General features: G+C 43.7%; 2 protein-coding genes across 2 annotated transcripts; both read left to right on the top strand.

The window, feature by feature from the left end:
• Nucleotides 1-13,712: 13,712 nt before the first annotated feature.
• LOC135561336 (potassium voltage-gated channel subfamily KQT member 1-like) lies at nucleotides 13,713-33,370 on the top strand. The gene is made up of 3 exons (XM_065002783.1): nucleotides 13,713-14,436; nucleotides 32,926-33,016; nucleotides 33,356-33,370. The coding sequence occupies exons 1-3, from the start codon at nucleotides 13,928-13,930 to the stop codon at nucleotides 33,368-33,370; spliced, it is 615 nt and encodes a 204-aa protein (XP_064858855.1). The 5' UTR covers nucleotides 13,713-13,927.
• Nucleotides 33,371-42,388: 9,018 nt separating this feature from the next.
• Nucleotides 42,389-97,700, top strand: LOC115144870 (potassium voltage-gated channel subfamily KQT member 1-like). The gene is made up of 15 exons (XM_029685968.2): nucleotides 42,389-42,532; nucleotides 44,547-44,673; nucleotides 45,798-45,876; nucleotides 46,223-46,319; nucleotides 47,444-47,584; nucleotides 58,127-58,237; nucleotides 58,466-58,561; nucleotides 60,630-60,758; nucleotides 65,292-65,442; nucleotides 75,114-75,140; nucleotides 76,752-76,802; nucleotides 77,195-77,309; nucleotides 79,457-79,530; nucleotides 95,536-95,755; nucleotides 97,460-97,700. The coding sequence occupies exons 1-15, from the start codon at nucleotides 42,389-42,391 to the stop codon at nucleotides 97,698-97,700; spliced, it is 1,803 nt and encodes a 600-aa protein (XP_029541828.2).
• Nucleotides 97,701-144,179: the final 46,479 nt, after the last annotated feature.

The following is a 144,179-nucleotide window of genomic DNA, read 5'->3' as shown; positions in this document are numbered from 1 at the left end:
TTTTGTTACATTACAGCCTTATTCTAAAATGTATTAAAATTGTCCCCCCAATCTATACACAATAACACAGAATGACAAAGCAAAAACTGTTTAGAAAATTTGGCAAACTGAAATATCACATTTATATACACTACCGTTCAAAAGTTTGGGGTCACTTAGAAATGTCCTCGTTTGAAAGAAATGCACATTTTTTGTCAATTAAAATAACATCAAATTGATCAGAAATAGTGTAGACATTGTTAATGTTAGAAATTACTATTGTAGCTGGAAACGGCAGATTTAATTAATGGAATATCTACATAGGCGTGCAGAGGCCCATTATCAGCAACCATCACTCCGGTGTCCCAATGGCACGTTGTGTTAGCTAATCCAAGTTTATAATTTTATAAGGCTAATTGATCATTAGAAAACCCTTTTGAAATTATGTTAGCACAGCTGAAAACTGTTGTCCTGATTAAAGCAATACAACTTTTTTAGACTAGTTGAGTATCTGGAGCATCAGCCTTTGTGGGTTCGATTACAGGCTCAAAATTGCCAGAAACAAATAACTTTCTTCTTGTTCTGAGAAATTAAGGCTATTCCATGGGAGACCTTGCCAAGAAACTGAAGACCTCATACAATGCTGTGTACCACTCCCTTCACAGAACAGCACAAACAGTCTCTAACCAGAATAAAAAGAGTGGGAGGCCCCAGGCAACACCTGAGCAAGAGGACAAGTACATCAGAGTGTTTAGTTTGAGAATCAGACGCCTCACAAGTCCTCAACTGGCAGCTACATTAAATAGTACCTGCATAACACCAGTCTCAACGTCAACAGTGAAGAGACGACTCCGGGATGCTGTCCTTCTAGGCAGAGTTCCACTGTCCAGTGTCTGTTCTTTTGCCCATCTTAATCTTTTCTTTTTATTGGCCAGTCTGAGATTTTGCTTTTTCCTTGCAACTCTACCTACCTCACAGATATGAAAACTTAGGACACTGAACAGGCCTTTCTACTGACTCTGAAAAACACCAAAAGAAAGATGCCCAGGGTCCCTACTCATCTGCGTGAACATGCCTTAGGCATGCTGCAAGGAGGCATGAGGACTGCAGATGTGGCCAGGGCAATAAATTGCAATGTCCATACTGTGAGACGCCTAAGACAGAGCTACAGGGAGACAGGCCGGACAGCTGATCGTCCTCACAGTGGCAGACCACGTGTAATAACACCTGCACAGGATCGGTACATCCAAACATCACACCTGCGGAACATGTACAGGATGGCAACACCAACTGCCGAGTTACATCAGGAACCCACAATCCCTCCATCAGTGCTCAGACTGTCCGCAATAGGCTGAGAGGCTGGACTGAGGGCTTGTAGGCCTGTTGTAAGGCAGGATCTCACCAGACATCACCCGCAACAATGTCGCCTATGGGCACAAACCCACCGTCGCTGGACCAGACAAGACTGGCAAAAAGTGCTCTTCACTGACGAGTCGCGGTTTTGTCTCACCAGGGGTGATGGTCGGATTCGCATTTATCGTCGAAGGAATGAGCGTTACACCGAGGCCTGTACTCTGGGGCAGGATCGATTTGGAGGTGGAGAGTCTGTCATGGTCTGGGGCAGTGTGTCACAGCATAATTGTACTGAGCTTGTTGTCATTGCAGGCAATCTCAACGCTGTGCGTTACAGGGAAGGCATCCTCCTCCCTCATCTGGTACCCTTCTTGCAGGCTCATCCTGACATGACCCTCCAGCATGACAATGCCACCAGCCATACTGCTTATTCTGTGCGTGATTTCCTGCAAGACAGGAATGTCAGTGTTCTGCCATGGCTAGCGAAGAGCCCGGATCTCAATCCCATTGAGCACGTCTGGGACCTGTTAGATCGGAGGGTGAGAGCTAGGGCCATTCCCCCCAGAAATGTCTGGGAACTTGCAGGTCCCTTGGTGCAAGAACTGGCAAATCTGGTGCAGTCCATGAGGAGGAGATGCACTGGAGAACTTAATGCAGCTGGTGGCCACACCAGATACTGACTGTTACTTTTGACCCCCCTTTGTTCAGGGACACATTATTCCATTTCTGTTAGTCACATGTTAGTGGAACTTGTTCAGTTTATGTCTCAGTTGTTGAATCTTGTTATGTTCATACAAATATTTACACGTTAAGTTTGCTGAAAATAAACAGTCTTTTTTGCTGAGTTTATGTAGCTATGTTTGCTAGCTAGCTAGCCAGCCAGCCAGCCCAAAGAGCATTGCATATATGGATTTCCACAACGATTTTCATATTTCTACCAACCTTAATATAAACGGCAAAATGAAACATTTGTTCACAGTGTTATTTAACACTGTAAATGATAGGAATGAGTGGTTTTGGATGGATTTTTCGTTTAGGAGCACAGATCCGGACAGTGGAGTAATTTCCTGAAAGGTCAACCAGACATGAGATGAGAGCTGTTTAGAGAACCTCTAGATCCCTTCAACACAAGAGGATAACCCTGCACTTTATATGGATTTGGTTGAGAAGGGTCAAATACAGGTCAGAGTCAAATTGAACTCTTAGCTAACATTTTAATCTACCTCAAACCCCCAAACCCCAGACCATGTATGCCTACAACACAGGAAGACAGACTCTCACTCTGAGGTGGACTATGTGGGTAGATGGGTTTCTGTGGGTGGTGCCGGCAGACACGTAGTCCTTGCTCTTTACTTTGACAGGGAAGTGCTCATCATATTTAGCATCTGTGTCCAGGGCAGAGGGTCACTCTGTGCAGAATGCTGCAGGGAAAGGAGAAACACAGAAAGACAATTAAGTGATAATGCCAGAGAAACCGGTGTTTGGAGGATATATTGGCACGTGTTGTTAGGCAAACTGTGCCAATATATCCTCCAAACACCAGCTTAGAGGGCATTATCACTTTTATACAATGTGTTACCAATATATTCAAATAATGATTGATTAATTTATTCATACCATCTCATCCTTCCACGAGATATAGTCCGACACAAATGTAGGGTTGCTATCCAAGCCGGCTGGTCCTTCGTTCTATCGGCTCGGTTGCCAGTCTTTTTGTTCTAAATCTATGGAAGTGAACAAGCCAATCATTCTCGATGTTCTGTTGCCATGATGGCTGGCAACGTTTTGCTTGCTAGCTAGCCAACTTTGGCTAACACAGTCACATCAAACAGCGCAGCCAGAATAACAAAGCAAAGTAGCTGCATTTGCGTGTGTTTAAGCTGTTTTCTAGTTCACTGAACAGGACACTGTTCAGAGGAGCTAGCCAACCACACAGCTAACACAATCACTTCAAACTGAAGCTGGGATGATAGCAAACTAGCTGCATTTCGTGTTTTTCTATTGACATTTCTTTGTGTGTGCATACACACTACTATTCAAAAGTTTGGGGTCACTTAGAAATGTCCTGGATTTTTAAAGAAAAGCTCATTGTTCTGTCCATTAAAATAACATAAAATTGATCAGAAATACAGTGTAGACATTGTTAATGTTGTAAATGACTATTGTAGCTAGAAACGGCTGATGTTTAATGGAATATCTACAAAGTACCCCGCAAAACACCGGTCTCAACGTCAACAGTGAAGAGGCGACTCCGGGATGCTGGCCTTCTAGGCAGAGTTGCAAAGAAAAAGCCATATCTCAGACTGGCCAATAAAAATAAAAGATTAAGATGGACAAAAGAACACAGACTGGACAGAGGAACTCTGCCTAGAAGGCCAGCATCCTGGAGTCGCCTCTTCACTGTTGACGTTGAGACTGGTGTTTGCGGGTACTATTTAATGATGCTGCCAGTTGAGGACTTGTGAAGCGTCTGTTTCTCAAACTAAACATTCTAATGTACTTGTCCTCTTGCTCAGTTGTGCACCAGGACTTCACACTTTTTTTAAAGAGCCAATTTGTGCTGTTCTCTGAACAGAGTAGTACACAGTGTTGTACAAGATCTTCAGTTTCTTGGCAATTTCTCACATGGAATGGCCTTCATTTCTCAGAACAAGAAGAAAGTTCTTTGTTTCTGGCCATTTTGAGCCTGTAATTGAACCCACAAATGCTGATGCTCCAGATACTCAACTAGTTTAAAGAAGAACAGTTTTTTGCTTCTTTAATAAGGACAACAGTTTTCAGCTGTGCTAACATAATTGCAAAAGGGGTTTCTAATGATCAATTAGCCTTTTAAAATGATAAACTTGGATTAGCTAACACAGCGTGCTATTGGAACACAGGAGTGATGGTTGCTGATAATGGGCCTCTGTACACTTATGTAGATATTCCATTAAAGATTACATGTATTTATAAAGCCCTTTTTACATCAGCTGATGTCACAAAGTGCTGTACAGAAACCCAGCCTAAAACCACAACAGCAAGCAATGCAGAAGTTGCACGGTTGCTAGGAAAAAAATGAATCTACAGTTTCCAGCTACAATAGTAATTTACAACATTAACAATGTCTACACTGTATTTCTGATCAATTTGATGTTGTTTTAATGGATGCATTTTTTTTTAACTTTGAGAACAAGGACATTTCTAAGTGACACCAACCTTTTGAATTGTAGTGTATAAAAATGATGCCAATTCATGAGGCAGCAGGTAGCCTAGTGGTTAGAGTGTTGGACTTGTAACCGAAAGGTTGCAAGATCAAATCTCCAAGCTGACAAGGTAAAGAAAATCTGTTGTTCTGTCCCTGAGTTAACCCACTGTTCCTAGGCCATCATTGAAAATAAGAATTTGTTCTTAACTGACTTGCCTAGTTAAATAAAAGGTCAAATTAAAAATGATTTTGACTGGCTGAGATAATCTGACAGGCTGTCTGTCTCATCCTGACAAAATCAGAACTATGGGACAGCTGGAGGTCAAATTTCAATATTGAAACAATGTTGCAAATGTCGAAGACAGCAAGCTTAATACGCTGTTGAAAACCAAACGCTAGTCTAAAAAAAAAAGTGAGATAATATCTAGATGCTTTTTTACAGTGGAGATCTAGTATATAACATGCCTGGCTGGGCTGATGAGACAGTGGATTGCGCAGTCAGATTTCAACTTCATACCCTTAGCCGGTGGTATCTTGTGTAATAGACACCGGCTGGAACACGGTTTTAACCAAATCAACATCCAGGATTAGACCCACCCGTTGTATAATTGTTAATTAAATACTACCACTCAATAAGCACTTTGACTTACGCTTCAGAGCTTCACAGAGTTTCTTTATGGCTGCTGGAGTTAAATGCAAAAAGTTTGGAATCTGAAACAGACAAGAGTTTTCATAAATGCCTGTATGATCTGACAGCACAATACATAGCCTTAAATGGTACAAATGATTTCCATCCCAATGCATAATCAAAAGCTCTGACATGTCAGGTTGGAGGTGAGGAACTGACCTTGATGAGCTCTAGGTTGCCCTTCTTCTCCGGAGGCACCCCTCTCTTCACTGGGAAGCCCATGCGGACAGGCAGGGGCACAGAGCCCTGTCTGAAGGGGGCAGCGGTCGGGTACACTGCTGTCCAGTCCTGGTCTACAGGCATCCTATCTGTCCTGGGGTCACCCGCCTGACACACCATGGAGACAGGAAACAGAGAAAAAGACAACTAATTAGAGATGTCACAACAACTTCAAAATATAGCTTTATTTTTGTCAATATACAGCTTTGTCTAAACTTGATAATACATTCCTCACAATTTGTTTTATTGGTAAATTATCTGGGCTGATTTCATGACGTGAACCTCTACCCAGGGACCATAATATCCTGTAGCCAGAAAGAGTCATGTTGGCATGCTTGTTGGGTTGTGTAGTCTATATTTTTTCTGTCTTTGTATATTTCCACTTCATTTGTACACTAGAGGGCACTATGTTGGGTCATGGGTCACTGTTTACTTCAGCACACAAATAGCAATGATGGCTTGTGATACTGGCACACAAGTGACCAGAAAGTTTATTTATTTAGATGACAAGAAAAGTGTGGATGCCGCCCAGGTATGGAGCGGCATCTGTATTATACCATTTGTATTTCATTAACCTTCTGACTATTGGATGTTCTTATAGGCACTTTAGTATTGCAAGTGTAACAGTATAGCTTCCGTCCCCCTCCTCGCCCCTACCTGGGCTCGAACCAGCAACACAACGACAACAGCCACCATCGAAGCAGCGTTACCCATGCAGAGCAAGGGGAACAACTACTAGAAGGCTCAGAGCGAGTGACGTTTGAAACGCTATTAGCACACGCTAACTAGCTAGCCATTTCACTTTGGTTACACCAGCCTCATCTCGGAGTTGATAGGCTTGGGTTGGGGACTTAGTATATGAGCGGATAAAAAAAAGTGGGTGGGTCACCAGGTGCACAGAGCCTGTTACGGGTTACCAGGTGCAAGTGGTTCCTGACAGCAGGACTATAGATATCTTAGTAATTCCAGGGAGTAAGCTATACTCTAAGGCCAGGGGAGAGGGGTGATGACCAGGTAGGGAGAGTAGGTGTGGAGGTCTGTAGTTTCAGGGAGTAAGCTACACACTCTCAGGCCCAGGGCGAGGGCAGGCAGGGAGTGTAGGCCTAGAGGCCAGGAGTCAGGGTCACCAGGTCAATGTGGGCCTGCCTGGAGGTCAGGAAGGCCCCAGGGAGAAGGCCCAAGTGAACAAGTGTGTGAGTGACACTGTCCTTCAGGGGGGCAGAGTAGGCAACTTCATGTAAAATTGTGTGATATGAAAATGGACACACTAAAGGATGTGCAATGTGTAGGCCCACTGAGTGGACATTCTGAACCTTGTTTGAAGTCAGTATGTCACATGACCAAGGAGCTATTGAAATTTAACATTTTGAATAATTCATGTCAAATCGTGTGAGATGAAAATGGACAAACTAAAGGGTTTGCAATGTAGAAGGGTAGTCAGTGGACATTCTGAACCTTGTTTGTGGTCAGTAGGTCACATGACCAAGAAGCTGTACATATTAGAAACATTGCAAAACATGGAAAATGTATGTAAAATTTCGTGAGATGAAAATTGACAAACTAAAGGGTGTGCAACATGTAGCGCCACTGAGTGTACATTCTGACCCTTGTTTGAAGTCAGTAGGTCACATGACCAAAGAGCTATTACAATTTTTAAAAATGTAAATACATTTTAAATAATGTGAGATGTAAATCGACACAAAAAAAGTGTGCACAATGTGTGTCCATGTCACCGGGTTAGCTAGAACTAGTTTTGAAAGTTTTAAAGAGCTATTGAAATTTCAAAAATTAGATTTGTCACTATGTTGACGGTCTCTAACTGTTGTTGGTGGCCGTAAGAAAAACTACAGGTGAATATCCGTTGAATATCCAACCTGAAACGGTTTTACCTCTGTACATATCCTGTAACGGCTAATGGAACATCCCATCACATTAGCCCGTTACAACCCGCTAGCTACGCTTGGATTGGAAAGGATTTGTTTTGCACACGTTTATGAACATTTGCAATCCCACCTGTGTTCGAGTGAGTATCATGAACTTTGTTTGACTCGTTACATGACTTGTTCCTCACCTCTCTCCGTGGTCTTCTGTTGAAAGGTCCTCTATTAGGAAAGCCTAAAATTGATATTGATTGTGTCAGAAAGACCGATGCGCTACTCGGGAGTTTAAGGCACTGCATCTCAGTGCTAGAGGCATCACTACAGACACACTGGTTCGCTTCCTGGCTGTATCACAACCGGCCGTGATTGTAAATAAGAATTTGTTCTTAATGGACTTGCCTAGTAAAAAAAAGGTTATATTAAAAAACCTGTTTTTAAATTAAGCTAACCATGTCTCTAATTTTCTTAGGAAACAGTTAGACATAATCGGGACCATGTTAGCAGGTTCCTCGTCGTGACAGCATATTGCATGTAAACTCACCTTTATTCTGACTAGAATTATTAGTAGACAAGGCCGTCGCGTATGTAGCCCTATTTAACGGGTTAAGCGCATGAATTACATAAATGCGACCATTTATTTGTCCTAATGACAAAATGGATTTGTTCATTGTGTGTGTAGCCATGTTTGATCATGTAATGTCAACCTATGGCAAATCGAGAGGGACAGTTTTTTTTAGCGAAACAGAACGCGCAGACAAGATTGGTATCAGTGCCCCCCTTTGATATAGATAATGAACTGCAATTTGCGAACAGGTGAAAGCATTTAGCCAACAAAGGTTTATTATGTATTTCGAAAAATGTAGGCCTTTAGAATTTCCTAATTTCTTTATCTGTTAGACTATATTTTAAGAGCTCAAATAACATTTAATTGTGTTTATGTAGTTTGAGGGCCAGTCTCCTTAGCTAACAGTCCACTCACGTTCATGCCACTCCTTACCAAAGATACTGGCCTTTCAGCAATCTCAATGTTCAATATGTGCTGGATTTACAACGGAGTTGCTCACTGGTTGTTGGATATAACATGACTATTTTCAATGGCAACATGTCAAGCCTAGAAAATATAATTAGAATGTATAACAACGTCAAAAACAAACATTTACCTTTTAGCTAGGCAAGTTGTTGTATTTCAAGGCTTAAAATTAAACCTAAGACGTTTTGTGGTTGGAATTGCAGTATGTATTTAGTTTGAGAATTTAGACATGAGTTAGCAACTTTTGACAGCCCAGTTTAATCTCTGGACAAACAGAAAAATGTTGTTTAGCAATCGGATACCAACGTGTTCTGTGGAGAAAAAAAAGGTGTTCCAATATTTGCATAATCGTTGTGATTGGAGGATAGGTGTGAGGTTTATCGAATAAATGTCATATTTAATCAGAATATTCATATTTGAAGATGGCAGACTAAATTCAGTTTATTTGGCACATGACATGGAGTACAGGGAGTGTATTAGCTAAAGAGACTGGTACCCAGGCTAGTGTTTATGGACTATTTAGGCCATTCAACGGTTAAACTTGGGATATCCTAGCTCTCATGATCATTATCTAAAGAAAGTACGCTAGTGTTTCTGATTGTATTCATAATCTTACTTGGTTCATCCTTGGTAGACAATACAATTTATTTGCGCCGCTGAGGTCACGTGCGTCAGGTGGATCATGTTGAGCATAAGATGAAAGGTTCCAGTGTATTTCAGCAGCATCCCTGCCGCCGTGCGCGTACTGCCACCAGCTGTTGCTTTTAGCAAGCACAACACTATCCAGTTCGTGACAGACGCACTTCAGAGACAAGCTGCGAAAGGATAGAAACAATGACCTGAGTTGTTTTTTTCTTCTAATTTCTGCATTCTAATGTTCCATTTTTTCAATGGTGTCCACTGTAATTTACGCACAAACACGTCTTACATCTGGGTACCACTTTGAAGGGAAGATAGGCTAACTGAATGTCCTCAGCTGAAAGGTAAGTTCACTTTTCTTTTTCTTCTTCTTTTCTTTTTAACATTAAATGAATTTGGGCTATCTGAAATCATTACTTTATTACAATAAAATATGTGAAGAGTTATATCCCTATAGGACATTTGAAATAACTAATAGCTGAAACATCCTAATATTCCATGTTTGGTCTTAAGTATTTGAATATTCAAAGTAATAAGATGCTACTGTAAGGTTAAGAAGATGATATTCCTATATGGAATGATTGATGATGGATTAACTGAAGGTAACTCCTGTGTCAAAGGACTTCAAAGCCTGACAGAGTTTTTGTGTGTTTGATGGTTGTCCAGCATAGCAGAGAAACTCAATCTATGGCCTGGTGACAGCAGCAGTGTTCGTGAGAACAGACTGTCATCGCATTATCTGCTGTGGAGGACAGACACGGTGGAGGGTTGCTAACCTGTTACGTTCCAGCCTCACACCACAAAGACTTGTTTCCGACAGATTTAGTGACCGTTCACTTGTCATACCCAGGTCAATTTCCTTAAGGAAAAGGTTTTGACGCCTACTGAATAGTGGCCATGACTTTTATGGTGGTTGATGCTGGTCTATAGAGAATAAGAAGGAACATGATGGACTATGGCCTAAATTCAGTCAATGATATCAGGGTAGTATTTCACCTGAGGTAAAGTTCTTGTGTGATCCTCTATAAATGTGTTGTAGACCTTGTGTGTGGTGACCTCTGGTCTCTACCATTGGCTAAGGAATCAATCATGCAGGGTGACACACACACACACACACACACACACACACACACACACACGTTATCTGTTACCAAGATGGTCCAATGCCTCTCAACTTTGGACCGCTTGACATCCATCATCATTACCAGTTTGAGTAAAGTTACCAGTATTGTGTCTGTTGGTTGTGTTGATGTAAACAGATCACATGTGAAAGGAGATAGCTATAATGATGACGCATAGAGATGACACACTTCTCCAAATCCATAGTCACAATGGTAATCCCCTGTCCGCCCTCATCCCCTTGCAACATTAATGGACCAGAATCCTCTGTGTGAGCTCTCAGGGCTCAGGCCTGGGATGTGACTTCTACTTATGTACAGGCACAAGTCGTCAGATTCATATTTGAACTTTGGACAAGAACAGAACATTCTGAGATTCTGAGACCTGGAAGTGTTAATGTCTGATTTCCTATTGTAAACAAGTGAGTTATAGCAACGGCACATATGAAGGATGAATATAAGGTAAGATATGCCATCTCATGCATAGTCTATCATATGCAAGCTCCTTTACCCTCTGTCTCTCCATCTCCTTCTCTAGCGTCATCCACCTGAAAAGGAAAATGCACTAATTACACTGAACAAAAATGAATGCAACATGCAACAATTTCAAAGATTTTACTGAATTACAGTTCATATAAGAAAATCTGTCAATTGAAATAAATTCATTCGGCCCTAATCTATGGATTTCACATCACTGGGAATACAGATACAGTGGGGCAAAAAAGTATTTAGTCAGCCACCAATTGTGCAAGTTCTCCCACTTAAGACGATGAGACAGGCCTGTAATTTTCATCATAGGTACACTTCACCTATGACAGACAAAATTAGAAGAAAATAATCCAGAAAATCACATTGTAGGATTTTTAATGAATTTATTTGCAAATTATGGTGGAAAATAAGTATTTGGTCAATAACAAAAGTTTATCTCAATACTTTGTTATATACCCTTTGTTGGCAATGACAGAGGTCAAACATTTTCTGTACGTCTTCACAAGGTTTTCACACACTGTTGCTGGTATTTTGGCCCATTCCATGCAGATCTCCTCTAGATGTTTTGGGGCTGTTGTGATGTTTTGGGGCTGTTGCTGGGCTACACAGACTTTCAACTCCCTCCAAAGATTTTCTGTGGGGTTGAGATCTGGAGACTGGCTAGGCCACTCCAGGACCTTGAAATGCTTCTTACGAAGCCACTCCTTCGTTGCCCGGGCGGTGTGTTTGGGATCATTGTCATGCTGAAAGACCCAGCCACGTTTCATCTTCAATGCCCTTGCTGATGGAAGGAGGTTTTCACTCAAAATCTCACGATACATGGCCCCATTCATTCTTTCCTTTACACGGATCAGTCGTCCTGGTCCCTTTGCAGAAAAACAGCCCCAAAGCATGATGTTTCCACCCCCATGCTTCACAGTAGGTATGGTGTTCTTTGGATGCAACTCAGCATTCTTTGTCCTCCAAACACGACGAGTTGAGTTTTTACCAAAAAGTTCTATTTTGGTGTCATCTGACCATATGACATTCTCCCAATCTTCTTCTGGATCATCCAAATGCTCTCTAGCAAACTTCAGACGGGCCTGGACATGTACTGGCTTAAGCAGGGGGACACGTCTGGCACTACAGGATTTGAGTCCCTGGTGGCGTAGTGTGTTACTGATGGTAGGCTTTGTTACTTTGGTCCCAGCTCTCTGTAGGTCATTCACTAGGTCCCCCCGTGTGGTTCTGCGATTTTTGCCCACCGTTCTTGTGAACATTTTGACCCCACGAGGTGAGATGTTGCGTGGAGCCCCAGATCGAGGGAGATTATCAGTGGTCTTGTATGTCTTCCATTTCCTAATAATTGCTCCCACAGTTGATTTCTTCAAACCGATCTGCTTACCTATTGCAGATTCAGTCTTCGCAGCCTGGTGCAGGTCTACAATTTTGTTTCTGGTGTCCTTTGACAGCTCTTTGGTCTTGGCCATAGTGGAGTTTGGAGTGTGACAGTTTGAGGTTGTGGACAGGTGTCTTTTATACTGATAACAAGTTCAAAAAGGTGCCAGTAATACAGGTAACGAGTGGAGGACAGAGGAGCCTCTTAAATAAGTTGTTACAGGTCTGTGAGAGCCAGAAATCTTGCTTGTTTGTAGGTGACCAAATACTTATTTTCCACCATAATTTGCAAATAAATTCATTAAAGATCCTACAATGTGATTTTCTGGATTTTATTTTCTAATTTTGTCTGTCATAGTTGAAGTGTACCTATGATGAAAATTACAGGCCTCTCTCATCTTTTTAAGTGGGAGAACTTGCACAATTGGTGGCTGACTAAATACCTTTTTGCCCCACTGTATGCATATGTTGTAGGGGCGTGGATCAGAAAACCAGTCAGTATCTGGTGTGACCACCATTTACCTCAAGCAACATGACACATCACCTTCGCATTGAGTTGACCAGGCTGTTGATTGTGTCCTGTGGAATGTTGTCCCACTCCTCTTCAATGGCTGTGCGAAGTTGCTGGATATTGTCGGGAACTGGAACATACTGTCATACACATCGATCAAGAGCATCCCAAACTTATGTACAGATCCTTGTGACATGGGGCTGTGCATTATCAAGCTCAAACATGAAGTCAATAAAATGCAATTGTGTTCGTTGTCCGTAGCTTATGCCTGCACATACCATAACCCCACCACCACCATGGGGCACACTGTTCACAACGTTGACATCAGCAAACCGCTCGCCCACACAACGCCATACACGCTGTCTGCCATCTTCCCGGTACAGTTGAAATTGGGATTCATCCGTGAAGAGCACACTTCTCGGTTACGACGCCAAACTGCATTTAGGTTAAGACCTTGGTGAGGACAACGAGCATGCAAATGAGCTTCCCTGAGACTGTTTCTGACAGTTTGTGCAGAAATTCCTGGTTGTACAAACCCACAGTTTCATCAGCTGTCCGGGTGGCTGGTCTCAGATGATTCCACAGGTGAAGAAGCCAGATGTGGAGGTCCTGGGCTGGCGTGGTTACACGTGGTCTGTGTTTTGAGGCCGGTTGAACGTGCTGACAAATTCTCTAAAATGACGTTGGAGGCGGATTACGGTAGAGAAATTAACATTCAATTCTCTAGCAACAAGGTGCACCTGTGTAATGATCATGCTGTTTAATCAGCTTCTTGATATGCCACACCTGTCAGGTGGCTAGATTATCTTGGCAAAGGAGAAATGCTCACTAACAGGGATGTAAACAAATTTGTGCACAAGATTTGAGAGAAATAACCTTTTTGTCCATTATTCACCGCATTATTATTTCTATTTCTGGGATCTTTTATTTCAGCTCAAGACTTTACATGTTGCGGTTATATTTTTGTTCAGTATTTCCTTAAGGAGACTGACCTGGGTCTTAAAAGTGGTGAACAGATTATGGAAACAAGTCCTTGTGGTCGGAGGCTGAAAGGCTGTTCCTGGAGAGCTACATGTTGTGGCTGTCAACTTTTGCTTCAGTGCAGCACTAATACCCTATTTCATCCAATCAAGGTCTTAATTATTATTTCATTAGTTGCTGTTTAGGGTTTAAGTGTCGGGCTTGGTCAGAACCAAAGCCTGCAAAGTGCCAACCATCTCAGCGGGTTGGTGACTGGTACTGTGTTACAAGGTTCAACTGTCACTGTGATCACCCTGCCCATTAGATCTAACCTATCTGATCTCCTCTTCTCCTCTGCAATTCTGTCGCCTAACAAAGAGTTCTTTAGTCTCTGGGGTGGACGTGCCTTGTCATTAGCTGTTTATCTCCTCCCACCTGGACCTGTTTGACCTTTAACCCAGCCTCCTGCTCCTTTGAACCGGACTGTTCTCTTTGGCAGTATGAGCGAGAAGCGAGGATGTCCCTTTCAGCTGCTGAACCGTGCGCACAGAGACTACGGTGGTAGTGGTGGTGGAGGATCCAAGACCTTCGGGCCAAAGGGTCATGGCACCACCAGCCTTACCAACCCGGGACCGAGCCCCATGGGTAGGAGGAGCCAAGGCTTGGGCACCATGGACAGTGACAGGTCCCTGGCCCTGGATGAGGCTGCCGCTGCTACTGCTGACAGTACACGCTACTCTCCTGTTTCACTGAAACTGGAGCCCACAGCAGTGAATAATGGGTCAGACACTCCCTGCAGCCCGCAGACGGACACAAAGGACCCACCGCTGCAGATCGACGGCCGGCCCCCTGCCTACTGCCCTAACCCTCCTCTCCCTCCAGCCAGCCGGCTGCGCTCCACCATACACTCCCAGAGCCCCTACGTCACCAAGACTAGCATGCAGGGGGATGTCTACAACTTCCTAGAGAGACCCGCTGGATTGAGATGCTTCCTCTACCACTTCTTGGTGTGAGTATCTACAGTACATTTTCATCCTTTGCTGGTCACTTTAACATACATGTAGGCAGCTAAAGGGCTACTCACTTGGCACACACTGGTTGAATCAACATTGTTTCCACGTCATTTCAATGAAATTACATTGAACCAACGTGGAATATATGTTGAATTGACGTCTGTGCCCAGTGGGTAGACAGCTTCTCTAGATCAGTGGTTTTCAACCGGTGTGCCTTGAGGAACTCTCAGGTGTGCCATACATTTTTTGCTACTCTTGATTTAAAAAAATGTATCTCACAAATGTGACCTGTGGAATGTACATGTTATTTTGACTTGGGAGCACCACTGCCGCTCAGATAATACATTTTACTGCACATGATTACATCTGTATTATTGTTTCAAGTCTGTTGTGCTCAGGATGTTACATTTGAATCATCTGAGGGGGGCGTATCAAGAGCAAAGTCAGTTGTATAATTTTACTTCACCTGTGAGAATCTGACTAAGTTTAGCTATATACAGTCTCTGCCATAGATAGAAAACAGAGCATGGCCTTGTGTCCGTGGTTGCACCTTTTACAATGCAGAAATCCTCTCGTCTCCAGCTCAAACTGTTCAACACTGAAGACATATTTTACCAGAGCAACATTTTTTTCTTTCTGGTGTGGATTGTGTGATGCTCTTAAAGGGGTACACACAAATTAATCACCATGAGTAAGGAACTATGCAAACTATTAAAATAGTTCAAATAAACACTATTTGATCTATTAGTTTGTCACAGAAAATAGATAATTTGCAGTATGGTTCAGATGAGATGGAGGTCATTACCACTAAATAAATTAATAAGGACATTTTAGGTGTGCCGCAGAATTTTCTATATCAAGGTGTGTCATGGTTCAAAAAAGTTTAGGAACCACTGCCCTAAAAAACACTAATTCCTAAATATATCTTTATGAATAATATTATCATTTACATTTTCTGCAACGTTTGAAAGCCACACATTTTCTATTTGAACCCCCCTCCACATTTGCATAGGGAGTGACGTGTCACATTTTCTGGCCTATCCAGACAAAGGAACCATTTCCTGTGCCTGTGACACTCACAGCTGCGCTTGCAATAGCGCATATGAAACAGTCTTGACATGAAAAAATACTAAATAATTTAATAGAATTGAAACAAGATCCATTTCTCTTGGTCACAGATGGACTAAATCACTTTGTGCTTAAAGCTGAAGTTGTAACGAGTCTGCACACATTTGAATGGGGTCTCTGAGTTTCTCAGTGGATGTTGTCGTCAGTTATATGAAATAGTGCCAATATTGTACTGTCCCTAAGTATGATCATATTTGTTTTACATTTATGACAAAGGTGAAATCTTATTGTAAGTATTTTATCATTTGATTGTTAATATATTTAGAGAGCGTTTCAGTCATTTAAATTCCTATTTCCTCACATTTGTTGAATAGTAAAAAATAATGTATGATTTTTCATATTTTGTTAATATTTGTACTATGTACTTGAGCTTGTGTCCTCAAAAGTGTGTACACCTTAGCAATTTAGAACTATTTTTCTCAGAAAGTTGAGTTCCAGACCTTTTCTAAAACTAGGCAACTTTACCAATTATTGTTGATGGCCATCTCATGAAAAATAATTACGTTTGGGTATGTCTATTTAGGCGGGATCCTAATTGTTGCCCTATCATTCAAGAGGTTGGACAATACCGCTTCTACTGTTTATTGACTTAAACAGGGGGTGTTGAACTTGAGGTTAAAACCTCTACAGGATCGGTGTGTCGCGAGTGGCACAGCAGTCTAAGGCACTGCGTCTCAGTGCAAGAGGCGTCACTACAGTCCCTGGTCTGAATCCAGGCTGAATCACATCCGACCGTGATTGGGTGTTCCATAGAGTGGAGCACAATTGTCCCAGAGTCGTTCGGGTTTGGCCGGGGTAGGCCGTCATTGTAAATAAGAATTTGCTCTTAACTGACTTGCCTAGTTAAATAAAGAGTCTTATGCAGTGCTGTCAGCAGGTGCTGCAGGCTCACCAGAGAACAGACACCCTGGATCTCTGACGAACATGTCTTGTGCAGTACCCAGTAGATTTGAGTCTTTTATATAACATTATCTAACACAGGGGATAAGACATGTGTTACCTCAGCCTCCCTCAGCCCCTCAGAAAACAGGCTCCTTTGATCCGTGGCTTGCCAAGCCTCTCACTTTCCTCAATGGCAGTGGACTGACGTAGCCCCCAATGGGGAAATGCAATCAGTGGTAAAAAAATTCCCAATTGTCATACTTGAGTAAAAGTAAAGACACCTTAATAGAAAATGACTCATGTAAAAGTAAATATACTTAGGCATCAAATGTAATTGCAAAAATATACTTAAGAATCAGAAGTCAAAGTATAAATAATTTCAAATTGCTTATATTAAGCAAACCTGACAGCACAATTTTCTATTTTATTTTTAATTTACAGATAGCCAGGGGCACACTACAACACGCAAACATCCTTTACAAATGAAACATTTGTGTTTAATGAGTCTGCCAGATCAGAGGCAGGGGATGCCCAGGGATGTTCTCTTGATAAGTGTGTGAATTGGGCCATTTTCCTGTCCTGCTAAGCATTCAAAATGTAACGAGTACTTTTGGGTGTCAGGGAAAATGAATGGAGTAAAAAGTACATTATTTTCATTAGGAATGTAGTGAAGTAAAAGTGAAGTAGTCAAAAATATAAATAGTAAAGTACAGATACTGCAACAAACGACTTAAGTAGTATTTTAAAAATATTTTTACTTAAGTACTTTACACCACTGAATGCAGTTTACTGACTAAAGTCAGACAGCTTTACTGATTTTATATTCTGTTAATATTCCACCATACACAGCAGATACAACCACAAACAGCTGATACAACCACACACAGCTGATTATTGTTTTTTACCTATGAGGTTGGCTGGAAGGAATACAAAATAGTGATTTTGTCAGACAGCATAGGCAGCAGCCCTATAGAGATGACGACTTGGAATGAAATAATAAACTAATCAAATAAAACAAATGTGATATAGGCTGCACAACAACTGCAATATTTTATTAAAGTAAAGTAATGTGAATAAATTATGGTTAATAAGTGATAAGCAGTAATGGGCAGCCACTACCATCACGGGACCTTTATCAATTGTTTTATTCTGTGTTGCATAGTGCATTTAATGTTTTTTTTAAATAATTGAAATTGAAAACCGTTATTTTTTTTAAACGAACCGACCTCAAAAATAAATAATCGTCTAGCACTACTTTTTCTACATATGGTTGTGTTACAGCCTGCATTTAAAATGGATTCCATTTAGATGTTTCTATACCTGGCCTACACACAATACCCCATAATGTCGAAGTGGAATTATCTTTTTTGAAATGTTTACAAATGAATACAAAATGAAAAGCTGAAACGTCTTGAGTCAATAAGTATTGAACCTCTTTGTTATGGCAAGCCCAGTAGTAAAAATGAACTTAACAAGTCACATAATAAGTTGCATGGACTCACTCTGTGTGCAATAATAGTTTAACATGTTTTTTATGACTACCTCATGTCTGTAACCCAGACATACAATTATCTGTAAGGTCCCTTAGTCAAGCAGTGAATTTCAAACAGAGATTTCCAAAGCCTTGCAAAGAAAGGCACCTATTGGTACAGTAGATGGATAAAAGAAAATAAGCAGATATTGAATATCCCTTTGAGCATGGTGAAGTTATTCATTCAAGTTTGGATGGTTTTCCAATACACCCAGTCACTCCAAAAATACAGGTGTCCTTCTTAACGTAGTTGCCAGAGAGGAAGGAAACCGCTTAGAGGGCAATGGTGATTTTAAAAAAGAAAACTGAGGATGGATCAACAACATTGTAGTTACTCCACAATACTAACCTAATTGACAGAGTGAAAAGAAGCCTGTACAGAATAAAAACATTACAAAACAGGCATCCTGTTTGCAACAAGGCAGTAAAGGAATATTGCAAAAAAAGTGGCAAAGCAATTAACATTTTGTCCTGAATACAAAATGTTATGTTTGGGGCAAATCCAATAGAACACATTACTGAGTACAACTCTCCGTATTTTCAAGCATAGTGGTGGCTGCATCATGTTATGGGTATTCTTGTAATCGCTAAGGGCTGGAGAGTTTTTCAGGATATAAAATAAACGGAATGGAGTTAAGCACAGGCAAAATCCTAGAGGAAAACCTGGTTCAGTCTGCTTTCCACCAGACACTGGGAGATTAATTCACCTTTCAGCAGGACAATAACCTAAAACACAAGGCCAAATCTACACTGGAGTTACTTACCAAGAAGACAGTGAATGTTCATGAGTGGCCAAGTTACAGATTTGAAAATGTATGGCAAGACCTGAAAATGGTTGTCTAAGCAATGATCAACAACTATTTGACAGAGCTCGAAGAATTTTGAAAAGATTACTGGGAAAATGTTGCACAATCCAGCTGTGGAAAGCTCTTTAAAGACTTACCCAGAAAGAATCACAGTTGTAATCGCTGCCAAAAGTGCTTCTACAAAGTATTTACTTCGTTTTGAGAATACTTACGCAAATGAGATATTTCTGTATTTAATTTTAAATAAATGTGCAAAAATGTCTTAAAACATGTTTTCACTTTGTCATTATCCAGTATAATGTGTAGATGGGTGAGACAATTTAAAATTAAATCAGTTTTTAATTGAGGCTGTAACACAGCAAAATGTGGAATAAGTCAAGTGGACACACGCACACTCCTATAAAAGCACCTGTCAATCAAAGCCATCAGTGTATGTCAGACACAAGCAATATTTATCCTTTCCATAAAACACATTAAAAAACTTTCGGATTTTTGGAAGTATTCTATAAGATAATGAATTGACAAGGAAAGTATGAAGGGAACAGCTATTCTTTTGTATGAAGATAGCCTAGGCTACTATTGTACTGTGTGGGGATAGGAGCGTGGCAATTTTTTTTGCCGCACCTAGGGGGGCATATCAGCCAGAATCGGGCCTGATCAGCAAAAGAAAGGTTGATTAGTCTATAAATTAAAAAAATATTCTGTATCAAATTATACCATGCCAGTTTGGAGAAGACTAACGCATTGTCTATTGGACACAACATTATCGCATTATAGGCCTCAGAGCCAGAACAACCTTGTCGACTGCTGTTGAATAATTCATATATAATCAGACACATTCAACCTTTTTTAAAAGAAAACCAATTTATTTATTTACTCGCAAGCAATGAAAACATGCATTGTAAAAATAATGTCCACGCATCAAACTATTTTTAGTTTGAGCCTATAGCACTTTACATCCCTGTGCAACTAGCAGATCAGCTGGTCCAACATCAAAGGACAGTTGGAAAGATGAGATGTTTTAAGGGAAACGTCACCCCTCTATTTAACTATGTACGTCCATATATGTCCATGTCATAAAAATGTTGAATTCCCTCACTTCACGCAAATACCCACCGAGTGTTCAACCTTCCCAAGTTCTCCCATGTCACCGAGCACCTCCGCACACTCCACTGGCTTCCAGTCAAATCTCGCATTCACTACAAGACCATGGTACTTGCCTACGGAGCAGCAAGAGGAACTGCCCCTCCAACCAAGCTATGCTCAAACCCTACACCCGAACACGAGCACTCCGTTCTGCCACCTCTGGTCCCTTGGTCCTCCTGCTCAGCCCAGTCCAAGCTCTTCTCTGTCCTGGCACCCGATTGGTGGAACCAGCTTCACTCAGAAGCTAGGACAGCAGAGTCCCTTGCCCGTCATCCGAAAACATCTGAAACCCTGAAACATCTTCAAAGAGTATCTTAAATAATCCCACAGCTTTTGTGAACTAACACCCCCTTACTAGTTCTGACTTTTCTGATAGCTACTTTTTTGAGGTAAAATGTACTTTATATTTTTGTAACCTTTATTTAACTAGGCAAGTCAGTTAAGAACAAATTCTTATTTTCAATAACAGCCTAGGAACAGTGGGTTAACTGCCTGTTCAGGGGCAGAACGACAGATTTGTACCTTGTCATCTCGGGGATTTGAACTTGCAACCTTCCGGTTACTAGTCCAACACTCTAACCACTAGGCTACCCTGCCGCCCGTATATGTGCTTTCTTGAGCAGGGGGACCTTGCGGGCGCTGCAGGATTTCAGTCCTTCACGGCGCAGTGTGTCACCAATTGTTTTCTTGGTGACTATGGTCCCAGCTGCCTTAAGATCATTGACAAGATCCCCCCGTGTAGTTCTGGGCTGATTCCTCACCGTTCTCATGATCATTGCAACTCCACGAGGTGAGATCTTGCATGGAGCCCCAAGCCAAGGGAGATTGACAGTTCTTTTGTGTTTCTTCCATTTGCGAATAATCACACCAACTGTTGTCACCTTCTCACCAAGCTGCTTGGCGAATGTCTTGTAGCCCATTCCAGCCTTGTGTAGATCTACACTCTTGTCCCTGACATCCTTGGGGAGCTCTTTGGTCTTGGCCATGGTGGAGAGTTTGGAAACTAACCTGTGGACAGGTGTCTTTTATACAGGTAACAAACTGAGATTAGGAGCACTCCCTTTAAGAGTGTGCTCCTAATCTCAGCTCGTTACCTGTATGAAAGACACCTGGGGGCCAGAAATCTTTCTGATTGAGAGGGGGTCAAATACTTAGTTCCCTCATTAAAATGTAAATCAATTTATAACATTATTGACATGCGTTTTTCTCGATTTTTGTTGTTGCTATTCTGTCTCTCACTGTTCAAATAAACCTACCATTAAAATTATAGACGGATCATTTCTTTGTCAGTGGGCAAACGTACAAAATCAGCAGGGGATCAAATACTTTCCCCCTCACTGTATGAACAAATTCTTATTTTACAATAACGGCCTACTCTGGCCCAACCCTAACCCGGACGACGCTAGGCCAATTGTGCGTCGCCCTATGGGAATCCCAATCACAGCCGGTTGTCAAACCAGGGTCTGTAGTGACGCCTCTAGCACTAAGATGCAATGCCTTAGACCGCTGCGCCACTTGGGAGCCCACTATGACTGTGAGATGTGGTTGGCCCACCTAGTTTCTTAAGATAAATGCACTAACTGTATGTCATTCTGGATAAGAGCTTCTGCTAAATTTAAATACGAGCGTTTCTGCATCTCACTAGTAGAAACGGGCCAGATACATTTCCTGGTTGTAAGCAAACCACAATATCCAGAATTCAATGTGTATTTCAAGACGTTGAGCACTGCCCCGTGGGTGTGTATACAATTGATGTGAGAAATATCAAAATGTCTGTGTTTCTAACTGCCATTACCCAACACAAGAAGAGGTTCACCAGCTGAAGAACATTCTGGAACATTCAACCAACACAACATCCATATTCAGTTAGACTGATGTTGTAGTATAATTTAGAATGACTTGTATGCTCACAATTGCATTGTAGTATAGAAATTGCGTTCAAAAGTTTGGGGTCACTTAGAAATGTATTTGTTTTTTAAAAGAAAACTCATTTTTCGTCCATAAAAATAACATCAAATTTATCATAAATACAGTGTAGACATTGTTAATGTTGTAAATGACTATTGTAGCTGGAAACGGCAGATTTTTTATGGAATATCTACATAGGCTTACAGAGGCCCATTGTCAGCAACCATCAATCCCGTGTTCCAATGGCACGTTGTGTTAGCTAATCCAGGTTTATAACTTTAAAAGGCTAATTGATCATTAGACAACCCTTTTGAAATTATGTTAGCATAGCTGAAAACAGTTAATAAAACTGTTCTTCTTTAGACTAGTTGAGTATCTGGAGCATCAGCATTTGTGGGTTCGATTACAGGCTCAAAATTGCCAGAAACAAATAACTTTGTTCTGAAACTCGTCAGTCTATTCTTGTTCTCAGAAATGAAGGCTATTCCATGTGAGAAATTGGCAAGAAAATGAAGATCTCTTACAACGCTGTGTACTACTCCCTTCACAGAACAGCGCAAACTGGCCCTAACCAGAATAGAAAGAGGAGTGGTAGGCCCCGGTGCACAACTGAGCAAGAGGACAAGTACATTAGAGTATCTAGTTTGAGAATCAGACGCCTCACAAGTCCTCAACTGGCAGCTTCATTAAATAGTACCCGCAAAACACCAGTCTCAACGTCAACAATGAAGAGGCGACTCCGGGATGCTGGCCTTCTAGTCAGAGTTCCTCTGTCCAGTGCCTGTGTTCTTTTGCCCATCTTAATCTTTTCTTTTTATTGGCCAGTCTGAGATATGGCTTTTTCTTTGCAACTCTGCCTAGAAGGCCAGCATCACGGAGTCACCTCTTCACTGTTGACGTTGAGACTGGTGTTTTACGGGTACTATTTAATCTGGAACATGCAAACATCTCTGTTGACGAGTCTACAATATGTACAACACTAAACAAAAATGGTGTTCATGGGAGGACACCACAGAAGAAACTACTGCTGTCCAAAAACAACATTGCTGCACATCTGAAGTTCGCTAAAGAGCACCTTTATGTTCCAAATATTCTGTGGACAGATTAAACTTAAATTGAGTCGTTTGGAAGGCCCACTCAACACTATGTGTGGAGGAAAAAAAGGCACAGCACACCAACATCAAAACATCATCCCAACTGTAAAGTATGGTGGAGGGAGCATCATGGTTTGGGGCTGTCTTAGGGACTGGACAGCTTGCTGTCATCGGAAAAATGAATTCCCAAGGTAATTTTGCACTGTGGATGTTTACACATGTGTTCAGTAAAGACATGAAAACGTGTAATTGTTTGTGTGTTATTAGTTTAAGACGACTGTCTTTGTCTATTGTTTTTTCTTAGATGAAGATAAAATCACATTTTATGACCAGTTTATGCAGAAATCCAGGTAATTCCAAAGGGTTCACATACTTTTTCTTGCCACTGTAATCATTAGTAAACACGCTACTAGGTGAAGTTTATCTACAGGAAAATAAAGTTAATAAAACAAAAATGTAATCCTAAAATTTATGTTTATTTTATTTTCATGATGATCTTCATCCATAACCATCACTAACATGGTTTTTCCAATTACGTCACAGCCCTATTTATTCGGTATACCACCATACACACAGCACAGGCATCGCTACTCCACAGGAATTACTCCTCTTCTGTGAAACACATACAGTGGGGCAAAAAAGTATTTAGTCAGCCACCAATTGTGCATGTTCTCCCACTTAAAAAGATGAGAAAGGCCTGTAATTTTCATCATAGGTACACTTCAACTATGACAGACAAAATGAGAAGAAAAAAATCCAGAAAACCACATTGTAGGATTTTTAATGAATTTATTTGCAAATTATGGTGGAAAATCAGTATTTGGTCAATAACAAAAGTTTATCTCAATACTTTGTTATATACCCTTTGTTGGCAATGACAGAGGTCAAACGTTTTCTGTAAGTCTTCACAAGGTTTTCACACACTGTTGTTGGTATTTTGGCCCATTCCTCCATGCAGATCTCCTCTAGAGCAGTGATATTTTGGGGCTGTTGCTGGGCAACACGGACTTTCAACTCCCTCCAAAGATTTTCTATGGTGTTGAGATCTAGAGACTGGCTAGGCCACTCCAGGACCTTGAAATGCTTCTTACGAAGCCACTCCTTCATTGCCCGGGCAGTGTGTTTGGGAGCATTGTCATGCTGAAAGACCCAGCCACATTTCATCTTCAATGCCCTTGCTGATGGAAGGAGGTTTTCACTCAAAATCTCACGATACATGGCCCCATTCATTCTTTCCTTTACACGGATCAGTCGTCCTGGTCCATTTGCAGAAAAACAGCCCCAAAGCATGATGTTTCCACCCCCATGCTTCACAGTAGGTATGGTGTTCTTTGGATGCAACTCAGCATTCTTTGTCCTCCAAACACGACCAGTTGAGTTTTTACCAAAAAGTTATATTTTGGTTTCATCTGACCATATGACATTCTCCCAATCTTCTTCTGGATCATCCAAATGCTCTCTAGCAAACTTCAGACGGGCCTGGACATGTACTGGCTTAAGCAGGGGGACACGTCTGGCACTGCAGGATTTGAGTCCCTGGCGGCGTAGTGTGTTACTGATGGTAGGCTTTGTTACTTTGGTCCCAGCTCTCTGCAGGTCATTCACTAGGTCCCCCCGTGTGGTTCTGGGATTTTTGCTCACCGTTCTTGTGATCATTTTGACCCCACGAGGTGAGATCTTGCATGGAGCCCCAGATCGAGGGAGATTATCAGTGGTCTTGTATGTCTTCCATTTCCTAATAATTGCTCCCACAGTTGATTTCTTCAAACCAAGCTGCTTACCTATTGCAGATTCAGTCTTCCCAGCCTGGTGCAGGTCTACAATTTTGTTTCTGGTGTCCTTTGACAGCTCTTTGGTCTTGGCCATAGTGGAGTTTGGAGTATGACTGTTTGAGGTTGTGGACAGGTGTCTTTTATACTGATAACAAGTTCAAACAGGTGCCATTAATACAGGTAACGAGTGGAGGACAGAGGAGCCTCTTAAATAAGAAGTTACAGGTCTGTGAGAGCCAGAAATCTTGCTTGTTTGTAGGTGACCAAATACTTATTTTCCACCATAATTTGCAAATAAATTCATTAAAAATCCTACAATGTGATTTTCTGGATTTCCTTTTTCATTTTGTCTGTCATAGTTGAAGTGTACCTATGATGAAAATTACAGGCCTCTCTCATCTTTTTAAGTGGGAGAACTTGCACAATTGGTGGCTGAATAAATACTTTTTTGCCCCACTGTACACGCACACAGAAATTACTGTTTTTGTCATGGTTCATATTGTAGGGGGGGATGGGACTCCACTGCACGCTCTCTGTAGTGGGTCTGAGGGATATGAAGTTATTGTAATAACGCTGGATCAACCACCAGCTGTTTTGTTTTAATCAGATCCCAGGGGTTTTGTCCTGGTTGTGACCTGGTTTGTCCCCACGCTAAAACCTCCTGGGGCGTCAGGATACACACAGAGAGGCTTTAGGTCCTTTAGGATATTACTGTCGGAGGAATACACAGTTCCTCGGTCTAGCTGCTATTGATTTCATTTATTAGATCATTAAAAGTAGTAGGCTGCTCCAGCCGGAGACAACATTTACATTTAAGTCATTTAGCAGACGCTCTTATCCAGAGCGACTTACAAATTGGACAACATTACATACATAAAACTATTATTGAAGATAAAAACACAATACAGTCCGGAAGCTTCTTTCCATTGTGGTCCCCATTTTTGGCAGTGAGATGGCAGATGGGCAAGACTGACACTTCACATGCATTCAATGCAAGACAATTAAACAGTCAAATCCCATTGTATAACAATCACAAAGTGCTGTATGTAGAATCCTCAGTAGGGGAAACAGCGCCACTGTCTGCCCCACGGTCATTGGCATTGTTTTGTTGACAACGCAGAGGTGAGGAGCATCGCGCCACCCAGTAAAAAAAGAAACAAAGTACATATTCTGCTGTTCTATGACTCCCGAATGGAAAAAAAACACTGGTTTTGTTGTTTGCTGTAGCTTCTTTGTTGTTGTAATGTGTCAGTTTTAACATCACGGATTCCAGCTTTAAAATGATATAAATGATAAACAAATAATAATACATAGTGTTTTTACGGTGCTTTTCTGGAACCCAAATATGCTTTATTCAGAGTTTGAGAATTAAAATAGGACAGTTTGTCTTATGTAATTGTGATTGTTTTGGCATGGGACCTTTGGTCAGGAGGATTTGTTTTCTGTTTTTGCTTTTTTAAGTCTTATGGTCTTCTGTTTTTGTAGGCATGAGTGATTTTAGAGAGTATGAACTTTGGATACATGTCGGGCTTGAAGTTTGGTTTTACTCTGTGTAGTACTTCAATATCGTACTCTGCATTTATGCTGTTACCAGACGTCACTCAGAGGTTTGGAAGTAGCTACATATTTGGCTCCAGTGGGTAAGTGTTATTGATATTGCTGAGGTCAGGAGTCGGGCGTTTTCTCTTCCATGTACTTCAGTCCCATCAATTTATCACTTTACTACAGTAGCTAGTAGCTCCCTTCATTTTGTTCTTCCAAGAGCTTTGACTGGCCTATCAGACACATTTCTTTATTAATTTGTGTTGTTTTTGTATTGATACTCTTGCAGGTATTGCTACACAACCGGAAATGTCAGCAGTCTACAGTACAAATCATTTTGGGGGAATTAGAGTTAGAAACAACATCGAAAGGATACGCCATGTTTCATACTGCTGCATAATGTCATTTTCTCAGGGGAATTGTGTTTTTGCAGAAAATGTACACTTGTGTATAACCTGACTAACAATGACATATGACATCATATTTGTATTTTTATAAATCCAGTTAAGATGATCCTGTGTTATGACAAGAGAAAGGGATCCTATTTCATTTCAGTTTTTCACTTCCTCCCCAGATGTTAGGAAATACAAAAATGACACCAAGAGATGAAACCACAACAATGACTTTGTTCACAATATTACTGAACTAGGGCAAGGGTATTGAAAGACAGGTATTTTCAGATTACAGAAATGCTTTATTCTCTTTTCATGATTCCTCCATAAGTGTGTTTATTAATCCCAACATCAGTAAATGTATAAAACCATACATGTTTGATGAAAATCCATCATAGCCTAAATACTGCAATGCTACTTCCATGTTCTGTTCAGTTCATAGGATTTACAATGGCTAGCTACAACTCAGCACTTGGAGAATTTAGCATTGCCTTTAGCAGTATTCTAGTCCCCCCACTTCTCTCTGATCGAGAACTTGAAAATATAAGGTTCTATCTGCATTTTTGTCAAAAGATAATTTATCGACATAGCCTTGATCTACCTACAGTGCAATCGGAAAGTATTCAGACCCCTTGACTTCCATATTTTGTTACATTTCAGCTTTATTCTAATATTGATTACACCCCCCCCCCCCCCCTCGCCCCCATCAATCTACACACAATACCCCATAATGACTTAGCAAAAACAGGTTTTTATACAGTTTTGCAAATGTATTAAAAATAAAAAACTGAAATATTACATTTAAATAAGCAGTCAGACCCTTTACTCAGTAATAGTTGAAGTATCTTTGGCGGCGATTACAGCCTTGAGTCTTTTTGGGTAAGCATGGCACACCTGTATTTGTGGATTTTCTCCCATTCTTCTCTGCAGATCCTCTCAAGCTCTGTCAGGTTGAATGGGGAGCGTCGCTGCACCTATTTTTTTCAGGTCTCTACAGAGATGTTAGATCGAGTTCAAGTCCAGGTTCTGGCTGGGCCACTCAAGGACATTCAGAGACTTGTCCCAAAGCCACTCCTGCATTGCCTTGGCTGTGTGCTTAGGGTCATTGTCCTGTTAGAAGGTGAACCTTCTCCCCAGTCTGAGGCCCTGAGCACTCTGGAATAGGTTTTCATCTCTGTACTTTGCTCCATTCTTCTTTCTCACAATCCTGACTAGTCTCCCAGTGCATGCCGCTGAAAAACTTCCCCACAGCATGATGCTGCCACCACCATGCGCCACCATTGGAATGGTGCCAGGTTTCCTCCAGACGTGATGCTTGGGATTCAGGCCAAAGAGTTTAATCTTGGTATGATCAGACCAGAGAATCTTGTTTCTCATGGTCTGAGAGTCGTTTAGGTGCCTTTTGGCAAACTCCAAGCGAGCTGTCATGTGGCTTCCCTCTGGCCACTCTACCATTTTTTGGTAACCTTCTCCAGATCTGTGCCTTGACACAATCCTGTCTCGTAGCTCTACGGACAATTCCTTTGACCTCATGGCTTTGTTTTTGCTCTGACATGCACTGTCAACTGTGGGACAGGTGTGGTCATTTCCAAATCATGTCCAATCAATTGAATTCACCACAGGTGGACTCCAATCAAGTTGTAGAAACATCTCAAGGATTATCAACGGAAACAGGATGCACCTGAGCTAAATTTTGAGTCTCATAGCAAAGGGTCTGAATACTGATGTAAATAAGGTATTTCTGTATTTTCCAAAACCTGTTTTCGCTTTGTCGTTATGTAGTATTGTGTGTAGATTGATGAGGAAAAAAACATTTACATTACATTTACATTTAAGTCATTTAGCAGACGCTCTTATCCAGAGCGACTTACAAATTGGTGCATTCACCTTATGACCTCCAGTGGAACAGTAGTGCATCTAAATCTTTTCAGGGGGAGGGGGGGTGAGAGGGATTACTTTATCCTATCCTAGGTATTCCTTAAAGAGGTGGGGTTTCAGGTGTCTCCGGAAGGTGGTGATTGACTCCGCTGTCCTGGCGTCGTGAGGGAGTTTGTTCCACCATTGGGGGGCCAGAGCAGCGAACAGTTTTGACTGGGCTGAGCGGGAACTGTACTTCCTCAGTGGTAGGGAGGCGAGCAGGCCAGAGGTGGATTTAAATAATTTTATAATAAGGCTGTAATGTAACAAAATGTAGAAAAAGTTAAGTGGTCTGAATACTTTCTGAATGCATTATATATAGTACAGTACCTCTTAATACCCCAAATCATGTTAAGTTAAAAAAGTTACATTACTCTCACAATTAAACCCGATGAGGGTTTAGATCTTTAAAGCCAATTATCTCCGAATAGGTTTTTGCAGATAGAACCTTATAATTCTAAGGTCACGGGATTATGTTTCAACTATATTTAATTAGATTATTTTCATACTCCAACAAACCTGCATGCACAATAAAGTTAGTCATTTCCTAATGAAACCCCTTTCATAATTATCCCTATTATCCCTATGTTGGAGCTCAGGCTTTATTTGAAAAGCTGTCCCCCGGTGTTAGTTATGAAGGCGAGATGTTAATTAAACAAGTATCTTGAGTTGTGTTTGCGTGTTATTCAGTCTTGTTAAGATAGATGGGTAGGGCCTAATGAGTGGCGCGGTGGTCTAAGGCACTGCATCATAGTGCTACCTGTGCCACTAGAGATTCTGGGTTCGAGTCCAGGCTCTGTCGCAGCCGGCCGGCAGGGATGTCCCATCGCGCACTAGCGACTCCTGTGGCGTGCCGGGCGACAAATTGGTGCGGCTGGCTTCTGGGTTAAGTGGGCATCGTGTCAAGACGCAGTGCGGCTTGGTTGGGTTGTGTTTCAGAGGACGCACGCCCCCAACCTTCACCTCTCCTGCCATACGGGAGTTGCAGCAAAGAGATAAGACTGTAACTACCAATTGGGGAGATAAAGGGATAGAAAAAAGGTGACTGGGCCAGGCAATGCAACATCCATAAAGGTTTTTAGGAAATGGTTTTCTAAACTAATCTGATTCTCTTTGCTTATTTTAGCTGTTCTTGCCATAATATGGACTTGGTCTTTTACCAAATAGGGCTATATCTGTATACCACCGCTGGCTCGAACGCATTAAGAAGGAAAGAAATTCCACAAATGAACTTTTATCAAGGCACACCTGCATTCCAGGTGATTACCTCATGAGCCGGTTGAGAGAATGCCAACAGTGTGCAAAGTTGTCATCAAGGCAAAGGGTGGCTACTTTGAAGAATTTCAAATATAAAATATATATTTGTTTAACACTTGGTTTATTACTACATGATTCCATATGTGTTATTTCATCGTTTTGATGTCTTAACTGTTGTTCTACAATGCAGAAAATAGTAATAATAATGAAAAACTCTTGAATGAGTTGGTGTGCCCAAACTTTTGACTGGTAATGTATATACATAAATTATATATATCAGTCAAAAAATGGATGTAGCAACTACAGATTGCCCCTTTAAGTCTATCAAACGGGTTTGAGCATGTGTTCATTAGGCCTATGGATTTTTTAAATCAATTAAATTGAACAATAAAAGCCCCATTTGTTTTCAATAGGCTGGGATCCGCACTATGCAGCTGTTGCAAGAGCGCATTTTTCACTGGCTGTCCACAGGTTTCAAAAATAATGATTGATAGGCCGCTTAAACTTCTTGAATGTAAGGTGTGTATATGGGAGGCGAAGTCAAGTGCAGGAGAGCAGAGTATAATAAACAGGCACACTTTAATACCGGTTAACAAATGACAGCACATAACACATACTAGTCCCAAATCACAGTCTAAAACAAAACTGCAGCCCCTGACAAATATCCACGTAACAGATAACAGTCACTCACAAATACAACATGGGGAACAGAGGGTTAAATAATAAACAAGTAATTGGTTGAGTGAAGCCAGGTGTGATAAGACAAAGACAGTAGAAATGGAAAATGAAAAGTGGACTGCCGAACGCCACCTGAACAAGGAGAGGAACTGACTTTGGTGGAAGTAATGACATTGAATTCAACTATTGGGTTCAAATACACATTTAGTTTTCTGAACAGACATCTACAATAACCACAATCCTTAATGTGCAAATAGCTAAATGAGAGCGAATGCAGTGTGATTCACATCAATGCGCTATGTAGATATCAATAATAAGTGATATCCGTATCGCCGTAGACTACACCACTGCTGTCATCCTTACCTCCAAGTGTTTATTCAAGTTGGATAATCTTTGGATGCCGACAGCAGTCGTACCATTGGAAAACATAGCTTGGACTGTAGCCTACAAAAGCCTATTCCTGCTATTTTCCTTCCATCCAGCAAACACATTTGGTGTGTCATCATAGTGGTCTCTGACTCGCTCAGGTGGAACAAACTTAAACTTGTGACTTTTTTCAATGCAGAGAAGGGCCAAATAAATAAAAATCTCGCAAACATCCTTTCTGAATTTAAACATAATTCTCAAAGTAATCATCTAGTTTTTCAAAAGTATCTGTAATCCAATTACAATATTTTTGTTGGTAACGTTACGGATTACAGTTGCGGTTTAAAAAAATAAATAATCTGTTTACTCCCCAACCCTGATTACATGTACTGTTGAAGTTGGAAGTTTACATACACTTATATTGGAGTCATTAAAACTTGTTTTTCAACCACTCCACAAATGTCTTGCTAACAAACTATAGTTTTGGCAAGTCGGTTAGGATATCTACTTTGTGCATGACACAAGTAATTCTTCCAACGATTGTTTACAGACAGATTATTTCACTTATAATTCACCGTATCACAAGTCCAGTGAGTCAGATGTTTACATACACTAAGTTGACTGTGCCTTTAAACAGCTTGGATAATTCCAGAAAATGATGCCATGGCTTTAGAAGCTTCTGATAGGCTAATTGACATAATTTGAGTCAATTGGAGGTGTACCTGTGGATGAATTTCAAGGCCTACTATCAAACTCAGTGCCTCTTTGCTTGACATCATGGGAAAATCAAAAGAAATCAGCCAAGACCTCAGAAAAAAATGTAGACCTCTACAGATCTGGTTCATCCTTGGGAGCAATTTTCAAATGCCTGAAGGTACCACGTTCATCTGTACAAACAATAGTACGCAAGTATAAACACCATGGGACCACGTAGCTGTCATACCGCTCAGGAAGGAGAAGCGTTCTGTCTCCTAAATATGAACGTACTTTGGTGAGAAAAGTGCAAATCAATCCCAGAACAACAGCAAATGACCTTGTGAAGATGCTGGAGGAATCAGGTACAAAAGTATCTATATCCACAGTAAAACGAGTCCTATATCGACATAACCTGAAAGGCCGTTCAGCAAGGAAGAAGCCACTGCTCCAAAACAGCCATAAAAAAGCCAGACTACGGTTTGCAACTGCACATGGGACAAAGATCGTACTTTTTGGAGAAATGTCCTCTGGTCTGATGAAACAAAAATAGAAATGTTTGGCCATAATGACCATCGTTATTTTTGGAGGAAAAAGAGGGATGCTTGCAAGCCGAAGAACACTATCCCAACAGTGAAGCACAGGGGTGGCAGCATGATGTTGTTTGGGTGCTTTGCTGCAGGAGGGACTGATGCATTTCACAAAATAGATGACATCATGAGGTAGGAAAATGATATGGATATATTGAAGCAACATCTCAAGACATCAGTCAGGAAGTTAAAGCTTGGTCGCAAATGGGTCTTCCAAATGAACAATGACCCCAAGCATACTTCCAAAGTTGTGGCAAAATGGCTTAAGGACAACAAAGTCAAGTTATTGGAGTGGCCATCACAAAGCCCTGACCTCAATCCTATAGGAAATGTGTGGGCAGAACTGAAAACGCGTGTGCGAGCAAGGAGGCCTACAAACCTGACTCAGTTACACCAGCTCTGTCAGGAGGAATGGGCCAAAATTCACCCAACTTATTGTGGGAAGCTTGTAAAAGGCTGCCTGAAATGTTTGACCCAAGTTAAACAATTTAAAGGCAATGCTACCAAATACTAATTAAGTGTATGTAAACTTCTGACCCACTGTGAATGTGATGAAAAATATACAAGTGGAAATAAATCATTCTCTCTGCTATTATTCTGACATTTCACATTCTTAAAATAAAGTGGTGATCTTAACTGACCTGACAGGGACTTTTTACTAGGATTAAATGTCAGGAATTGTGAAAAACTGAGTTTAAATGTATTTGGCTAAGGTCTATGTAAACCTCCGACTTCAACTGTATACGTGATTCTAAGTTTGACATGTGCTTCTTCCCTCCACAGTTTCCTCATGGTCCTGGTATGCCTTATCTTCAGTGTCCTGTCCACCATAGAACACTATGCCGATTTTGCCAGCGGAACACTCTTTGTGATGGTGAGTGGATTTGGGATGGATTCACCAAATCAGTGACCTACCTTTTGATTTAGTTTTATTGTAATACCATCCACATCCACATGATGGGAGTAGAACATATTGAGTGGGACGCAGACTTAACCTCCATCTTAAATTCAACTGAATTCGAGCTCAGTGTTCAACAGTATTACAAAAATTGTGAACCTCAAATGAAATGGAAAGGGTCTATATAGGTGCATGAGACTATACCTATTAGTTATTGGCATGCTTCAGAGCTTACTGTTGGGGATATTGGTTGATGTACATTATATTGGCTACTCAGTGTGGTTACTCTCAGTGCTATCAGTCCTATTCTCACAGGTTGAGAAATACTGATATGGTGCAGGATAAAGACTTTGCATCATGCTTTGCATCTAAACACACACACACACACACACACACACACACACACACTCACCTCACCAGTGTGGGGGCAATCAGAAGACAGGACTATACAGAGTGTTCTCTAAACTTTTGGCAAGTGCCCTTTGGAGGATTCCCTGGCTGCTGAGTTATTCAGTTATTACACCCTGGAAGAAGAGCTCTCCTATCAGCAGCTTGGTTAGATCGAGAACAGTAGGTAGTAACCCAGTGGGTAGGACAGAAGACAGACAGTTAGAACAGTAGGTAGTAACCCAGTGGGTAGGACAGAAGACAGACAGTTAGAACAGTAGGTAGTAACCCAGTGGGTAGGACAGAAGACAGACAGTTAGAACAGTAGGTAGTAACCCAGTGGGTAGGACAGAAGACAGAGTTAGAACAGTAGGTAGTAACCCAGTGGGTAGGACAGAATACAGACAGTTAGAACAGTAGGTAGTAACCCAGTGGGTAGGACAGAAGACAGGCAGTTAGAACAGTAGGTAGTAACCCAGTGGGTAGGACAGAAGACAGACAGTTAGAACAGTAGGTAGTAACCCAGTGGGTAGGACAGAAGACAGACAGTTAGAACAGTAGGTAGTAACCCAGTGGGTAGGACAGAAGACAGACAGTTAGAACAGTAGGTAGTAACCCAGTGGGTAGGACAGAAGACAGACAGTTAGAACAGTAGGTAGTAACCCAGTTAGAAGACAGTTAGAACAGTAGGTAGTAACCCAGTGGGTAGGACAGAATACAGACAGTTAGAACAGTAGGTAGTAACCCAGTGGGTAGGACAGAAGACAGGCAGTTAGAACAGTAGGTAGTAACCCAGTGGGTAGGACAGAAGACAGACAGTTAGAACAGTAGGTAGTAACCCAGTGGGTAGGACAGGAGACAGACAGTTAGAACAGTAGGTAGTAACCCAGTGGGTAGGACAGAAGACAGAGTTAGAACAGTAGGTAGTAACCCAGTGGGTAGGACAGAAGACAGACAGTTAGAACAGTAGGTAGTAACCCAGTGGGTAGGACAGAAGACAGAGTTAGAACAGTAGGTAGTAACCCAGTGGGTAGGACAGAAGTCAGACAGAACAGTAGGTAGTAACCCAGTGGGTAGGACAGAAGACAGACAGTTAGAACAGTAGGTAGTAACCCAGTGGGTAGGACAGAAGACAGACAGTTAGAACAGTAGGTAGTAACCCAGTGGGTAGGACAGAAGACAGACAGTTAGAACAGTAGGTAGTAACCCAGTGGGTAGGACTGAAGACAGACAGTTAGAACAGTAGGTAGTAACCCAGTGGGTAGGACAGAAGACAGAGTTAGAACAGTAGGTAGTAACCCAGTGGGTTGGACAGAAGACAGAGTTAGAACAGTAGGTAGTAACCCAGTGGGTAGGACAGAAGACAGACCGTTAGAACAGTAGGTAGTAACCCAGTGGGTAGGACAGAAGACAGAGTTAGAACAGTAGGTAGTAACCCAGTGGGTAGGACAGAAGACAGACCGTTAGAACAGTAGGTAGTAACCCAGTGGGTAGGACAGAAGACAGACAGAACAGTAGGTAGTAACCCAGTGGGTAGGACAGAAGACAGACAGTTAGAACAGTAGGTAGTAACCCAGTGGGTAGGACAGAAGACAGACAGTTAGAACAGTAGGTAGTAACCCAGTGGGTAGGACAGAAGACAGACAGAACAGTAGGTAGTAACCCAGTGGGTAGGACAGAAGACAGACAGTTAGAACAGTAGGTAGTAACCCAGTGGGTAGGACAGAAGACAGACAGTTAGAACAGTAGGTAGTAACCCAGTGGGTAGGACAGAAGACAGAGTTAGAACAGTAGGTAGTAACCCAGTGGGTAGGACAGAAGACAGACAGTTAGAACAGTAGGTAGTAACCCAGTGGGTAGGACAGAAGACAGAGTTAGAACAGTAGGTAGTAACCCAGTGGGTAGGACAGAAGACAGACAGTTAGAACAGTAGGTAGTAACCCAGTGGGTAGAACAGAAGACCGACAGTTAGAACAGTAGGTAGTAACCCAGTGGGTAGGACAGAAGACAGACAGTTAGAACAGTAGGTAGTAACCCAGTGAGTAGGACAGAAGACAGACAGTTAGAACAGTAGGTAGTAACCCAGTGGGTAGGACAGAAGACAGACAGTTAGAACAGTAGGTAGTAACCCAGTGGGTAGGACAGAAGACAGAGTTAGAACAGTAGGTAGTAACCCAGTGGGTAGGACAGAAGACAGACAGTTAGAACAGTAGGTAGTAACCCAGTGGGTAGGACAGAAGACAGAGTTAGAACAGTAGGTAGTAACCCAGTGGGTAGGACAGAAGACAGACAGTTAGAACAGTAGGTAGTAACCCAGTGGGTAGGACAGAAGACAGACAGTTAGAACAGTAGGTAGTAACCCAGTGGGTAGAACAGAAGACAGACAGTTAGAACAGTAGGTAGTAACCCAGTGGGTAGGACAGAAGACAGACAGTTAGAACAGTAGGTAGTAACCCAGTGAGTAGGACAGAAGACAGACAGTTAGAACAGTAGGTAGTAACCCAGTGGGTAGGACAGAAGACAGACAGTTAGAACAGTAGGTAGTAACCCAGTGAGTAGGACAGAAGACAGACAGTTAGAACAGTAGGTAGTAACCCAGTGGTTAGGACAGAAGACAGACAGTTAGAACAGTAGGTAGTAACCCAGTGGGTAGGACAGAAGACAGACAGTTAGAACAGTAGGTAGTAACCCAGTGGGTAGGACAGAAGACAGACAGTTAGAACAGTAGGTAGTAACCCAGTGGGTAGGACAGAATACAGAGTTAGAACAGTAGGTAGTAACCCAGTGGGTAGGACAGAAGACAGAGTTAGAACAGTAGGTAGTAACCCAGTGGGTAGGACAGAAGACAGACAGTTAGAACAGTAGGTAGTAACCCAGTGGGTAGGACAGAAGACAGACAGTTAGAACAGTAGGTAGTAACCCAGTGGGTAGGACAGAAGACAGACAGTTAGAACAGTAGGTAGTAACCCAGTGGGTAGGACAGAAGACAGACAGTTAGAACAGTAGGTAGTAACCCAGTGGGTAGGACAGAAGACAGACAGTTAGAACAGTAGGTAGTAACTCAATGGGTAGGACAGAAGAAAGCTATAACAGATGAGCTAGAAAGCAGTAGTTACATTAGAGCATTAGAGGTAGAGTTACCCATTGTAACAAAACATTTGTAACTCAAAACATGAGAGTTGCAAAACTTACAAGGTAGTATTATTAAGGAAGACAGGTGGCAATGTCCTGAGGGGAATATTTTAGTTACTAAACTGTTCAACCCCATTTTATGTGCACCTGCATGTGTGTGTATGATGCAATAGTGTTTGTGTATTTCATATATTCTGTGTGTGTTTGCGTGCGTGCGTGAGTGAGTGAGAGACAGTCTTTGGCATCATGGCACGTACTTGTGGTGAAGTGGCTATACTTAGCGAGTTCAGGGTTAGCTGACATCCATGAATCTGTGTGCTTGTTTTGGATGGCAGAGAGGACATTAGTCCTTAAGGATATTTGGCTTTCAAGACAGCTGCCAAAGTAAAGTTAGCCAGGCCAAGCAGGACGCACCGACATCCATCACGTGTCACACGCTCTCGTCTCTCTCTCCTGTCCTCCAGTCTACTCCAGGTCCACTGATGTCACCGCTATGTGGCACAGTGGCACCACCAAACATCTGATCAGAAACTGGCCTCCATCATTCCACCATATTAACACAGAGCTTCCTCAAACATTTCCGAATGGCCCAATCCATCTCTAATCCATCTAATTACATTCAGATTGCTAATACCCAGGCCTATGAATCAGCTCCGTCCTAGTTTTATGAGATTAGGGAACACAACAAAATGAAACTATTAGCTGTTTTCTGCAAACTTCGAGTTACCGGTTCGTGACACCAAAATCCTTCGGACATGCAGGCGAACCACTGCTTTTAATCAGGGCAAGGTGTCTGGTAACATGTCCGAATATAAACAATGCAGCTATTCCCTCCGCAAGGCTATTGAACAAGCTAAGCGTCAGTACAGGGACAAAGTGGAATCTCAATTCAATGGCTCAGACACAAGAGGCATGTGGCAGGGTCTACAGTCAATCACGGACTACAAGAAGAAACCCAGCCCAGTCACGGACCAGGATGTCTTGCTCCCAGGCAGACTAAATAACTTTTTTGCCCGCTTTGAGGACAATACAGTGCCACTGACACGGCCTGCAACGAAAACATGCGGTCTCTCCTTCACTGCAGCCGAGGTGAGTAAGACATTTAAACGTGTTAACCCTCGCAAGGCTGCAGGCCCAGACGGCATCCCCAGCCGCGCCCTCAGAGCATGCGCAGACCAGCTGGCCGGTGTGTTTACGGACATATTCAATCAATCCCTATACCAGTCTGCTGTTCCCACATGCTTCAAGAGGGCCACCATTGTTCCTGTTCCCAAGAAAGCTAAGGTAACTGAGCTAAACGACTACCGCCCCGTAGCACTCACTTCCGTCATCATGAAGTGCTTTGAGAGACTAGTCAAGGACCATATCACCTCCACCCTACCTGACACCCTAGACCCACTCCAATTTGCTTACCGCCCAAATAGGTCCACAGACGATGCAATCTCAACCACACTGCACACTGCCCTAACCCACCTGGACAAGAGGAATACCTATGTGAGAATGCTGTTCATCGACTACAGCTCGGCATTCAACACCATAGTACCCTCCAAGCTCGTCATCAAGCTCGAGACCCTGGGTCTCGACCCCGCCCTGTGCAACTGGGTACTGGACTTCCTGACGGGGCCCCCAGGTGGTGAGGGTAGGCAACAACATCTCCTCCCCGCTGATCCTCAACACGGGGCCCCACAAGGGTGCGTTCTGAGCCCTCTCCTGTACTCCCTGTTCACCCACGACTGCGTGGCCACGCACGCCTCCAACTCAATCATCAAGTTTGCGGACGACACAACAGTGGTAGGCTTGATTACCAACAACGACGAGACGGCCTACAGGGAGGAGGTGAGGGCCCTCGGAGTGTGGTGTCAGGAAAATAACCTCACACTCAACGTCAACAAAACTAAGGAGATGATTGTGGACTTCAGGAAACAGCAGAGGGAACACCCCCTATCCACATCGATGGAACAGTAGTGGAGAGGGTAGCAAGTTTTAAGTTCCTCGGCATACACATCACAGACAAACTGAATTGGTCCACTCACACTGACAGCGTCGTGAAGAAGGCGCAGCAGCGCCTCTTCAACCTCAGGAGGCTGAAGAAATTCGGCTTGTCACCAAAAGCACTCACGAACTTCTACAGATGCACAATCGAGAGCATCCTGGCGGGCTGTATCACCGCCTGGTACGGCAACTGCTCCGCCCTCAACCGTAAGGCTCTCCAGAGGGTAGTGAGGTCTGCACAACGCATCACCGGGGCAAACTACCTGCCCTCCAGGACACCTACACCACCCGATGTTACAGGAAGGCCATAAAGATCATCAAGGACATCAACCACCCGAACCACTGCCTGTTCACCCCGCTATCATCCAGAAGGCGAGGTCAGTACAGGTGCATCAAAGCTGGGACTGAGAGACTGAAAACAGCTTCTATCTCAAGGCTATCAGACTGTTAAACAGCCACCATTGAGTGGCTGCTGCCAACACACTGTCATTGACACTGACCCAACTCCAGCCACTTTAATAATGGGAATTGATGGGAAAAATGTAAATATATCACTAGCCACTTTAAACAATGCTACCTTATATAATGTTACTTACCCTACATTATTCATCTCATATGCATACGTATATACTGTACTCTACATCATCGACTGCATCCTTATGTAATACATGTATCACTAGCCACTTTAACTATGCCACTTTGTTTACTTTGTCTACATACTCATCTCATATGTATATACTGTACTCGATACCATCTACTGTATGCTGCTCTGTACCATCACTCACTCGTATATCCTTATGTACATATTCTTTATCCCCTTACACTGTGTATAAGACAGTAGTTTTAGAATTGTTAGTTAGATTACTTGTTGGTTATCACTGCATTGTCGGAACTAGAAGCACAAGCATTTCGCTACACTCGCATTAACATCTGCTAACCATGTGTATGTGACAAATAAAATTTGATTTGATTTGATTTGAACCATTTTAGAATTTTGGGGATTTATTGTAATCCGATTTGATTTCCATGTTCACCTGGTTTTACCTGGAAATGTCATTGTCAAATAGTTATGTTATAATGTAATTATTTGATAGTGAAGAACCAGAAATGACCCATTTATTGTATATAGTTTATACATCGAGTGGGGCAAAAAAGTATTTAGTCAGCCACCAATTGTGCAAGTTCTCCCACTTAAAAAGATGAGAGAGGCCTGTAATTTTCATCACTCGTACGCTTCAACTATGACAGACAAAACGAGGGGAAAAAAATCTAGAAAATCACACTGTAGGATTTTTAATGAATTTATTTGCAAATTATGGTGGAAAATAAGTAACAAAAGTTTCTCAATACTTTTTTATATACCCTTTGTTGGCAATGACAGAGGTCAAACGTTTTCTGTAAGTCTTCACAAGGTTTTCACACACTGTTGCTGGTATTTTGGCCCATTCCTCCATGCAGATCTCCTCTAGAGCAGTCATGTTTTGGGGCTGTTGCTGGGCAACACGAACTTTCAACAAGATGTTCTATGGTGTTGAGATCTGGAGACTGGCTAGGTCACTCCAGGACCTTGAAATGCTTCTTACGAAGCCACTCCTTCATTGCCCGGGCGATGTGTTTGGGATCATTGTCATGCTGAATGGAAGGAGGTTTTCACTCAAAATCTCACGATACATGGCCCCATTCATTCTTTCCTTTACACGGATCAGTCGTCCTGGTCCCTTAGCAGAAAAACAGCCCCAAAGCATGATGTTTCCACCCCCATGCTTCACAGTAGGTATAGTGTTATTTGGATGCAACTCAGCATTCTTTGTCCTCCAAACACGACGAGTTGAGTTTTTACCAAAAAGTTATATTTTGGTTTCATCTGACCATATGACATTCTCCCAATCTTCTTCTGGATCATCCTCTCTAGCAAACTTCCGACGGGCCTGGACATGTACTGGCTTAAACAGGGGGACACATCTGGCACTGCAGGATTTGAGTCTCTGGCGGCGTAGTGTGATACTGATTATTTTTTAATTTTGTAACCTTTATTTTACTAGTCAAGTCAGTTAAGAACAAATTCCTATTTTCAATGACGGCCTAGGAACAGTGGGTTAACTGCCTGTTCAGGGGCAGAACGACAGATTTGTACCTTGTCATCTCGGTGATTCGAACTTGCAACCTTTTGGTTACTAGTCCAACGCTCTAACCCACTAGGCTACCATGCTGCCCCTGATGGTAGGCTTTGTTACTTTGGTCCCAGCTCTCTGCAGGTCATTCACTAGGTGCCTACGTGTGGTTCTGGGATTTTTGCTCACCGTTCTTGTGATCATTTTGACCCCACGGGGTGAGATCTTGGGTGAGGCCCCAGATCGAGGGAGATTATCAGTGGTCTTGTATGTCTTCCATTTCCTAATAATTGCTCCCACAGTTGATTTCTTCAAACCAAGCTGCTTACCTATTGCAGATTTGGAGTGTGACTGTTTGAGGTTGTGGACAGGTGTATTTGATACTGATAACAAGTACAAACAGGTGCCATTAATACAGGTAACGAGTGGAGGACAGAGGAGCCTCTTAAATAAGAAGTTACAGGTCTGTGAGAGACAGAAATCTTGCTTGTTTGTAGGTGACCAAATACTTATTTTCCACCATATATTGCAAATAAATTCATTAAAAATCCTACAATGTGATTTTCTGGATTTTTTTTTCTCATTTTGTCTGTCATAGTTGAAGTGTACCTATGATGAAAATTACAGGCCTCTCATCTTTTTAAGTGGGAGGACTTGCACAATTGGTGGCTGACTAAATACTTTTTTGCCTTTATTTTTTGCTTCTACACCTGCATTGCTTGCTGTTTGGGGTTTTAGGCTAGGTTTCTGTACAACACTTAGTGATATTGGCTGATGTAAGAAGGGATATATAAATACATTTTATTTAATTTAGCTGTCTACATTCCACCACAGACTGAGGCTGGCACTAAGACCGCATTCAATGAGCTGTATTCCACCATAAGCAAACAGGAAAACGCTCATCCAGAGGCAGCGCTCCAAGTGGCCGGGGACTTTAATGCAGGGAAACTTAAATCAGTTTTACCAAATTTCTACCAGCATGGTAAATGTGCAATTAGTGGGAAAATATACTCTAGACCACCTTTACTCCACACACAGAGATGCGTACAAAGCTCTCCTTCACCCTCCATTTGGCAAATCTGACCATAACTCTATCCTCCTGATTCCTGCTTACAAGCAAACATTAAAGTAGTAAGCACCATGAAGCCATGAAGTGCTTTGAAAGGCTGGTCATGGCTCACATCAACATCATTATCCCAGAAACCCTAGACCCCCCCCAATTTGCATACCACCCTAACAGATCCACAGATGATACAATCTCTATTGCTCTCCACACTGCCCTTTCCCACCTGGACAAAAGGAACACCTATGTGAGAATGCTATTTGTTCACTACAGCTCAGCGTTCAACATCATAGTGCCCTCAAAGCTCATCACTAAGCTAAGGACCCTGGGACTAAACACCTCCCTCTGCAACTGGATCCTGGACTTCCTGACGGGCCGCCCCCAGGTGGTAAGGGTAGGTAACAACTCATCCGCCAAGCTGATCCTCAACACAGGGGCCCCTCAGGGGTGCATACTCAGCCCCCTCCGTTATTCCCTGTTCCCTCATGACTGCACGGCCAGACACAACACCACACCAACACCATCATTAAGTGAGCCGATGACACAACAGTGGTAGGCCTGATCACCGACAACGACGAGACAGCCTGTAGGGAAGAGGTCAGAGACCTGGCTGTGTGGTGCCAGGACAAGAACCTCTCCCTCAACGTGATCAAGACAAAGGAGATGATTGTGGACTATAGGAAACGGAAGACCGAACACACCCCCATTCTCATCGACGAGGCTGTAGTGGAGCAAGTTGAGAGCTTCATGTTCCTTGGTGTCCATATCACCAACAAACTAACATGGTCCAAGCACACCATGACAGTCGTGAACAGGGCACGACATAACCCATTTCCCCTCAGGAGACTGAAAAGATTTGGCATGGGTCCTCAGATCCTCAAAAAGTTCTACAGCTGCAGCATCGAGAGCATGGTTGCATCACTGCCTGGTATGGCAACAGCTCAACCTCCAACCGCAAGGCACTACAGAGGGTAGTGCGTACGGCCCAGTACATCACTGGGGCCAAGCTTCCTGCCATCCTGGATCTCTATACCAGGCAGTGGCAGAGGAAGGCCCTAAAAATGGTCATAGACCGTTCTCTCTGCTACCACATGGCAAGCGGTACCGGAGCACCAAGTCTAGGTCCAAGAGGCTTCTAAACAGCTTCTACCCCCAAGGCATAAAACTTCTGAACAGCTAATCAAATGGCTACTCAGACTATTTGCATTGCCCCCCCCCCCTTTACGCCGCTGCTACTCTCTGTTATTGTCTATGCATAGCCACTTTCATAACTCTACCTACATGTACATATTACCTCAATTATCTCGACTAACCGGTGCCCCCGCATATTGACTCTGTACCGGTACCTCCTGTATGTAGTCTCGCTATTGTTATTTTACTGCTGCTCTTTAATTACTTGTTCCTTTTGTGTCTAGTTCTTATTCGTGTTTTTTTAACGACATTGTTGGTTAGGGGCTTGTAAGTAAGCATTTCACTGTAAGGTCTACTACACCTGTTGTATTCGGTGCATGTGACTAATAACATTTGATTTGATTTGAATAGGGTTATACCTGGAATAAAAAAAAAAATTTCCTGGAACCAAAAACGTTTCTTCAAATGGTTCTCCTATGGGGACATCCAAATAACCTTTTTAAGTTCCAGATAGCACCTTTTTTGTGTAGAGGTGCTGAACACTGGGGAGCAGTTTGGACAGGTGTGGGAAAATAGCCTTGGCCAACCTTTAGACACAAATACCCACAAATAGTGCAATGTTATATAGACACAGCACAGAGCCATGAAATTTGGTCTCTCACTCTCTCCGCGGTATACACAAGTAGGGCTGTGCCTGGTCGTTCAAGTCCAACTAAAATAGATGTTATTAACCCACTTCTCACTTTTTCCCTCAGTCACAAACACGTTAGCTATTTATGTTAAATCCACGCAACAGTGCTACTTGTTCCTGTAGGATCAGTCCAACCCACAGTATTATTAAGGAAAGGAAGGACACTGTCACTGCATTCGCAGTAAGTGAATGTGTCTATAGGGTGAGTGACAGCCAGGGGATTGTTTTTGTGACTATGGAGCTATGTTGTTGCAGCAGGGCCTGTGGTATTAGGTTTCAAAAAAGGGGGGGGGCTGGTAGGGCAGCCAATTCAAGCAAGCAATGGGATGGCCACCCACACTAAGACAGCTATTACTGAGTGTTAGGTGGCAAAATATTATGGAGTCATGGTGCTAATGAAAAAGATATTGGTTCATGAAGAATTATCACACACACACAAACAAACACACTCCCCCCTCCCCACCATACACACAATATTTGCACTGTGGCAAAATGTCACCTATTATATTTGAACCACCCAACAGATGTGTAAAGGGCTCCAACACAACACAGCTGATTTACTATTTATCCTACCTGCACATCCTGCTGAGGCACTGTCACAGCCATGAGGCTCAAATCACTGAGCCATTGACCCTGGCTCAATATCCTCTGTCATCAGAGATGCTATCTAACCTTCTTCTGGGTGGGCTGGTGTGAATGGTTCCCTTACTACTAGACCACCTCACCCTCTCTCTGTCAGCACACCTGTCAAGTCCCAGTCCCACCAAGCTCTTATCAAGCCTGACATCTCAATGCATTGCTTGGCACTGGACTTAGAAAAACACTCATATTACTTTCATAGTATGAAATGGTAGATAGATAGTGTGTGTGTAGTAGTCTTAGTAAAATGTGATAGTAATATGCTTTGGTCTTAATGAACTAGTTTGAATGTTTTGCGTCTTCTTCCCCAGCCCTGTTCTCCTAATTGTTGTCTGTAACTGCTTGTGTTCTGGTCCACAGGAGATTGTCCTGGTGCTGTTCTTTGGGACAGAGTACGTGGTGCGGCTCTGGTCTGCCGGCTGCAGGAGCAAATATGTGGGGATCAAGGGACGACTCCGCTTCATCAGGAAACCCATTTCTATCATAGGTGCACCTGGCTTATCCTTTATTAAATCTCACACAGTCAGACACCGTTGTTACATGTTTTTAGCCCTTCTTTTTGGGGGTCAAATTTGATTACTTCTGCTGTTATGTCTACTAGGGGAGAACCGGGACAAAAGTATCACTTTTTGTTTCTTAATTACTCACAGATCGATAGCACTAAAGAGACTATATTTTATGACTAACAACTTGTGTATGTCCTCTACCATTAGCAACTGTAATTTCATTTCTGAGGTAAGTGAGTTGAAATGAAATAGACTACCGCATAGTTAATTTTGCACCTGCCGGCGGGAGTAAAATCTGGCGAGAAGTGCACAATATCTGTCTTATCTCCATGTTTCTGGTTTGTAAGTGCTCTTTACTTTCAACAAAAGTACTATCAGCCATCATTTCATGAATAATTCATGCTATAGGTTAGAAATGTATGAAAAGGAGCCATCTCAATGTTGCGCAAACACAATATTTTCCCTTACAATATTAATCAGACTAAAATTGATCAAATAATAGCTACATTAACCATAGTAGGAGATGTTCTTCAACATTTTCAATTTTTCATGCTTAGCCCTACCAATCACCTGTGCTCCAGTTGTCCTTGTCATGCCGCTCCTCGTGTCTTGATAGAATAAACATTTGTATTATTTTCCCAAACTGCAAAGTAATCAGGCTTATCACATTTCCATGGCTTGACACAAGGTAATTAACCCCCAGAATCATATATATTTTTAACCACTAACATGTCAATAAAAGCTTATGTTGGAAGCTGATCCATCAAGTCATTTGATTAAGGCATAATTCTAACGATGTCATATATCATTTTCTAACCTGTTGATATTTTGCTAACATTATAAAAGCAATATAAACTAGAGGAGACAATGGCCTGTGCTTAAACATTTTTTTAAATTCCAGGTCATCAGTTAACATTGTGTTACTTTTGACGGGGGGTTGCAGGGAGCAGTGTGTTACTTTTGCCCTGTGTGACTTTACCGGCTCTCTTCTTACTTCTTCTACTATTATGTCTACTACTTTTGTTGTTCAATGGCAACTTAAACATTTGAAGATTATGAGCTAGATGCCAATGCTAATGTACAGGTGTATCCCTGTATCCCCCAGATCTGATAGTGGTTATTGCCTCCGTCGTAGTGCTGGGTGTAGGCTCCAATGGCCAAGTGTTTGCCACATCTGCTATCAGGTACTGGGTGTGGTAAATTTTAATATTTAACCTGGTTTTCCAGAAATCCTGGTTGGAGGATCCCAGATATCCTGCTTATTCACCTCCTGATTGCGGGAAAGCCTCCAACCGGGATTTAGGGAAAACCAGGAAATGTATTGAAAGTTCCTGCAATTTTGCAACCATAATTACAAAATATATATAATGAGTGTGAATATAGTGAATATAATATTGTAATATTAGTGTAACATTTTGTGTTGTACTGTAATTGTGTTTTTGTTGCAGAGTAAAACAAGTGGAAGAGAGTAGAGGTATATTAGGCTAAGGTTTGATTGACATTGGTTGCCTTTTATCTCCATGATTACAGGGGAATCCGCTTCCTCCAGATTCTACGCATGCTGCACGTGGATCGTCAGGGAGGAACATGGAGGCTTCTTGGATCGGTAGTCTTCATCCATAGACAGGTGGAGATCCCTTTACATCTGTTGGCTCATTTCATATCATAATGATGTGCAGTAGTATGAGCTTACATGAAGTTAAATATCAAAAGGTTATCTGGAATATAATGCTGTTTTTAGTAGAGTGAATTAATCTACCCTGATCTTACTTGATCTTACTTGATCTAACTGGATCTACTTGTCTACTGTACCCTGAGTAGGCTTCTCATAAAACCTCAGTCAAACAAGCAGATTCAAATAAAAAGCAAGGTAGATGAGATGGCTAAAGACGTGGTTAGTCATGGCTTTGAAAATAAAACATAAAACAACTATTGTTGGACATTTCTTAACCAAATAAGGACACTGTGGTCAGATGATGGGTTCACATTGCTGCCATTTCTTCCAGAGGATTAGTGCACTTGTTCTGTCTGAGTTACCCTGCCTCCTGCCTAGCTTGTCTGGTTATGGGTAGACTGAGGCAGACGTCTGTCCATGTTGTCCATGCTATATTGCCACCAGTGATTATCACAGGGCCCGTTGCACAATCACAGATTCCTCTGATACTCTCACTAGGAACTGCAAGGCTTTATAAGGAGAGAGAGGTAGAGAGTCAGGTTTAACAGCTTTCCTTTCCACCTCTTCATGTGTTTCCCCCTCTTTGTTTGTATTCTAATTTCAAGTCATCTGGGGTTCTTTTGAAGACATCCTCTTTTTTTTTCTATCTTTAACAGGAAGCTGTGAGTTATTTCTCTGTGATGTGCACTGGGTCTACTGCTATTATTTTAGGGTTGAGGGTTTAGGGTTTACATAAATAGGGGAGATTAGGAATTTGGTATTTTATTGTGATCCCCATTAGCTGTTGGGAAAGCAGCAGCTACTCTTCCTAAAGATGAAGTCTTCTGTCTGTGTGAAATGATAGAGAGAGAGTCATATGCCTCCTCTTTCTATGTAGTCATTGCACGCTCTAGGCTTGATCAGACTATGTGTTGTAATGATTGATGTTATGGACAGATATCATTAGTTTGATTCACACCTGCAATGTAAAATGTGTAAATAATGTAAAGAAATACATGTAACACCTATCTATACATGGTCTACTGCACATTACAAGTGACATACTCCACTCTCTATCTGCATTTCCTCTGTTGTAGGAGCTGATCACCACGCTGTACATCGGCTTCCTGGGGCTGATTTTCTCCTCCTACTTTGTGTACCTGGCGGAGAAGGATGCTGTGGATGAGGAGGGAAAGACTGGCTTCTCCAGCTACGCTGATGCCCTGTGGTGGGGCGTGGTAAGGCATAGTATTAGAGCTGATGTCCTGTGGTGGGGCGTGGTAAGGCATAGTATTAGAGCTGATGCCCTGTGGTGGGGCGTGGTAAGGCATAGTTATAGAGCTGATGCCCTGTGGTGGGGCGTGGTAAGGCATAGTATTAGAGCTGATGTCCTGTGGTGGGGCGTGGTAAGGCATAGTATTAGAGCTGATGCCCTGTGGTGGGGCGTGGTAAGGCATAGTATTAGAGCTGATGTCCTGTGGTGGGGCGTGGTAAGGCATAGTATTAGAGCTGATGTCCTGTGGTGGGGCGTGGTAAGGCATAGTATTAGAGCTGATGCCCTGTGGTGGGGCGTGGTAAGGCATAGTATTAGAGCTGATGTCCTGTGGTGGGGCGTGGTAAGGCATAGTATTAGAGCTGATGTCCTGTGGTGGGGCGTGGTAAGGCATAGTATTAGAGCTGATGCCCTGTGGTGGGGCGTGGTAAGGCATAGTATTAGAGCTGATGTCCTGTGGTGGGGCGTGGTAAGGCATAGTATTAGAGCTGATGTCCTGTGGTGGGGCGTGGTAAGGCATAGTATTAGAGCTGATGTCCTGTGGTGGGGCGTGGTAAGGCATAGTATTAGAGCTGATGCCCTGTGGTGGGGCGTGGTAAGGCATAGTATTAGAGCTGATGTCCTGTGGTGGGCGTGGTAAGGCATAGTATTAGAGCTGATGTCCTGTGGTGGGGCGTGGTAAGGCATAGTATTAGAGCTGATGCCCTGTGGTGGGGCGTGGTAAGGCATAGTATTCGAGCTGATGCCCTGTGGTGGGGCGTGGTAAGGCATAGTATTAGAGCTGATGTCCTGTGGTGGGCGTGGTAAGGCATAGTATTAGAGCTGATGTCCTGTGGTGGGGCGTGGTAAGGCATAGTATTAGAGCTGATGTCCTGTGGTGGGGCGTGGTAAGGCATAGTATTCGAGCTGATGCCCTGTGGTGGGGCGTGGTAAGGCATAGTATTAGAGCTGATGTCCTGTGGTGGGCGTGGTAAGGCATAGTATTAGAGCTGATGTCCTGTGGTGGGGCGTGGTAAGGCATAGTATTAGAGCTGATGTCCTGTGGTGGGGCGTGGTAAGGCATAGTATTCGAGCTGATGCCCTGTGGTGGGGCGTGGTAAGGCATAGTATTAGAGCTGATGCCCTGTGGTGGGGCGTGGTAAGGCATAGTATTAGAGCTGATGCCCTGTGGTGGGGCGTGGTAAGGCATAGTATTAGAGCTGATGTCCTGTGGTGGGGCGTGGTAAGGCATAGTATTAGAGCTGATGTCCTGTGGTGGGGCGTGGTAAGGCATAGTATTAGAGCTGATGTCCTGTGGTGGGCGTGGTAAGGCATAGTATTAGAGCTGATGTCCTGTGGTGGGGCGTGGTAAGGCATAGTATTCGAGCTGATGCCCTGTGGTGGGGCGTGGTAAGGCATAGTATTAGAGCTGATGTCCTGTGGTGGGGCGTGGTAAGGCATAGTATTAGAGCTGATGTCCTGTGGTGGGGCGTGGTAAGGCATAGTATTAGAGCTGATGTCCTGTGGTGGGGCGTGGTAAGGCATAGTATTAGAGCTGATGTCCTGTGGTGGGGCGTGGTAAGGCATAGTATTCGAGCTGATGCCCTGTGGTGGGGCGTGGTAAGGCATAGTATTAGAGCTGATGTCCTGTGGTGGGGCGTGGTAAGGCATAGTATTAGAGCTGATGTCCTGTGGTGGGGCGTGGTAAGGCATAGTATTAGAGCTGATGCCCTGTGGTGGGGCGTGGTAAGGCATAGTATTAGAGCTGATGTCCTGTGGTGGGGCGTGGTAAGGCATAGTATTAGAGCTGATGTCCTGTGGTGGGGCGTGGTAAGGCATAGTATTAGAGCTGATGTCCTGTGGTGGGGCGTGGTAAGGCATAGTATTAGAGCTGATGCCCTGTGGTGGGGCGTGGTAAGGCATAGTATTCGAGCTGATGCCCTGTGGTGGGGCGTGGTAAGGCATAGTATTAGAGCTGATGTCCTGTGGTGGGGCGTGGTAAGGCATAGTATTAGAGCTGATGTCCTGTGGTGGGGCGTGGTAAGGCATAGTATTAGAGCTGATGTCCTGTGGTGGGCGTGGTAAGGCATAGTATTCGAGCTGATGCCCTGTGGTGGGGCGTGGTAAGGCATAGTATTAGAGCTGATGTCCTGTGGTGGGGCGTGGTAAGGCATAGTATTAGAGCTGATGTCCTGTGGTGGGCGTGGTAAGGCATAGTATTAGAGCTGATGTCCTGTGGTGGGCGTGGTAAGGCATAGTATTCGAGCTGATGCCCTGTGGTGGGGCGTGGTAAGGCATAGTATTAGAGCTGATGCCCTGTGGTGGGGCGTGGTAAGGCATAGTATTAGAGCTGATGCCCTGTGGTGGGGCGTGGTAAGGCATAGTATTAGAGCTGATGTCCTGTGGTGGGGCGTGGTAAGGCATAGTATTAGAGCTGATGTCCTGTGGTGGGGCGTGGTAAGGCATAGTATTAGAGCTGATGTCCTGTGGTGGGGCGTGGTAAGGCATAGTATTAGAGCTGATGTCCTGTGGTGGGGCGTGGTAAGGCATAGTATTCGAGCTGATGCCCTGTGGTGGGGCGTGGTAAGGCATAGTATTAGAGCTGATGTCCTGTGGTGGGGCGTGGTAAGGCATAGTATTAGAGCTGATGTCCTGTGGTGGGGCGTGGTAAGGCATAGTATTAGAGCTGATGTCCTGTGGTGGGGCGTGGTAAGGCATAGTATTAGAGCTGATGTCCTGTGGTGGGGCGTGGTAAGGCATAGTATTCGAGCTGATGCCCTGTGGTGGGGCGTGGTAAGGCATAGTATTAGAGCTGATGTCCTGTGGTGGGGCGTGGTAAGGCATAGTATTAGAGCTGATGTCCTGTGGTGGGGCGTGGTAAGCAGAAGAGGCTGGTGAGGGAGGACGGCTCAAAATAATCAATGGAATGGAATGATGGAATGGCATCAAACACATGGAAACCAACCAGCCCGTCCTCCCCATTTAAAGTGCCACCAGCCACCACTGGTGGTAAGGCATAGTAATAGGATAGTACTGTATATAGCAGACACGTTTATCCAAGGCAACTTACAGAACAGTGATATACAGTGCATTCTTTTTAATACATTTGTAAAAATGTCTAAAAACCTCTTTTTGCTTTGTTATTATGGGGTATTGTGTGTAGATTAATGAGGAACATTTTTTATTTCATCCATTTTAGAATAATGCTGTAATGTCACAAAATGTGGAAAAGGGGAAGGGGTCTGAATACTTTCCGAATGCACTGCACATTTTAGCATATGTGACCTAAGCGGGACTCAAACCCACAACCCTAGATTGAATCTCCTCTATTTCAAGTCAAATCAAAGTTTTTTTTGTCACGTACGCCGAATACAACAGGTGAAATGCTTACTTACAGGCTCTAACTAAAATAGTGAAAAAAAATGTGTGTGTGTGTGTGTGTGTGTGTGTGTGTGTGTAGGTAAGTAAAGAAATAAAACAACAATTTCCACCATTGCGCTTGTTTTGTGGTGTGTATCTGTCGGGGTCCCCCTCTAGCTTGAGTGGTTCTGGAATACCACAAAGAAACAAGTTGCTAATCCAGTTTCAGTTACACAAAGCTACTTTTACACAAAACAATTTTTTATTTAACCAGGTAGGCCAGTTGAGAACAAGTTCTTATTTACAACTGTGACCTGGCCAAGATAAAGCAAAGCAGTGCGACAAAAACAATAACACAGAGTTACACATAAACAAACATACAGTCAGTAACACAATAGAAAATAAAAATAGAAAAATCTATGTACAATGTGTGCAAATGTAGAAGAGTAGGGAGGTAGGCGATAAATAGGCCATAGACGCCTATTTATTAATTACAATTTAGCATTAATACTGGAGTGATAGATGTGCAGATGATGATGTGCAAGTAGAGATACTGGGGTGCAAAAGAGCAAGAGGGTAAGTAATAATATGGGGATGAGGTAGTTGGGTGTGCTATTTACAGATTGCCTGTGTAGAGGTACAGTGATCGGTAAGCTGCTCTGACAGCTGATGCTTAAAGTTAGAGAGGGAGATATAAGACTTCAGCTTCAGAGATTTTTGCAATTCGTTCCAGTCATTGGCAGCAGAGAACTGGAAAGAAAGTCGGCCAAAGGAAGTGTTGGCTTTGGGGATGACCAGTGCAATATACCTGCTGGAGCACATGCAACTGGTGGGTGTTGCTATGGTGACCAGTGAGCTGAGATAAGGCGGGGCTTTACCTAGCAAAGACTTATAGATGGCCTGGAGCCAGTGGGTTTGGCGACGAATATGTAGTGAGGGCCAGCCAACGAGAGCATACAGGTTGCAGTGATGAGTAGTATATGGGGCTTTGGTGACAAAACGGATGGCACTGTGATAGACTACATCCAGTTTGCTGAGTAGAGTGTTGGGGGCTATTTTGTAAATGACATCGCCGAAGTCAAGGATCGGTAGGGTAGTCAGTTTTCTGAGGGTATGTTTGGCACCATGAGTGAAGGAGGCTTTGTTGCAAAATAGGAAGCAGATTCTAGATTTAATTTTGGATTGGAGATGCTTAATGTGAGTCTGGAAGGAGAGTTTACAGTCTAACCAGACACCTAGATATTTGTAGTTGTCCATATGTTCTAGGTCAAGAACCATCTTGATTAGTGATGCTAGTCGGGCTGGAGGGTGCGGGCAGCAATCGGTTGAAGAGCACTTAGTTAGTTAGTTTTACTTGCATTTAAGAGCAGTTGGAGACCACGGAAGGAGTGTTGTATGGCGTTGAAGCTCGTTTGGAAGTTTGTTAGCACAGTATCCAAAAAAGGGCCAGATGTATACAGAATGGTGTCATCTTGTTAGAGGTGGATCAGAGAATCACCAGCAGCAAGAGCGACATCATTGATATATACAGAGAAAATGGTCGGCCCGAGAATTGAACCCTGTGACACCCCCAAAGAGACTGCCAGAGGTCCAGACAACAGGCCCTCCGATTTGACACACTGAACTCTATCTGAGAAGTAGTTGGTGAACCAGGTGAGACAGTCATTTGAGAAGGGAAGGCTATTGAGTTTGCCGATAAGAATGTGGTGATTGACAGAGTTGAAAACCTTGGCCAGTTTGATGAAGATGACTGCGGTTATGATATCGTTTAGGAACTTGAGCGAGGCTGAGGTGCACCCATGACCAGCTCGGAAACCAGATTTCATAGTGGAGATGGTACGATGGGATTCGAAATGGTCGGTGATCTGTTTGTTAACTTGGCGTTCGAAGATTTTAGAAAGGCAGGGCAGGATGGATATAGGTCTATAACAGTTTGGGTCTACAGTGTCTCCCCCTTGGAAGAGGGGGGATGACCGCAGCAGCTTTCCAATCTTTGGGGATCTCAGATGATACGAAAGAGACGTTGAATAGGCTAGTAATAAGGGTTGCAACAATTTCGGCTGATAATTTTAGGAAGAGAGGGTCCAGATTGTCTAGCCCAGCTGATTTGTATGGATCCAGATTTTGCAGCTCTTTCAGAAAATCAGCTGTCTGGATTTGCGTGAAGGAGAAGCGGGGGGGAGGGGGCTTGGGCAAGTTTCTGCAGGGAGTGTTGTGTTGTTGGCCGGGGTAGGGGTAACCAGGTGGAAAGCATGGCCAGCCTTAGGAAAATGCTTATTGAAATGATACATTTTTGTAGATTTATCGGTGGTGATAGTGTTTCCTATCCTCAGTGCAGTGGGCAGCTGGGAGGAGGTGCTCTTATTCTCCATGGACTTTACAATGCCCCAAAACCTTTTGGAATTAGTGCTACAGGAAGCACATTTCTGTTTGAAAAAGCTATCCTTAACTTTCCTAACTGACTGAGTATATTGGTTTCTGACTTCCCTGAAAAGTTGCATATCGCGGGGGCTATTCGATGCTAATGCAGAACGCCACAGGATGTTTTTGTGCTGGTCAAGGGAAGTCTGGGGTGAACCAAGGGCTATGTCTGTTCTTAGTTCTACATTTTTTAAATAGCGCATGCTTGTTTAAGATGGAGAGGAAAGTACTGTTGAAGAGAAACCAGGCATCCTCTACTGACGGGATGAGGACAATATCCCTCCAGGATACCCGGGCCAGGTTGATTAGAAAGGCCTGCTTTCTGAAGTGTTTTAAGGGAGCGTTTGACAGTGATGAGGGGTAGTCAGTTGACCGCAGACCCATTACGCATGCAGGCAGTGATCGCTGAGATCCTGGTTGAAGACAGCAGAGGTGTATTTAGAGGGCAAGTTGGTCAGGATGATATCTAAGAGGGTGCCCATGGTTACGGATTTAGGGTTGTACCTGGTAGGTTCCTTGATAATTTGTACCCTTACAGACAAACTAACATGTTGTAGCCGAGGCGCTTTCAAGGGTATATGACTGTGATATATATAACTTCATGGCCTGGCCCTTGCGGTCATACATACTTAAAGGACCATTATTCTGCATTATGAGTTGATGTTGATTTTTCTTATCGTTTTAATGAAAAACTGAAAAACTGAAAAATGTGAAGGAAACCTGCCTTAATGACTACCGCCCAGTAGCACTCACGTCGGAAGCCATGAAGTGCTATGAAAGGCTGGTCATGGCTCACATCAATACCTTCATTCCAGAAACCCTAGACCCAATTTGTATACCACCCCAACAGATCCACAGATGACGCAATCGCACTCCACACTGCCCATTCCCACCTGGACAAAAGGAACACCTATGTGAGAATGTTGTTCATTGACTACAGCTCAGTGTTTAACACCATAGTGCCCACGAAGCTCATCACTAAGCTAAGGACCCTGGGACTAAACACCTTCCTCTGCAACTGGATCTTGGACTTCCTGATGTGCCGCCCCCAGGTGTTAAGGGTAGGCAGCAACACATCTGCCACTCTGATCCTCAACACCAGGGCCCCTCAGGGGTGTGTGTTTTGTCCCCTCCTGTACTCCCTATTCACCCACGACTGTGTGGCATGACTCCAACACTATCATTAAGTTTGCTGACAACACAACAGTGGTAGGCCTGATCACCGACAATGAGCCTATAGGGAGGAGGTCAGAGACCTGGTAGTGTGGGGCCAGGACAACAACCTCTCCCTCAATGTGAGCAACACAAAGGAGATGATCATGGACTAAAGGAAAAGGAATGCCGAACAGGCCCCCATTAACATTGACGGGGCTGTAGTGGAGTGGGTCGAGAGTTTTAAGTTCCTTGGTGTCCACATCACCAACTAACTATCATGGTCCAAACACACCAAGACAGTCGTAAAGAGGGCACACCAGCTTTTCCCCCTCAGGAGACTGAAAAGATTTGGCATGGGTCCCCAGATCTTCAAAAAGTTCCACAGTTGTGCCATTGAGAGCATCCTGACCGGGTGCATCACCGCCTGGTATGGCAACTGCTTGGCATCCGACCGTAAGGTGCTACAGAGGGTAGTGCGTACGGCCCAATACGTCACTGGAGCCAAGCTTCCTGTCATCCAGGACCTCTAGACTAGGCAGTGTCAGAGGAAGGCCCAAAAAATTGTTGAAGACTCCAGTCCCGGCAAGGGGTACCGGAGCGCCAAGTCTTGGTCCAAAAGGCTCCTTAACAGCTTCTACCCCCAAGCTATAAGACTGCTGAACAATTCATCAAGTGGCCACCCGGACTATTTACATTGACCCCCCCTTGTTTTTACACCGCTGCTACTCGCTGTGTATGATTTCAAATCAAATCAAATCAAATGTATTTGTATATAGCCCTTCGTACATCAGCTGATATCTCAAAGTGCTGTACAGAAACCCAGCCTAAAACCCCAAACAGCAAGCAATGCAGGTGTAGAAGCACGGTGGCTAGGAAAAACTCCCTAGAAAGGCCAAAACCTAGGAAGAAACCTAGAGAGGAACCAGGCTATGTGGGGTGGCCAGTCCTCTTCTGGCTGTGCCGGGTGGAGATTATAACAGAACATGGCCAAGATGTTCAAATGTTCATAAATGACCAGCATGGTCCAATAATAATAAGGCAGAACAGTTGAAACTGGAGCAGCAGCAAGGCCAGGTGGACTGGGGACAGCAAGGAGTCATCATGTCAGGTAGTCCTGAGGCATGGTCCTGGGGCTCAGGTCCTCCGAGAGAGAGAAAGAAAGAGAGAATTAGAGAGAGCACACTTAAATTCACACAGGACACCGAATAGGACAGGAGAAGTACTCCAGATATAACAAACTGACCCTAGCCCCGACACATAAACTACTGCAGCATAAATACTGGAGGCTGAGAAAGGAGGGGTTAGGAGACACTGTGGGCCCATCCGAGGACACCCCCAGACAGGGCCAAACAGGAAGGATATAACCCCACCCACTTTGCCAAAGCACAGCCCCCACACCACTAGAGGGATATCTTCAACCACCAACTTACCATCCTGAGACAAGGCCGAGTATAGCCCACAAAGATCTCCGCCACGGCACAACCCAAGGGGGGGGGGGGGGGGGGCCAACCGCTTGGTATTGCATAGTCACTATTCCCCTACCTACAAATTACTTCGACTAACCTGTACCCCTGCACATTGACTCAGTACCGGTACCCGCTGTATATAGCCACGTTATTGTTATGTAATTTTCTTGTGTTACTTTTTATTTTATTTTTTACTTTAGTTTATTAAGTCAATATTTTCGTAACTCTATTTCTTGAACTGCATTGTTGGTTAAGGGCTTGTAAGTAAGCATTTTACGGTAAGGTCTACACTTGTATTCGGGACATGTGACAAATACAATTTGCTTTGTTTTGATCAACAACCCAACCCTGCTCTTTTTAAAGAAAACAATACAACTAAGTGACCCAATGCTTGCAACTCAGCAGTTGGGTCATCTAAACAACCCAGCATCCGAGAGAAGTCTGTTTTGGCTGTTTCCATCAGGCGAGTCAAGTTTCCAGTTCAGTTAATTACACAGTTCAATGTAAGGCTGTGGGTAATAAAAAACCTATGGTAGTCTTGTGCTAGAGGGATCTACACGCAATAAACCACCTCACTGCTCTCTGTCTCAAATACCTTTTACTCTGCCACTATAAAGTGTCAGTTCCTTTAATTAAAACTGTAATTGCAGGATTACTAGCTGTTTTGTAATGAGAGTTAGAAAGGTTCAGGGGTCCTTGGTGCCCAATGGAACCATGAAGAAAAGCTGTTTTTGTGTGTCATAGCCACAATGAACAAAACAGCCCAATAGGAACTTTGCTCTCCTTTGTTAATCACAGAGACTGTAAACTTGAGACTTGTGATATGCCGTGCCAATAGGTTTGGTCACTCGTGTGTGTGTGTGTGTGTGTGTGGTGTGTGTGTGCTGAGATCAGTTTGTCCAGCAGTAAAGGGAGAGCCTGTTTGGAGAGTGTTGTGTGTGCGTGTTTCCCAGTGTATTCCCTGTCAGCTTGTTTTCCACTGTGGGGTGTGCAGGTGCAGGGCACAGCTGTAGGACGGGCCCAGAGCCCACAGGCCAATGGCATGATTCATATTTCTCCTCTCCTCTCATCTGCCTCACACTCAGAGGTTGTTAAGGGAAGAGTGTTTGATCTGGAGATTCACCAGCACTCTGCTCAACCTCTGAAAATGGGAGAGAGAGACAGAGAAGTGATTAATATCAGGATGGATAGGGAGAGGGGTAGAGAGAGAGATTTAGTTGATGTTGTTTTTAGGGTGTATGTTGTTTACTATGAACCATATGATGGCAGGTGTGGTGTGGCAATGACACACACTTCCACAGAGAGAGGGAGAAAGAGTAAATGGACTGTGCCCCAGTGAGAACTCAAGATGGTGTGTTTGACCTTTGTGAAGACATGGAGAGGCTTCGCCACACACTTGGAGTGCAGCGCTTACACCAGGGGTTTGAATGCGGGGGTGTTGTTGAGTGGACTATTCCACACTGATGTCAGGCCCATTGTTTAGTCATAGAATGTGTAGATGAGGATTAACCATCCCCCTCCCTCCTTTCTTCCCTCCCTCCTTCTTCCTATTTACTCCCAAAAAGTTTTAAGTATCTCACCTTACATCACCCTCTTTGTATAAGCACACAGCACAAGGTCACACGGCGCCCCAAAGACACTCCACTGTGCTTCTTTCAATGTGTCACAATTGGCTCAGCTTTCAGAGTGGATGTACATGGAAATGCAGGGGTATTTGTTTTCCTCCGCGCTCCGCTTGGCCAAATTCCTCTCCTCACTGAGGATTAGTCCCAGAATCCTCTCCTCACCGAGGATTAGTCCCAGTCAGAATCGTATTCCTATTGAGTGAATTTCAACTGCTGAGTGGTGACAGTTTTGGAGGCAGGCCAATACGTGTGATGAACTTTCTCCTCATGGTCTGCTCCTTGTTGTTATCGCCAAACTGTGCTCAATGACCTCTTTACGACCAAGTAGCTCATTATTAGAAGCCTTTAACAAACGATGTTTAACTTCTTTACTACATATGTAAATGTAATAATGGTGAAAAGATGTATATAACGGGAAATGATCGTGTAAATAAAAATAACATCAGTGTGTGGAAACATTGCCTTGTTTTCCCTAACCTTTCCCGTCCCCACTGCCCCCAGGTGACGGTGACCACCATTGGCTACGGGGACAAGATTCCTCAGACGTGGATAGGGAAGTGCATTGCCTCCTGCTTCAGCATCTTCGCCATCTCCTTCTTCGCTCTGCCTGCAGTAATTACCCCTCATCTTCCTCCTTTTCTTCCACAATAAACTAAATAGCATAATGTGTACATAATTCATAATACACAATATTGCCTTCCATCATTACTGTGTTGTCTGGTGAGTAACCCAGTTAGTCCTCTGAGGGAAAGCATCAGTGTGCAGCTCCAGGTCGTCCTGTGGTTTCAGTGTCATGATGCCTCTCTCTCTCTTTCTCTCTCTCCCCCTCCCCTTCTCCAGGGTATACTGGGCTCGGGCTTTGCTCTGAAGGTGCAGCAGAAACAGAGACAGAAACATTTCAACAGACAGATCCCGGCTGCAGCCTCACTAATCCAGGTACTGTCAGTCAGACAGACAGACAGACAGACAGCAGCCAAACAATCACTCTGTCCTGTCTGGGATCTCAACAGCTGTGTATAGGAGAGAATATGTATAGGAATGAGTGTGTAGAAAGTGCTTAAGCACAGTGATGACACATGGGACCTACTGTAGGCCGCTGAACCTCTCTAGGACCAGGTCTGGTCTGGTCTGACGGACGCCATCTTTGATTCAGTGCTTTACTCATGTAACAACTCCAGGCCAGGATGTCAGATAGGTTCAATTTAACATGTCCAGGACCACTACATTTCCTGATTTATTTAAATAACACATTTGTTCCCTTCAAATCTTGCCAATGTAAGCTTCAAAAAGCAGTCTAGTACAAATAGATGAGTAGCAGTGTTTGTAGTCTGCACATGTCCTGGAAAAGGTGAGCTGTCCTGTCCTGTTCTCTCCCAGGCAGAGAAGACAGGCAAATAGCAGGCAGTTAATTAACCAGGAGCTGGCCATCACAAGGATCACATTGACTCTGAACATACAAAGAAGCCCACAGGTTATATGAATGGTTATACTGTATGTGAATGGTTATACTGTATGTGAATGGTTATATGAATGGTTATATGAATGGTTATCCTGTATGTGAATGGTTATATGAATGGTTATATGAATGGCTATATGAATGGTTATACTGTATGTGAATGGTTATATGAATGGTTAGATGAATGGTTATACTGTATGTGAATGGTTATATGAATGTTTATACTGTATGTGAATGGTTATGTGAATGGTTATATGTGAATGGTTATACTGTATGTGAATGTTTATATGAATGGTTATATGTGAATGGTTATACTGTATGTGAATGGTTATGTGAATGTTTATACTGTATGTGAATGGTTATATGAATGTTTATACTGTATGTGAATGGTTATATGAATGGTTATATGTGAATGGTTATATGTGAATGGTTATATGAATGTTTATACTGTATGTGAATGGTTATATGAATGGTTATATGTGAATGGTTATGTGAATGGTTATATGTGAATGGGTATACTGTATGTGAATGGTTATATGAATGGTTATATGTGAATGGTTATACTGTATGTGAATGGTTATATGAATGGTTATATGAATGGCTATATGAATGGTTATACTGTATGTAAATGGTTATATGTGAATGGTTATATGAATGGTTATATGTGAATGGTTATATGTGAATGGTTATATGAATGGTTATACTGTATGTGAATGGTTATATGAATGGTTATATGTGAATGGTTATACTGTATGTGAATGGTTATATGAATGGTTATATGTGAATGGTTATATGAATGGTTATACTGTATGTGAATGGTTATATGAATGGTTATATGTGAATGGTTATACTGTATGTGAATGGTTATATGAATGGTTATACTGTATGTGAATGGTTATATGAATGGTTATATGTGAATGGTTATATGAATGGTTATACTGTATGTGAATGGTTATATGAATGGTTATACTGTATGTCAATGGTTATACTGTATGTGAATGGTTATATGAATGGTTATATGAATGGCTATATGAATGGTTATACTGTATGTAAATGGTTATATGTGAATGGTTATATGTGAATGGTTATATGAATGGTTATATGTGAATGGTTATATGTGAATGGTTATATGAATGGTTATACTGTATGTGAATGGTTATATGAATTGTTATACTGTATGTGAATGGTTATATGTGAATGGTTATATGAATGGTTATACTGTATGTGAATGGTTATATGAATGGTTATACTGTATGTGAATGGTTATATGAATGGTTATATGAATGGCTATATGAATGGTTATATGTGAATGGTTATATGTGAATGGTTATACTGTATGTGAATGGTTATATGTGAATGGTTATACTGTATGTGAATGGTCATATGGTTAAGGTTAGGACAGGTCTGATCCTAGATCTGTGCCTGAGGGCAGCTTCTACCCAGAACTGAGATAATGTCCAGGTGATCAGCTCACCATCTGTGTTTACCGTGGGTAAATATGCTAGGACACTTATCACACTGGTTCAGTTTGTCCATCCTCTTTTTCAGACGCTGTGGCGCTGCTATGCAGCAGAGAAACGAGAAGGCTGTCCCGCCACCTGGAAGATGTATGTCCTCACCGGAGACTACATTCCCCCCATGAACTCTGAAAACAACAACCCAAACCTCAGAAACAAGGTAAACACTACCTCACATCTTCAGTTATAACAAACATAATACTGCAGGTCTATACACACTTTATACACCTTTATCCCTGTTCAGAGAGGCATTCTACTGATGCACTGTAGCTGCTTTGTCAATCAACAGCTAACATATCTGTCAACCTGTCTCTTGGAGAGCTTGCATCCTGTCTCAATTCCCAGAGGAGATGTCAGAAAGAGAGCTGCCCTCAGGAAAAAGCTGTTTGCTGGTGATATGAGCCTTCCGACAGACAGACAGACAGACAGACAGACAGAGACAGACAGACAGAGACAGACAGAGACAGACACAGACAGACAGACAGACAGACAGACAGACAGACAGACAGACAGACAGACAGACAGACAGACAGACAGACAGACAGACAGACAGACAGACAGACAGACAGACAGACAGACAGACAGACATATGGTACTATTCCCTTTGACAGTGTGGATTTGAAATACATTAGCAATGTGGTGGTGCTTAGGGCATGGATCTACGAAAGAACAAGTTAAGCCCCCCACCCACTCCCTTTCACCATCTCAACCCCCCGTATGCCTTACTGCTCGAGGCAAGAGCCAGTCAAATCAAAATCAAATCAAATTTGATTGGTCATACACATGGTTAGCAGATGTTAATGCGAGTGTAGTGAAATGCTTGTGCTTCTAGTTCCGACAATGCAGTAATATCTAATAAGTAATCGAACAAATTCACAACAACTACCTTATACACACAAATGTAAGGGATGAATGAGAATATGTACATATAAATATCTGGATGAGCGATGGCCGTGCTGCATAGGCAAGATGCAGTAGATGGTATAAAATACAGTATATACATATGAGATGAGTAATGTAGGATATGTAAACATTATTAAAGTGGCATTATTTAAAGTGACTAATGATAGGCATAGGCAAGGTGCAGTACTGTATATGGTACAGAACAGTATGTACATATGAGATGAGTAATGTAGGATATGTAAACATTATTAAAGTGGCGTTATTTAAGGTGACTAGTGATACATGTATTAAGTCCATTTATTAAAGTGGCCAGAGATTTGAGTCTGTATGTTGACAGCAGCCTCTCTATGTTAGTGATGGCTGTTTAACAGTCTGATGGTTTTTCAGTCTCTCAGTCCCAGCTTTGATGCACCATTACTGACCTCGCCTTCTGGATGATAGTAGTTTGCCCCCGGTGATGCGTTGTGCAGACCGCACAACCCTCTGGAGAGCCTTGCGGTTGAGGGCAGTGCAGTTGCCGTACCAGGCGGTGATACAGCCCGACAGGATGCTCTCGATTGTGCATCTGTAAAAGTTTGTGAATGTTTTAGGTGACAAGCCAAATTTCTTCAGCCTCCTGAGGTTGAAGAGGCACTGTTGCACCTTCTTCACCATGCTGTCTGTGTGGGTGGACCATTTCAGTTTGTCTGTGACTTCTCCTTCTCCGTGATGTGTACGCCGAGGAACTTAAACCTTTCCACTTTCTCCACTACTGTCCATTTGATGTGCATAGGGGGGGTGCTCCACGATCATCTCCTTTGTTTTGTTGACGTTGAGTGAGAGGTTATTTTCCTGACACCACACTCCGAGGGCCCTCACCTCCTCCCTGTAGGCCATCTCGTTGTTGTTGTTGGTAATCAAGTCTACCACTGTATTGTCGTGTGCAAACTTGATGATTGTGTTGGAAGTGTGCATGGCCACGCAGTCATGGGTGAACAGGGAATACAGGAGAGGGCTGAGAACGCACCCTTGTGGGGTCCCAGTGTTGAGGATCAGCGAGGTGGAGATGTTGTTTCCTACCTTCACCACCTGGGGGTGGTGTATCAAAGTCCAGGACCCAGTTGCACAGGGTGGGGTTGAGACCCAGGGTCTCGAGCTTAATGACGAGTTTGGAGGATACTATGGTATTAAATGCGGAGCTGTAGTCAATGAACAGCATTCTTACATAGGTATTCCTCTTGTCCAGGTAGGATAGGACAGTGTGCAGTGTGATGGCGATTGCATCGTCAGTGGACCAATTGGGGCTGTAGGCAAATTGGAGTGGGTCTAGGGTATCAGGTAGGGTGGAGGTGATATGCTCCTTGACTAGTCTCTCAAAGCACTTCATGATGACAGAAGTGAGTGCAACGGGGTTCAGAAACCTTAGCTTTCTTGGGAACAGGAACAATGTGGCCATCTTGAAGCATGTGGGGACTGGGATAGGGAGACTGGGATATGGATTGATTGAATATGTTTTTAAACACGCCAGCTTGTCTGCGCCTACTCTGAGGATGCGGCTAGGGATGCCATCTGGTCTGGCAGCCTTGTGAGGGTTAACACATTTAAATGTTTTACTCAAGTTGACACGGCCCGCTTTGGTAGCGGGCTGTGTCAGTGACACTGTATTGTCCTCAAAGCGAGCAAAGAAGATGTTTAATTTGTCTGGGAGCAAGACGTTGATGTCCGCGACATGGCTGGTTTTCTTTTTGTAATCCGTGATTGACTGTAGACCCTGCCACATACTTCTCGTGTTTGAGCCCCCCAGGATGATTCCGGGCCTTTGTCTCCCCCACACAAAGACACAGTCAGTTGAGATGATGTCATTGCCGCCTTTCTCATGGGAGGAAACCTTTGTGTTGGTAGAACAGCAACAACAACAAAAATTGTTCGGCATTGAACCCACACATTGGGGAGAGTGAAGGCTGCTTCTGTCACTTTCTGTTTCGGCATGTGACTTCTCCTCTCTCTCTCTCTCTCTCTCTCTCTCTCTCTCTCTCTCTCTTCTCCTCTTTCCCTCTTTCTCTCTCTCTCCTCTCTCTCCCCCCTCTGCTCCTAATGAGTCATTCAGGATTCAGACCCATTCTGGTATTTGGACAGGACTATGGGCCAGTGTCAATGCCAGGACACTGTGTGTGTCATTGAGTAAAAATCCTTGTGTGTCTATAAAGCAGTCAGTTAGTGACGTGCTGCCTCTAGGTGATGGAGTGGAGCACAATGAAGGCCCCGAGGAATTCAGAGACTCAAAGAGCGTTGACCTCAGTTAAACCAGCACAGATTTGAAGACATGGCCTTAATCACCATGCTATAGTACAAGAAGATATGACTAACACAGTGTATTATTTGAAGGTTTAAAGGTGCACAAATCATTGCTTACAAAACAGATACTGAGGTTTCTGTGTTCTGAATGGTTAGGATTCAAAGTTTACTGGGTAGTATAAGCCATGTTAGAAAATAGCAAATCAGGAATGAATGACAAGTGATAGTGCTAAACCATAAAAACACAACCACAACAACTTGTCTAACATATGAAGGTAGGGAATGGCCACATGTGACTTGGTATTTGGTATTTTATTAGGATCCCCATTAGCTGTTGCAAAAGCAGCAGCTACACTTCCTGGGGTCCACACAAAACATTAAACATAATACAGAACATCAATAAACAAGAACAGCAGGACAGAACTGCATAAAAAAGCACACAGCCTACATATCAATGCATCCACACTAACTATCTAGGTCAATCTGTTTTTTAAAACCAGGTTTGCTGTTTATTTGAGCAATAATATGAGATGGAAGGAAGTTCCATGCAATAAGGGCCCTATATAATACTGTACACTTTCTTGAATTTATTCTGGATTTGGGGACTGTGAAAAGACCCTTGGTGGCATGTCTGGTGGGATAAGTGTGTGTGTCAGAGCTGTGTGTAAGTTGACTATGTAAACAATTTGGGATTTTCAAGACATTATTGTTTCTTATAAAAAGAAGTGATCAGTCTCTCCTCAACTCTTAGCCAAGAGAGACTGGCATGTATAGTATTTATATCAGCCCTCTGATTACAATGGGGAGCAGAACGTCCCACTCTGTTCTGGGCCAGCTGCAGCTTAACTAGGTCTGTCCTTGCAGCACTGGACCACACGACTGGACAATAATCAAGATAATACAAAACTAGAGCCTGCAGAACTTGCTTTTTGGAGTGTGGTGTCAAAAAAGCAGAGCATCTCTTTATTACGGACAGAACTCTCCCCATCTTTATAACCATTGAATCTATATGTTTTGACCATGACAGTTTACAGTCTAAGGTAATGGAAAGTAATTTAGTCTCCTCAATTTGTTCAACAGCCACATCATTCATTACCAGGTCTAGAACAAAATCAATGATTTGTACAAATACAATGCTGTTCAGGACCAGTTTATTAAAGGAAAGGGGGATACCTAGTCAGTTGTACAACTGAAATCTGTCTTCCGCATTTAACAATAGCATTGTATTTGGTCAAACACAATTTTTTACAACAGTTTGCTAAGAGCTGGCAGCAAGCTGATAGGTCTGCTGTTAGAACCAGTAAATGCCGCTTTACCACTGTAGGGGAGCGGAATTACTTTGGCTTCCCTCCAGGCCTGAGGACAAAGACTTTCCTCTAAACTCAGATGAAAAATATTCCAACAGGAGAACATTAACCTGACTAGGAAAACTCCTGGCCCTGAGTTTAACCAATGCTGAGTTTGTGTTCAGGAAAGCCCTGGTGATGCATTCTTGTGTCTGTCTGTGTTGAACAAGCGCACCAAGAGGAAACTGAAGATGGTTCGTGACAATGGCTCCATGACCATCCTTGGAGCGAGGAAGATGTCCATTCCTCAGATCACCTTCGACCACATCGAAGATAACGACGAGAAGAAAGAGGTCCCCTTCTTTCTAGAAGAACCCCAAGGTATATAACTGAATCAATTTGAAAATAAAAGAGAGCCGCACACTCTAGGAGCTCAGATGCAAAAATTGAATTACCAACGTTTCGACAGCCAAGCTGTCTTCATCAGGGTATAATCACAAACACTGCTTGATGACTCGACACACAGGTGTCTGTAATCATGGCCAAGTTGTGGCCTAATATCATTGGTTAATTCTCAAATATTAAAATGGCATACAAAGAACAGCATACAAACAACAAATGGATAGCATACGACCATAGATTTATTTTAGACTACACAAGCTTACAAACAATTACAATGGCAAAGTCACAATAATCACAAGAATGGCTTCAGATCAAAGTCTACGTTGAGACCGAAGGGAGCAAGGGTCTTTAATTTAAAGATCCAGGCAGCCTCTCGTTTTAACAATAAATTATCAAGGTCACCTCCTCTCTTAGGGAGGTTGAATCAAAACACGAAGCGGATTTAACTTCTTTAGGAAAACAGCCCTAATGCTGGAAACAAACATCATTATGTTGTAATCCAGAGTCACCTTTATTTCTTTTCCAAGTTATAGCACATGCTATTTTACATATAGCAGGTTTTTAAAAGGACCAAACAGTTTGTGATAGTGGTATAGTGGTATCGTCCTGGCCCTAGTTTCTGTACATATGCAGTTGGTCATCTTACAGATGCTCCTATTGGTTGGCTTCAAGTGAAGATAGATACTGCCATACTGGGCATGTCTGAACACATTGTGTGTAAAGGTGTATAGGTAACAAGCTCATTGGTATTGGAATTAAGCAATAAGGCACAAGGGGGTGTGATATATCAAATCACATGTTATTAGTCACATGCGCCGAATATAACAGGTGTAGACCTTACAGTGATTTGCTTACTTACGAGCCACTAACCAACAATGCAGTTAAAATATATATATATATATATATATATATATATATATATATATATATATATATATATGTTTAGATGCCTCTTGGATCTATATGGCCAGTATACCACGGCTAAGGGCTGTTCTTATGCATGACGCACAAACCCCTGAGGTGCCTTATTGCTATTATAAACTGTTTACCAACATGATTAGAGCAGTAAAAATAAATGTTTTGTTATACCTGTGGTATACGGTCTGATATACCATGGCTATCAGCCAATCAGCATTCAGGGCTCAAACCTCCCAGTTTATAATGTATAATATGTAGTGGTTTGTTTTACGAGGAACACATAGACTACTTGAACCAGCATATACAATACTAGTGCTTTCTAGGAACTGTTAAAACTATGAACTGAAAACCAGTACTTGACACTACAGTACATTGCAAACGGACTCCCATGCCTTAATTGACGATAAGTCTCAATTGAGAGCATGGCATACTGTTGAATGGTGCCCTGTGTTGAGGTATTTTTCAGAGAAATAACCATGGGTCATGCATGTTTGAGCCAGCTGTGATAGAAGCAGATGTCCTATGAGGAGCATTTTCCAAAGTGAATTACCACAGTTATGAAACAGTTTTTTCTTCCTTTTCAAACTTAATTTGACAAAATAATGTATTTAAAGGCCCCTTGAAGTGATGTCATGCAGCCTTATGTTTTGCGCATTGAAAATCCATCATTTCAGTAAAACAGAGATATTGGATGCTTGGTGAGTAAACCCTGGTGACTTGACTGGTTAGGGGCCAGTGGAGACAAGAGAGACAAACATTTGCATGGCACAGTTGGAGTCCTCTGTTTGAGATTCCAACAGTGATATAGAAATAGGAGGAACTCAATCCCCTTGGGAGTAGGACTATATTTCAGACGTGAGGATACAATGTTCTTATCCGTAGCTATTTACCATCCAGTTTAATGCTCATGGAGTAAATTGTAAGTAATGATGAATCTGTGCAATATATGCCATGTGGATGGGACATGACACAGTGGTGTGATTGACTCTCTCCTCCCCCATAAAGAGAGCGAGGGAGAGAATAGGGATGGTAGGTAGGGATGAGGACTAACTGAGGTGTTGTGAAGCTGGTTGTTCATGATACAAATCAAATCAATGATGATTGGTTGCGTACACAGATTTGTAGACGTTATCACAGGTGCAGCAAATGCTTCTAGCTCCACCAGTGTTTCTAGCTCCACCAGTACAGTAATAACTAGCATAACCCAGAAAAAGAAAGTTATATAGGATTAGCCATGGCTAGAATACAGTTGAAATCTGAAGTTTACATAGACCTTAGCCAAATACATTTAAACTCAGTTTTTCATATTTCCTGACACTTAATCCAAGTAACAATACCCTGTTTTAGGTCAGTTAGGATCGCCACTTTATTTTAAGAATGTGAAATGTCAGAATAATAGTAGAGAGAATGATTTATTTCAGCTTTTATTTCTTTCATCACATTCCCAGTGGGTCAGAAGTTTACATAGACTCAATTAGTATTTGGTAGCATTGCCTTTAAATTGTTTAATTTGGGTCAAACGTTTCGGGTAGCCTTCCACAAGCTTCCCACAATAAGTTGGGGGAATTGTGGCCCATTCCTCCTGACAGAGCTGGTGTAACTGATTCAGGTTTGTAGGCCTCCTTGCTCACGCTTTTTCAGTTCTGCCCAGAAATCTTCTATAGGATTGAGGTCAGGGCTTTGTGATGGCCACTCCAATAACTTGACTTTGTTGACCTTAAGCCATTTTGCCACAACTTTGGAAGTATGCTTGGGGTCATTGTTCATTTGGAAGACCCATTTGCGACCAAGCTTTAACTTTCTGACTGATGTCTCGAGATGTTGCTTCAATATATCCACATAATTTTCATTTCTCATGCCATCTATTTTGTGAAGTGCACCAGTTCCTCCTGCAGCAAAGCACCCCCACAACATGATGCTGCCAACCCCGTGCTTCACGGTTGGGATGGTGTTCTTCGGCTTGCAAGCATCCCCCTTTTTCCTCCAAACACAACGATGGTCATTATGGCCAAACAGTTCTATTTTTGTGTCATCAGCTCAAAAAGTACGATCTTTGTCCCCATGTGCAGTTGCAAACCGTAGTCTGGCTTCTTTATGGCGGTTTTGGAGCAGTGGTTTCTTCCTTGCTGAGCGGCCTTTCAGGTTATGTCGATGTAGGACTCTTTTTACTGTGATATACATACTTTTGTACCTGTTTCCTCCAGCATCTTCACAAGGTCCTTTTCTGTTGTTCTGGGATTGATTTGCACTTTTTGCACCAAAGTATGTTCATCTCTAGGAGACAGAACGCGTCTCCTTCCTGAGCGGTATGACGGCTGCGTGGTCCCATGGTGTTTATACTTGCGTACTATTGTTTGTACAGATGAACGTGGTACCTTCAGACATTTGGAAATTGCTCGCTGAGGTCTTGGCTGATTTCTTTGGATTTCCCCATGATATCAAGCAAAGAGGCACTGAGTTTGAAGCTAGGTCCTGAAATATACACAGGTACACCTCTACTTTACTCAAATGATGTCAATTAGCCTATCAAAAGCTTCTAAAGCCATGACATAATTTTCTGGAATTTTCCAAGCTGTTTAAAGGCACAGCCAATTTAGTGTATGTAATCTTCTGACCCACTGGAATTGTGATACAGTGAATTATAAGTGAAATAATCTGTATGGAAACAATTGTTGGAAAAAATACTTGTGTCATGCATAAAGTAGATGTCCTGACCAACTTGCCAAAACTATCGTGGTTGAAAAATGAGTTTAATGACTCCAAGCTAAGTGTATGTAAACTTCCGACTTCAACTGTACACATGAAGTGGGCAAAACAGTATGTAAACATTATTAAAGTGACCAGTGTTCAATGACTATGTACATAGGTTAGCAGTCTCTGTGGTGCAGGGTAGAGTACCTGGTGGTAGCCGTCTAGTAACAGTGACTAAGGTTCAGGGAAGGGTACTGGGCGGAGGCCACTCATGGTAACTGTTTAACAGTCTGATGGTTTGGAGATAGAAGCTGTTTATAAGTCTTTTGTTCCCAGCTTTGATACATCTGTACTGTCTCTGCCTTCTAGATGGTAGAAGGGTGAACAGGCCATGGTTCGGGTGGCTGAGGTCCTTGATGATTTTCTTGGCCTTCCTGTGACACCGGGTGCTGTAGATGTCCTGGAGGGCAGGCAGTATGCCCCCGGTGATGTGTTGGATTGACAGCACCACCCTCTGGAGAGCCCTGTGGTTCTGGAGAATGCAATTGCCGTACCAGGTGGTGATATAGCCTGACAAGATGCTCTCAATGGTCCATCTGTAAAAGTTTGTGAGGGTCTTAGGGGCCAAGCCACATTTCTTCATCCTCCTGAGTTTGAAGAGGCACTGTTGCACCTTGTTCACCATGCTGTCTGTATGAAGGGACCATTTCAGGTTGTCAGTGATGTGCACGCAGAGGAACTTGAAGCTTTTGACCCTCTCCACTGCAGCTCTGTCGACGTGGATGGGGGCGTGCTCTCTCTGTCTCCTGAAGTCCCTGATCAGCTCCTTCGTTTTTTTGGACACTGAGGGAGAGGTTAATTTCCTGGCACCACTCTGTCAGGGAGCCCACCTCCTCCCTGTACACTGTCTCATTGTTGTTGGTAATCAGGCCTACCGGTGTTGTGTCATCAGCAAATGTGATGATTGAGTTGGAGATGTGGGTGTCCACGGAGTACAGGAGGGGGCTGCAAACTCAACCCCCTATGGGGTCCCCATGTTGAGGGTCAGCGTGGCCGAGGTGTTGTTGCCTACCTTCACAACTTGGGGTCGGCCTGTCAGGAAATCCAGGACACAGTTGGACAGTGAGGGGTTGAGACCCAAGCCCTGAGCTTAGTGATGAGCTTGAATCAAATCAAATCCAATTTATTTTATATAGCGCTTCGTACATCAGCTGATATCTCAAAGTGCTGTACAGAAACCCAGCCTAAAACCCCAAACAGCAAGCAATGCAGGTGTTGAAGCACATTGGCTAGGAAAAACTCCCTAGAAAGTCCAAAACCTAGGAAGAAACCTAGAGAGGAACCAGGCTATGAGGGGTGGCCAGTCGTCTTCTGGCTGTGCCAGGTGGAGATTATAACAGAACATGGCCAGATGTTCAAATGTTCATAAATGACCAGCATGGTCAAATAATAGGTCTGGGACAGGTAGCACGTCCGGTGAACAGGTCAGGATTCCATAGCCGCAGGCAGAACAGTTGAAATTGGAGCAGCAGCACGGCCAGGTGGACTGGGGACAGCAAGGAGTCATCATGCCAGATAGTCCTGAGGCATGGTGCTAGGGCTCAGGTCCTCCGAGAGAGAGAAAGAAAGAGAGAATTAGAGAGAGCATACTTAAATTCACACAGGACACCGGATAAGACAGAAGAAGTACTCCAGATATAACAAACTGACCCTAGCCCCCCGACACACAAACTACTGCAGCATAAATACTGGAGGCTGAGACAGGAGGGGTCAGGAGACACTGTGGCCCCAACCGATGATACCCCCAGACAGGGCCAAACAGGAAGGATATAACCCCACCCACTTTGCCAAAGCACAGCCCCCACACCACTAGAGGGATATCTTCAACCACCAACTTACCATCCTGAGACAAGGCCTAGTATAGCCCACAAAGATCTCCGCCACGGCACAACCCAAGGGGGGGCGCCAACCCGGACAGGAAGATCACATCAGTGACTCAACCCACTCAAGTGACGCACCCGTCCTAGGGACGGCATGAAAGAGCACCAGTAAGCCAGTGACTCAGCCCCTATAATAGAGTTAGAGGCAGAGAATCCCAGTGGAAAGAGGGGAACCGGCCAGGCAGAGACAGCAAGGGCGGTTCGTTGCTCCAGAGCCTTTCCGTTCACCTTCACACTCCTGGGCCAGACTACACTCAATCATATTGAGTATACTTAGAAATTCTAGGGACAATTAGGAGGCCTGCGTCTTGTGACCGTAGCGTACGTGTAGGTATGTACGGCAGGACCAAATCAGAGAGATAGGTAGGAGCAAGCCCATGTAATGCTTTGTAGGTTAGCAGTAAAACCTTGAAATCAGCCCTTGCCTTGACAGGAAGACAGTGTAGGGAGGCTAGCACTGGAGTAATATGATCAGGGTACTATGGCGTTAAAAACTGAGCTGTAGTCAATGAACAGCATTCTTGCACAGGTATTTCTCTTGTCCAGGTGGGATAGGGCAGTGTTCAGTGCAATGGCGACTGCGTTGTCCGTGGATCTGTTGGGGTGATATGCAAATTGCAGTGGGTCTAGCATATCGGCTCAGATGGAGGTGATATGGTCCTTAACTAGCCTCTCAAGATAGAGAGCTTGAATGTCAGTCAGTCATTCAGAGAAAAGAACAGGGACCGTGTGACAGACAGTCAGACACAAGATGGCTGCCACGTGCCTGGGTTAGAGTCCAGCACCAGCAGGGCCAGAACAAGCAAAATGGAAGTCATTAGAGTCAGTGGTGATTAGATGTTATGTATACAAGTTCTTTACTGCTCCACTTGTACACTTCACAGACATCAGACAATCACACTATCTGATTGATTTTACCTACACTACCGTTTAAAAGTTTGGGGTCACTTAGAAATGAAACTCGTCAGTCTATTATTTTTCTGAGAAATGCGAGAAATTGCCAAGAAACTGAAGATCTGGAACAGCGCTGTGTACTACTCCCTTCACAGAACAGCACAAAATGTATCTAACCAGAATAGAAAGAGGAGTGGGAGGCCTGGGTGCACAACTGAGCAAGAGGACAAGTACAGTCGTGGCCAAAAGTTTTGAGAATGACACAAATATGAATTTCCACAAAGTTTGCTGCTTCAGTGTCATTAGATATTTTTGTCAGTTGTTACTATGGAATACTGAAGTATAATTACAAGCATTTCATAAGTGTCAAAGGCTTTTATTGACAATTACATGAAGCTGATGCAAAGAGTCAATATTTGCAGTGTTGACCCTTCTTTTTCAAGACCTGTAAATCAACTTCTGGGCCACATCCTGACTGATGGCAGCCCATTCTTGCATAATCAATGCTTGGAGTTTGTCAGAATTTGTGGGGTTTTGTTTGTTCACCCACCTCTTGAGTATTGACCACAAGTTCTCAATGGGATTAAGGTCTGGGGAGTTTCCTGGCCATGGACCCAAAATATCTATGTTTTGTTCCCCAGGCCACTTAGTTATCACTTTTGTCTTATGGCAAGTTTCTCAAACATGCTTGAAAAGGCATTGTTCGTCACCAAACTGTTCCTGGATGGTTGAAGTTGCTCTCGGAGGATGTGTTGGTACCATTCTTTATTCATGACTGTGTTCTTAGGCAAAATTGTGAGTGAGCCCACTCCCTTGGCTGAGAAGCAACCCCACACATGAATGGTCTCAGGATGCTTTACTGTTGGCATGACACAGGACTGATGGTAGCGCTCACCTTGTCTTCTCCGGACAAGCTTTTTTCCGGATGCCCCAAACAATCGGAAAGGGGATTCATCAGAGAAAATAACTTTACTCCAGTCCTCAGCAGTCCAAGCCCGGTACCTTTTGCAGAATATCAGTCTGTCCCTGATGTTGGCTTCTTTGCTGCCCTAACTGACTCCGGGCCATGGTAGCTTCATTAAATAGTATCCACAAAACACCAGTCTCAACGTCAACAGTGAAGAGGTGATTCCGGGATGCTGGTCTTCCAGGCAGAGTTGCAAAGAAAAGCCATATCTCAGATTGGCCAATAAAAAGAAAATATTAAGATGGGCAAAAGAACAGACACTGGACAGAGGAACTCTGCCTAGAAGGCCACCATCCCGGAGTCGTCTCTTCACTGTTGACGTTGAGACTGGTGTTTTGCGGGTACTATTTAATGAAGTTGCCAGTTGAGGACTTGTGAGGCGTCTGATTCTCAAACGAAACACTCTAATGTACTTGTCCTCTTGCTCAGATGTGCACCCGGGCCTCCCACTCCTCTTTCTATTCTGGTTAGAGACAGTTTGTGCTGTTCTGTGAAGGGAGTAGTACACAGCGCTGTTCCAGATCTTCAGTTTCTTGGCAATTTGTCGCATGGAATAGCCTTCATTTCTCAGAAAAATAATAGACTGACGAGTTTCAGAAGAAAGGTCTTTGTTTCCAGTAATTTTGAGCCTGTAATCGAACTCACAAATTCTGATGCTCCAGATACTCAACTAGTCTAAAGAAGGTCCGTTTTATTGCTTATTTAATCAGGACAACCGTTTTCAGCTGTGCTAACATAATTGCAAAAGGGTTTTCTAATGATCAATTAGCCTTTGATAGTGATAATCTTTGATTAGCTAACACAACGTGCCATTGGAACACAGGAGTGATGGTTGCTGATAATGGGCCTCTGTACGCCTATGTAGATATTCCATAAAAAATCTGCTGTTTCCAGCTACAATAGTCATTTACAACATTAACAATGTCTACACTGTATTTCTAATCAATTTGATGTTGTTTTATTGGACAACAAATGTGCTTTTCTTTTAAAAACAAGGACATTTCTAAGTGACACCAAACCTTTGAACGGTAGTGTACATTTTTTTAAATAAAAAAATACTTAGGAGGTAGACCTGTTGTGGCAAGAGTCAGTCAGAAAGCTATAGTGTTTTGTGTTGAATCAGTGATTACATTCCCACAGATTTTACATTCAGTTACTCAGTTTTCACCTGATGCTGCTAGCTAGCCACGTAGTCTAACCTGTTGTTGTCTAAGTTGCTATCTAAAAATATGATTATTTCCCAAACTCTCGTGCCCTGTCCATCCACCTCCAGATGAAATCCAGTGGTCCATACTGGTGCTGCTGAGGCCTATTACTCCATATTAATGATAGATTGGACTTTTCCATTGCACCATCTACCGGTGGGGGGGACTTCCTGTGTAAACCTCTAACCCCTGCCAAATGAATCGTCCCAGTCTGGAGGTTAATAAGTGTCCTTTATGAGTTTTTCCTGTCAAAGCACATAATCATAAAAGGAGGGAGAGGGACATAAACGCAGAACGTCACCAGTAGAAAAAGGAGTTATGGGGGAAAATGCTATCTTGTTTGGTGGGATATAACTTAGATAATGAACAGGAACATATGTCTCACTGCCTTTGAACTTTAGAGTGGGGAAAAAATGCACATTTGTCAAATTGCATGTTTTTTTGGATGCTGAGGCTAGTTAGTGGAGCCAAGGCTTTTGAAAGGCTGTCTGTTGATGTCATAAAGACTTTTAAGTAGCCATGCTCACCACACTCTCAACAGCATGTTGTCACTAATGATAATGTTTAGAGTCCAGGCAACGTGGTGTACGTTCTACTGCTAACAGTGCAGAAAAACAGACATCTTCAGATTCAAAATGTCCTTGCAGATGATGGGTTGTTTAAATGGATTATTTTGTTGCAGAAACCAAGTGTTAACTGTGTTGCTGATGAAAAGGGTTTATAGAACAGCAATGACATTTGCACTCTCTTACATCCATAATTAAAGTCATATATGATGCTAACATCTAAGTTTATCATATGTTTTCTGACCTCAAAAGTGATCTGGTGTTGTCCATATCCCACGCCATCGGTTGTGTAGATTGATTTCTCTGTATACATTATGTTACAATGAGCCCGTCCTCCTATAGCTCCTCCCACTAACACTATCTCTCTAACACGTGTCACAAGTGTAATATCTCCTAGATGACATCACTCCATATTAAGCCAGTGTTTTTGAGGACATCATTTTGAAATGTTATTTATTTTCCTCCTCAGGCATCATCCGGATGTTCAGACAAACAGGTGAGTTCTCCACCTCTCTGTAACCAAGGAGGCTGGTGGTAGGAGCGATAGGAGGACGGGCTCATTGTAATGGCTGGAATGGAATTGATGGAACGGAGTCAAACGTGGTTTCCGTATGTTTGATGTGTTTGATACTGTTCCATTGATTCCATTCCAGCCATTACAATGAGCCCGTCCTCCTATAGCTCCTCCCACTAACACTATCTCTCTAACACGTGTCACAAGTGTAATATCTCCTAGATGACATCACTCCATGGTCTCCAATCTTATTGACGCACTCCAGCTTCAACTCACGCAGTTAACGACTCAATCCTTTGTCCTTTTAAGAGATCCTCTGTGTTAATCATTAGTTATTTGGTTTTTACAACTGCCCAGACAGTATTTGAATTAGACTGGCGCTTTGTCACAAACCGGAGCAAACTGGAAGCCTGCAGAGAGACCGACGCAGGCAGGCTCTGGACTCCCTCCTGTCCTATCGACCAGCCCTGGTGTTTTCTTTTCTGTCTGTCCAGCCAACACCAGCCGGGGTGAGGGCTGGAACAGGGGACAGAGGCCAAGGGCCGGGGGACTGGGAGGGAGGTCGGGTGATAAGAGGCCATTGTGGAGCTCCAGTGGTCAGAAATATACTGGGCATTGTTTGATTTAGTCAACGTCCGGCTTATCGCTCCACTTATCTATCTGGCCCTCTGGCCCGGCCGTCGTCTGTGAGAATCTCCCTTCTCAATGGGGCTCTCTCTCTCCAGCCAGTCTCCTGCTCTCTCTCTCACTCTGTCTCACTCTCTCTGTCTCCCTCTTTCCCCCCACTCTCTCTCTCACTCTGTCTCACTCTCTCTGTCTCCCTCTTTCCCCCCACTCTCTCTCTCACTCTGTCTCACTCTCTCTGTCTCCCTCTTTCCCCCCACTCTCTCTCTCACTCTGTCTCACTCTCTCTGTCTCCCTCTTTCCTCCCACTCTCTCTCTCTCCGGGCCCTGCTTGTTTTCATTCTCTGGGGCTTCTAACCCAGTGTGTTTGCTCTGACAAGCCAGATATTAATAAGCCTGCAGTGTTTGTGTAGCAGATAATTCCGCTCGCGTCCCCGGTCCCCCTGAATGAGAGAGAGGTGGAGGAGCTGCACAGAACCCAGTTCCTGAAACTAGATTAGATTAGAAAAGTTTGTCACTCCACAATGATACAATAATAAATAATACTGATTATTTTTTATGCACATTGTGGACCACTCAAATGGAGTTTCGAGACACTAAAAAACGATCATAGTCAATACATTACATCATCTATACACATGTATGCATACTCAAAAAACAAAGTACAATAGACAAAAAGACAATTAGGCACTTCTAAAGAAACGTCTCCATTGGAGGATGAGATGGCAGGCTTTGCGGACTGTTGGACTAGGTCCTTACAAACCTTTGCAATGGTTTTTAGTTGCACTAACCAAACCTGCTGTAGAGGTTTGGAAGGGATGTTATCAATCATCATGTTCACACACCAAAACAACCTCATCTTAGTGTGATGATACAATACAATGGTGGACTGTACACTTCATTGACTAGTCAGCACATTGTGTGTCTATTCCACTTGTCTTTCACACGTTCTTTCTTTCTTGACTGCAGGCGTTCAGCACTCATGGTCCTCTTTCAATCTGAGCTGTGCTGCCTCTCCAGGTAGACTCTTACACTTCTTTACTAGCTATCCTGTAGTTTCTCTTTACTTTTCAATAAATAAGCCTATAAATTAGAAAAAAGACTTCCAAAATAGTTTTTTTTTCTGTTGTCCCTATAGGAGAACCCTTTTTGGTTCTAGAGTCGAGATCTTTTTGGTTCTAGATTGAACCATTTTGGGTTCCATGTAGAACCCTCAGTGAAAAGGGTTCTACCTGGAACCAAAAATGTTTCTTCAAAGGGTTCTCCTTTGGGGACAGCCGAAGAACCCTTTTAGGTTCGAGACAGCACCTTTTTTTTCTAAGAGTGTATTTTCTCCTCACTTAGAAAATTGGAAGTTGCATTGAACTAAATCCTTGAATATGTCACCAAGACTCTTGCATTGCCTCGCACAGTTAAGAAAAACCTGGACGGGCCTGCCATAGGCATCTCCCGGGGCAACAGCCTGAGTGATGACATGGACTATGTCAGCGAAGACACACCTTTACCCGTGGTGACAGACGCATCACAGTAAGTACCTAACTACCCCGTCACTCACTACACTACAGAACATCTACCTCACATTCATCTTCCATACAGCCATTGTATTGTACCCATGCTCTTACCCTTATGAACTTTTTAACCCCCTATACTCGTGGGAATTGGCCAATATGTATAGGGCTAAATTGAAATGTTTCTTACAGAAGAAATGTGGAAAGCATATGTATAACCATGGCACCAATTAAAAGGGAACAGTTTGGAGATTATGGGAAAATTATTAGACTAAAGGTGAGGACAAAACAATCCAAAATTACACTGTTGATTTTATGTGCATTTTACATTTACTGTACTTTTCGCCACATTTGTTGATAACAAAATCTGGAAATATTCTGAAACGTTCAGTAAAATGATAAGAAAATGTGTTGTAGGTGCAACATAAGACAATACAAATGACAAGGGTTTGATTGAGAGGACTAACTGGTGTCTCCAAGTGGACACACACCTCTCTAAAGTGTTCACAGTTCCTAAGTCATTTCAATGCACTTTTATGACACAAAGAAATCTTCAACTATAAGGTGCTTTTTTTTTTTTGCTCTCTTAGCTCTGCCGTTGAGGAACTAGAGCAGCACACTTGTAGTTGTTTTGTTTGGAAAACAACCCTGCATCCGGACCTTACAGAATTACTGTTGTTGTTTACACAAAATCGGTCCATTATAAATTGCGGTCAGGTGGGCATCATTTGAAAGCTTGTTCTATTGCCAACATGACTTGCTAAATGATAAAATAGGATCTTACAGTGTTAGGCTTTTACTAGGAAATTCAGAGAAACAGATGGTCATTTTGGTGCACATAGAATGGAGTCATGAGGGCATTCAGATGCGTGTGCTGCAGCAAATTTTCTTCACAATACAACAAACAACAGTTCATTCTGTTCAGGAAAACCATGGTATAACCCTATGTCATCTTGTACATCAAACATAGTGATACTACATGTTGACACTTTATATTATCTGAGTTTTATGATATGGAAATGTGTTCTCAAGGGTGTTGTTTGTCTTGCTTGAATGACATCAACGTGGTTTTTATTATCATCCTCAACGTCTTATCTTTCAAAATACATCCAATCCTCATCATTTACAGCATTTCCCTCACTCAGACAACATAACATTTCCAAAAGTTGCCCAATTACCAGGAGGGATGGTGCTCAAGTTCAGAACGGCTGTCAGTCATAAACCATACACAGATTTGAAGCGGAGACCCTGAGCTTTGATGTCATGTTTAGCTGTTACTGTGCAGCCACTGTGTTCCGATTTAGGCGCTTATCAGTGTCCAAATCTGCCATTTTCAACCTGTATACATACGGGTATGAGCATAAAGGGCTACCCCATAGATGCCTCCCTGCCCCTTACAGAGGTCCATCCCTACTCCATAGGGCATAAAGCCTTTTGTTAGGCCAAAGTGCCCTTCCTGTCAATGGAAAGCTGCTCTGTTCAACTCACTAGAGGGTTAAATGGCCTATTGAGTGCTTGAAACCCTGGTTATTACAACGGTAAATAAGGGATTATCCTAGAGTTGGAGAAAACAGCCCAGTTTGTTGGGGACATGTTTACAAGGTGACTAGTTGGCTAGTTGCTACATGATGATAGTGGTCTGTTGGGTGGGACTTGGCTGTTTTATTTTGGGGGGTCAAGAAAGACTGTAAAATCACCGAGAATTCAGCTAGAAATGTGTTTAATTAGGAAATCTGTTGTAATTTGTCTTGAGCTGTTTCATCTCTTAACCCTATTACTAGCCAAAGTGTTGGGCATAACCTATTTACACAAATGTAATGTAATTTCATTTTTTGGGAAGGGGGAGCACAGACATGCGATGGACTCGAGTATAAAGGGGAGCGTGTGTGTGCGTGCATTTGTGCTTGTGAATGTGTGTGAGAGTGTGTTTCTCTCAGTGTGTACACACATCACACAGTAGGCATTCTCTGTTCTCCTCTTGACCTCTTCCCCAGCCCAGCTAATCCAATACCACCTCTAACACCATTCTCATTCTGCATTCCTCCTCTGATTCAATCTCTTTCTTTCCCTCCCTCCCTCCCTCCCTCCCTCCCTCCATCCTCCTCTCCTGACAAACTCCCACCCTAGAGATTTTGTAAAAGGAACACAAATGCTTCTCTCTTGCAGTTTGTTGACCAGCCCGTTCATGGCAAAGGTCCAGGACTCAGTCTCAACTCACCACTTGAATTCAAGAAGGTACTGTACTGCATGCTTGGTTTTACACTATTACTATAACCCACTAACCCCCTACCCCCTATACTCTAATGATATACTCCATCTGCATCAAAACGGAGTGACTGAAGTGTGACATCTTATATAAGCTGACAAACAACTATCCAAATGGTATTGAGCATCACAAATCTGATAGTTCCAACCCTGGAAAAATGATTAAATGAAGTTTAGAAGACTGTCATGCAGTTTCGGATTCCCCTGGCAATATATTGTTTTAACAAAATCCAAATTTTCTCTATTACTGTGTCCACAATAAGGCCATAATCTACTTTATGTAGCATTCCCTTATGTGCTGTTGAATATGGTTGTTTGCTGGCCTTGAACACTACACTGTTGAATATGGCTGTTTGCTGGCCTTGAACACTACGCTGTTGAATATGGCTGTTTGCTGGCCTTGAACACTACACTGTTGAATATGGCTGTTTGCTGGCTTTGAACACTATGCTGTTGAATATGGCTGTTTGCCCGGCCTTGAACACGACACTGTTGTATATGACTGTTTGCTGGCCTTGAACACTACGCTGTTGAATATGGTTGTTTGCTGGCCTTGAACACTACACTGTTGAATATGGCTGTTTGCTGGCCTTGAACACTACGCTGTTGAATATGGCTGTTTGGCGGCCTTGAACACTACACTGTTGAATATGACTGTTTGCTGGCCTTGAACACAACACTGTTGTATATGACTGTTTGCTGGCCTTGAACACTACACTGTTGAATATGGCTGTTTGCTGGCCTTGAACACTACACTGGTGAATATGGCTGTTTGCTGGCCTTGAACACTACACTGTTGAATATGGCTGTTTGCTGGCCTTGAACACTACACTGTTGAATATGGCTGTTTGCTGGCCTTGAACACTACACTGGTGAATATGGCTGTTTGCTGGCCTTGAACACTACACTGTTGAATATGGCTGTTTGCTGGCCTTGAACACGACACTGTTGAATATGGCTGTTTGCTGGCCTTGAACACTACACTGGTGAATATGGCTGTTTGCTGGCCTTGAACACAACACTGTTGAATATGGCTGTTTGCTGGCCTTGAACACTACGCTGTTGAATATGGCTGTTTGCTGGCCTTGAACACTACGCTGTTGAATATGGCTGTTTGCTGGCCTTGAACACGACACTGTTGAATATGGCTGTTTGCTGGCCTTGAACACGACACTGTTGAATATGGCTGTTTGCTGGCCTTGAACACTACGCTGTTGAATATGGCTGTTTGCTGGCCTTGAACACTACACTGTTGAATATGGCTGTTTGCTGGCCTTGAACACTACACTGGTGAATATGGCTGTTTGCTGGCCTTGAACACTACACTGGTGAATATGGCTGTTTGCTGGCCTTGAACACTTCACATATGAAGGGCATCATATGAGATCATGTGAATAATAGAAGATGTCTTGGATCTTTTATAAGGGACGTGTGAAGACGTGTCTAAAGCTCAAATGATCCTTTTCTCCCTCCCAACAGTAGATGGCGCTTTTCCTTTACACTCTTGTTGTCACGGGTGTGCGTACTGGTAGTGGAGTCAGGTGCAGGAGAGCAGAAGGTTGTGAACAGGCGCACACTTTATTGAGGCAGGAGCAAACAGCAGACGTAGGCAATTGCGTCAAAACCTCCAGCAACAATGGCAAAAGTGCAAAGCGCTCAAACAGTCACAAAAGCTATAGTTTACCAAATAACATACTTCGTGAAATATACACGGATATTGGACAACCAGCCTGGCGCGTCACATAACACACGTAACACGAAACAACTTCACACAAAGACATGGAGGGGAACAGAGGAATAAATACATGCAGTGTGATTGGGGAATGAAAACCAGGTGTGCAGGGAACAAGACAAAACAAATGGAACAATGGAGAAATGGAGCGGCGATGGCTAGAAAGCCGGTGACGTCAACCGCCGAACTCCGCCCGAACAAGGAGAGGAGCCGACTTTGGCGGAAGTCGTGACACTTGTACAGTACTTGAACGCTAAGTACTCAGTTTAATCATCTCATAGTGGTGAACTGTACTCAGTTTATTCATCTCACAGCGGGTGAACTGTACTCAGTTTAATCATCTCATAGTGGGTGAACTGTACTCCGTGTACTCAGTTTATTAATCTCATAATGGGTGAACTGTACTCAGTTTATTCATCTCACAGTGGGTGAACTGTACTCCCTTTATTCATCTCACAGTGGGTGAACTGTACTCAGTTTATTCATCTCACAGTGGGTGAACTGTACTCAGTTTATTCATCTCATAGTGGGTGAACTGTACTCAGTTTATTCATCTCATAGTGGGTGAACTGTACTCCGTGTACTCAGTTCAACCACTATGTGTAGCTATGTTCCCTTTCATTTAAAGCTGCAAAAGCATATCTGATGTACTCCAGTTACTGTATGTTTTATTGGTACAGTAGTTGTGTAGATACAGTACTGTTCATGTTCCAGTGTATGGAGTTACACTGTAGTAGTAGGCGACGCATAAACTCTGCCCGGGAGTTCACTGCCTAGGCTTGTGTTTTGATAGTGTTTAGAAGTGAATTATGTTTTTGTGTGTGATATCCTTTAATATCACCGAAAGGGTTTGGCCTACTTGCTGTAACATCACTGTACTATGCTGTAGGTCAACACATACAGTAATGCCCCCCAGACATGATATATGGTTTTTACTGAGGGAATATGTGGTGTTGAGATAACTATAATCAGTGATATAATACATGTTTCACCAACTGCTAGTGTGGTTGTGTCATGGAACATGCCCATATCTCTGGTCTACATGGGTAAGGCTGAGCCAGACGCTCTAACAGATTTGGGACGTGGGCACTCCTATAACAGCTGCTTTGGAAAACCCGATGCCGCATGCCAATTTAACATTTCTTGATTCCCAGTTAAACCGTGTTTAAACTAATTAAAATGGAACTGAGAAGGACCAGCCCCCCTAGACGATCCCGCAGGTGAAGAAGCCAGATGGGGAGGTCCTGGGCTTGCGTGGTTATTCGTGGTCTGCAGTTGTGAGGCTGGTTGGACGTACTGCCAAATTATCTAATGCGACGTTGGAGGCTTATGGTAGAGAAATTAACATTAAATTCTCTGGCAACAGCTCTGGTGGACATTCCTGCAGTCAGCATGCCAAGTGCACACTCCGTCAAAACTTGGGACGTCTTTAGCATTGGGTTTTGTGACAAAATTGCACATTTTAAAGTGGCCTTTTAGAGTCCCAGTACAAGGTGCACCTGAATAATGATCATGCTGTTTAATCAGCTTCTTGATATGCCACACCTGTCAGGTGGATGGAAAATGTTGGCAAATGAGAAATGCTCACTAATAGGGATGTAAACAAATATGTGCACAAAATGTTGGACATTTCTAGGAAATGTTACGTGTTGCATTTATGTTTTTGTTCAGTGTAGTAAAGTAAAGTACAGATACCCCAAAACACTACTTAAGTAGTACTTTAAAGTATTTTTACTTAAGTACTTTACACCACTACACACACACACACACACACACACACACACACACACACACACACACACACACACACACACACACACACACACACACACACACACACACACACACACGGGATTAAATGACAATTACAAAATTCCATAAAGACCAATGTATCAAAATAAAATATAATATATTTTTGCAAAGTATTGTATTTAATTAAAAAACATGTTTTTTGTACCTTAACATATAAAAAATAAATTTGCAAGTAGCCGGCTGAACAACAACAACATTATTGGAGACAGGAGAAGAGGGAGAGGAGAAAGAGAGGAGATGGGGGAGAAGGGTGGAGGGGAGGAAAGAAGGGGGAGAGAAGGGGGAAGGGGAGGGGAGGAGAGGAGAACAGGGGGAGAAGAGAGGAGAGGAGAAGGGGAGAAGAGGAGGGAGGGGGGAGGAAAGGAGAAGGTGGGGGAGAGGAAAAGGAGAAGGTGAGGGGAGGGGAGGGGAGGAAAAGGGGAGGGGACGAAAGGAGAAGGGGGAGAGGAGAAGGGGGGAGGAGAGGAGAAAGGGAAGAGGAGAAGTGGGGAGTGGAGAGCAGCAGTGGTGTTGAGAGATTTACAGCTCCCAGATGTGGTCAGGAAGAGTGTGTGTGTGTGTTCGTGTGTGTGCGTTTGTGTCCTGGGCGCTGGCTGGATGGTTGACATGCGGTCCCCTGGCTCTGAAGCCCTCCATTAAGTGTAGTCAGTCACACAGATAACACACACACACACACACACACACACACACACACACACACTACAACAGCATCATACCTACAGTTCTTACTAACTCTATCAGACTGCCTATTCAGACTGACTCTGTCATTGAGCCAGTTGGCTCTGTATTTTCCTATTGAGTTTCTTCTAGTGTTCCTAGGTTATAGTGATATAGCAGATAGTGTGGACTATAGCAGCCCAGTGGAGTTCTTCAGACTACTCTCCAAGTGGGGTTCACATCAGAGGACAAATGGACAGCTGTGTGTGACTGTGACGACACTGGGCTGGCCAAAAGGAAGTGGCACTGCACGGTGGCCGCACACCATATGTCTCCATACCCCTCTAGGAGATCTGTCTCCATACCCCTCTAGGAGATCTGTCTCCATACCCCTCTAGGAGATCTGTCTCACTACCCCTCTAGGAGATCTGTCTCCATACCCCTCTAGGAGATCTGTCTCACTACCCCTCCAAGAGATCTGTCTCACTACCCCTCCAGGAGATCTGTCTCACTACCCCTCTAGGAGATCTGTCTCACTACCCCTCTAGGAGATCTGTCTCACTACCCCTCTAGGAGATCTGTCTCACTACCCCTCCAGGAGATCTGTCTCACTACCCCTCCAGGAGATCTGTCTCACTACCCCTCCAGGAGTTCTGTCTCACTACCCCTCCAGGAGTTCTGTCTCACTACCCCTCCAGGAGATCTGTCTCCAGGAGGTCTGTCTCCGTACCCCTCTAGGAGATCTGTCTCCGTACCCCTCTAGGAGATCTGTCTCCATACCCCTCCAGGAGATCTGTCTCCATACCCCTCCAGAAGATCTGTCTCCATACCCCTCCAGGAGATCTGTCTCCATACCCCTCCAGGAGATCTGTCTCCATACCCCTCCAGGAGATCTGTCTCCATACCCCTCCAGGAGATCTGTCTCCATACCCCTCCAGGAGATATGCCCCAGAACATGCATGCACCAGTTTTCACGCAAAAGTTGGCATTTATAAAAACTGAACTTGATGTGAGAATGTGCTTATCTTCCTGCAAACTCTGGAAATGCTTTCTTCACACAGTGTCTTGTGGTTGAAGTATTGCATTGCAACAATGAGACAGTAGCCTAGTACCCTTGTGCATGAATATATGATGACACTCTTATTCATACCAAAAAACTGGTATATAAATATAATAAGATGCAATCATTTGCCATTAGTGAGAAGAGCAAAAATCTATTGATTTTATCTTTGTGTTCTAAAATAATTATAAATTGGCATCCAGTTCCTATTGTTTGTTATTTCCATGACCATTACAGAATAAATTCCTCACCTTTTCTGACTGGGATGGTTTAATTCCCACGAAATAGCCTATAGGCCTACAACAAGTTAGGAAAGGCCACCATTCATCCCATCTCTCAAGAAATTGGACCTACTTCACAGTAGTAAATAAATAAGCTATTTGAAGTATTTTGCTCTATGCGATGCGATCCAAAGCGCAGTTTAACGGTGGAACAGACTGTTCACCTTTTCCATTGACGTTTTTAGGCTGGTCTACATCTGAATACTGTAATGCCAAATTTCTCAAGTAGACAATATTTAATTCATAAACATAATGCATAATGAATATACCTGTCATAACTATTACAGACTAAATTCCTCACCTTTTCTGGCCATGATGAGTTCATATTCCCGAATTAGCCATTCAACAAATGACCTTGCACATCCCATTTACTTGGGCTTATTTGATAAATGTTTTTACTCTATACATCCAAAGGGAGAGCAGGTGAGCAGGCTACCACTGTAAGTAGGACTACTGTAAAACAATCAAGTAGACAATGTTTCAGAATAGAAATTGAAATGCAAAACATTATTGAATTCAAACGATCTGTTTACAGGTCCACAACTATTTGCAATTGTTTTTGTCTTTCAGAAACGGTCAGATAAAGCAAATGTCACTGCAAAAGAAAACATTCTGCCGACACCTCCAAAGACATTTCATCCTTTAGCCATACTGTGTTGGCCTGATTCCAATACTTCCAAAGACATTTCATCAAGTTCACCATTGATATTTCCTTTAGCCATACTGTGTTGGCCTGATTCCAACACCTCCAAGGACATTTCATCAAGTTCACCATTGATATTTCCTTTAGCCATACTGTGTTGGCCTGATTCCAATACTTCCAAAGACATTTCATCAAGTTCACCATTGATATTTCCTTTAGCCATACTGTGTTGGCCTGATTCCAATACTTCCAAAGACATTTGATCAAGTTCACCATTGATATTTCCTTTAGCCATACTGTGTTGGCCTGATTCCAATACTTCCAAAGACATTTGATCAAGTTCACCATTGATATTTCCTTTAGCCATACTGTGTTGGCCTGATTCCAATACTTCCAAAGACATTTCATCAAGTTCACCATTGATATTTCCTTTAGCCATACTGTGTTGGCCTGATTCCAATACTTCCAAAGACATTTCATCAAGTTCACCATTGATATTTCCTTTAGCCATACTGTGTTGGCCTGATTCCAATACTTCCAAAGACATTTCATCAAGTTCACCATTGATATTTCCTTTAGCCATACTGTGTTGGCCTGATTCCAATACTTCCAAAGTATACAGCAAATAAGGGCGTTAATTGTCACCATGAAAGGTGAATGATGGGTGTTTTTCCGGCGGAGTTATAATGCTCGTTCACACGCGCACATTTTTACGACTGGTCTGATTTATAACAGGAAACCTGTTTGTATGGCTGCGCCAGGTTTATAAATCTCAATATTTTTTGTGCAGATGTTTAGTGTAAAATGTACGCAATGGTTATAAATGAGGACCCTGCAGTCTGAGGTATCCAGAAGCCCTCCCCCACAACCAACCATTCCCTTAAAAAGATACCAGTTGTTATCTGAACCTATTCCAAATAAATCCCACATAATGACATAGTCCGTGTGGTATTCACCATAGTTTTTTGGGGGTTTGTTGTACAAAGAACACTTGTTCTGCTGATTGTATACATTTCCCCTCTTTTAACACTAACATGTATTAGAATCTGTTCAATTAGAAGAAAAAATATATATTCCTTCCCTCTTTTTTCGAACTCGGGCAAGTCTGATAAATAGTTATTTCCGATGATTGTGCAATACTCAACAGAATGTGTGAGAAACTGCTAGCTATGATGACACACTGCTCTGTATACACTGTGTATCAATGAGAGTAGTTGGTTTACTTTTCTCTGTCATAAAGATACAAACTCAACTGACATGAGAATGGTTCTCAATTATACTCCCCAAAGACAGATTTATATTCACAGAGCTTAGTCCTGGAGAAAAAGTAAATGTTTTGAAATACTTCTTTGGTCCCAAATAGAGGAAGGCCTATTGCTGATTGCAGTGTACAGTTATCTCTCTCTCTCTCTCTCTGTCTCTCTCTCTCTCTCTGTCTCTCTCTGTCTCTCTCTGTCTCTCTCTGTCTCTCTCTCCTTCTCTCTCTGTCTCTCTCTGTCTCTCTCATATGTTTACATTGCCAAATCAAGTGAAATAAACAAACAACATGTTTGATTTGTTTTCAAATTCTTTGTGGGTCTGTGTGATTTGTGAGAAATATGTGTCTCTAATATGGTCATACATTTGGCAGGAGGTTAGGAAGTGCTTCTCAGTTTCCACCTCATTTTGTGGGCAGTGTGCACATAGCCTGTCTTCTCTTGAGAGCCTGGACTGCCTAATGGTGGCCTTTCCCAATAGCAAGGCTATGCTCACTGAGTCTGTACATAGTTAAGGATTTCCTTAAGTTTGGGTCAGTCACAGTGGTCAGGTATTCTGCCACTGTGAACTCTCTGTTTAGGGCCAGATAGCATTCCAATTTGCTCTGTTTTTGGTTGATTCCTTCCAGTGTGTCAAATAGTTATCTTTTTGTTTTCTCATAATTTGGTTGGGTCTAATTGAGTTGCTGTCCTGGGTTTCTGTGGGGTCTGTTTGTGAACTGAGTCCCAGAACCAGCAGGCTGAGGGGACTCTTCTCAAGGTTAATCTCTCTGTAGTTGAGGGCTTTGTTCTGGAATGCGTGGAACGTTTCCACTTCACAATAGCATTACTTACAATTGACTGGAGCAGCTCTAGCAGGGCAGAAATGTGACAAACTGACTTATTAGAATCCTATGACGGTGCCACATTGAAAGTCACTGAGCTCTTCCGTACAGGCCATTCTACTGCCAATGTTTGTCCATGTGTGCTCGATTTTATACACCTGTCAGCAACGGGTGTGGCTGAAGTAGCCGAATCCACATATTTGAAGGGGTGTCCACATACTTTTGTCTTACTGAGATTCATTGTCAGGGCCTAAGTCTGACTGCTGTAGCCCCTCCTTGGTTGGGGACAGAAGCACCAGATCATCTGCAAACTGTAGACATTTGAATTCAGAGTCCAGTAGGGTGAGGCCGGGCGCTGCAGACTGTTCTAGTGCCTTCGCCAATTCAGTGTATTAGGTACACCACCCGTTCACAAAAATGGTTATCTCCTACAGACAGTGAGTCACATGGTTTGCTATATAAAGCAGGCAGACAGGGATCGAGGCATTCAGTTACTGTTCGATTGAACGTTAGAATGGGCAAAACGAGTAACCTACGCGACTTTGAGCGTGGTATGATTGTCGTGTGTCAGGCTCGTTGGTTCCCTTATCTCAGAAACGGCCAACCTCCTGGGCTTTTCACATAAGACAGTGTCTAGGGTTTACCGAGAATGGTGCGACAATCAAAAAACATCCTGTCAGCGGCAGTCCTGTGGGCGAAAACAGTCACTTTGTCACGGATGGACTATTGCAGCAGACGACCACACCGGGTTCTACTTCTATTAGCTAAAAACAAGAAGAAGAGGCTCCAATGGGAAATTGGACAATTAAAGAGTGGAAAAATATTGCCTGGACCAACGAATCCCAGTTCCTATTGCACCATGCTGATGCCAGAGTCAGGATTTGGTCCATGGCCCCATCCTGCCTGGTGTCAATAATACAGAATGGTGGCGGTAGTGTAATGGTATGGGGGTCACTTGATACCAACTGAGCACACGTTAGGTCCCTTGATACCAACTGAGCACATGTTAGGTCCCTTGATACCAACTGAACAACGTTTCCAAGCCCTGAAGAATTCAGGCTGTTCTGGAGGCGAAGGTGGTTCCGACCCGGTACGAGATGGGTGTACCTAATAAACTGACTACTGAGTGTATATGTTGAAGAGGATGGGGCTCAAACTGAATCCCTGTCCCACTCCACTGCCCTAATGGAAAATAAATCTGTGTTTATTGCCAATTTTAACTGCACACCTATTGTTTGTGTACATTGATTTTATAATGTCATATCATACCCACATGCCAAATTGAGTCAAATGCTTTTTGAAATCAACAAAGCATGAGAAGGCTTTGCTTTTGTATTAGTTTGTTTGTTGGTCTATAAGAGTGTTCAGGGTGTATAGATGGTCTGTTTCGGAAGAAGCCCATTTGTCATTTGCACAGGACATTGTTTTCACTGAGGAAATGAGTCTGCTGTTGATGATGCTGCAGAGGACTTTTCCAAGATTGCTGTTGACGTAGATTCCACGGTAATTATTGGGGTCAAATTTATCTCCACTTCTGTAGATTGGGCGACCAGACCAGACATTGGTTCAAAATATTGGAGAAGATGCCAGAGTTTAAGCATAGCCTCTCTCTTTATCTCTCTTTCTCTCTTGCTCTCTTTCTCTCTTTCTGTTCCAAGGCAGCAGGTTATTTTCCCATCTCTGACCACCCCCCCCCCCCCGCCAGACCTGGAAAATACTGCATGGGCCACCTGCAGACCTCTCCTAATTAGCCCCCCTGCTTACAAGATGCTGGCCACAGATAAACAATAAAACAGAGGAGAGAGAGAGAATTTATATTTATTTATCTTCTCTTTTGTACTTTTGTAACCATTTGCACATAATATGACATTTGAACTTTTGTGAGTAGAGAGAGAGGGGGGGGGGGGTGGAGAGAGAGAGAATGTGCACAAAGTGAGGTGGAATCTGAGCTCCACTTCCTAACCTCCCGCCAAATGTATGACCATATTAGAGACCCATATTTTGATAAACTCCCATATCTATTGGTTGAAATACCACAGTGTGCAAATACAGCAGCAAGATTTGTGACGTGTTGCCACAAGAAAAGGACAACAGGTTTCCCCTTGTGTACTTGAACTGTTTGCACGTCGTTACAACACTGTATATAGACATAATATGACATTTGAAGTGTCTCTATTATTTTGGAACTTGTGTGAGTGTAATATCTACTGTTCACTTTTGATTGTTTATTTCACTTTTGTTTATCCATTTCACTTGCTTTGGCAATGTAAACATATGTTTCCCATGCCAGTAAAGCCCCTTGAATTGAATTGAGAACGAGAGAGAGAGAGCAAGACAGAGAGAGTGTGTGTTGGCTGTTGTTGCACTGATAGTCATTTCTCTGTTGTGCTACTCACTCTGTTGTGAATTTCTGTTGAATGTCTGTACTTTATTGTGGCCTCCATGTGGCCCTAAACTGTAATATTTGTCTTGGTGAACCTAGTATAACTTTTTAGGTAAAAAACAGAAGTGTAAAACAAATGTTCCCTCACACAGAATCCCCCACTGTGAGTGTCTGTGCGCTATGTTCCCTCACACAGAATCCCCCACTGTGCGTGTCTGTGCGCTATGTTCCCTCACACAGAATCCCCCACTGTGAGTGTCTGTGCGCTATGTTAGGCCAGTGGAGTTATGAGGGTCTGTCCCAGTAAGCCAGTAAATCAGAGTTTCATTTTTTATAATGTTTCTCAGAGCTAGTCCACTCCTGCATAAAAAGCCACGCTATAGTATTTATTTTTGCTCGTAATAAATCGTCTCTGAACATGTTTTATGGAGTTTCATGCGGGATATAGGCTTAACAGTGAAAATCGCCAAACAAATCCTCCTAATATTTCCACTTAGCTATCCAGCGTCAAGATGACAAAGTACCCTGTCAGCGTGATGCTGAATTAGTCCTAGCACACACTTGATGAGGTAAGATAGATCCACTGTCTCCCAGTCTTCAGAGAGAAAGAAGGGCTAGTCTGTTGCTGCCTGGCCTTTCCGCACAGACAAAAAAGAAAAGAACAAGTTGTGCCCCTGTTTCTTGAAATGCTGCCAATTTGAGAAAGAGAGCAAGAGAGAAAATCATAAGGCTGGTAGTAAAACAGTCACATACTGGTTCATCTTCCTGGTCATACTGGCCCAGCCAGCCGCCAAAGAGGGAGACAGAAGTTCATCGCATTACCAACTCTGCAGTTTTATGTGGCCACAGCCCTCACTCAGTCCCCACTCACCCACATGTATTACTTATATTTGAAATGCTTTATGGGACTGCATCTTAACACGCTGGAGTTATTTTAGGAACAATGTGTATGTAAATGAAAATAAGTAGCAGGGTAGTGAGACAACAAAACATTCCAACAAGCCCAACTATAAGTGTTTGGCTGTAGCTGACGAAAAGGAATTCCCTCAAGTCATTTCAGATTTTGTTTGATTTGATACAGTGATAACATTCATGTTAAGTGTCAGGATCCCTGAAATGAATGATAACTGAAGGCCATGCTTCTCCAACACCCTTTAGGTGAGTGTCTCAAGATAGATTAAATACATGTGATTTATCTCCCCAGTTGTCACCACAGAGCCAATACTATAGACTAGAGAGATTATTGGATATTGAACAAACTCCTAACAACTAGAATATAAAGGTTAGCAACCAACAGACGTTTTATTTATTTAATGAGGTATAGTACACCAGGCCAGACCAAGGCAATAAAAGGTCCCTCCGTTAAGTTTTAATTAAAGAGTACATTTGCTTGGGGCTGACACTGGCCGGGCAGCATTAATGAAAGCCCTGTGAGTGTTGTCGTTAAAGCCCAGTGTTTACTCCCAGTGGTGGCGGCTTGGGGTTTATGGACAGGGATCTTTACTGGAGGAATGCCTCTTTATATTCCCTCACCGCAGATTGGAAATCTCAGCTAAGTGGTCACAGCTAAGCAGTAAATAAAATCAGACTGGGGAAAAAAAGATTCTCACTTACGGGACATAAATAGTACTGCGTAAAACTCTTGCTAACATCAACAGTATTGCATCTCATATGTTTGAGTAAATACAGGGGCTATAACATACAAGAGCACCATGTGGAAGGTTAGGAGATTAATATTTATTCATCTGTTGTGTGTGTTTATTGTATGCGGGAGTGTGTAGTGTGTGTGTATGTTTGAGTCTACTGTGCACAATCAAACAGATTGTAGTGTCCCCACACACAGGCTCTGTTTGTGTGGTGAGAGCCTATATGGTGCTGTGCAGTGCAGATCTGAGCACCATATCAAGATATGAATCCTGTATTCCTCCAGGCTGAGAGCTTGACCTCCGCCACAACAGCAACTCATAGATTTACTATGCAGTGAGATGTTAAACTAACAGATCGTCCAGGCCCACTTTTGTCAGCAAGACACTGTTCTTTTTCCCTGATACAGCCCGTCCCTACTGCGACAAATCTAACTGAAACTGTATTTAAAAAAAGAGAGAGATGGAAAATAATAATTAACTCAGGAAATTGACGTTTTGTTTTTCAATATGCCAGGAGAGTGTCATGTTTGCTCCTCTTTTGTTTTGAGGAGGAAAAGATCTGCAAAATTACTGTTGTGTTTGTTGTGATTACCCTCGAGAACTATTAACAATCACACACTCACTGAACTATACTGATGACAATTAGTGTTTTGATTTATGGCTATTATAATAACTTTTAAGCACTTGTCTGCTTTTTTGGAAAGTAAATTAAGTAACATTAGTTTGAGTGTTAGTGTAGAAAAGCTGCAATGAAAAGGTGACCTGGGATTGAATGTAAAAATTACACTGAACCAATATACTTACACAAATCATTCTGTCAGTATTATTATGAGAGTTTAGCATCAGTGTCTAGGGGGATATGTCATGCAGTCTACCCACTCTCTCTGCCATACAATGGACTCGATGCCTGGAACTAAAAGTTTATATGTTGTAGAGAAAGCCATACTAAGTCTATTTTATCAAGCAATATTTCAAACGTACGTGGAGTTAACAGTTGTAGTCAGACGTTTACATACACCTTAGCCAAATACATTTAAAGTAAGTTTTTCACAATTCTTGACATTTAAACCTAGTAAAAACTCCCTGTTTTAGGTCAGTTAGGATCACCACTTTATTTTAAGAATGTGAAATGTCAGAATAATAGCAGAGAAAATTATTTCTTTCAGCTTTTATTTCTTTCATCACATTCCCAGTGGGTCAGAAGTTTACATACACTCAATTAGTATTTGGTAGCATTGCCTTTAAATTGTTTATCTTGGGTCAAACATTTTGGGAAGCCTTCCACAAGCTTCCCACAATAAGTTGGGTGAATTTTGGTGAATCATGATATAATTTTATGGAATTTGCAAAGCTGTTTAAAGGCACAGTCAACTTAGTGTATGTGTAACGGCGTTCTTGTGGAGAAGGAGAGTCAGACCAAAAGGCAGTGTGATGATGATTCATGATATTTTAATGAAGGAAAAAACTATACATGAAGAAACTACAAAATAATGAAATGAGAAAACCGAAACAGCCCTATCTGGTGCAAACACAAAGACAGGAACAATCACCCACGAAATACTCAAAGAATATGGCTGCCTAAATATGGTTCCCAGTCAGAGACAACGATAATCACCTGACTCTGATTGAGAACCGCCTCAGGCAGCCATAGACTATGCTAGACACCCCACAAAAACCCCATGACAAAAACGCACCACAATAACCCATGTCACACCCTGGCCTGACCAAATAAATGAAGACAAACATACATTACATCAACCAGGGCGTGACAGAACCCCCCTAAGGTGCGGACTCCCGGACGCACATCAAAACAATAGGGAGGGTCCGGGTGGGCCTCTGTCCATGGTGGCGGCTCCGGCTCGGGACGTGGACCCCACTCCATCAATGTCCTAGTTCCTCCCCCTCGCGTCCTAGGATAGTCCACCCTCGCCGCCGACCATGGCCTAGTAGTCCTCACCCAGAACCCCTCTGGACTGAGGGGCAGCTCGGGACTGAGGGGCAGCTCGGGACTGAGGGGAAGCTCGGCACTGAGGGGAAGCTCGGCACTGAGGGGAAGCTCGGCACTGAGGGGAAGCTCAGCACTGAGGGGAAGCTCAGCACTGAGAGGAAGCCCAGCACTGAGAGGAAGCCCACCACTGAGAGGAAGCTCAGGCAGGTAGTTGGATCCGGCAAATCCTGGCTGGCTGAAGGGTCTGGAAGAGTCTGGTTGACTGGCGGATCTGGAAGAGTCTGGTTGACTGGCAGATCTGGAAGAGTCTGGTTGACTGGCAGATCTGGAAGAGTCTGGTTGACTGGCAGATCTGGAAGAGTCTGGCTGACTGGCGGATCTAGCTGCTCTGGCTGCTCCATGCAGACTGGCAGCTCTGGCTGCTCCATGCAGACTGGCAGCTCTGGCTGCTCTATGCAGACTGGCAGCTCCATGCAGACTGGCAGCTCTGGCTGCTCTATGCAGACTGGCAGCTCTATGCAGACTGGCAGCTCTGGCTGCTCCATGCAAACTGGCAGCTCTGGCTGCTCCATGCAAACTGGCAGCTCTGGCTGCTCCATGCAAACTGGCAGCTCCATGCAGACTGACAGCTCAGGCTGCTCCATGCAGACTGACAGCTCAGGCTGCTCCATGCAGACTGACAGCTCAGGCTGCTCCATGCAGGCTGGCAGCTCTGGCTGCACTGAACAGGCAGGAGACTCCAGCAGCGCTGTAGAGGAGGAAGGCTCTGGCAGCGCTGAACAGGCGGGAGACTCCAGCAGCACAGGAGAGGAGGAAGGCTCTGGCTGCGCTAAACAGGCGGGAGACTCCAGCAGCGCTGTAGAGGAGGAAGGCTCTGGCTGCGCTGAACAGGCGGGAGGCTCCGGCAGTGCTGTAGAGGAGGAAGGCTCTGGCTGCGCTAAACAGGCGGGAGACTCCAGCAGCGCTGTAGAGGAGGAAGGCTCTGGCTGCGCTGAACAGGCGGGAGGCTCCGGCAGCGCTGTAGAGGAGGAAGGCTCTGGCTGCGCTAAACAGGCGGGAGACTCCGGCAGCGCTGTAGAGGAGGAAGGCTCTGGCTGCGCTGAACAGGCGGGAGACTCCGGCAGCGCTGGAGAGGAGGAAGGCTCTGATAACGCTAGACAGGCGAGGCGCACTGTAGGCCTGGTGCGTGGTGCTGGCACTGGTGGTACTGTACCGAGGACACGCACAGGAAGCCTGGTGCGGGGAGCTGCCACCGGAGGACTGGTGTGTGGAGGTGGCACAGGATGGACCGGACCGTGAAGGCGTACTGGAGAGCCTGAGAGCAGGACTGGCACAGGACGTGCAAGGCTAGGGAGGTGCACAGGAGGCCTGGTGCGTGAGGCTGGCACAATCTTCACCAGCCGACTAACACACACCTCAGGACGAGTATGGAGCGCTAACCCAGGTGCCATCAAATCCCGACTTGCTCCATCGGGCGAATATCTTGCATACTACGCCAAATCAACTGCTTTCTCTCTTCACTCTCCTCCAATTCTATTAACATCTCCTCGAGTGTCTCTTCATCTCCCATCTGTTCACTCTCCTCCATTCTGTCCAATAATTCCTCGACCCTCTCAGACTCAGCCCTCAGCTTCGCCGATAGCTCCGATAACATCCATGGCTCCTTACGGTAAACAGGGGGAGTTGGCTCAGGTCTGAACCCTGACTCTGCCACACTCTCCCTGAACCTCCCCCCAAGACATTTTTGGGGCTGACTCTCGGTCTTCCGTCCGCGCCGCCATGCTTGCGTCGCCAACTCCATTCTCCGATAACCTGCTTCGCACTGCTCTAGCGAATTCCAGGCGGGCTCCAGCACTCTCTCTGGGTCGACCGCCCACCTGTCTATTTCCTCCCAAGTCGTATACTCCAAACTTCGTAGCTCCTGCTGCCGCTGCCTGTCACCACGCTGCTTGGTCCTGGTGTGGTGGGTGATTCTGTAACGGCTTTCTTGTGGAGAAGGAGAGTCGGACCAAAATGCAGCGTGATGATGATTCGTGATATTTTAATGAAGGAAAAAACTATACATGAAGAAACTACAAAATAATGAAATGAGAAAACCGAAACAGCCCTATCTGGTGCAAACACAAAGACAGGAACAATCACCCACGAAATACTCAAAGAATATGGCTGCCTAAATATGGTTCCCAATCAGAGAAAACGATAATCACCTGACTCTGATTGAGAACCGCCTCAGGCAGCCATAGACTATGCTAGACACCCCACAAAAACCCCATGACAAAAACGCACCACAATAACCCATGTCACACCCTGGCCTGACCAAATAAATGAAGACAAACATACATTACTTCGACCAGGGCGTGACAGTATGTAAACTTCTGACCCACTGGAATTGTGATACAGTGAAATAATCTGTCTGTAAACAATTGTTGGAAAAATGACTTGTGTCATGCACAAAGTAGATGTCCTAACCGACTTGCCAAAACTATAGTTTGTTAACAATACATTTGTGGAGTGGTTGAAAAACAAGATTTAATGACTCCAACCTAAGTATATGTAAACTTCCGACTTCAACTGTATATTTGTGGGGGCGGGACTTTATGCAAATGATCATCAGATCATGCCTTTTTACCAGTCAGTGTTGTATGCGTGAAGTCCTGTGTCTTACAGTAGTTGCTTCGAACCATCAGAGCAGGCTCTGTAGAAATCTCTTTAAAGCTCAGACACACCGGCAGGATTGTCAAACATCAATCTCTTTTGTGTTCACACAGCAAAGACCTTGGAAGTCTTCGGCTTCAGAGCCTTGTTAATATACTCCAAACCTGAAGGTGGCAGTAGGGTTGTTGGCAATGCATATCTGTGTGTATTGGTTATTGTCTAGGTTCCAAGCTATCTGCACTAATGTTTCTATTTTGTAGAAAGCCCTTGTTGATACTAGCCAGATGGCTTCAGCTAGATAACTACCTAGCAAGATGACAAAGAAACTATTTAATTCACTCTCAATCCCATACTGCCAGCTCATAGCCAAATGTTTAGCTAGCTAGTTAACATTAGCATATTCCTAGCTAGCACAACATATCATGAATTTGGCAGCTAACACAAGCAGCTGTTTCATGGAAACTAGCTAATCATTTGTGATTGAATTATGTCAGTACTAGTATTTAATGTTGTGTGTATTGCGTCTGTGCACTTAGCTAGCCACCATCCCTACAGTCTACATTGCAACAGAAGTGTGTCTGGTTTCTCTGTGCATGTACTAGAGAAAATGCCCCATTTATCCCTTTTTTTTGGTTCATGCTCTCTGATTGGCTCAAAGTCAAGTTGTTGGACACTGATGAGCATTGCGATTCTACAAGTAGAATTGGTAGGTTGGTTGCTAACAGTTCTGGAGCAGCAGGTACCACTTTTGTTCTAGCAGGAGGAGGAACGGCCTCCCACTGTGATAAGTACTTATCGGCAGTGAGATTCTCGGTGTGTTCCATGCTTTAGGTCACAAAGCTGGAGTTCTGAGAAGAGAGTAATAGACTAGTACAGATCCACTCCTCTCTTTCAGAGGTTTGTCTCTCTCGCATGCAGCTCGACCTATTTGAAACACCTGTATAAATACTACTCCATCCCCTTCACTGTGTCTCTCCTTCTCCACTGGGCTTGGTTTCCACTCCCAGTAATGAAAACAGTGGCACACAGGAGCATCTGACTGGAGCTGTTTATGCACTGGCCGTAGCGGTGCTGGCCTGGTGCTGGGGCTGCCTGGGGATCAGTTTCAAGTGGCCCAGCCCTGGCATTGATGTGGGCCAGGGGGGTTTATTCAGGTGTGGCAACGTCGCCGCTGATGTCTCCCGTGCGCTGCAGCCAGGTGCCTGGGCTCCATTAGAAGGCCCAGTGTTCAGGCTAGGGGCTGAATAAGGAGTCTGTTGACGGAGCTCGTCTGTGGGGCCCTGTGGTTTCTCTCTCACACACACAGAGACGCTGGACCAGGGCGGATACCCGCTGGAACCCCAGAGAGGGCAGCCCGGCCCTGCCCTGACCACAAGGGGTGTGTGTGTGTGTGTGTGTGCGTGCGTGTGTGTGTGTGTGTGCGTGCGCGCGCATCAGTCACAACCTTGCTAAGAGCAAGGCCCACCTGGCTGAATAAAGGGGAGTTTTTCTTTTCTTAAATACTTTGCAACAAGTGTAACATTGAAACGTCTAGAAACGTAACAACATACTGAATACGATACTAGGCTAATAATGTGTAAAGCATTCACAAGCTCTCTCTTTGAAGATTTGAAACCTTTGGAATGCCAAGAGAGCCCTTAGATTGAGGCCAGTGTTCTAGTTATGCAGCCCTCCCAGTCTGATTAGTGTATGGAACCATTCACAGGGTTTGGGGGATAGTCTTGACTTGATTCAGAATTACGCCTACAGATGTAGGATGTTAATTTGAGCCAGTTTGCTACAGTAAGAAGATAATAATAATAATCCTGCAGCAACAGGAAATGTGAATTATTATGTGTAAAGCTAAGGAGGCTCGGTTAAGGCTGATATTGCCACCATGGTGCATTTGTAAGAATGCAGGAATGATGGTTGGAGACAAGGTTTCCAGTTCAGAGTATTTATTAACTACCTAAAAAGCCACAGCACAAGGACAAGGTAAGTTTGTGATACAAGTTATGATTTGAGGTTGTAGTTCTGGGGAATACAACACATTAGTCTATAAAGAAAGCAAAGTGTCATAACTAATAGAATGTAAAAAGTTATAAGAAACAGGAACAAAGGACATCAGTATAACGGTGGTGTGCAGAACATAATCTCGGAACGGATGGGCTATTGCAGCGACCATAACAGGTTCCGCTCCTATCATTTAAAAACAAGAACAAGTGGCTCCAGTGGGCATGTGATCACCAACACTGGACATTGAGGAGTGGAAAAATGCACCTGGTGCGCCATGACCCGTCCTGCCTGGTGTCAACGGTAAAGGCTGGTGGTGGTGGTGTATTGGCGTGGGGAATGTTTTCATGGCAAACGTTAGGACCTTGATACCAATTGAGCAACGTTTGAACACCATACCTTTTAGAATCCATGCCCTGAAGAATTCAGGCTGTTCTGGAGGAAAAAGGGGGTCCAACCCAGTAATAGATGGGTATACCTAATAAACTGGCCACTGAGATATATATATATATATATCTTGTATGTATGTGTGTATATGTGTATACGTATGTGTGTGTATATATGTATATATATGTGTGTGCATATATATATATATACAATTCTTGCAACCAATATAATTATTTATATATATATATATATATGGGGGATAATTTACATTTTAAAACTCTAAGTGTTGAATGCTGCGTCGTATTGTGAATCAGTTCATAAACCATTGAACTGAAAATCTCCTCCCAAATATTTTGCAAATCTGTCTGGCGCAGCTGTCAATTTTTTGGTCCTTAAATTAAACTGATACACTTTTTTATTTAGCACAATTTATCACAATATATATATTCCCTATATATATATATATATATATATATATATATATATATATATATATATATATATATATATTGGGGATACAACCATCACAGCTCTGCAGATTTTGCTGCGAAGAGACAGAATCATTAGACCACTTCTTTTGGTTCTTCCCATATGTAACTTGTTTTTGGTCACAGGTTCAGGAATGGTTGAAAAATTGCAACATTTAGTTGGAGCTAACTCTGCAAATAGCACTGCTAGGTGATTTGAAAAGTCATAGTCAATCGATCAATAATATAATAATACTCTTAGCAAAAGTGTTTATCTTTAATTTACAATCTGTAGAAACTATGAGAGGTTCAGATCTTTTGTTGAACAGCACAGTGGAAAAATAGCAAGAAATCAAAACTGGATGTTCTTCAGAGATAGATGGGAGGGGTTGAGGGTAGCTGAAGGCTGGGACTAAAAGCAAACAAAGATATACTGTCCATAAAATAAATACAGTATGTATAAGCTGGAAGTGGAAGCCTAAGTATTGTTGTCCATTAGTTTATTCCAGTTAAGGGATGGGTGGTAGGGTTAGGGTAAAATATTAAATAATACAAATAATAATATATATATATATATTTACAAATAAAAAATATATAGGGGATTGGAAATGATGCAGACAATTACATTGATAGAAGCCACAATCTATCTGGAATATTAAAGCTTATCTACCCCTAAACAATTAATTTTTTTAAACATGCAGCACAGCAGCATCCGAGTTAGTGTCTCACACCCAGACATCCTTTACTGAGCATCCTTACACTGAGCTAATCTATAGTCACACCCACTTGTATGATATACTTCACCATTGCACAATTAATACTTTTAACACTTTGCATTTAATATTAACATTTGCATATACTGCAAAATGTTTCTGTTTTTTTTACTTTAAATAGTTGTTTTATCACACAAAAAATGAAATGTATTGTTTTGACATTTATATTCTCTTTAGTTGATAGTGGTGTATGCTATAGTGACATACCGATCTCACACTTTGACTGCCATTGGGACCAGATGTTTTAAAAGAGGGGTAAAGGCTATAGATCACTGAGCGGAACTTTGGCCTTGTACATTACTCCCCTCGCCCACAGTCCGACAGAATTAGGGTTGCAAAATTTGGGTAACTTTCCCCAAATTACCAGGTTTTCCAAAAATCCCGGTTGGAAGATCCCTGGAAATGGCAAGGAATAAGCAGAAATTTCAGGACTCCTCGTACCAGGATTTCTGGAAAATCTGGGAATTTGGGGAAGGTGACAGGAATTTTGCAACCCTGCACAGAAGTAGTGTAGTTTCCACTGCTCCTAATGGAAGCCATACAAACAGCCTAGCCTAATGAAAGGCCTCCCAGGGGCTGGGGCTGGAAGTGGGACTAATAACCTACTAAATAAGTCTCTCAGAGTGCTGAAAAGCAGCCTCTTTTCTCCCACAAGTGTATATGTGCTGTAAAGTTTTCTCCAGTGTCCTACTGTAACTTTACCACCTCTTTTTATCCTTTATTGAACAACTCTGTCGTCTGTCGGGAACTTTGGGAGGAAGCCGAATCTGAAATATCTTTTGATGGATAAAAGTCAAGTCTTAGTTTACTTCACAGGGCTTTTGAATTTATTGGTTTAAGAGGCAAATGGGAATACATTATCGTAATGGACATAGTGGTAAAATGATCATGTACTGCTTATGAATGTGTTATGTATGGGTTATGAATGTGTTATGTATGGGTTATGGATGTGTTATATATGGGTTATGAATGTGTTGTTATGTATGGGTTATGAATGGGTTATGTATGGGTTATGAATGTGTTATGTATGGGTTATGTATGGGTTATGGATGTGTTATGTATGGGTTATGAATGTGTTATGTATGGGTTATGAATGTGTTATGTATGGGTTATGTATGTGTTATGTATGGGTTATGAATGTGTTATGTATGGGTTATGGATGTGTTATGTATGGGTTATGAATGTGTTATGTATGGGTTATGAATGTGTTATGTATGGGTTATGTATGGGTTATGGATGTGTTATGTATGGGTTATGAATGTGTTATGTATGGGTTATGAATGTGTTATGTATGGGTTATGAATGTGTTATGTATGGGTTATTAATGTGTTATGTATGGGTTATGAATGTGTTATGTATGGGTTATGTATGGGTTATGGATGTGTTATGTATGGGTTATGAATGTGTTATGTATGGGTTATGAATGTGTTATGTATGGGTTATTAATGTGTTATTATCAGAGGTGGTTACCTGGCACCTGGATTTGTGCAGTGCACTGAGTCAGGGGCTGAGACAGACAGACACACACACACACACACACACACACACACACACACACACATACATACATACATACATACATACATACATACATACATACATACATACATACATACATACATACATACATACATACATACATACATGGGAACAGAATGTTATGGCTGCCATAGAGGCCCAGGAAGTGTCCAGCCTATCATTATTTTTCCTGTTAAATCTTCTGACTGACGGAGTGAGGGCAGAGGCCTCTGATAGCTGTGGGGTACACAGTGAGGCAACTTTATAGACCAGGGGTGTATTCATTAGTCGCCGTTGCAAAACATTTGGTCTGAAACCATTTACAGTTTACTCTAGGAACCAAATGGAAGCAAACATAATTAAATGGTGATAACCCTATCTGAATTTGTTCAATAGAAACCCTAGTTTTTGTTGCAAAACATTTTCCATTTGGAGTAAACGGTTTCGCAACAGACCAAACCTTTTGCAACGGTCTGTAACTAATGAATACACCCCAGACCCAGGGTACAACCGGGTGGAAAGGTTTCTAGGCACATAAGGGTTTAGCTCGGCTAACTCACAGGAGTAAGTGAGTCAGATATGATTGAATTATAAAATGTTTTTGGTTTGACTGATGTATCGATTTTCATTGTATATTGTGCAAAACTTGTCTCATGAAATACATTATATTTTCCTGGTCGTCATGTGAGAACTTGGCATTTCTAGAGTTTCTTTAGGAAGGGGTGCTCTATGAGTCATGAGGGTGGAGGATGGAAAGAACCATCGGACACTAGACAGCCTGGTGACATAAGCATGAGGGCATACTCACCAGCCGGCCTATTGTCTCTCTTTTAGTACTCAGAAAGGTACATCACCTCTCTATACACTGGGACACAAGACGATTTACTTAAATACAATTGAAATTATTCATGGTAGCAAAACTATTTTGGCTGCTACTATCTCCCCTGAGAGAAATGACCGTTCCGCTAAACAGAAACCTCAAAAACAAACATTGGAGTGAAAAAGGCCAAACGTCAGCAGTAACTTACTATGAAATGGGGGAAGGGAACAGTTAGACCAGGAGAAATCTCTTCAGTCACCAGCAGGCTGTGCTATAGCTGCATCTTCTCTCACTGCACTGAACTCCCTTCAAACTCATACTGAGTTACACAATATAATCATTTAAGATATGGTTTTATTTTTGTCTTTTGAACAGCATGGATTCATTAATTCAATCGTACTGCTGCCATATTTACAGTGTGAAGAAAAGGAAATAGTTAAGCAGCCGAGGGTTGAGTGAAAGTGGAAATGTCATTGTCAAGTGTTTTCCAGGGTTTGTAAGGGTGTGCCTGCCCAACTCGGTCAAGCCCTCTCCCTGACCACTGCACGGAATTCATTATTATACGTCTACATCTCTTTTCCATTAGTGTTGTGCAGAGAAAAATAACACAAAATCCTTTAATGTCAAAATAATTTTTTTAATATATATTTTTTAAATCAAAAACATATATTTTTAGTTTCTGTCCAAAAGGATTCACTTTTTGTGTCAGAAATTAAAGGACTGTTTTCCAACTGTGAACAGCATCTGTTCTATAGAAGTGTATAAAGATGGCACTAACTACAGGCCACTGTTCTTTTGGAATAGGTATTTTAGAACAGACTTTGATCATCGGTTGTCTTTCCAGCCCTTATACCCAGTCAGTGTGTGATGAGATTAGCCCGTTCATACTGGGCAGTGATACAGGGCAGTGATACAGGCCAGTGATACAGCCCAGTGATACAGGGCAGTGATACAGCCCAGTGATACAGGCCAGTGATACAGGGCAGTGATACAGCCCAGTGATACAGGGCAGTGATACAGCCCAGTGATACAGCCCAGTGATACAGGCCAGTGATACAGCCCAGTGATACAGCCCAGTGACACAGCCCAGTGACACAGGCCAGTGATACAGCCCAGTGATACAGCCCAGTGATACAGGCCAGTGATACAGCCCAGTGATACAGCCCAGTGATACAGGCCAGTGATACAGCCCAGTGACACAGCCCAGTGACACAGCCCAGTGATACAGGCCAGTGATACAGCTCAGTGATACAGCCCAGTGATACAGGCCAGTGATACAGGCCAGTGATACAGCCCAGTGATACAGGCCAGTGATACAGCCCAGTGATACAGCCCAGTGATACAGGCCAGTGACACAGCCCAGTGACACAGCCCAGTGATACAGGCCAGTGATACAGCCCAGTGATACAGGCCAGTGATACAGGCCAGCCCCAGTGTATTAGGATGTTCTCTCCACTGCAGGTTTATCTCCAGCCTCACTCTCTCTCTCTGGCAGCCCCCTGTCACATTGGCCTGGCCCCCGTACAACATTGTCAGTTTCAGGAAATGCACTCACGCTGTTGGGAAGTGAGGTATCTGCCGCTGGCCAGGACTGTTTTTCTGCTCCTTACGGGAAGCAGGCGGACGTGGGGCTGTGGAGCTGTAGGCCAGAGCAACTCTGTTTTCATTTCATGCAGAAACAGAGGCTTGCTTTCCCACACACACGCACACACACGCGCACACGCACGCACACATACATACATTTGTTTTACTATCTTTGTGGGGACCAGACAAAATCCTATGTTCCCTAACCCCTAACCCTTCACCTAACCGTAACCCCTATTTCAATTTTCCTTGTTTTAATAACCTTGTGAGGACTTCTGGTCCCCACAAGGATAGTAAAATCAAACACACACACACACACACACCCCAGCCCTCACACTCCCTTTCTATAATTGGCTCTGGAAAAAATATTTGTTTTACTTCGTTGTTTTGTTTTTAATTGCTGTATATTGGTGTATATTGTTGTTGCTAAGTCTCCATTTTGGCATGCAGTCAACAGTCTCTTTTCCCCCCTTTCACATGACGAATCACATAAACACGGAAAGTAACCTCACATGATTTGTTGTAGCATTGCAGAGCAGAAGTGCGTGCAAAAAAATGACAATAACAGAGCCTGGTGTTTTGGTCTGGGCCAGGCAGCAGGGCATGAGTGTGATGCATGAGCAGAGGGATAGGGTTAGGCTGGGCTGAGGAGAGGAGAGAAGCAGCCTGGGGCCTGAGCTCTGCCTAAGCCCAAAGAGGATATTGTAGTACACAGACACAGATTCCTCTGGCTCTCTCTGTCTAGAGAGACGTTCACAGCAGAGACACACTGCACGGCATACAGCACCCCTGGTCATGCATTGTACCCCTACACACCACAATATTTACTCAGTGTAGACTTTATGGTTCAGTGTAGAATTACAAAACATTGCTGAAGAAAATCACAGGTAATGTACAGTAGCATATGAACCGAGAGTATAAAAACAGCAGTTTAGCATTTTTCATCATGAGTCTTGTTCTGGAGTGGTCACTAGCTGGCAAAGCCACAATAACTCATAAACCTAACCCTAAATTTAACCCTAACATTAACCACACTGCTAACCCTAATGTCTAACCTTAATCTAATATTTTTGTTTTTATACATTTTTACAATTGAGCCAATTTTAACTTTGCAGCTGGCCCATCTAGCGGAAATCGCTCAGTTCTGCCTCCAGGACAAGACTCATCCCAATAAACATCAACCTGCATGAAACCTAGAAGAACTCTTCGGTTGGAGACAGTTTACTCTGTGAAAGTCTTTGGATAGGGAACTGAAGAGAGGGTGGCCAAAGAAAACGTCTGAGTGAGGAGAGAGGAGGGCGGAACGAATTCACCTAGTGTTTGAGAGTTGGAGAGGGAGGTGGAGGACGGAGCAGGCTATGTTTGTGTAACCAGACTCATCTCCCGTGGTTGTCAAGAGCATTAAGATGAGCTGTTTGTGAAGAGACAGTGTTTGGCAGAGTGGGGTTGACACTTTTTGGACAGAGGCTGGGGGTGTATCCCAAATGGCACCCTATTCCCTATATAGTGCACTACTTTTGACTGGAGACATATTGTTCCTGGTCAAATGTAGTTCACTACATAGAAAATAGGTTGCCATTTGTGACGGATACTCTGCCTTTCAGGACTAAAATCTACCCATAGACCTCCAACATTGGGAGAAAGAGAGTCCACAGTGTCTTAGGGTGAGACCAAACACTACACATATACCTCCAACACTGGGAGAAAGAGAGAGTCCACAGAGTCTTAGGGTGAGACCAAACACTACACATAGACCTCCAACACTGGGAGAAAGAGAGAGTCCACAGAGTCTCATTGTGAGACCAAACACTACACATAGACCTCCAACACTGGGAGAAAGAGAGAGTCCACAGTGTCTTAGGGTGAGACCAAACACTACACATAGACCTCCAACACTGGGAGAAAGAGAGAGTCCACAGAGTTTCATTGTGAGACCAAACACTACACATAGACCTCCAACACTGGGAGAAAGAGAGAGTCCACAGTGTCTTGGGGTGAGACCAAACACTACACATAGACCTCCAACACTGGGAGAAAGAGAGAGTCCACAGAGTCTCATTGTGAGACCAAACACTACACATAGACCTCCAACACTGGGAGAAAGAGAGTCCACAGAGTCTCAGGGTGAGACCAAACACTACACATAGACCTCCAACACTGGGAGAAAGAGAGAGTCCACAGAGTCTTAGGGTGAGACCAAACACTACACATATACCTCCAACACTGGGAGAAAGAGAGAGTCCACAGAGTCTTAGGGTGAGACCAAACACTACACATAGACATAGACCTTAGAACATTGGCAGAAGACCCAACACTGTATATATACTAACTAGGCTCTGGACAATATGAGAAAACAAAGCCCTTTTCCAGATTCCAAATTCTACGCATAAACACACTGGACTATGTGGGAAAATGTGAATCAAGGTTGAATAAACTATTTGCTTTGGGATGAGCCCAAGAATCCAAAATGTTCCTATTTGTTCTTTATTCCCAGTAGCTATATAACAGCCGTTTGGACCTGAAAGTAGACATGGTTATTTCCTGATATGTTGTTAGCTGATATGATTGTGTGATTGTGTTTCCATCCTCTAAGTACCACTGACTTTATTTGGTTGGTTTTGGGTTGTGCTATGAAATTTGACCTGAACTAACTGGTGTTCTCATTGAAATAAAACATTTTGAGTTGCGAAATAAATTAAAACATACGTTTAAAGTTGACATTAGGGGAAAACCCACAAAGTACATTCATTTTTATTTATTTTTTATTTTAATAATTTCAAATGACATATTTACAAATAAACCCATGACCCTGGGTATGTCCCAGCAACCATACGCTGGGAGTTCCCAAACTGAATGTTCTTATTATCCAACTTCTTCAAAGCTCAAAAGGCCATGTGATTGCACACATCCACACACACATACAGTACACACAACACACAGTACACACACACATACAGTACACACAACACACAGTACACACACATACAGTACACACACACATACAGTACACACACATACAGTACACACAACACATACAGTACACACAACACATACAGTACACACAACACACAGTACACACACACATACAGTACACACACATACAGTACACACACATACAGTACACACAACACATACAGTACACACACATACAGTACACACACATACAGTACACACAACACATACAGTACACACAACACATACAGTACACACAACACATACAGTACACATACAGTACACACACATACAGTACACACAACACATACAGTACACACAACACATACAGTACACACAACACATAAAGTACACACAACACATACAGTACACACACATACAGTACACACACACATACAGTACACACACACAGTACACACACACATACAGTACACACAACACACAGTACACACACATACAGTACACACACACATACAGTACACACACACATACTGTACACACAACACATACAGTACACACAACACATACAGTACACACACACATACAGTACACACAACACATAGAGTACACACACACAGAGTGCACTCATTTGATTTCATTAGATATTATCCTCCTAATGTGAATGCATAGTGTACACATGACTGGTGTGATCACCAAACAACCATATGCCCAAAATCACAACTTCATTATGACATTCATGACCTCCGGTTGAGAGGAGGCTAATATAATGTTGCTTTGACATTGATGGGATCGTTCCTCATACTGAGAAGATCAAGTGTATGGCCCGTTCCTACATGTCTGGAGGGTGTGTTCATTCCTCCTTATTTGTCTGTCTGTCTGTCTGTGTCTGTCTGTCTGTCTGTCTGTCTGTCTGTCTGTCTGTCTGTCTGTCTGTCTGTCTGTCTGTCTGTCTGTCTGTCTGCCTGCTTGCCTGCCTGCCTTGCCTGCCTTGCCTGCCTGCCTCCCTCCCTCCCGCCAGTGACCAGGGGGGTGAGTGGGGGTAGGGGTGCGGTTGAGGAATTTCAGTGTGTGCCGTCGAGCTTCAGCAAACAGCCCTCGCAGCGTCAACGCAAACAGGACAGGGGTAGTCCCCTTGTACCAGGCCGGTACACACTCTGGAGCTCACTGTCGCTCCCTGTCCCGCTCACTGTAGCTCCCTGTTTTAATAGTGAATAGTACTGAGTAGTGGAAAGGTCACTCTAACTCCCTCACTTGAAGAGCATCGTTGTTTGTCGTTTGAGCATAGAAAAAGTGGTGAAGTAGTTGAGATAATTTATCCCATGGCAAAACAAAGTATGACAAAGAGAATTGATATGAGTGGAAACTGAAAAGTATTCCAGGTAAGTGGGGGAGAGAGAGAACAAAGGAGAGAGAGAATGAAAGTGGCACTGAGAGAAGAAAGAGAGATGTTCTGGTGTTGACGTGGGTGTACCGGCTGTCGTTGGTGGAAGAAGAGGAGGACCAATGCGCAGCGTGGTAAGTGTCCATTATTTTAATGAAACAACTGAACACCGAACAAAACAACAACGTGAATAAACGAAAAACCGAAACTGTCCTGTATGGTGATGAAGAAACACTAAACAGAAAATAATCACCCACAACTAAAATGGGGAAAACAGGCTACCTAAGTATGATTCTCAATCAGAGACAACGAAATGAGAACCATACCAGGCCAAACACATAAACACAACATAGAAAAAAGTACATAGACTACCCATCCCAACTCCCGCCCTGACCAAACTCAAACAAAGACATAACGAAGGAACTAAGGTCAGAACGGGACAGTGGGGTCATTTTCAGTAACTCAGCATGTTTTTTCTGGGTTAACAATGAAAATCCTGGTTATTCATGAGGGGAATCGGTACAGTTACATAAGAAATATTGTTTTGGGATGATATTATATCGAATTTTGACTCAATTATCGATTTGTAAAAAATGAAATAAATTATAATACCCCCCAAAAAATCGTATGTATTTTTGCTACTGTAGGTAGTGTTAGCTAGTGCTAGTCGGCGTGTAGCTGTGCCAAAACACTGGTATTTTTCATCCTATAGCTTGTTCGGTATCTTCTTTTAAAAAAATGATCCAACATGTTTTCAGCACTTTTTTATTTCCCTGACTGATCAAATGTCTTTTTCTCATGGCTCTCTTTTGTCTCTCTGCAGCAGACATATAGTGAGCAATATGTTTCCAACATCAAATTACAATAAAATCCATGCATATTGTATCGGCACCTAAGTATGGTGATAATATCGTATCGTGAGGTCCCTGGTAATTCCCAGACCTAGTCCCGGTCACTGCACTGTAATTTGTCATTTGTATTACAAATGATTACATTTAACATTTACATTTAAGTCATTTAGCAGACGCTCTTATCCAGAGCGACTTACAAATTGGTGCTTTCACCTTATGACATCCAGTGGAACAGCCACTTTACAATAGTGCATCTAAATCTTTTAAGGGGGGTGAGAAGGATTACTTTATCCTATCCTAGGTATTCCTTAAAGAGGTGGGGTTTCAGGTGTCTCCGGAAGGTGGTGATTGACTCCGCTGTCCTGGCGTCGTGAGGGAGTTTGTTCCACCATTGGGGGGCCAGAGCAGCGAACAGTTTTGACTGGGCTGAGCGGGAACTGTACTTCCTCAGTGGTAGGGAGGCGAGCAGGCCAGAGGTGGATGAACGCAGTGCCCTTGTTTGGGTGTAGGGCCTGATCAGAGCCTGGAGGTACTGAGGTGCTGTTCCCCTCACAGCTCCGTAGGCAAGCACCATGGTCTTGTAGCGGATGCGAGCTTCAACTGGAAGCCAGTGGAGAGAGCGGAGGAGCGGGGTGACGTGAGAGAACTTGGGAAGGTTGAACACCAGACGGGCTGCGGCGTTCTGGATGAGTTGTAGGGGTTTAATGGCACAGGCAGGGAGCCCAGCCAACAGCGAGTTGCAGTAATCCAGACGGGAGATGACAAGTGCCTGGATTAGGACCTGCGCCGCTTCCTGTGTGAGGCAGGGTCGTACTCTGCGGATGTTGTAGAGCATGAACCTACAGGAACGGGCCACCGCCTTGATGTTAGTTGAGAACGACAGGGTGTTGTCCAGGATCACGCCAAGGTTCTTAGCGCTCTGGGAGGAGGACACGATGGAGTTGTCAACCGTGATGGCGAGATCATGGAACGGGCAGTCCTTCCCGGGAGGAAGAGCAGCTCCGTCTTGCCGAGGTTCAGCTTGAGGTGGTGATCCGTCATCCACACTGATATGTCTGCCAGACATGCAGAGATGCGATTCGCCACCTGGTCATCAGAGGGGGAAAGGAGAAGATTAATTGTGTGTCGTCTGCATAGCAATGATAGGAGAGACCATGTGAGGTTATGACAGAGCCAAGTGACTTGGTGTATAGCGAGAATAGGAGAGGGCCTAGAACAGAGCCCTGGGGGACACCAGTGGTGAGAGCGCGTGGTGAGGAGACAGATTCTCGCCACGCCACCTGGTAGGAGCGACCTGTCAGGTAGGACGCAATCCAAGCATGGGCCGCGCCGGAGATGCCCAACTCGGAGAGGGTGGAGAGGAGGATCTGATGGTTCACAGTATCGAAGGCAGCCGATAGGTCTAGAAGGATGAGAGCAGAGGAGAGAGAGTTAGCTTTAGCAGTGCGGAGTGCCTCCGTGATACAGAGAAGAGCAGTCTCAGTTGAATGACTAGTCTTGAAACCTGACTGATTTGGATCAAGAAGGTCATTCTGAGAGAGATAGCGGGAGAGCTGGCCAAGGACGGCACGTTCAAGAGTTTTGGAGAGAAAAGAAAGAAGGGATACTGGTCTGTAGTTGTTGACATCGGAGGGATCGAGTGTAGGTTTTTTCAGAAGGGGTGCAACTCTCGCTCTCTTGAAGACGGGAGGGGCGTATCCAGCGGTCAGGGATGAGTTGATGAGCGAGGTGAGGTAAGGGAGAAGGTCACCGGAAATGGTCTGGAGAAGAGAGGAGGGGATAGGGTCAAGCGGGCAGTTTGTTGGGCGGCCGGCCGTCACAAGACGCGAGATGTCATCTGGAGAGAGAGGGGAGAAAGAGGTCAGAGCACAGGGTAGGGCAGTGTGAGCAGAACCAGCTGTGTCGTTTGACTTAGCAAACGAGGATCGGATGTCGTCGACCTTCTTTTCAAAATGGTTGACGAAGTCATCTGCAGAGAGGAGGAGGGGGGGGGGAGGATTCAGGAGGGAGGAGAAGGTGGCAAAGAGCTTCCTAGGGTTAGAGGCAGATGCTTGAAATTTAGAGTGGTAGAAAGTGGCTTTAGCAGCAGAGACAGAGGAGGAAAATGTAGAGAGGAGGGAGTGAAAGGATGCCAGGTCCGCAGGGAGGCGAGTTTTCCTCCATTTCCGCTCGGCTGCCCGGAGCCCTGTTCTGTGAGCTCGCAATGAGTCGTCGAGCCACGGAGCGGGAGGGGAGGACCGAGCCGGCCTGGAGGATAGGGGACAGAGAGAGGGGATTAAATATTTGAAGTCGAAATTAGAATGGCATGAGGTTAGTGGGAAAATACACTGTATATATTTCACCACATTTTTGCCCTCTGAGTCACAGTCAGAGTGATGTGTTGTGTTGTGTTGGTTGTTGTGGTTTGTGTCCAACCACTCAAAGCAGAGAAGTGATATGGGTGATCTAACTTTACTGTAGTGATACTTGTCTTTATTACCATCAGTGAAAGACCGATGGGGCTGATGATCTATCCCATTATCTATTGGGTTTCATAACCCAGGTCTAGCTGCAGCTACACACAGGGATACTAGTCCCATGTCTTTCTAGCTCAGCCATACTGTAAGCAGAGGCCTGGCTCCTCCGGGCACGACCGACGATCTATCCCATTATCTATTGGGTTTCATAACCCAGGTCTAGCTGCAGCTACACACAGGGATACTAGTCCCATGTCTTCCTAGCTCAGCCATACTGTAAGCAGAGGCCTGGCTCCTCCGGGCACGACCGACGGGGCTGATGATCTATCCCATTATCTATTGGGTTTCATAACCCAGGTCTAGCTGCAGCTACACACAGGGATACTAGTCCCATGTCTTCCTAGCTCAGCCATACTGTAAGCAGAGGCCTGGCTCCTCCGGGCATGGGCATTACTATTATTCTTTTTTCAATTGTACCTTTATTTAACTAGCAAGTCAGTTAAGAACAAATTCTTATTTACAATGACGGCCTATACCAGCCAAACCCGGACGATGCTGGGCCAATTGTGCGCTGCCCTATGGGACTCCCAATCAAGGCTGGTTGTGATACAGCCTGGATACGAACCAGGGTGTCTGTAGTGACGCATTAAGCACTGAGATGCAGTGTCTTAGACTGCTGCGCCACTCGGGAGCCCGGGTGAAGGGGAGAGTGGAGCTGCTGTTGGTAAATGGTTAGGAAGAGGAGGTTAGCGGGATGAGTAGAGGTTGATTAGACTAGTGTTTGTCGTTATTTGTGACAGGGACCAGCAAACTATGATCCTTCCTTCTTGGGGTACAGCTTAAAGACGTCCTCCAGCGATTTTTACTTTTACAGTTGAAAAGTGATATCCCAAGTATAAATACAGTAAAGATATATTTGGGGCAAAATAGTGTTTTTAAGACACAACTGCAAACTTCAAGGAATAGGCCATTTAAGGAATGGGTCTGATGGGAATCTGTGATGTCATCGGCCTCCTCCTTGCTTGAGGAACAATAGAGGAGCAATAGAGAACAAAAGAGGACAGGCCCAACCCCCACTGCTATGTCATGACTTACCTGGACCACCTATTGAGATGTGACTTTTGTTAATTAAATCAAGTGTTAAATGAGGTGAAAAGGAGACTAGAATGCCACTTTAAATGAAAACCTATTCGGAGAGTCTGGGAGCTAGCCTAGCCCTGGGTTTTGCATGAGGTGAATTTCCCTGACAGCCTCATGCTCGGGCGCCACACTCCACTCTCAGCACTACTCTGCTATACTCCCCTCAGCTAACTGTTAATGGCACGCTCCCTCTCTCCCCTCCGTCTTTCTTCATCCCTCTTTCCCTCTCTCTCTCTCTCTCTGTATAATCAGTAGTAGTGAGGGGAGCCGCTGAGCTGTTCCATGTGTAGGGTGCGTCAGATCAAATTAGACTGCTCTGACAAAGGGCCTTTTACACACAGGTGGATGACAGGGGGATTGTGGCTGCTGCTGCTCCCAGCCAGCAAGTCAGTCAGCCAGTCAGACATCCAGCCAGCTCGCCAGCCAGTCAGTCAGCCAGTCAGACATCCAGCCAGCTCGCCAGTCAGCCAGTCAGACATCCAGCCAGCTCGCCAGCCAGACATCCAGCCAGCTCACCAGCCAGTCAGCCAGTCAGACATCCAGCCAGCTCGCCAGTCAGTCAACCAGTCAGACATCCAGCCAGCTCGCCAGCCAGTCAGACATCCCAGCCAGCTCGCCAGCCAGTCAGACATCCCAGCCAGCTCGCCAGCCAGTCAGACATCCAGCCAGCTCGCCAGCCAGTCAGACATCCGGCCAGCTCGCCAGCCAGTCAGACATCCAGCCAGCTCGCCAGCCAGTCAGTCAGTCAGTCAGACATCCAGCCAGCTCGCCAGCCAGTCAGTCAACCAGCCAGCCAGACAATCAGCCAGCCAGTCAGTTAGTCAGTCGGCCAACCAGCCAGCCAATGAGTCAGCCAGCCGGCCAGACAGTCAGCCTGCCAGCCAGACAATAAGCCAGCCAGCCGGGCAGTAAGCCCAGAGTTCCTAACCCACCCCCACTGTGTCTGTGCGTCTGGGATTGAAGTGGGCTACCCCTTCCCTCTAATACCATATTGTCTTAACGGGGTACATTTGTATTTTATTTTTCTAGGATTTACTAAATATACAGTACATTTGGAAAGTATTCAGACCTCTTCACTTTTTCCACATTTTGTTACGTTACAGTCTTACACACAAGACCCCATAATGACAAAGCAAAAACACGTTTTTAGAAATATTTGCAAATGTATTAAAAATTAAAAACAAAAATACCTTATTACTTAAGTATTCAGACACTTTGCAACGAAACTTGAAATTGAGCTCAGGTGCATCCTGTTTCCATTGATCATCCTTGAGATGTTTCTACAACTTGATTGGAGTCCACCTGTGGTAAATTCAATTGATTGGACATGATTTGGAAAGGCACACGTCTGTCTATATTAGGTCCCACAGTTGACAGTGCATGTCAGAGCAAAAACCAAGCCATGATGTCAAAGGAAATGTCCGTAGAGCTCCAAGACATGGTAGTGTCGAGGCACAGATATGGAGAAGGGTACCAAAACATTTCTGCAGCATTAAAGGTCCCCAAGAACACAGTGGCCTCCATCATTCTTAAATGGAAGAAGTTTGGAACTACCAAGACTCTTCCTAGAGCTGGCCGCCTGGCCAAACAGGGCTTTCTGGGGAGAAGGGCCTTGGTCAGGGAGGTGACCAAGAACCCGATGGTCACTCTGACAGAGCTCCAGAGTTCATCTGTGGAGATGGGAGAACCTTTAAGAAGGACAACCATCTCTGCAGCACTCCAACAGTAAGTCCTTTATGGTAGAGTGGCCAGACGGAAGCCACTCCTCATTAAAAGGCACATGACATTCTGCTTGGAGTTTGCCAAAAGGCACCTAAAGGACTCTCAGACCATGAGAAACAAGATGCTCTGGTCTGATGAAACCAAGATTGAACTCTTTGGCCTGAAGGCCAAGTGTCACGTCTGGAGAAAACCTGGCACCATCCCTACGGTGAAGCATGGTGGTGGCAGCATCATGCTGTGGGGATGTTTTTCAGCAGCAAGGACTGGGAGACTTGTCAGGATTGAGGTAAAGTTGAACAGAGCAAAGTACAGAGAGATCCTTGATTAAAAGCTTCTCCAGAGCGCTCAGCACCTCAGACTGGGGCGAAGGTTCACCTTCCAACAGGCCAACTACCCTAAGCACACAGCCAAGACAACGCAGGGGTTGCTTCGGGACAAGTCTCTGAATGTCCTTGAGTGGCCCAGCCAGAGCCCAGACTTGAACCCGATCGAACATCTCTGGAGAGACCTGAAAATAGCTGTGCAGCGACACTCCCCATCCAACTCTGACAGAGCTTGAGAGGATCTGCAAAGAAGAATGGGAGAAATCCCCCAAATACAGGTGTGCCAACCTGGTAGCTTCATACCCAAGAAGACTCAAGGCTGTAATCGTTGCCAAAGGTGCTTCAACAAAGTACTGAGTAAAGGGTCTGAATACTTATGTAAATGTCAAATTTCAGTTTTAAATGTTTTATTAATTCGCAAACATTTCTATAAATCAGTTTTTGCTTTGTCATTATGGGGTATTGTGTGTAGATTGATGAGGAAAAAAACAATTCAATACATTTTAGAATAAGGCTGTAACATAACAAAATATGGAAAAAGTGAAGTGCTCTGAATATTTTCCGAATGCACTGGATTGTGTAAAAATGTCATATTATTGTATAAAACAACATTTATTGTATATCGTTAAAATAGATACAAAATACTTTATATAAAATACCTACAAAGGGAGTGAATGGTTCATGTCTTGACATGTGTTGCGTCCACATCCCTCTAATCATAAAATCCCCACTACATGCAAACTGAAGAGTGAAGCTAGGCCTACAATATATAGTGTTTGTGATTGTGTTGACCTCTCCCTTGTGTTGACCTCTCGGCCAGCCATTACTTTTCATATGCATGCAGCATAAAGCCTCCCTCCCCCCCCCCGTCACCCCTACTGCTTGGTGCTGCTGCCGTGGCAACATTAATGCAGCTACACCCCCCTGAAGAATTATTATTTTAATCCTCCTAATTGTTCAGTTTCATAGAATGGGTCTCAGTCTGCCTTGAACTAGTCTGGGCGTCCAATTGAATTCACCACACTGGGCCTAAGCCCTTCTGAGGCAGCCTGCCCCCCTTAAGAATATAACCCCGTGTCTTCCCGGCTGCACTGCAGAACACTGACTGACTTGTGCTGAGAGTCATTTCTCAAGAGTCCATAAAACATTCTTCTGACGTCTGGACATGAACTCTAATGAGTTGGGATAAGGCACAGAGAGGTATCATGACTGAACTGCCACTGACCCTTTTCAATAACAACAAGCTGCACATATGAGCTGCAACAAGCATGACATTTATGGAAATGGGTATACATGCTGAAATTGCTAAGTAGAAGTGAATCTATTGATATAATCTAAAGTGTTTGTGTTAACCCAGAAAACATAATTATATCATATAAAAGAGAATAAAAATCAGATTAAAGAGCTGTCCCACTGGGCACACACTGGTTGAATGAATGTTGTTTCCATGTCATTTCAATGAAATGACGTTGAATCAACGTTGAATTGACATCTGTGCCGAGCGGGATGGGTGTGCCATTGTTAATCATTTCAAACACTGTATTACAATGGAACATGTAAAAAGTGTATCAACTGGTGTTTTAACCAGAAGCAATGACGGTTTGACTGGTCAGACTAGACTGGAAGCCTCCTAGCTGGACCTGACCATGGGTGTTGGGCAGCAGTGATAATCTGCACTTGCAAATCCCATGCATTTAGTCAAATTATTCCAACCCCTAAGGCTCTCATTGAACCAGTGCTTGTCAGAGCTCTTGGTGGACAACAATGTAGCCATTCAGGCCCACTTGCGGCTCATAGGGGCAATTTCAAGTGTGAATCGACTGTGTAGCCCATGGCTTACATTAAATTACCTGAGACCTGACCCACCCAAGTCTGGGGGAGAGAGCGCCACTCAGTCCTGCTAAACTACACCATCTCTGAGCTGCTGCTGCTGGACTCCTTCACATTTTAATCACCCTGTCCTGCCATGCCTGGACACTCAGAATCTCCCAGACGGGGAGAGAGAGGAGGATGGAGAGAGGGATATAGAGAAAAGGGGGGAGAGAGAGAGAGAATAGAGCGAGTAAAAGACTGAGTTAGGGAAGGATAGAGAGAGATTATTCTATCTAGATATCCTCTCCTCCATACCCTCTCCTCTCATCTTCCCTCCAATAACGTGCTTTTAATATGTGCCTGCCTGTGTGGGTGAGCAGCCATCCCTGCCTTTGATGGGAATCTGCCTGTGATGCGCTGAGAGCCCTTTTGAAGTAGCGGGCTAGGGGGCTACAGGGGAGCTGCAGACAGGCCCTTTGATGTGAGAGACTGGAGAGGGCGGCTGCACGCTGCCCTGTGTGGATCTGTCAGTAGCACAGCTGCACAGCTCACTGAGGAGGTCCTGCCTGCCTGCCTGCCTGCCTGCTGGAGTGACTGATCCACCTGGCTAACTGTTGCTGCCCCACACATGCCAATACTATACTATGTGGAGTATTAATAGACCTGGTTGAGTAAACAGTTACATTGGTTAAAAGTAGTAAATGTGCTGCTGAAAGTTAAAAGTTAAAAGTTAAAGTGGTAGTTTGTAGTGCTGATGATTGAAGTGATAGTAGAGGTACAGTAACAGTAGTAATAATAACATGCTAGTAGATTATGTCTCAGAACTAGCATAAGTAACTAGCAGTGTAGTTCCTAAAAGCAGTACCAGTTGTGAAGCATTTGCTTGAAATGCGACTTTTGGATAAACTTCCACTTTGAGTTCATATGGTGTGAAGACTCAAACACAGCATTATTCGGTTCTCCTTGCACTATTTCTTTCATTTACCGTCAGTGTCTCTTCTGCTCTGAATCTATGTAAATGTGCCACTGGGAAATGTGGAAAGCCAAATGGAATCTGTTTTCTCCAGCTGCACGAAACCTTTAAAGCAGACCATATGTTCTGACCTGTTAGTTTCACAAACATTCAACCCTGGCTAAACTTTCAACCTGCCTGGCTGGAGAGGAGAGGAGTTTCAAAGTCTAGGCAATTGGTTGTTGAATGATGGCACCGGAGAGGATGGCTGCTGTTTTACGGGCTAATATTTTGAGGTTATTTTCGTATTTTTTGTAACTTATTTTGTACATAATGTTGCTGCTACCGTCTCTTATGACCGAAAAGAGCTTCTGGATATCAGAACAACGATTGCTCACCTCGAACTGGATGAGGATTTTTTCTTTAATGAGTCTGAAGCAAAAGATATACTGCTTCTCCGAGACCAGGCCCAAATCCCTGTCATTCACGTGAAGAAAAGACGGAAATGCATGGGCCAGAGATTGAGATGCCTTTTGAGAATTCATCAGCTCGTGGGTAACCCGCCTCAACCATCCGTTCTATTGGAGAACGTGCAATCACTAGAGAATAAACTGGATGATCTCCGTTTGAGACTATCCTACCAAAGGGACATAAAAAAATCGCAATATCTTATGTTTCACCGAGTTGTGGCTGAACGACGACATGGAAAATATACAGTTGGCTGGGTTTTCTGTGCAATGACAGGACAGAACAGCGACGTCTGGTAAGATGAGAGGTGGGGGTGTGTGTATATCAGTCAATAACAGCTGGTGCGCGATGTCTAATATTAAGGAAGTCTCGAGGTATTGCTCGCCTGAGGGAGATTTCATGATAAGCTGTAGACCACACTATCTACCAAAAGAGTTTTCATCTATATTTTTCGTAGCCGTCTATTTACGGCCACAAACCGATGCTGGCACTAAGACCGCACTCAAGAAGCTGTATAAGGCCATAAGCAAACAAGAAAATGCTCATCCAGAAGCGGCACTCATAGTGGCCAGGGACATTTCTACCAGCATATTACATATGCAAGCAGAGGGAAAAAAACTCTAGACCACCTTTACTCCACACACAGAGATGCATACAAAGCTCTCCCTCACCCTCCATTTGGCAAATCTGACCATAATTCTATCCTGATTCCTGCTTACAAGCTAAAATTAAAGCAGGGGGTACCAGTGACTCGCTCAATACGGAAGTGGTCAGATGACGTGGATGCTACGCTACAGGACTGTTTTGCTAGCACAGACTGGAATATGTTCATCCAACGGCATTGAGGAGTATACCACCTCAGTCACCGGCTTCAACAATAATTGCAGTGACTGTACGTACATATCCCAAACAGAAGCCATGGATTACAGGCAAGATCTACACCAAGCTAAAGGCTAGAGCTGCTACTTTTATGGAGTGGGACACTAATCCAGACACTTATAAGAAATCCCGCTATGCCCTCATACGAACCATCAAACAGGCAAAGTGTCAATACAGGACTAAGATTAAATTCTACTATACTGGTTCTGACACTCATCGGATGTGGCAGGGTTTGCAAAACTATTACGGACTACAAAGGGAAACCCAGCCGTGAGCTGCCTAGTAACGCGAGCCTACCAAATGAGCTAAATGCCTTTTATGCTCGCTTTGAGGCAAGCAACACTGAAGCATGCATGAGAGCACCAGCTGTTGGGACGACTGTATGATCACGCTCTCTGTAGCCGATGTGAGCAAGACCTTTAAACATGTAACAGCGGGGCCAGACGGATTACCAGGATGTGTACTCAGAGCATGCGCATGAGCATGTCTTCACTGACATGTTCAACATCTCCCTGACCGAGTTTGTAATACCTATATGTTTCAAGCAGACCAGCATAGTCCCTGTGCCCAAGAAAGTGAAGGTAACCTGCCTAAATGACTACCGTCCTGTAGCACTCCCGCCGGTAGCCATGAAGTGCTTTGAAAGGCTGGTCATGGCTCACATCAACACCATTATCCCAGAAACCCTGACCCCCTCCAATTCGCATACCGCCCCAAAACAGATCCACAGATGACGCAATCTCAATTGCACTCCACCCTGCCCTTTCCAACCTGGACAAAAGGAACACCTATGTGAGAATGCTGTTCATTGACTACAGCTCAGTGTTTAACACCATTGTGCCTACAAAGCTCATCACTAAGCTAAGATCCCTGGGACTCAACACCTCCCTCTGCAACTGGATCCTGGATTTCCTAACGGGCCGCCCCCAGGTGGTAAAGGGTAGGCAACAACACATCTGCCAAGCTGAACCTCAACACTGGGGCCCCTCAGGGGTGCGTCCTTAGTCCCCTCCTGTACTCCCTGTTCACCCTCAACTGCATGGCCAAGCACAACTCAAACACCATCATTAAGTTTGCTGACAACACAACAGTGGTAGGCCTGTGTCAGGCCAACAACCTCTCCCTCAACGTGAGCAAGAAAGTAATTGGACTACAGGAAAAGTTAGGCAGAACATGCCCCCATTCATATTGATGAGGCTGCAGTGTAGCAGGTTGAGAGTTTCAAGTTGCATGGTGTCCACATCACCAACAAACTATCATGGTCCAAGCACACCAAGACAGTCGTGAAGAGGGCATGACAACATCTTTTCCCCCTCAGACTGAGAAGACTTGGCATGGGTCCACAGATCTTCAAAAACTTCTACAGCTGCATCATCGAGAGCATGACCGGTTGCGTCACAACTGCTCGGCATCCGACCGTAAGCGGCCACAAAGGGTAGTGCGTACCGCCCAGTACATCACTGGGACCAAGCTTCCTGCCATCCAGGAAATATATACTAAGCATGGTCAGAGGAATGCCCAAAAAACTCCAGTCGCCCAAGTCATAGACTGTTCTCTCTGCTACCGCATGGCAAGTGGTACCGGAGCACCAAGTCTAGGTCCAACAAGCTCCTTAACAGCTTCTACCCCTTAGCCATTAGACTGGTGAACAATTAATAAAATGGCCACCCGGACTATTTACATTGACACCCCCCACCCACCCCTTTGTTATAACATTTCTGCTACTTGCTGATTATTATCTATGTATTGTCACTTTACCCCTACCTACACGTACAAATTACCTCAACTAACCTGTAACCCAGAACATTGACTCAGAAACCGGTACCCCCTGTATATAGCCTCATTATTGTTATTTTATTGTGGAACTTTAACTCTATTTCTTGAACTGCATTGTTGGTTAAGAGCTTGTTATTAAGATTTAACGGAAAGGTTAAATACCTGTTGTATTCACCATATGTGACATAATATTTGATTTGATTTGATTTGACACTGGGCCCTGAAGTGTCTCAGAATAGGTGCGCTTATCTAGGACCAGTTTTCCCTTTCAGCTCATAATGAATAAGTGTCACACTCTGATCATAGTTTGCTTTGTATGTTTCTATGTTTTGTTTGGTCAGGGTGTGATCTGAGTGGGCATTCTATGTTGGATGTCTAGTTTGTCTGTTTCTGTGTTTGGGCCTGATATGGTTCTCAATCAGAGGCAGGTGTTAGTCATTGTCTCTGATTGGGAACCATATTTAGGTAGCCTGTTTTGTGTTGGGTTTTGTGGGTGATTGTCTATGTTGATTGCTTGTGTCAGCACAGTTCTCATTAGCGTCACGGTCGTTATTTGTTTATTGTTTTTGTATAGTTTGTATTCAGTGCTTGCTTTAATTAAATATTCATCATGAACACATACCACGCCGCATTTTGGTCCTCCGATCCTTCTCGCCTCTCCTCTTCAGATGAAGAGGAGGACGTCCGTGACAATAAGATTATGTGGACAGGGAGGACCTGATCCTAGATCCCTGATCCACTTAGACTCTGAGATGCTTTGTTAAAAACGGGACCTTTCAGAATGTCATGACTATGCCTATATCTGCAGCTTAACATTACATCTGTATAAAAAAATAATTAATCAATTTGATAATGAGTTGTTTAGATAATGAATAAATAGGCTTTGTTTAATAGAAGTTATTTAATGATGACAAAATTCACCCCAGAGATTTGAATCTATATAAATCAGTGTTAATCTTTAAAACAATGTTTTTACACACAGTTTCTGAACAATTTCTAAAGGCCTGTTGCTTGTTGACTTTCCCATTAGTTCCTCCCTCCTCTCCTTGATGTCTTCTCCGTTAACCTTTGGCTTCAGTCAAGCGTACATCAACTGGGATTTTTATCTTCCTCCTTTATCCTCCTAATATAGCTTGTCTGTCTGTCTGTCTGTCTGAGGCTTAAACGAAGCACAAAGGAACTAAAGACATCCTCTAATAGGCTGTAAAAGTATTAATAATATACAATTTAATTTGTATAGCGCTTTTCATTACAAAGTTATCTCAAAGCTCTTCTGAGGAAAATGTTATAATGATATACAATAAAAACAATATACATTTAGAAGCAAGGCATGTAAAAAACTATAGTGCTAAATCCATTCTAGATTGGGAACAGGACTATGAAAAGACAGTCTATAGAAGTGTTTTAAGATCCGTTTTAGAAGTTCTGAGTGATGGAGCGGCTCTCAGATGGTCAGAGAGAGCATCCCATTGTAACGCTGGTCGTCTGGGGAAGGAGAGGGGGACCAAGGTGCGGCGTGGTAAGTGTTCATATTTAAATATTTTAATGAACACTGAAAACAGTCCTGTAAGGTGCAACACAACACTAAACATAAAATAGAAAATCATAGACAAACTAAGATAGACAACCCACCCAACTCACGCCCTGACCATACTAAAACAAAAGACAAAACAAAGGAACTAAGGTCAGAACGTGACACCCATAGGGGAGAGGCAAGAGAGCAGAATGCTCGGTCCCCCATAGTTTGGAGGCGTGTCTTGGGGGACTTGAAGCAGTGCGGAGAGTGCGAGGTGGCTCACTGATTGAGATGAGGTTGTTGAGGTAGGTGGGGCTCAATCCATTCAAGGCTTTAAATACAAGAGTGAAGATTTTTATGTCTATCCTGTAGTTGACGAGTAGCCAGTTGAGTTGGGCCTGAATGGAGTGATCTGTGATCTGACAGCACTGTTCTGGATTAGTTGGAGCCTCAATAATGATTTAGCTGGGAGGCACCCAAACAGCGCATTGCTGTCGTCGATCCGAGAAATGCTGAAGGGGTGGATGAGTTTCTCTGTATCTGGCTGGGAGAGTGACAGGCTCGAATAGACAGTCTCTAATGACCAAACACATATCTACGCTACCAGGCTATACACAGTGTATCTACCAGTCTATACACAGTCTACAGTATCTACCAGGCTATACACAATCACGCTGATGCTGCTCTGTGAGGTTGTTGAGAGGGGACAGAGAGGAGGAAGAAAGTATGGGGGAGGGAGGGGGAGTTGTGTTGTGAACTCACTGACACTAGCAGCTACCCAGTGGGGGAGTGGAAGGGTTTTTGCCTTGGTTACTGCCCTGCCTTAGTTTCCATCCCCCATCATCACTAAAACAGATCATGTTGGAAATGTAGATACATTGATATGAATGGCATTGCAAATTTCTTTCAACATAACTTGAGTGTCACGTTAACTTGAGTGTCAAGGTGGTAGTAATGACTGTAGAGATAGGCTAGACCTGGGGGTCATGACCTTTTTATTCGTATTTATTTGATTTAAACTTTATTTAACTAGGCAAGTCAGTTAAGAACAAATTCTTATTTACAATGACGGCCTACCCCGGCCAAACCCGGACAACACTGGGACAATTGTGCGCCGTCCTATGGGACTCCCAATCACGGCCTGGATGTGATGCAGCCTGGACCTTAGTGTACTCTCTGGTATATGAAATGTCTGCTTTAACACATCTGTCAGTAGCTTTATCAGGGTTGTATTAAAATAAAATAACATTTTATTGGTCGCATACCCATATTTAGCAAATGTTATTGCGAATGTAGCGAAATGCTTGTGTTCCTAGCTCCAACAGTGCCATAGTATCTAACAATTCACAACAATACACACAAATCTAAGTCAAAGAATTAAGAAATATATCAATATTAGGACATACAATGTCGGAGTGGCATTGACTAGAATACAGTAGAATACATTATACAATGCATTCAAAAAGTGTTCAGACCTCTTTACTTTTCCCACAGTACAGCCTTATTCTAAAATTGATTAAATAAAAAAAATACTCAGCAATCTACACACAATACCCCATAATAACAAAGCGCAAGCATGTTTTTAGAAATGTTTGCAAAGTTATATATATATATATATATATATATATATATAAAAAAAAATACTTTGTTTCCATAAGTATTCAGACCTTTTGCTATGAGACTCAAAATTGAGTTCAGGTGCATCCTGTTTCCATTGATCATCCTTGAGATGTATTTATTTATGATTTATTTATATATATTTCACCTTTATTTAACTGGGTAGGCTAGTTGAGAACAAGTTCTCATTTACAACTGCGACCTGGACAAGATAAAGCAAAGCAGTTCGACACATACAACAACACAGAGTTACACATGGAATAAACAAACATACAGTCAATAATACAGTAGAAAAAGTCTATATACAGCATGTGCAAATGAAGTAGGATAAGGGAGGTAAGGCAACAAATAGGCCATGGTGGTGAAGTACTTACAATATAGCAATCAAACACTGGAATGGTAGATGTGCAGAAGATGAATGTGCAAGTAGAGTTACTGGGGTACAAAGGAGCAAGATAAATAAATACAGTATGGGGATGAGGTAGTTGGATGTGCTATTTACAGATGAGCTATGTAAAGGTGAAATGATCTATGAGCTGCTCTGATAGCTGGTGCTTAAAGCTAATGAGGGAGATATGTTTCTCCAGCTTCAGTGATTTTTTTTCAGTTCCTTCCAGTCATTGGCAGCAAAGAACTGGAAGGAATGGCGGCCAAAGGAAGAATTGGCTTTGGGGGGTGACCAGTGAGATATACCTGCTGGAGCACGTGCTACGGGTGGGTGCTGCTATGGTGACCAGTGAGCTGAGATAAGGCGGGCTTTACCTAGCAGAGACTTGTAGATGACCTGGAGCCAGTGGGTTTGGTGACGAGTATGAAGCGAGGGCCAGCCAATGAGAGCATACAGGTCGCAGTGGTGGGTAGTATATGGGGCTTTGGTGACAAAACGGATGGCACTGTGATAGACTGCATCCAATTTGTTGAATAGAGTGTTGGAGGCTATTTTGTAAATGACATCGCCGAAGTCGAGGATCGGTAGGATAGTCAGTTTTACGAGGGTATGTTTGGCAGCATGAGTGAAGGATGCTTTGTTGCGAAATAGGAAGCCGATTCTAGATTTAATTTTGGATTGGAGATGCTTAATGTGAGTCTGGGAGGAGAGTTTACAGTCTAACCAGACACCTAGGTAATTGTAGTTGTCCACATATTCTAAGTCAGAACCATCCAGAAGAGTGATGCTGGACGGGCGGGCAGGTGCGGGCAGTGATCGGTTGAAGAGCATGCATTTAGTTTTATTTGCATTTAAGAGGAGTTGGAGGCCACGGAAGGAGAGTTGTATGGCATTAAAGCTCATCTGGAGGTTTGTTAACAGTGTCCAAAGAAGGGCCAGAGGTATACATAATGGTGTCGTCTGCGTAGAGGTGGATCAATGAATCATCAGCAGCAAGAGCGACATCATTGACGTATACAGAGAAGAGAGTCGGCCCGAGAATTTAACCCTGTGGCACCCCCCATAGAGACTGCCAGAGGTCCGGACAACAGGCCCTCCGACACACTGAACTGTTCCTACAACTTGAGTCCACCAGGACATAATTTGGAAAGGCACACAACTGTCCATAGAAGGTTCCACAGTTGACAGTGCATGTCAGAACAAAAACCAAGCCATGAGGTCGAAGGAATTGTCCATAGACGTCCGAGACAGGATCGTGTCAAGGCACAAATCTGGGGATGTGTACCAAAAGATTGCCAAGATCACAGTGGCCTCCACCATTCTTAAATGGAATAAGTTTGGAACCACCAACCACCTCTTCCTAGACCTGGCCCCCTGGCCAAACTGAGCAATCGGGGGTGGTGACCAAGAACCCGATGTTCACTCTGACAGAGCTCTAGAGTTCATCTGTGGACTTGAAAGAACGTTCCAGAATGATAACCATCTCTATAGCACTCCACCAATCAGGCCTTTATGATAGAGTGGCCAGACGGAAGCCACTCCTCATTAAAAGGCACTTGACAGCCGCTTGGAGTTTGCCAAAATGCACCTAAAGTCTCTCAGATCATGAGAAACAAGATTCTCTGGCCTGATGAAACCAAGTTTGAACTCTTTGGCATGAATGCCAATCGCCACGTCTGGAGGAAACCTGGCACCATCCCTTCAGTGCTGTGGGGATGTTCTTCAGCGGCAGGGACTGGAATACTTGTCAGGTTTGAGGGAAAGATGAACGGCGCAAAGTACAGAGAGATACTTGATGAAAACCTGCTGTAGAGCACTCAGGACCACTGACTGGGGCGAAGGTTCACCTTCCAATAGGACAACGACCCAAAGCACACAGACAAGGCAACGCTGGAGTAGCTTTGGGACAAGTCTCTGAATGTCCTTGAGTGGCCCAGCCAGAGCCCGGATTGAACACGGTCGAACATCTCTGGAGAGACCTAAAAATAGCTGTGCAGCAACACTCCCTATCCAACCTGACAGAGCATGAGAGGGTCTGCAGAGAAGAATAGGAGAAACTCCCCAAATGCAGGTGTGCCAGGCTTGTAGCATCATACCCAAGAAAACCCGAGGCTGTAATCGCCGCCAAAGGTGCTTCAACAATGTACTGAGTAAAGGGTCTGAATACTTAAGTAAATGTGATATTACATATTTTTAGGTATTATAATTGAATTTCATTAGGTTTTTTAAATTGGGGTATTGTGTGTAGATTGATGAGGGGAAAAAATGATTTAATACATTTTAGAATAAGGCTGTAACGTAACAAAATGTGGAAAAAGTCAAGGGGTCTGAATACTTTCCGAAGGCACTGTACATATGAAATGAGTAAAACAGTATGTAAACGTTATTAAAGTGACCAGTGTTCCATGTATATCTCCATAGGGCAGTAGCCTCTAAGGTGCAGGGTTGAGTAACCGGTTAGTAGCCAGCTAGTGACAGGGACTAAGTTCAGGGAAGGGTACTGTGTGGAGGCTGGCTAGTGATTGCTATTTAACAGTCTGATGGCCTTGAGATAGAAGCTGTTTTCTATTCTCTTGGTCCCAGCTTTGATGCACCCGTACTGACCTCGCCTTCTGGATGATAGCAGGGTGAACAGGCCGTGGCTCGGGTGGTTGATGTCCTTGATGATCTTTTTGGCCTTCCTGTGAGATCAGGTGCTGTAGGTGTCCTGGAGAGCAGGCAGTGTGCCCCCGGTGATGCGTTGGGCATACCTTGCCACCCTCTGGAGAGCAGGCAGTGTGCCCCCGGTACGTTGGGCATACCTTGCCACCCTCTGGAGAGCAGGCAGTGTGCCCCCGGTACGTTGGGCATACCTTGCCACCCTCTGGAGAGCAGGCAGTGTGCCCCCTGTGATGCGTTGGGTATACCTTGCCACCCTCTGGAGAGCAGGCAGTGTGCCCCCTGTGATGCGTTGGGCATACCTTGCCACCCTCTGGAGAGCAGGCAGTGTGCCCCCGGTGCGTTGGGCATACCTTGCCACCCTCTGGAGAGCAGGCAGTGTGCCCCCGGTGATGCGTTGGGCATACCTTGCCACCCTCTGGAGAGCCCTGCGGTTCCGGGTGATGCAGTTGCCATACCAGGCAGTGATACAGCCAGACAGTAAGCAATGCAGGGATAGAAGCACAGAGTTTGAAATTAGGCCTTGAAATACATCCACAGGTACACCTCCAATTGACTCAAATGATGTCAATTAGCCTATCAGAAGCTTCTAAATCTATGACAACATTTTCTGGAATTTTCCAAGCTGTTCAAAGGCACAGTCAAATTAGTGTAGGTAAACTTCTGACTCAGTGGAATTATGATACAGTGAATTACAAGTTAAATAATCTGTCTGTCAACAATTGTTGGGAAAATGACTTGTGTCATGCACAGAGTAGATATCCTGACCGACTTGCCAAAACTATAGTTAGTTAATTATTGGAGTGGTTGAAAAACTAGTTTTAAGGACTCCAACCTAAGTGTATGTAAACTTCCGACTTCAACTGTAGGTATTCCTCTTGTCCAGATGGAATAGGGCAGTGGCGATAGCATTGTCTGTGCATCTATTGGGGCAGTATGAAAATTGAAGTGGGTCTAGGGTCAGGTAAAGTGGAGGTGATATGATCCTTAACTAGCCTCTCAAGCACTTCATGATGACAGAAGTGAGTGCTACGATAGTCATTTAGTTCAGATACCTTTGCTTTCTTGGTTACAGGAACAATGGTGGACAAGCAAGTGGGGACAGTACACTGGGGTAGGGAAAGATTGAATATGTCCATAAACACACCAGCCAGCTGGTCTGCGCATGCTCTGAGGAAGCAGCTAGGGATGCCGTCTGGACCAGCAGCCTTACGAAGGTTAACAAGCTTAAATGTCTTACTCACGTCGTAATACGTGATTGTCTTGGAGTCCCTGCCACGTATGTCTTTTGTCTGAGCTTTTGAATTGCAACTCCACTTTGTCTCAGTGCTGATGTTTTGTCTGTTTGATTGCCTTTCGGACGGCGTAACTGCACTGTTTGTATTCAACCATATTCCCAGTCACCTTGCCATGGTTAAATGCAGTGGTTCACACTTTCATTTTTTTGCGAATACTGCCATATACCCACGGTTTTTGATATGGATAGGTTTTAATAGTCACAGTGGGAACAACATCGCCTGATTAACTCAGTACACGTGTCAGTGTATAGGTCAATGTTGTTCTCAGAGGCAACCTGGAACATATCCCAGTCCGCGTGATCAATACAATCTTGAAGCATGGATTCTGATTGGTCAGACCAGCATTGAATAGACGCTGGTACTTCCCGTTTGAGTTGGGAAGAGGAGGATCTTGGGGTCTTAGTTTGACTAGTCACCCCTATCTCACTGCACGTGTGGTTAGTAACCATGGCAATGCAGCGTAAAGGCGGTTTCCTGAAACTTTTGTTTGGGGAAGTTGGCATTGTAACCCAGATATTATTTTTAGACTGTAAACCAGTGTGTTGTTGATGCAGGATATAAACTGAGTGACTAGCAGTATTTCCCCATACTAAAGCAGAACAGAGAAACTGGGCTGAGACAACGGGCAAATGCAGATTCTTTGTAGATTTTGTATCTTTCATAATTTGCACCATTTTGTAGCTCTTCTACTCTCCTTTCCCCCAATTTAATCCTGTTTAAAAGACATTTAATTTCTTAATCAAATAAAAAACATTTATGGGTGCTTACATTTGTCCTATTTCACACAGTGTGTATTAATACCAGAGCATGTGAGTGAAGTTGAGCGGTTGGCACTCCATGTGCTTCCCCACAGTCCCGCTAAAAACCACTCCGCGCTCACATTAAAAAATAAACTGCATCCCCAAATTCACACGCCCATCTATTTTTGTGACTACCTGAACTTACAAATGGATTTTTAGGTATTGAAACCAAACCAAATGGATGTCAATGAAAAGTATTTGAATAAACATGAAAAGGTGAATGTAAGAAGTGAACATAATTTCAAATAAGATACAGGTCATATTAAACAGCATATTAACACTCTAAACAGGTCAGGAGTCAGACAGGGCTATAGCCTTCAAATAAATACAGTTGTCATTTTGCTTTCTATAGGTGGGCCTGAAGGTTTTTAGGCAAAATAACCTAATCAAACGGAAAGCTCCTTGAACGTAGGAATATGCCAGGCTTAATCAATTATGGCTTATTGTATAGATAATAGGAGGACATTTTAAGAGATCAGATTTTTGGATTATAAATACTTTGCTACAATGACACACTTAGTTATCTACCAACCTCATTCCTTTCAGAACATGCGATCACAGATCCTTTTGGGATCTGTGTCTTTTCAGATTCAACAGTGATTCTTTAGTTGTGACAGACCCAGGAGCAATTATGTTTAAATGCCTTGCTCAAGGGCACAAACAGATTTTTCACCTTGTCAGCTTGGGGATTTGAACTTATGACCTTTTGTTTACTGGCCCAATGCTCTAACCGCTAGGCTATGTGATGTTGTTTTAAATTATGAACTTAATGAATTTATATATTTAAATCTCAGACAAATCCCATAGACAGTCATCCATCTTATCAAAGCTCAATGAGGTGGTGTGGTAGTATGTGAGACAGCTCTGTGTTTCCCTGTTCATCAGCTGTGTTGTCCCAGCCGTGCCTCTGACCGTTATTGCTTTACTCTGTGTATGTGTGTAACAGGCTCTAATAAATGTCCAGGCCTTTCTGCCTGCTCTGACATGCAGACCGTGAAGGTCACGGCTATTAGATGGTAAAAGCATATAGGCCACAGCTGGGCTAGAGCTGCCCTGGGCTGGATGCCCAGTAGGATAGGAAAGAAGGAGGAGCAGAGGGAGATCTGTAAGAGATCATTAGTTGCTGATGGAAGTTTGTGAAGATTAGTGAGTTTTTTTTAAAGTGGAAGGTCTATGAGAAGAAGTCTGTGGATTTTGAGCTGTCTGAGAAAGATGGTGAGAGATTGTATAAGCTAGAGTTCAATGACAGGTTTGTCTGAGAAGACTATGTGTGAGAGAGAGAGAGAGCGAGAGAGGTTGACTGTATGAGAGGTCTTTGAGAGAGAGAGCAAGAGAGAGAGAGATTAGCAGTATAAGATATTTGAGAGAGAGAGGTTAACAGTATGAGATATTTGATAGGAGAGAGGTTCACAGTATGAAGTATTTGAGAGAGAGAGAGAGTTGACAGTATGAGGTATTTGAGAGAGAGAGAGGTTGACAGTATGAGGTATTTGAGAGAGAAAGAGGTTGACAATATGAGGTATTTGAGAGAGAGAGAGGTTGACTGTATGAGAGGTCTTTGAGAGACAGAACAATAGAGGGAGAGGTTGACAGTATGAGAGGTCTTTGAGAGAGAGCGAGAGAGGGAGAGGTTGACAGTATGAGGTATTTGAGAGAGAGAGAGGTTAACAGTATGAGAGGTCTTTGAGAGAGAGAGAGAGAGTTGACAGTATGAGTTATTTGAGAAGGCAAAGGAGAGAGAGACAGAGGTTGACAGTATGAGAGGTCTTTGAGAGAGAGAAAGGTTGACAGTATGAGGTATTTGAGAGAGAGAGGTTGACAGTATGAGTGGTCTTTGAGAGAGAGAAAGGTTGACAGTATGAGGTATTTGAGAGAGAGAGGTTGACAGTATGAGTGGTCTTTGAGAGAGAGAGGTTGACAGTATGAGGTATTTGAGAGAGAGAGAGGTTGACAGTATGAGGTCTTTGAGAGAGAGAGTAGTTGACAGTATGAGGTATTTGAGAGAGAGAGAGGTTGACAGTATGAGTGGTCTTTGAGAGAGAGAGGTTGACAGTATGAGGTATTTGAGAGAGAGAGAGAGTTGACAGTAGGAGGTATTTGAGAGAGAGACAGAGTTGACAGTAGGAGGTATTTGAGAGAGAGAGAGGTTGACAGTATGAGGTATTTGAGAGAGAGAGAGTTGACAGTAGGAGGTATTTGAGAGAGCGAGAGAGAGAAAGAGAGAGAGCTCATCCTCACTCATCTGTCTGTCAGCGTTCACACTTTGACAGACTCTGTTTGAGCTTCTGAGGCCAACGCTGTAGGAGTTCAGCTGTGATCCCTATAGCCCCTACACACACACACACACACACACACACACACACACACACACACACACACACACACACACACACACACACACACACACACACACACACACACACACACACACACACACTTCAATCCCCTTTTGATGAGATGGCTCCTTTTGATCCTCAGTCCCTGACACCACCAGATCAAGCCCTGACTCTTTAAGTGCTCCTCCAGCATATCTTAGAGTAGATACACCAAACACACACTTGGAAACAACAGTCAGTTCTGGTAATATAGTCAATTCACTTCTAAGGCAGCAGCTACTCTTCCTGGGTTCCAGCAACAACATATTAGATTTCACAGAAGTTTTTTTCTGCCAGTGTCTTTGATACAGTATATCAGTGATGATTATTAGTTTTGAAATGTCACGAGGGATAGTCCTATTTTCATTGTGTTTGAATGTTGTGTTCGGCTCAGAGATGTTTTTAAAGAAACATTAAACCACTTTTGTTAGCGATTCATAAAACACACAGGTCATGACCGCATCCTCTGATTTAGCTTTTAGAGAACTATGTTGATTTAACATGAAGCAAAACAATACTTTATCTGAGACCTATGTAAATTGCCGCTGCTTCAGAGTAAGAAGGGGAAAAGAATCAAACAGAAATGTAATAAACTGTGACAGTTTGTCTTAAAGACCTCTTTTAGAAATATTGTGTTTGGGTGACATCCAGGTTTCTTGCCAGATATCGCTATTCCAAGCCTGAAGTATTCCCAAGTGGCCTTAGTGTTGTTATGGAAAATACTGCAGAAGTCTCCCCCACACCCAAAACAAAATCACCCCGTCTTTTCATCACATTATCATCTATAAAGCTTTCTTGGATGAACTCCCTCTCAGCTCATTTACATTGATATGAATTGTTTGAATAAATGTGACGAGGAGCTCCCTGTCCATTATGTGGTCACTACCCAGCTATAATGTGTCTTTAAGCAGCACTGCTCTTAAACGCAGCACCCTGTGGAGAGAAAATAGTCTCCAGCCTTCTTCTTTGTGTCTGATATTTGTTGGGCACAGAGGCGTTTCATTCAGGGATGAGGTTCAGAAGTTCATCCTTTTTCGCTGCGACCTGCGTTTGACCTCGCAGAGCGCTCGCTGGGCTGGGCTGGCTGGGTGGCTGGGTTGCTGCAGGAAGGGAGTGAGGGAGGGCTGCAGAAACACACCCTGGGACCCTTTGATTAGACTCAGCACTCAAAAGGTACTGGGACCCAAAGAACAACACACATCCTGATGGGGTGAAAATACACTACATGACCAAAAGTATGTGGGTACTGGTGTTGTGCGAGTAGGCTCGCAGTGGGTGTTCCAATTCATCCCAAAGGTGCGTTATGGGGTTGAGGTCAGGGCCCTGTGCAGGCCAGTCAAGTTCTTCCACACCGATCTCGACAAACCATTTCTGTATGAACCTTGCTTTGTGCATAAGGGCATTGTCATGCTGAAACAGGAAAGGGCCTTCCCCAAACTGTTGACACAAAGTTGAATGTCATTGTATGCTGTCGCGTTAAGATTTATCTTCACTGGAACTAAGGGTCCCAACCCGAACTATGAAAAACAGCCCCAGACCATTATTCCTCCTCCACCAAACTTTGTTGGCACTATGCATCTGGGCAGGTGGCGTTCTCCTGGCATCTGCCAAATCCAGATTCATCCATCGGACTGCCAGATTGTGAAGGGGGATTCATCACTCCAGAGAACCCGTTTCCACTGCTCCAGAGTCCAATGGCGGCAAGCTTTACACCAGTCCAGCCAACTCTTGGCATTGTGCATGGTGACCTTAGGCTTATATGTGGCTGCTTAGGAACTCGTTAGTGAGTGTTGCAACCGAAGACAGACGATTTGTTCACACTATGCGCTTCAGCACTCAGGGGTACTGTTCTGCAAGCTTGTGTGGTCTACCACTTCGCGGCTGAGCCGTTGTTGCTCCTAGATGTTTCCACTTCACAATAACAGCACTTACAGTTGACTGGGGCAGCTCTAGCAGGGCAGACATTTTACAAACTGACTTGTTGGAAAGGTGGCATCCTATGACTGTGCCACGTTGAAAGTCACTGAGTTCTTCAGTAAGGCCATTCTACTGCCAATGTTTGTCTATGGAGATTGCATAGCTGTGTGCTCGATTTTATACACCTGTCAGAAAAGGGTTTGGCTGAAATAGCCGAATCCACTCATTTGAAGGGGCATCCACATACTTTTGGTGTATCCTGTCAAGCATCCCCTTCCCCCTGTGTGTTGATTTGATGTGATGAGGAGACAGAGAGTTTATGTCAACATCAACAGATACATTCTGACAAGACAAGATGACAGCCTGTCAAAATGTTTATTGTTTCCTGACCTGAAGAGATGATCTGTGAGAGAAGGAAGAGAGTGATGAGGTCAAATAGGAAATGAGAAACAATGGATCATCAGTCAGCAGTGACAGGAGGTGTAGTACAATACCTTGGAGATGGGAAACCTGTCTGCCTGGCTGACGCAGAGGACAAAGGTTACGCATGCACACACACACACACACACACGCACGCACGCAAACACACACACACACACACAACATCATCATTTCTTCCCGAAACAATATTTTTTCGGACAGGGTGTTTTTGCCTCAGCAAAAATATACTGTATATTTACTTCCATAGGCAAGGTCAACCCATTCCATGAAGGAAAAGTACATTTGATTTCCATTGTTTTGAAAGATGAAATGAATTAGCTGGTTTGGGGTCAGTAGTGACACTCATACTGTACAAACATCCCACATCCGCCAGCCCAGGGCTCAGGGTGTGGGTTCACCTCATGTCAGGGGCCCTGCCTGCCTGACAGCCCAGCCAAGTGGAAAACCTGAGCTCACATCACTGCACTAGCATTCAAAGCATGTACTTACACTCAGTGGAACCTGCCTCCAAACTGACAGCCATGGATGTGTATGTATGTGTGTGTGTTTGTGTGTGTGTGTGTGTGTGCGTGTGTGTGTGTGTGCGTGTTTGTGTGTGTGTGTGTGTGCGTGTTTGTGTGCGTGTGCACGTGATCTATCTTTACTAACCTTTTGGGCTCCGTAAGTCCTCACAAGGATAATAAAGCAAGGAACGTTTGACAAGTGAGAACATTTCGACGGTCCCCAAAAGGAAAAATGCTACTTTAGGCCTAGGGGTTACGTTTAGGCTTACGGGTTAGGTTTAGAGTTAGCTTTAGAATTAGGGTTAGACGTTGTGGTTAGGTTTAGGCTTAAGGGTTTGGGGTAGGTTTAGGGTCAGGGGAAATTGGATTTTGAATGGGAATACATTTTTGGGTCCCCAATTGGATAGTAAAACCAACGTACACGTGCGGGTGTGTGAGAGTGTGTGAAAATCCTGTCAGAAGATGACTATTTGACCTTTGCCCTCTGCGTCAGCTAGGCAGACGGGTTCTCCAGCTCCTATGGTACTGTGCCTCGCGTCACTCCTGACTGATGATGTACAGTTTCTCATTTCCTATTTGACCTTTGCCCTCTGTGTCAGCTAGGCAGACAGGTTCTCCAGCTCCTATGGTACTGTGCCTCGCGTCACTCCTGACTGATGATGTACGGTTTCTCATTTCCTATTTGACCTTTGCCCTCTGCGTCAGCTAGGCAGACAGGTTCTCCAGCTCCTATGGTACTGTGCCTCGCGTCACTCCTGACTGATGATGTACGGTTTCTCATTTCCTATTTGACCTTTGCCCTCTGTGTCAGCTAGGCAGACAGGTTCTCCAGCTCCTATGGTACTGTGCCTCGCGTCACTCCTGACTGATGATGTACGGTTTCTCATTTCCTATTTGACCTTTGCCCTCTGCGTCAGCTAGGCAGACAGGTTCTCCAGCTCCTATGGTACTGTGCCTCGCGTCACTCCTGACTGATGATGTACGGTTTCTCATTTCCTATTTGACCTTTGCCCTCTGCGTCAGCTAGGCAGACAGGTTCTCCAGCTCCTATGGTACTGTGCCTCGCGTCACTCCTGACTGATGATGTACGGTTTCTCATTTCCTATTTGACCTTTGCCCTCTGTGTCAGCTAGGCAGACAGGTTCTCCAGCTCCTATGGTACTGTGCCTCGCGTCACTCCTGACTGATGATGTACGGTTTCTCATTTCCTATTTGACCTTTGCCCTCTGCGTCAGCTAGGCAGACAGGTTCTCCAGCTCCTATGGTACTGTGCCTCGCGTCACTCCTGACTGATGATGTACGGTTTCTCATTTCCTATTTGACTTTTGCCCTCTGCGTCAGCTAGGCAGACAGGTTCTCCAGCTCCTATGGTACTGTGCCTCGCGTCACTCCTGACTGATGATGTACAGTTTCTCATTTCCTATTTGACCTTTGCCCTCTGCGTCAGCTAGGCAGACAGGTTCTCCAGCTCCTATGGTACTGTGCCTCGCGTCACTCCTGACTGATGATGTACGGTTTCTCATTTCCTATTTGACCTTTGCCCTCTGTGTCAGCTAGGCAGACGGGTTCTCCAGCTCCTATGGTACTGTGCCTCGCGTCACTCCTGACTGATGATGTACGGTTTCTCATTTCCTATTTGACCTTTGCCCTCTGCGTCAGCTAGGCAGACAGGTTCTCCAGCTCCTATGGTACTGTGCCTCGCGTCACTCCTGACTGATGATGTACGGTTTCTCATTTCCTATTTGACCTTTTCCCTCTGCGTCAGCTAGGCAGACAGGTTCTCCAGCTCCTATGGTACTGTGCCTCGCGTCACTCCTGACTGATGATGTACGGTTTCTCATTTCCTATTTGACCTTTGCCCTCTGTGTCAGCTAGGCAGACGGGTTCTCCAGCTCCTATGGTACTGTGCCTCGCGTCACTCCTGACTGATGATGTACGGTTTCTCATTTCCTATTTGACCTTTGCCCTCTGCGTCAGCTAGGCAGACAGGTTCTCCAGCTCCTATGGTACTGTGCCTCGCGTCACTCCTGACTGATGATGTACGGTTTCTCATTTCCTATTTGACCTTTGCCCTCTACGTCAGCTAGGCAGACAGGTTCTCCAGCTCCTATGGTACTGTGCCTCGCGTCACTCCTGACTGATGATGTACGGTTTCTCATTTCCTATTTGACCTTTGCCCTCTGCGTCAGCTAGGCAGACAGGTTCTCCAGCTCCTATGGTACTGTGCCTCGCGTCACTCCTGACTGATGATGTACGGTTTCTCATTTCCTATTTGACCTTTGCCCTCTGCGTCAGCTAGGCAGACAGGTTATCCAACTCCTATGGTACTGTGCCTCGCGTCACTCCTGACTGATGATGTACGGTTTCTCATTTCCTATTTGACCTTATCACTCTCTTCCATTATTTCCAGTGTGGGTAACAACAAGACCCCACATGAAACACAGCAGAGTCCAAGGGCTGTGGCCTCAACTCTAACTGTCCTATGCCTCAGGTGCACCTCTCTTTATTATTGAATGGCAGTGTTCTAAGAAGGAGGGTTGTTTTTTTAGGAATCCATTGATTCCTGCTCTTTTACGTACTTCTTTCCTTCAATGCAGAAAATTATTTTAGATTCATATTATTTTCAATAAATTCCACAACCAAATGTAGTCTTGCCCCCATCCTCCTCTCGTTCTCTCCCTCGTGCCGGGTTGAGAATCAGAAGAAGTAAAGTAACAGACCGTTCAGGAGCTGTCACTGACTGATGGATCCCACTAACTCATCTCTCCATCGCTAGGCAGCCTTCAGGGTTTTTCAGGAGCTTTAGGCTGGCTGAATGGGGTCAACGCCTCCACAAACTGGAACCACAGAACAGCAGTCCCTATGATAGAGACTAGAGGAGTGCTCTACAAGCCTGGTCCCAGATCTGTTTGTGCTGTATTGCCAATACTCCTAGGGTTATTGGCTATACAGCACAGATCTGGGACCAGGCTAAGCAAGCCATTGTCCTCCGTTGGATTTCTATTTGAATGTGAGGTACACAAATGACTGTCAGAGAGGGTGGGTGTCACCGGAGCCCAAAGCTGTCCTGTCCTGTGATCCTCAGCTCTGTTTGCGCGCTGTATTTGCTCCAGCATTAAGCACAATGTCGACAGAACCTTTACTGGAAGAGTGTTAGGCTTGGATATGCCCTAAGAGGCATTGGAGCGTACATGTGGAGTTTTTGTTCTGTTTTCTTGGACATGTGTGTCATGATGTGTGTCATGATGTTATGGGTTGTCTGACCCTGATCTGAGACCTTGTCATGTCACTGTAGTGTCTTGATGCAACAAGTGGAAATGTTGTGTAATGACAACTGCACGTCGACATAAAAACATTTGGTCCAATATGTTCTCACCCTTTTCCTCAGTGCTATTGAAACCAGTTTATGGAGTTCAAGTTGCTTCCAGGCATCCAATGGGTAGATGGATAGACCAACAGAGATCAGGACTGGAATTCCCCTCCCTAAGGTTTAGTTGTCCTCTTTCTACCATGAAGGGGTCTCAGACGCCATGCTCCCCACTAGTGGTTAATTGAGCCCCTGCCAGGCCTACCTCTTTATTGCCTTCATTTGTCAAAGCCCACCAAGCTGAATGGAGTGTTAAACAAATGGAGTCTCCTCTGGCTTCTTTCCCCTTCTCTCAGCGCAAACAGGCTAGGGCAGTGCCGTCCAGGACAAACACTGGCCCAACAACAGCAGCTCTGCTGGGGGAGCTGGGCAGCAGACAGCCCCTAGCCCTTACTTCTCCATGGTCCTGGTGATGCTGGAGTCACAGTGGAGTGGGGCGGGGGTAGAGTGGGTGATCTGTTGAGATAATGTATTGCCCTCCTCCTCTGCCTCCCCTTCTATCCTTCCCGTCCCCACTAACCCTCCTCCAGGGTTTCCCTCGCTCCACTAATCCCGTTTATACACACACACACAAATGCAATTACACTCACACACACACCGGTTTGAGCAGGTTAAATGAAAAGGAGGGGGGGTCAATGGCCAAAACAGAATAAAGCGGGATACAGACAGGCTGGCAGCCTGGATGGGGAGGGACAGGTGTACAGTGGACGGTATTGTGTGGAGCTAAGTGCTGCCATGTGCTGCCATCCCTCCCTCCCTCCATCACGTCATGGCCACGCAAGACAAGGCCTGCCATTCAGTTCAGCCATCTTTGTTTGGCTGGCAAGGTCAGAAGGAAGAAGACATGTAATGTACAGCACAGAGAGGAGAGCCAAAGCCCACTCAGCCCAGAGCCATATGGAATAGAAAAGACCCAGTGGAGACAGAGAGGAGAGGCAGAGTTGAGCAGCCTGCCAGAGCCATTGTGTGGCTGGGCTTCGTGTGTCTGCTGCTGCTGCAGACTTCACTTAGAGGATCAGATTAACTCACAGATTGTCAGATCATTCCAATTTACAATTTATATTGAGCATAGAGCAGGTTTCGAATGGCTCCTTCTTGGGAGCTGAATCTCTAGAATGTCCATCCTCTAACAGGAAAGGCAGGATGCCCTTATGGAAAAACCAAAAGATTTCACATATGTAAAATCACATGATTCCACATGATATTTGACAAAGTTTCACGTGTGACCGCATAAACTTTGTGGATGCAAATTTTCACATGAGATTTCACAGGTGATGATTTTCAACTTACATGACTACATTGTGTGTTTATTTTTCCATTAACCTCTTCAGTCGACCCTCTACTTTTTTGAACATTTTGTTAAAAATCGCGCAACATTTCAGCGCCCTGCTACTCATGCCAGGAATATAGTACGTTCATATGGTTAGAATGTGTGGATAGGAAACCCTCGGACGTTTTTAAAACTGGTTAAATCACGACTGTGGCTATTACATAACGTGCGTTACATCGGAAAGCGCAGGAAAACCTGATCACAGAAAATGGAAATAAATATCCTTGCGCCACTTCCAGCAATTGTTAACAGTGAGCCGAATTAGATAAGACCGAGCATTCAACTCCCACAGCATCCCCATGTTGTCTAGAGTCTTGTGAATTGAATCATCTTTGATTCTTGGTTGAACCGAAAGAGGGGCACGACTTACCTCCGGTCTCCGCCCAGATCATTCCGGAAGAGCTCTCTCCTGAATTTTTTTCCAAGACGACAGCTAATGATTTCTACATCGCCTATGGATGATTTTTATCGCTTATTAACGTTTACTAATACCTAAAGTAGCATTACAAACGTATTTCGAAGTGTTTTGTGAAAGTTTATCGTATACTTTTTGAATTTTAAAAAATGACGTTACGTTGTGAAATCGCTGTTTTTTTCGTTTATCACACAGTCTACATATAACGATATCTTGGCTTTATATGGCCCGATTTAATCGAAATAAAGACCCAATAGTGTTTATGGGACATCTAGGAGTGCCAACAAAGAAGATGGTGAAAGGTAATGACTGTTTTCTATTTTATTGTGCGGTTTGTGTAACGCCGAAATGCTAATTATTTTGTTTACGTCCCCTGCTGTGCTTTTCTGTTGTAGTGTATTGGTGCATGCTATCAGATAATAGCTTCTCATGCTGTCGCCGAAAAGCATTTTAAAAATCTGACTTGTTGCCTGGATTCACAACGAGTGTAGCTTTAATTTGATACCCTGCATGTGTATTTTAATGAACTTTTGAGTTTTAACTAATACTATTAGCATTTAGCGTAGCGCATTTGCATTTCCAGAGCTCTAGTTGGGACGCAAGCGTCCCGAGTAGAAGCAACAGGTTAATATTATTCAACATGTCCTTACCTGGAGTTTGAACTCACAACCTCTTGGTTCACTGCAGTCCTATCTTCCTGCTATGCCACCATGTCTGTGGTAATAACTGGTTTCACTTTTATCCCTACACCTTGGACTTCAAATTCAACTTCAAGCGTTCCAAAAACACGTTTCACATGATTTCACATGTGACATGTCACATGTACTGTAAAATGTTAAATGTGAAGTGTTCCAAAAAGTGTACGAAAAACAATGGACTAGACTTCCCTCTGGCTAGGTTTTAGAGATTGTCCACGGACTAGACTTTCTTATGGCTAGGTTTTAGAGATCATCCATGGACTAGGCTTTCTTATGGCTAGGTTTTAGAGATCATCCATGGACTAGGCTTTCTTATGGCTAGGTTTAAGAGATCGTACATGGACTAGACTTTCTTATGGCTAGGTTTTAGAGATCATCCATGGACTAGGCTTTCTTATGGCTAGGTTTAAGAGATGGACTAGACTTTCTTATGGCTAGGTTTTGGATCATCCATGGACTACTTTCTTATGGCTAGGTTTTAGAGATCATCCATGGACTAGGCTTTCTTATGGCTAGGTTTAAGAGATCGTACATGGACTAGACTTTCTTATGGCTAGGTTTTAGAGATCATCCATGGACTAGGCTTTCTTATGGCTAGGTTTAAGAGATCGTACATGGACTAGACTTTCTTATGGCTAGGTTTTAGAGATCATCCATGGACTAGGCTTTCTTATGGCTAGGTTTTAGAGATCATCCATGGACTAGGCTTTCTTATGGCTAGGTTTAAGGGATCGTACATGGACTAGACTTTCTTATGGCTAGGTTTTAGAGATCATCCATGGACTAGGCTTTCTTATGGCTAGGTTTAAGAGATCGTACATGGACTAGACTTTCTTACGGCTAGGTTTAAGAGATCATCCATGGACTAGGCTTTCTTATGGCTAGGTTTTAGAGATCATCCAAGGACTAGGCTTTCTTATGGCTAGGTTTAAGAGATCGTACATGGACTAGACTTTCTTATGGCTAGGTTTTAGAGATCATCCATGGACTAGGCTTTCTTATGGCTAGGTTTTAGAGATCATCCATGGACTAGGCTTTCTTATGGCTAGGTTTAAGGGATCGTACATGGACTAGACTTTCTTATGGCTAGGTTTTAGAGATCATCCATGGACTAGGCTTTCTTATGGCTAGGTTTAAGAGATCGTACATGGACTAGACTTTCTTATGGCTAGGTTTTAGAGATCATCCATGGACTAGGCTTTCTTATGGCTAGGTTTTAGAGATCATCCATGGACTAGGCTTTCTTATGGCTATGTTTTAGAGATTGTCCACGGACTAGACTTTCTTATGGCTATGTTTTAGAGATTGTCCACGGACTAGAATTTCTTATGGCTATGTTTAAGAGATAATCCATGGACTAGACTTTTTTATGGTTAGGTTTAAGAGATAATCCATGGACTAGACTTTCTTATGGCTAGGTTTAAGAGATCGTACATGGACTAGACTATCTTATGGCTAGGTTTAAGAGATCATCCATGGACTTGGCTTTCTTATGGCTAGGTTTAAGAGATCATCCATGGACTAGACTTTCTTATGGCTAGGTTTAAGAGATCGTCCATGGACTAGACTTTCTTATGGCTAGGTTTAAGTGATCATCCATGGACTAGACTTTCTTATGGCTAGGTTTTAGAGATCATATATGGACTAGACTTTCTTATGGCTAGGTTTATGAGATCGTCCATGGACTAGACTTTCTTATGGCTAGGTTTAAGAGATCGTACATGGACTAGACTTTCTTATGGCTAGGTTTAAGAGATCGTACATGGACTAGACTTTCTTATGGCTAGGTTTAAGAGATCGTACATGGACTAGACTCTCCTACCTACAGTATTGATGAGTGTTGCCGTAGATCAATTTGTTGTCATGTTGAAACAGCCATTGACTAGACTCCAGTGGAGGCTGCTGAGGGGAGGACGGCTCACAATAATGGCTTGAATGGAGCAAATGGAATGGCTTCAAACACATGGAAACCATGTTTGCTGTATTTGATACCATTCCACTCAAGCCATTACCTCGAGCCCATCCTCCCCAATTAAGGTGCCACTAACCTCCTGTGCTAGACTCACGTCATCCCTTTCACGTGTTGAGCCATGCTTTCAGATATTAACAGTTGTTGCACATATCAAATCAAACATATGTGTGACTGATGGTGATGACTGTGTCCGTTAATCATCTTCAAAGTGTAGCTGTTGTGTGGTCACTTAAAGCGTAAAGCACCCTGGTATCATGTTTTTCCCACTCCCAATCTGGCATAGTGTGTTTCTAGGGAGCGGGTACCATCTGGCTCTGCAGTGCCCCAGTCAGAGTGCTCAGTCATGGGGTTAAACAGAGCAGCAGGGGGGGGGGCAGCCAGCCAGGCAGAGCCACCGTGAGGCTTTGAACCCACAGAGAGATATTTGGTGAAATACCAGTGTGCCATCACAGCAGCAAGATTTGTGACCTGTTGCCACAAGAAAAGGGCAACCAGTGAAGAACAAACACCATTGTAAATACAACCTATATTTATGTTTATTTATTGTCCCTTTTGTACTTTAACTATTTGCACATAATATGACATTTGTAATGTATTTATTCTTTTGGAACTTCTGTGAGTGTAATGTTTACTGTTAATAAATGTGTATTGTTTATTTCACTTTTGTTTATTATCTAGTTCACTTGCTTTGGCAATGTTAACATGTGTTTCCTATGCCAATAAGCCCTTAAATTGAATTGAATTGAGAGAGAAACACCAAATTGAAACTCTGCATGCAGAATTCTGCAGAAATATCCTCCATGTACAATGCAAAACACCAAATAATGCATGCAGAGCAGAATTAGGCTGATACCTGCTAATGATCAAAATCTAGAAAAGAGACGTTGAATTCTACAACCACCTAAAAGGAAGCGATTCCCAAATAAATAATAAAGCCATCACCTACAGAGAAATGAACCTGGAGAAGAGTCCCCTAAGCATGCTGGTCCTGGGGCTCTGTTCACAAACACACCCCACAGAGCCCCAGGACAGAAACACAATTCGGCCCAACCAGATCACGAGAAAACAAAAAGATAATTACTTGACACATTGGAAAGAATGAACAAAAAAACAGCTAACTAGAATGCTATTTGACCCTAAACAGAGAGTTCACAGTGGCAGAATACCTGTCCACTGTGACTGACTCAAACTTAAGGAAATCCTTAACTATGTACAGACTCAGTGAGCATAGCCTTGCTATTAGGAAAGGCCACCATTAGGCAGACCAGGCTCTCAAGAGAAGACAGGCTATGTGCACACTGCCCACAAAATGAGGTGGAAACTGAGCTGCACTTCCTAACCTCCTGCCAAATTTATGACCATATTAGAGACACATATTTCCCTCAGATTACACAGATCCACAAAGAAATTGAAGACAAACCCAATGTTGATAACCTCCCATATCTACTGGGTGCCATCACAGCAGCAATATTTGTGACCTGTTGCCACAAGAAAAGGGCAACCAGTGAAGAACAAACACCATTGTAAATACAACCCATATTTATGTTGATTTATTTTCCCTTTTGTACTTTAACTATGTGCACATTGTTACAACACATATATCATTATATTGTTTATTATTTTGGAACTTCTGTGAGTGTAATACTGTTAATTTTTATTGTTTATTTCACTTTTGTTTATTATCTACTTCACTTGCTTTGGTAATGTTAACATATGTTTCCCATGCCAATAAAGCCCTGAAATTGAATTGAAGAGAGAGAGAGAGAGAGAGAGAGAGAGAGAGAGAGAGAGAGAAGGGCATGGGGGGAGAGGGTGTCTGTGCCAGCAGGCCAGCCACAGAGCCAGCAGGCCAGCCACAGAGAGGGGCCTTGGCAGTGTGGTGGGCTGGGGTTAGGTATGGGGGGAGAGGGTGTCTGTGCCAGCAGGCCAGCCACAGAGAGGGGCCTTGGCAGTGTGGTGGGCTGGGGTTAGGTATGGGGGGAGAGGGTGTCTGTGCCAGCAGGCCAGCCACAGAGAGGGGCCTTGGCAGTGTGGTGGGCTAGGCAGCGGGGGAGAGGGTTTTAACTCTTTACGTGGATGAATGGCTGAATGGAGGAGGAGGGTTGAAACACTAGCCCCCAGTGGATCCTGTGTGTTCTGCCGGACCAGGGGTCCCCACCGACAGTTACCATCAATCACCACATAGAGGAGTCCTGTTCACCATATGGCCAGTGGCCGT

Source organism: Oncorhynchus nerka, linkage group LG17, assembly GCF_034236695.1.
Source record: "Oncorhynchus nerka isolate Pitt River linkage group LG17, Oner_Uvic_2.0, whole genome shotgun sequence".
In the NCBI taxonomy this organism is placed as follows: Eukaryota; Metazoa; Chordata; class Actinopteri; order Salmoniformes; family Salmonidae; genus Oncorhynchus; species Oncorhynchus nerka.
This window is presented reverse-complemented; position numbering and strand designations above follow the sequence as displayed.

Excerpts from the sequence above, each read along its gene's own strand:
- LOC135561336 (XM_065002783.1), top strand. The coding sequence starts at position 13,928 with ATGAGCGAGAAGCGAGGATGTCCCTTTCAGCTGCTGAACCGTGCGCAC. Across the intron at positions 14,437-32,925 it reads TTCCTCTACCACTTCTTGGT|TTTCCTCATGGTCCTGGTAT; the intron begins GTGAGTATCTAC and ends TTCCCTCCACAG.
- LOC115144870 (XM_029685968.2), top strand. The coding sequence starts at position 42,389 with ATGATTGTGGACTATAGGAAACGGAAGACCGAACACACCCCCATTCTC. Across the intron at positions 42,533-44,546 it reads CCAAGCACACCATGACAGTC|GAGATTGTCCTGGTGCTGTT; the intron begins GTGAACAGGGCA and ends TCTGGTCCACAG. Across the intron at positions 60,759-65,291 it reads ACCCAAACCTCAGAAACAAG|CGCACCAAGAGGAAACTGAA; the intron begins GTAAACACTACC and ends GTGTTGAACAAG.